The sequence below is a fragment of the Chelon labrosus genome (assembly GCF_963514085.1).
Source record: "Chelon labrosus genome assembly, chromosome: 21".
NCBI lineage: Eukaryota > Metazoa > Chordata > Actinopteri > Mugiliformes > Mugilidae > Chelon > Chelon labrosus.
This window is the reverse complement of record NC_140354.1, coordinates 5,217,638-5,339,533: the sequence shown is the minus strand read 5'-3', so window position 1 is coordinate 5,339,533 and position 121,896 is coordinate 5,217,638. Positions and strand designations below refer to the sequence as shown.

At 41.3% G+C, this 121,896-nt stretch overlaps 6 protein-coding genes across 11 annotated transcripts; 3 read left to right on the top strand and 3 right to left on the bottom strand.

Annotated features, from left to right (window-relative positions):
* Positions 1-556: 556 nt before the first annotated feature.
* Positions 557-15,153, top strand: cntnap1 (contactin associated protein 1; the record flags this gene model as incomplete). The annotated part of the gene is made up of 24 exons (XM_084570872.1): positions 557-617; positions 4,598-4,699; positions 5,822-6,015; positions 6,303-6,456; positions 6,774-6,977; positions 7,207-7,391; positions 7,503-7,652; positions 7,825-8,086; positions 8,281-8,430; positions 8,523-8,697; positions 8,991-9,097; positions 9,215-9,337; positions 9,695-9,898; positions 9,995-10,151; positions 10,237-10,364; positions 10,476-10,649; positions 10,766-10,984; positions 11,092-11,331; positions 11,431-11,670; positions 11,794-11,921; positions 12,351-12,444; positions 12,581-12,811; positions 12,899-12,943; positions 14,960-15,153. The coding sequence occupies 24 exons, from the start codon at positions 557-559 to the stop codon at positions 15,151-15,153; spliced, it is 3,921 nt and encodes a 1,306-aa protein (XP_084426998.1).
* Positions 15,154-18,481: 3,328 nt separating this feature from the next.
* Positions 18,482-31,064, bottom strand: ezh1 (enhancer of zeste 1 polycomb repressive complex 2 subunit). The gene is made up of 20 exons (XM_084570141.1): positions 30,186-31,064; positions 29,120-29,303; positions 28,845-28,970; positions 28,256-28,378; positions 27,727-27,844; positions 27,353-27,580; positions 26,648-26,750; positions 26,194-26,357; positions 25,936-26,027; positions 25,679-25,835; positions 24,461-24,645; positions 22,621-22,712; positions 22,456-22,484; positions 22,226-22,351; positions 20,935-21,113; positions 20,510-20,605; positions 20,316-20,397; positions 20,136-20,216; positions 19,969-20,053; positions 18,482-19,839 (listed from the first exon to the last, which is right to left on the bottom strand). The coding sequence occupies exons 2-20, from the start codon at positions 29,297-29,299 to the stop codon at positions 19,779-19,781; spliced, it is 2,307 nt and encodes a 768-aa protein (XP_084426267.1). The 5' UTR covers positions 29,300-29,303; positions 30,186-31,064; the 3' UTR covers positions 18,482-19,778.
* Positions 31,065-33,096: 2,032 nt separating this feature from the next.
* On the top strand, positions 33,097-38,178 carry ramp2 (receptor (G protein-coupled) activity modifying protein 2). Of its 5 annotated transcripts, none has more exons than XM_084570394.1 (6): positions 33,097-33,744; positions 34,309-34,371; positions 34,459-34,488; positions 36,364-36,393; positions 36,571-36,745; positions 36,843-38,178. In XM_084570394.1, exons 1-6 carry the CDS (start codon positions 33,693-33,695, stop codon positions 37,090-37,092), a joined length of 600 nt encoding a protein of 199 aa, XP_084426520.1. In that variant the 5' UTR covers positions 33,097-33,692; the 3' UTR covers positions 37,093-38,178. The 5 variants fall into 5 exon arrangements, with proteins under 5 accessions (XP_084426520.1, XP_084426521.1, XP_084426522.1 ...); XM_084570396.1 differs by having other exon boundaries at positions 33,688-33,744; positions 34,459-36,104; XM_084570398.1 differs by lacking the exon at positions 33,097-33,744 and adding an exon at positions 34,826-36,104 and having other exon boundaries at positions 34,350-34,371.
* Positions 38,179-45,286: 7,108 nt separating this feature from the next.
* On the bottom strand, positions 45,287-46,982 carry apnl (actinoporin-like protein). Of its 2 annotated transcripts, none has more exons than XM_084571558.1 (3): positions 46,833-46,982; positions 46,235-46,357; positions 45,287-46,151 (listed from the first exon to the last, which is right to left on the bottom strand). In XM_084571558.1, exons 2-3 carry the CDS (start codon positions 46,336-46,338, stop codon positions 45,695-45,697), a joined length of 561 nt encoding a protein of 186 aa, XP_084427684.1. In that variant the 5' UTR covers positions 46,339-46,357; positions 46,833-46,982; the 3' UTR covers positions 45,287-45,694. The 2 variants fall into 2 exon arrangements, with proteins under 2 accessions (XP_084427684.1, XP_084427685.1); XM_084571559.1 differs by lacking the exon at positions 46,833-46,982 and adding an exon at positions 46,449-46,794.
* A 565-nt stretch (positions 46,983-47,547) lies between these two features.
* LOC311507274 (uncharacterized protein) lies at positions 47,548-49,449 on the bottom strand. The gene is made up of 3 exons (XM_084571562.1): positions 49,332-49,449; positions 49,007-49,115; positions 47,548-48,244 (listed from the first exon to the last, which is right to left on the bottom strand). The coding sequence occupies exons 2-3, from the start codon at positions 49,108-49,110 to the stop codon at positions 47,815-47,817; spliced, it is 534 nt and encodes a 177-aa protein (XP_084427688.1). The 5' UTR covers positions 49,111-49,115; positions 49,332-49,449; the 3' UTR covers positions 47,548-47,814.
* Positions 49,450-84,007: 34,558 nt separating this feature from the next.
* c1ql1l2 (complement component 1, q subcomponent-like 1-like 2) lies at positions 84,008-96,380 on the top strand (the record flags this gene model as incomplete). Its single annotated transcript, XM_084570208.1, has 2 exons — positions 84,008-84,616; positions 96,201-96,380. 2 exons carry the CDS (start codon positions 84,008-84,010, stop codon positions 96,378-96,380), a joined length of 789 nt encoding a protein of 262 aa, XP_084426334.1.
* Between the last annotated feature and the right edge of the window lie 25,516 nt (positions 96,381-121,896).

The following is a 121,896-nucleotide window of genomic DNA, read 5'->3' as shown; positions in this document are numbered from 1 at the left end:
ACATCTCTTGTGCTTTCATGTTGTGTTATGATCTGCACCCCTGAGGGGAAACTTTTCACTAGCTCGATTCAACTGATTTCGGGGACCAAAAGCAACCCATACCATTCTTGATAGCTTTGGAGAAATACTGTCAGCTGCAGCGGACTTAGAAAGTTTTTTCCCTCTTCCCATCCCGTCTCCTCTGCACCTGAAAATCCAGACTCCTTAGGGAGAGACGCAGAATTCCACCACAAAGACTGCTGTCTTTCAGGGACGTTGCTGATTGAGCGCATTTCCAAATATGTTGAATACAGGAACCACGGTATTACACGGCGGTCATGTAAATAAAACAATTTCAAGGGTATAAACGAAGAAGTGCGCGTCCTCGGCGAAGCGCAGCATCAGCACCAGCATCCGATGCGCGTCCCCGCCCCGGTAAAGGCTGCCCGAGATCCCGGGAAGAGGAGTTGGAGCTGCGCGAGTTAAAGTTGGGCTAAAGGGGGGCTAAAGGATGCTGCAGAACGACCTATGGTCCAATTAACATAACCAATGCGGAGAAACGTGTCCTAAGTGAAGGATGACTTGCAAAATACTGAGCATATGCCTCTTGTTTTTGGGTTTTCAACATTGCTCATCACGTAAGTCCTGTGAAACAGCACTTGTTAATCTATTATCGTAGCTTAGATGTAGCCTATATACATGCATCGTCTGCAGATTGTATAGTTCCGTATCATATGCTTAAGGAATTGTTGCTGGATAATATTCGGTAGCATAATAAGTGGAAAATACCACTGGAGGGCAAAATGGCAAAATGTAGCCTGAGATGTTGGGATGTTTGAAGGGCAACACGCGTTGAAAAAAAACAGGCATCTTCAAACAAAGACGATTTCATTTTCCAGACTTGTTTTGGCTGTTGCTATTTCACAGTATTCATTTGTGAAATAACACAATAAGTCTAGAAGCAGACCGCGGCGGTCCTGCACAAGGTGCGCACGGTGATCCCCTCTCGCACTGGACTGTCTGCATTGCAGTGCTTTCTCTCCGCCAGCATGTAAGTTTCTGCAGCGTGCAGACTAAACTCCACTTCTTTGCAAAGCACGGTGCAGTTTTTGTTATTTCTTATATGTACATTTTCAGAATGTATGGATGGCGTGTGTTCTTTGACTAAAGATCGGTTGAATCCGTTCTCATAGTGACGGTTGAGAGAGCAGGGCTCAGCGTCCTAACCGGGACCAGCCCACTGCAGTACTTTTTTTTTGGGAAGCCTGCATTCGATCACCTGCCCACAAAAACCTGCATCCGGCTGGCAGGAAATCACTGCAAGAACTCCGCAGGTTCTGATGCAGTGATGTGGTGAATTAAGTTGGACAAAGGTGGGGATGTGTTCGAAACTAAAATTGGACAAGGGGACAGGTGCTACACTCATCTGCCACCGAGCTTGTGCATACTAATGCGCCTTATGTGAGACGCCAGTGTCAGTATAACCTGAGGTCGTCTCTTAGTCAAACCTGTGCAATGCATTGCATGAGTCATTAGTTTACGGATGAGGGATGAGCTGTCATGTGTCATGCTGATAATTGGAAGGCAGAATTTGGTGTTGCACAGCTGGAACAGAAAAACTGCTTGTAAACATGCAATATAACTGATTGTCTAAGGATACAGGCTAATAATACTTCTTTGTAGAACAAAAGCATAGCCAGCATTACAGTGAATTTGTTAAAACTTGTCAAAATCTAGGATCATCAGTTGGCAAGATCTGTTTATATATGATGGGAAGGAAAGCTGGGAAGGGAAAGAACGGAAAAGGTTGACTATAGAAGATGTTTGTGAACTTTACTTGATCACTGCATGCTAACCAGTAGGTAGAGGCCCATGTGTTTGGTTTATCCAAGTTCCTGGTGATCCTTCATTGCAGGCCAGTGGTATAGAATATGTACTGCTGCTGCTGCTGCTGCTGCTGCTGTTGAGATATGCACAGTGAAGCTGTGCCAAATTAAAATGGAACCTCAAATCCCAAAGCACTGTAACTAATCCCGAGGTGGGGATGAGACTCTTTATCTGAGGTGCTTGTGCGTGTTTGAATTAGATGTTTGAATTGGATTTTTTATGCTTGGTGCATTGTGTCATTGTAAGAAGTCTGAGCATCAAGAGACTGAGTGGCTTGTGCATGTGAAGGGAATTGAATAAACAGAATAACGCATGCCCAGATCTGAATTTAAGTGTGAATATGAGTGTGATGTCCTGCATCGTCCGAAGGTTTTATCCCCGGGAGTGGTCAGACACCACCCACTGTGATGCCTGCGTGGTTATGAATAATTTAGAAAACTCCCTCTAACAGAACATGCTATATTTTTGCTGCCACTACGTGCTTCTTTTTCTTCTTTCTTTCTTTTTTTTTTATATAATGTTTGCAGACACCTGCATTCAGTAGACATCTTCACTCAGGCATGGTTGCTGTCCGAATCTTCAGCAGTCATGCCTTACCAGCCAGTGACAGCCGCAGGAGGTGCCTCTCTGCATACTGTAAGCATCAGTAATGATGTGTCAGCCTAGACAGGCCAGCATACATTTACAGCAGGCTGATGATTCAGCAGGATTGGCGCTAGAGCTCTACCCAGCCGCACATTTCTCCACAGCCCCTTCATGATAAATGGAGAAAGTGACTACTCTGTGTGGTGCAGAGAAGGGAGGGGGGTGCCGGATCATGCGGAGAAGGCTGAAAACCTGGTGATAGGACGCTCTGAGCAGGCTTCAGGTAGACTTTAACTGCTGCAACACGACAACGCCCACTTGGAGAGAGAGAGAGGCAGCGGCGAGAGAGGGAATTAAAACAAAATTGCAAGATGACGATGAGCAAGAGTATGAGGTAATGGGACGCAGTCAAAGCAGGAGCGAGCGGATGATTTTTTAGAGTTGGGATGGAGATGAAGAGAGGGGAGTCAGAGTGAGAGAAAGGAAGCGAGACACTGAGAGGGAGGGGGTGCAGGGTGCGTGACAGGCTTAGCATAAGGAGGAGTTGAGGAGCAGAGTTGCCTGGGTTAACCTGCTGTAGTCTGGGAATAGTCACTCTTAACATTCCCTCTCTCCCTTTGCTAGGAAGTGAGGCATTGAAACTAATCGATATTCAAGCCATTAGTAGCAAATCCGCTACAGCGTCTCCTGAAAGCATCTGAATACTTGCCCATCGCGTGAATGGACATTTAAGCAGTGGAGCGCACCAGTAATGGAGTGATGCAGCAGGGATCTGTTATTGATGTCATCTTCTGCAGCATGGATTTCTGTATGGTGAATACAAAGGAAGATGACAGAGACAGAAAGTCAAGGTCACTTTTCCCTTGCTCAGCATAGCATAACATCTCCTACTGAATGCAGAGAGGTGGAAAGCCTGTATACCTGCTTTATAAAAGATAAGTCTTATATGCAAGTGTAAGGCAGAGACTGAAAACTATTCGCTTCCTTGTACATACAGTATTTCTTAACTGGAAGTATCCGCTCTGCACACAGAGTCGTCATCGCATCCTCTACAAAGCTATTTAAAATCAGAGGCCATGCCGCATCCTTCCTCATTTTTCTACATCTGCAGCCTGCAGCCTCTGTCACCTGCTACTTCTACTTTACTCCATGACCTCTGTGATTTGTAAGAGCAAATATCACGATGCCAGAACATCTGTTTCTAAGCAAACAACTCCAAATGTTAAAGAAACTTATACTGATGAAAGGGAAAGATCAGCACAAAGCTGCTACTATTATTATTCATTATTTCTGTCATCGTTGTACATACGGCATATGAAATATCAGATTTTGTCCGGACAGTGACACCCCAGTCGTCTACGGTTTTTGGTTTATCTATATTAAATCTCCTGAGCATATTAAAGACCATACTTCAGCACTTAAAATGAGACAGTGTTTCTCTTGCAGCTTGAGGTGAGGGCATCGGGCATTTGTCCTCAGCCGTAACAGAAGCAAGATTAGGCAGAATTATGGTCAGTTATAATAGCCGTGGATGGGGACCGCGCCTCAGCAGATGGGCGATGGCCCTATCAGTCTCATAACCACACGCGGAATAGCAACTCGCTATGACAAAGGCAAAGTCTTACTTTGACTGTGACTCTCTCACACACAAAAATGTGTGTCTTTCTTGAACAAATAATGTACGTCATGCATGCACGAACAAGCACACACACACACACAAAGATTCATATTATGCTGCCACGTTTAATTCTCTGTGCAGCAAGGAACAATACGAGCAAACACATCTTTGTCTTTTTTTCGGTATGTAACTGCATTTACAATAGTTTAGTGTGCATAATCAATTACTGTTTGTCCCACCAAGACTGTGAAGGTGTTTATTTAGAGCCTGTGCATTACTGTGAAGTAATTGTTATTCTTGCTATCTGCTTTTTAACCAGCAAAACAATCCAAGTGAGTTGAATTTAATTGAATTAATCAGGCCAAATGTGCATACCCTTTCACAGAGTAAATGAACTCCTAATGGTGTTTCTTATCAGGCCGTGCAGCGTTGCCTGTTTTTGTTACATAGAACAGTAGCATTTGCTGCACTATGAGAAGTCCTTCTTAATGACTCCTGACCTTGGTGTCTTTCATATTGTCCCTGCAGGAGAATGTGTTGATCCGCTCGTCTCTGGGCTCTATGCCTCCTCCTTCCTGGCTTCTTCCAGATATAACTTTCTCTACTCTGCCAATTTTGCCAAACTCTATGGTAAGTTCTTAATTGTCTTGTGAAGTCCATCCATACGTTCATGCCATTCGCCCTTGAGAGCGTTCTCAAAGCAGACACTTGAACTTATTGCAGTCCAAAGCCAAAGTTTAACTAATAACATCAGCGATAGCGCCATTCTGTTTATTGTACTGAATGAGTATGTCATACTGGCTCACCAGTAGGACCAGTAGCAGGGCTCTAAAAACTGGATGCTAAAATTAAAACATGTGTTTTAGCTATCAAGAGCAATAGATTTTGCAGTCACATATGTGTCATACTCAAGAATCTGTCTTAAAGGAACAATGTTTCCATCAGGGTTGGACAGAATATGGGAAAAGTCTGATTCTTCTGATTCTGAAATGGTCCTGAAGAAAAAAATACTACTTAACTAATTAACTGTTTTGGTTCACTCCTACCAGTGTCATTGCATTATTTCGGCTTTTAAAAAACACTGTACACAACTCGACTAGAACCAAATGCCAAACAAACCAGACACAATTTGTCTGTTGGCACGTACAAAACCGTACATTTCCATCAGGAATTGGCAGAGACCACATACAGAGCGAAAATGGAGTGCATACTAGATATATATTCACCAGGTGGACACAAGCATGACTCTATGCTAATGTTGATTTTTTAACTGGTGCAAGTGTAGATAAACACTTATGTATTACATGTTGCCCATATCAAGTTTAAAAAGGTGACGCGTGAATTGGTGTTTACAAATTGTGCCTGCTGCCCTGAGGTGGCCAATGCATGATTGCAGATTTGAACACTACACATTACTCATTATATTAATAATAATTTCCCTTTGGCAGTGGAATGAGGACTCCAGATTGCATAGCAGTTAACTGAATAAACATATTTAGACAAACAGGTTTAGGATGCAAGTAATTGGCTACAATTGGCAAATATGGTGCTTTCAGATGGTGAAATGCTTTTCGAAATTTCAGTCTAACAGTAGCTGTAAAATACATGTATAGAATGACTCAAATTCAAGATGCCTGAAATAACATTTATGGTAAGTTCTGTAAGGTCACAAAAGGTCATGATTACTTCTTTGACAAACTGTATGTCACTATGTGTGACACTAATTGAAACCTGTCACTTTCCCCCCCTCAGGCAGCAGTGGCTGGTCCCCTTCCCCCAGGGACAGACAGCCATGGCTTCAGGTAGACCTGGGCAGGAAATACCGCCTGGTGGCGATCGCCACCCAGGGGACCTTCAACTCATACGACTGGGTCACCAAGTACACGCTACTTTATGGGGACCGACCAGACTCCTGGACACCCTACATCATGAAAGGAGGCAACTCTGTATGTGTCACTGGGCCAGAATCATAGGGTTGGATGAGGGCCATAACCAGAATGAGTCCAGGATTAACTAGTCAAACGTAATCTTTATAGCCGGTTTTGGATTCAGTGGGTGTTCCATTATATTTATTGTCACTGGCACTGAAACAAAGACAGCACAACATATTATCTCCCTCTGCACTGACAAAGCTAATCTCATCATCAGTTCATCTGCAGTCTCTTAATACTGCGCTAACACCATTGCAATCATTCTAAAGCCTCTCCACTCTTGCTCCCATCTCTCTTTGTAGACAATGCCTGGTAACTGGAATTATTATCAGGTGAAGAGGAATGTCTTCCATTACGCCTTTACTGCTAAACATATTCGCCTGCTGCCTCTGGCGTGGAATACAGAGAACGGAGGGAAGATTGGCGTGAGGCTGGAGCTGTTTGGCTGCTCTTACGGTAAAAATGACTGATGGAGGCTACACAGAGATTTACTGACTCACATCCAGGGACCTTCCACAGTCCCAGTGCTTAATCATATTTGACAATAGGCCACAAAGTCTGAGTACCAAATATCACGTGTTTCATACTGAAGAACATCACACACTAGTTAAACCCCATCTGGAGAATTCCAGGAAATCAGCCATGTAGCGTTTACTCAGATAATCTTTATAACATAATACACATTTGACATAAAACAACATGGGCTGTATTTCAAATATGAAGGTATCTTAGTAAAACTGAATCTATTTTAAAACTTTGTCTGCCCCTTCCAGATTCCTATGTGCTACAATACAATGGGGATGACTCAGTGGTCTACATGTACCCAGAAAAAAGGTCCCGTACACTGCACGACCACATTGCCATAAACTTCAAGACACTGGAGCAGGACGGCCTGCTGCTACACAGCGAGGGGATTCAGGGAGATCTCTTCACCCTGGAGCTGAAGAGAGGCCGTCTTTACCTGCACATCAGCCTAGGTACATCCCGAGTGGAAATCTTGGAATTTATGGAAGGGCTCTTGTTGTAGCTGATAAAGAACATAAAATGCGACAGTGACATCCATCTCAGAGAAAAGCAGGCTTAGCTCAATCCTGAAATAAAGCCAGGATGTCTGAGTGGAGATCTTGGGATTGATATCTGGAGTTTTACAATTTCTTTACTGTGAAAGATGAAGCATTTTCTCTGTGCTTGCTCTTGGTTTTTCAGGAAGCAGCGTTGTTCACAAAATTGATGGTCGAACCACGCTGACTGCTGGCAGCCTTCTTGATAATCTTCACTGGCACTATGTCACTATCAAGCGCTATGGTCGACAGGTGAACTTCACAGTGGACAGTCAGACAGTGACAGCTATCTGTAAAGGAGAATTTACTCACCTGGATCTAGATACACAGGTATAGATATCTGATATGAATACCCTTCTTTGGTTACATAAACATTAGCGAATGTTGGATAATGCTCTGGGTTAATGAGGATAACTGACTGTCTTAATATCTGTCACTTAGATGTATGTCGGAGGAGTAATAGAGCAAAACTTGCCCCACCTCCCTACCACACCAAATTTCCGTGGCTGCCTGGAAAATGTCTTTATCAATGGCATCAACATCATTAACAAGGCTCAGAGAGAAGAAGAAGATATCCGCATACCGCAAAAGGTAGGGCTTTATGATAGCAGTAACTACAATATTTAATACTATTTTGGGTGATTATCAGTAACATTTCCACTTTAATTACATTCCCTGTCTCACATTCATTCATTTGTGAAATCACAATCAATGGAAATTGTTTCCTCACAACTAATGTGACCTAATTTCTCTCCCCATCTAGAAAAAGATGCATTTTGCCTGCCGTGACATTCTGCTCAAACCAATGACCTTTGCTGGGCCCAACAACTACCTGCAGGTGCCAGGCTTCTTCAGGAGGCCTCGCATGTTTGTCAAGTTCAAGTTCCGCTCTTGGGACTACACAGGGCTGCTAATGTTCACACGCTTTGCTGACGACCTGGGTGCCCTTGAGCTGGGTCTAAGTGAAGGACAGATAAATGTGACTATATTCCAGCCTGGCAAGAAGAAACTCCAGTTTGCTGCAGGTGGGCTTTTGACAGACATGGCAGTAGAGATTACATTTAAAGGTTTTAGATAATACAGTTCATTTTTGCTAAACTACATGTATGAATGGGCAGTTCCTGCTTGGAGGCAGGATTAAGCAAACAGATGGATGAATGTTGCGCAGTGTACATGTCATTTCTCATCACTGCATCATAACAGGCCCTTTCTTCTTTAGGATACAGGCTAAATGATGGGTACTGGCATACAGTGGATTTGGCAGCAAGAGACAACCTGCTAACTCTCACCATTGATGAGGAGGAGGGCTCGCCACTCAAGATCACCAACCCTTTCACCATCCGGACCGGGGACCGCTACTTTTTCGGAGGTGAGATAACGAATTAAACCACTGCAAGCAACGTAACGATCGCGTAACCCAAATCTGTAGTCTTCAAGTCACGTTTGCTTTTCTGTACTCAGGTTGTCCAAAAACCAATAACACAATAAGAAAGTGTGAGACCAAGCTGAATCGCTTCCATGGCTGCATGCAGCATATCTTCATAGACAATGAACAGCTTGATATTGACATTATCCTGCAGCGTCAGTGGGGGCGATACGCTGAGCTGTTGTTAGGCACCTGTGGGATCACTGACAGGTACGAAATACACTACTTATCACAAACCAAACCAGACTGATACATCTTAATTAAGAAAATACTAATATAGCACTGCAATGATGATTCATTACTACTGCTATGTCATACTGATTCATTTACCAAAGTCTCATGCCTGATCTTTATTAAAAGTTGGGATTCAGTGGCTTTCAATAATAAATTTCCCCCCAGAGGTCCAATATTCTCTTTAGAAAGAAATATCAGACAGAAAGGAGAGAATGGAAATATATTCCCCCAAGTCTCTCACTTTTGTAACATCAAATGACTCTTCACAGATGTACTCCAAATCCATGTGAACATGAAGGCAGATGCATCCAGTCCTGGGATGATTTTATCTGTCTTTGTGAGAACACAGGCTATAAAGGAGAAGTGTGTCACATGTGTAAGTGCTAACTATAATCCTATCTCTGCAGTAAGTGTTTCTTTACACTTAATTACACTGGGCCTTTGCTATTTCCCGGTAACAATAACAAATTGAACAACATCTCTCCTCGAACAGCGGTTTATAAAGAATCATGTGAGGCGTACAGACTCAGTGGCAAGTATTGGTCTGGAAACTACACCATCGATCCTGATCTCAGTGGGCCGCTGAAGCCATTTGAAGTGTACTGCAAAATGAAGTGTAAGTAATCACCATGCTTCACCATTACTAATATAGTACAGCTTCATCAGCAGTGTGTCCAGAATTTGCTGGATCATCTGTTTCTTGTTTAATGAGAAGTAGGAGGGCAATAAGTCAGGTTATTGTGTTCCAGTAATGAAAAATGTGTCCTGAAATTTCAAGGGAAATGAAAAGGGTTTATATAACAGCTGGATCGAGCAGTTTCGTGCTTGTGTGTTCTTGAAATTTGTGCTTTCTCTGTGCGATTACGCCGTGTCCAAGCTTTCAAGTTTATCAGGCATTAAATAGCTTTCATTGTTTCTTCTCATTTTCTGCATAAGCATTTTCTGACTATGGCCAACATTTGCATATTTTCAGCATATAAAGCTTGGACAGTGATTATGCATGATCGAACAGAGGGTATCAAGGTGACTGGGAGTTCAATAGACCGACCATACATAGTAGATGTGAACTACTGGAACGCCTCCTGGGATGAAGTCACAGCTCTTGCCAACACCTCCATGTACTGTGAGCAGTGGATTGACTACTCTTGCTATAAGTCCCGTCTCCTCAACACCCCCAGTAAGTGGGATTAGTCAGGTGTTTATTCTATCAGTGTGCTGATGGTCAACAAGTACAACATGAATGATACACATACAAATTTGATTTTCAAAACAGATGGAAGACCTTTTGGTTACTGGATCGGTCGCAACAATGAGAGTCACTATTACTGGGGTGGGACATTTAGAGAAGTCCAAAAATGCGGCTGTGCCATTAATCAAACCTGCATCGACCCCAAGTTTCAGTGCAACTGTGATGCCGATTACAGACAATGGTGAGAGAAAGACACATTAAGCAAGGTTAATTTGTCTTTCTGACACTGGCATTGATGTTTTAACATTCTCATTGTGACTTTTTAGGTATTCGGATAAAGGCTACTTGGACTTCAGAGACCATCTGCCTGTGAGGAGGGTGGTGGTTGGGGACACCAACAGGACAGGCTCTGAAGCTCAAGTCACAGCTGGGCCACTCCGCTGCCATGGCGACAGTGAGTTGATTATTTTGGGCTGATAATATGGCTAATCTTCAATTTATGAAGGGTAAGGAGTTGTGTTACTTTATATATATATATATATATATATTTTACTGTGTTCTACAGGAAGCATCTGGAACACCATAGCCTTCGTCAAGCCCACCTACATAACCTTTCCCACGTTAAGGCCTGGAACCACTATTGACATCTCCTTCCACTTCAAAACCTATCGTGGCAACTGTGTCTTCCTGGAGAACTCGGATGACCACCTTAAAAACTTTATAAGAATAGAACTGAATTGTGAGTGGATTCACCTGTTAGCAGGATCATTTCTCCATATGCAACTGTAAGATTTATGTAAGAAATACTGTGATTGTTGAAAAAAAATCCTTTCTATTTCTTGTTTTTTCTCCTAGCTACCCATAATCTTGCATTTGTATTTATGGTTGGCGATGGCATCCTTAATGTAACCCTGCACTCCCTTGTGCCACTCAATGATAATGAGTGGCATTTTGTTCAGGCTGAGCTTAATGTGAAACTGGTCCGGATAAAGGTAGATTATCAGCCTTGGGCTGTCAAACGATTCCCAGGCCAAACCTTTGTGACCATGCAGTTCACACACCCTCTTCTTGTAGGTAGGTCACCTGAGATGAATTTGGAAGCTTCAAAATTGAAAAATGGCATAAGTTAAATAGATTTAAAGGAAATGAATAAGCACTGATAAGAAGTTTTGTTGTTGTAGGTGCAGCCAATCGCACCCATAGACCTTTCCTTGGGTGCCTTCGAGGCTTACGAATAAATGGTGTCCCCCTTGATTTGGAGGGGAAGGTAAATGAAGAACAGGGTATAAGAAGGAACTGCACTGGACAGTGTCTCAACGCTACCATACCATGTCGAAACAGCGGCCAGTGTATAGAGGGCTATGCCTCCTACACTTGTGACTGTAACAACACAGCCTTTGATGGTTTCTACTGCCATAAAGGTAAGTTCATGCTCGTTTCTCATTCATGAAACGGTTCACAATAACTGTTCCTGTAGCACTTCAGAACAGCTTTTCACATTCCACATTGATATTTTTCAGATATTGGAGCTTACTTTGAGATTGGATCGTGGCTTAGGTATGACATACGAAAGAAGCCCATATCGGATGAGGCAGCATGGGCCAACTGGATCGACCCACACTATGACAATTTTAGCCTTGGATATAATGACACGGCAGATGACATAGAGTTCAGTTTCAGCACTGTTCACACGCCAGCTGTTTTGCTCTATATCAGTTCCTTCGTCCAGGACTACATTGCTGTTATCCTTAAGAATGACGGTATGAAAAGCTAAGAAATATGTTTTTCTTAGAATGAGAAAAAGCTGTAACCACTGATGTGAATGGACATGAACTGAAGTTGCAGGACAGCACTGAGGTATTCTGTTGTCTCTCTTAAACCAGGTAGTGTTGATCTGAGGTATAAGCTTGGACTCATAACACACAAGTACCAGCTGACTAACCGGAATCTGGCAGACGGATACCCTCACTATGTGAACATAACCAGACACAACAGAACCATCAAAACACAGGTTAATGCTCTCGCTGCTGCCGCTGTGTAAGATGTGATCCATGGTTTGTGTCACTGAAGTGAAATTATTGTGGCGTCTTAGAGATCTATGTACTGGTGTGCCTTTCCCAAAGGTTAGTTGAGCATGTTTAACTGGCTGCAAAGTGGAGCCTAATTACAGTGTAACATGGATTAGACACATCTTGAAGGAGTAGTTTGAAACTTCGGCATTAGTTTGGGTAAAGATAAGTTTGATATATCTGTAGATATGATTAGCAGCCTCTTAGCTTAGCTTAGCTTAGCTTAGTTTAGCTCAGCATTAGGGCACTTTGATGTTGAGTTTCTTTACTTTAATTAAGTCTACTTTTGGTATTATGGTCATACATATATTATTTCATTTTATGTTTTTTTGTCAACTGTTTTTTTTTTTTTTTTTTTTTTCTATGCATAGGTGGATTACGTGGAACCCATAGTGGACAAGATAACCTTAGTGGAAGATGCCAGGTTTGACTCACCTAAGTCCATCTTCCTGGGCAGAGTGATGGGTATAAGCCTTGTTTTCTACTCATCAATAAGAACATACATACAGCTTCAAGATGAACGCCTTGTTCATCTTGAATACAGACTCATTTATGCATGATTCACGTAAAGTAATTATGATGATTGTGTCTTCTCCTTCAGAGATTGGTGACATTGACTATGAGATCCAGAAGCATAATGCTCCAGGCTTCATAGGGTGCATATCTGGGGTCAGATACGATGTCTACGCCCCTTTAAAGGCCTTCTTTCGCCCGAATGAAACTGATCCTCCAGTCAAAACACAAGGTTATGTCTCTGAATCAAACTGTGGTGCCTTCCCTCCTGTCTTGGGTTATGTACCATGGGAAGTAGACCCCTGGTTTACTGGCATTGGTGAGTTTCTATGTGCGGTTGATAATCTAACATGGAAGGAACATTATTTTCTGTTCATTTGCTGAACTGCACATCTCTTTCTTTCAGAGTATTTTTATATCCATGATGACCTAGGTCTATTTTGGATAACAGGTAAGATTTTTTCTTGTACTTAACACTTTTTGATTACAAATCACATCTGTTTTTTTTTTATTCTGAAGCACCGCTTCTCACTCTTGTTTCTGTTTTACTCACTCTTTCCTTCATTTCCCAGAGTTTCCCTCTTTCCTAAAATCCTTTAATCCTAAATTAGAGCAGGGTTTTTAGATTCCAACGTAAGCTTGTGAGTGTTTGTTCAAGTGTCCGACTAGAAGCTCAATGCCATTCGATGTGGTACAAAACCAAAAAAAGAGACATTTTTAATGCACAGTTGTCATACCAAACATCGTATTTGAGTCTGTCTAGTTAAAGTCCCATTATATTTTTTATCTAGCTGACTTAATACAAGTCCTATTAACACTGTCCCTTCTTAATGATTTAAAAAATGTATACCTCAATTAAATTCATATTGATAATAAATAAAATTCAAGGTGGCTTCCAGTACTTCTTGTATTATGATTTAGAATGCGTATTTATATATATATATATATATATATATATTTTTTTTTTTTTTTACATATTCCTAAACCTTTGTAATCTACACATTACAAGAAGACATGTATAGTGGTGAGAGCAGATGAACAGTCTGCAGCACAGTATTACAGATGATGGAAGAAAACTAGAGCAGGTCCCCCAGATGAGCAGGAGAGGCTGGAGACTCAGGATTAAATTGCAGTACAAAGACTTTTTCTCCATCCCTGTCTGAGACCTTTACAGGATCAGCTATATTTAGTCTGCATGGGCCCAGCTTACTGTTCATCATTGATAGATGCTCCAGCTTAATAGATCATTTGGCTTCCAAGATATTATGCTAATGCAGGACATCAGCGTGTCATTAAGGATTAGAGCGCTGTTCAGGCAGGACAACAGTAGCCCCCTCCCCCGATATCAGACATCTTCTCTGTGTGATATACTGCAAGGATAAAATGGTTATGACCAAGAGATGACACATTTAATATTAAGTATTTCTGATAAACAAAATGCTAAGCTGTGCTGGTGAGCAAATGAGTTCATTGTGACGTCTTCATATCTGTTCTAAATGCTGAATTAGGTGCACAAGACAAAAATAAATTCTTTGCTTGATGCATTTTTGGTAGCATCAGCATCAGTCCACTCTCTGTACCCATTCATTAAGGATATGAATCTGAGGCATAAAGGTCTTTTCCAGCATGGATTGGCCAAGGAAACTCGGTAAACATAGATCTGACACCCAGAAAGAACCAGGGCAGGTCTTGGAACCATCACCTGTAAGACACCAGCTTGGACTACCGCACAGTAAATCTGATTGTAGATGCCAAATCTTATAGTCTGCTGGTCTGTGAACCCTTACAGCCCATTCAGTTACAGATTTGACTTAGATCTAATTTCATACAGATGCTAAAAGCTCATCTATGCCTTTTGTCAAGACTAATTCGCGGAACTAAAAGCTAGGAAGAAAATCATAAAATGTAGATAATTGAAAATGCAGCCCTAGGACTGACCAGAACACAGTGAGATAAGCCCATCACTCCAGTCTTCATAAACCTCTAGTGGCCATCTAAAAATCCCCTCTGGATAAAAAAGGGCCTGGTTCCACAGTATATATCAGATAATGCTCTCAGGTTACAAACCCAGCAGACCTCTCAGGTCAGGGGAATAATCATTTTACGGTAACTCAGTGGGATAGTTAAAAATGGCAAAGATATTATAAATACCCACCTCAATCTCTGAACCTTTTTTTCATAATTTAGAATCATAGAACACTTCATTCTCAAGAATAAAAAGTAAAGAGTGTAGTTGGTGTAAGCAACTACAGTCTGTTATTTCTGATGTTCCTGTTCTGCGCACAGTTTAGACCAAATGACGACAAAGAAAGCTGTGTTTGCTGTTAGAGGACAGTCGTGGGGTGGTGCTTTGGTTACCGAAATTCACACAACATTATTTGTGTAATCATTTTTGTCAAACTGTGCCTACTCCTCATCAGTATGCTGCCTTGCAGATTAACTCCGACTGTGCTATTTTTATCCTCAGTTATTGTCATTCTTGCGCTGCTGCTGCTCTTTGGAGGCCTGTACAGCATCTACGTCTATGCGTACCAGCAGAAAGGCAGCTACCACACCAATGAACCCAAAAACCTGGAGTCTCCCAGCAGCGCCAGGCCGCTGACCGAGACCCTGAGAAGAGAAAAAGTACACCTCCGAGAAGAGGACTTCAGGAGAGACTAGTATCACAGGACCTAGTGGACAGTGGGTGGGGTTTGACTGGGGGTTGGAGCGAGGGAAATAGCACTTACAAAAACCACAAATACCTGTATTAAGTTTTCAAATGATTTTCTTCTCTTTTCTTTTTTACATTTTTTGTTTGTGTTCCTTTTCCCAGTTGAGTGGGACATGATGCCTGGTGCTCTACATAGTACGTATTTTGGTAAGTTCTAGTTTTGCTGGGTTCAAAGTTCAAATCAAGCCCCCACGTTGCATGAGAAGCCAACAAGTCTCACACTGTATTGCAGGGTGAAATACTGAAGTGCCTCATCTGAGCAAGCTTGATTTGAAGTAACCATAAAAGCTTATTCAGATTGGGTTTAGATTAGACACTGTGGGATAAAGGATGTTTAAGTAGAACATCAGTTTAAAGTATTCAGGCTTTTATTGATTGATTTCTTTTCTGAGCCACTTTTGAGTCCGATTAAAGCTACCAATATCTTACTGTATAAATTTAACGCCATCTATAATATACCATTTGATGACAATCTCTCATGGAGCCATTTTTGACATCATAGCTAATAGTTTGTCTTGGGTTGGAGCAGCAAGCCTATCTGGAGAACTAAAACACTATAATGAATATCCAAATTTAAAAACAAACAAAAAAAAGGGAACAGCAACCAACCTAGGAGAGAACTTACTGATGAGCATGGAGCTTTGAGATGTTAAGCTTTGAGATGATTCATATAAAGATTGTAAAAGGTATATACTCTTGTATTTGTTGTACTGCAGCCTATAACGATGCATTACCTATACAGAATGGCACATGTAAGTGGTTCAGAATTGCCATAGTGTCAGTAGATAGCAGCTTTGCCGTTTACAGTATGCTCAGACTCATAACACATTCCCAACCATGGAGCTTTGGAAATGTGAATGCGAAGGCTTGAAGATATAGCACCTCTGGGTATGAGAGCTAAAAGACTGTTGGTGTACAGCAGAATGAAAACAAATAAGGTGATGAAGACAGAGTCCTAAACATCCAAGTTCTCACTCCTTCTGTCTTACTTCTGGCTGCTTTTATTACGGTCAAGCTGCCAATAGCTTGGTGCTACAGAGTGTCTGACCCCGCAGACGTACCGAATGGCAGAATTACAAAACTACAATCCTCTCATATTAAATAATAAAACTTTCAGGGAACAGCTGCGCCCTCCTGCTATGTGGAGAAGCACACACGTACACACACACATACACACACACAATACCATATGTACAGAGGACCACAAAAAAGTAAATGCTTATGTTTTATTTTAGATTCACACTGCTGGAATGTTTTTGCATAATGCTGTAGAACAGTACCTGACCACAATGCCATCGCTGCAGCCGCTTGTCTAGCCGCTTTCAGTGGAAAGTTGAAAATCCTACCTCTAGTCCAATGAAATTTCCCTCTTTGGCAGATTGAAATCTCATTTGATGTGCGGTGCGACCAAAGCTTAGAGCTATCCTCGCTCACTGCAGCACTCATTGACACTAAAGCACTGTTGTGTATGTGAAAAAATAAGTAAATAAATAAAAAATGGTTTAAAAAAAAAAAAAGAAAATATATTTCCAACATATGAGCTATGCATATGTAGAGCATGGGCGCACTTTGCAGTAACATACAATAATATGAGCTTCTTCCAGCCACTAATGTTGTTAATGTCTCAGTTTAATTTGCAACTGCACAATAGCAAGTAGGATGTGTTGAGTGTATACGTGCATATAGAAACATTGTGCTAAGCGACTTTTTTTATTCCTATGGTTTATACAAAACAAGTTCAAACAGTAAGAGGAGTGCTCTGAATGTAAATCATTTGACTCTGTAATGTATGAGCAGACTCTACAGTGGAGATCTGGTGTGATGTTTTCATCGTAGACTGCTTAGCACTGAAAGTAAAACCATTCTTAGTAGCTTTTTAGGATGCTCAGGATAAAGAAAGTACGGTACTTGTTCTCTGTAGCGCTAACACACCTAGCTTTCATCCATTACAGATGGGCAGTGCTGTGCGAAATTGTACAGTGGATGTAAAAATTTGATGTACAGATTTGGTCAAAACCGGCAGTTAAAGGCTATATTTTTAAGAATGTGCTGTAATGAGATGAATGGAAGTGAAAGTTGAGCGGTCAGAGTGAAACCAGTGGTTTGTGACTGATTCAAAGAGTTATCTGTATTTTTGTTATGTTGAAAATCCCCACGCAAAGTGCATATTAGGCGCAACAAACTTGGGCCTAATGCTCTTTGTTGCTTATTAGGAAAGGAGTCGACTTATGTATTATATAAATGTATACACCTCACTGTATTCATCTGTAAATGGACTATAAACATTCAGCCTTGCAGTTTCACATTATTGCAACTCACTAGTCAATTCAAGTGTGGTCCCTGAAGTGTGTGTTTGTGTGACGGACTGTATATTTTGTGTATTCATCGTTTGCCCACCAAGATACAACCTACAGATGTTAAATAATGACAAGTGTGCACTGATGCCAGCTATTGAACTCACTTATTGTAGTGCACCAACAGTAGTGGACTGAGACGGAAACAGGGCTTGCTGTTCTTGGGCGAGGCTCCTCCTTGTACAGGCTTTAGGAGTTTATGACATTACAAGTGCTCTGGATCTGCGCTGAACTGATCCCAGAGTGCTCGCCCTGCTTCCTTATAATGGAGGCATGGATGTGGGTAAAATGGATTAAACTAAAATGGCCAGTAGGTGGAGGCAGCCAGCAGGATGTTGTTAGCTTAGACAGGGTATCTGCTGATTTCTTAAAATGTGAGACTTAATGAACACTGTTTAATACTTCATGGGCTTTAACACCAAAAAAAAAAAGGGAAAAAAAGTGACATATTACGTTCAATAAAAGAACCACGATGTGAATGTAATCAGTTCTTCGTTCTACAAGCACAGAGATTTTAATACCTGCATAGACCTGTATCTGCAGATACCCTGTCAACATTGATATCATGTATGAAATCAGGTGATACCTGACCAGAGTGAGGACTAGGCAGGTTAGACCAGGTTAGATTTCTCTGCACCACAAACCAAACGCTTCTGGAACAAATACTAAAAATAAAGATTACAGTTGTGTTTTTAATCACATTGAAATTTAGGGATTTTTTTTTCTTCAGTTCTTCGGTATGCTCAAGTTTGTTTTGTAATATTTTCACTGTAAATGACCATTACTGTGTAAAATCAAGGCAAAGCCCAACTGTCATCTCAATAAAAGACGCTTGAAGGAAATTGCTAATGTGATATTTTTGAGGGAGTTTATTGCGGTGGTGAGTCCCAAGATTTAAACACACAAAAATGAACACACAAAAGGACGAGGAAAGCATCATTAATGTATAAAGTTAAACTTTTATTTTTTTAGGCATACACTGTACATAGCATTAAACTCCATTTTGTTCATCTCTGTTGAGAAAGATCTCATTTTAAAGGGAGGGGGCTTTAAATGAAAACCGTGTGAATGACAAGTCTGGACATAAAAAAAGAGAAAAGGTGATAAATTATATTTTACATTCACATGTGGGGGACTTTAGTATTTGGTCAAACACTGACAATTTTACTTCTCCCATCGTCATAACAACCACGGCTAATTATGCAAGACATCCACAATGTTTCATCCGTTTCCTGCGTGGAATCATTTGGCACTTTATTGAATTTTTCAGGAAGACATTTACTCTGTGACCATTACTTAATAATTTGCCTGGTGAAAGGCGTGACGGTCTCAAGACCATGTAAACATAATGATAAATGTTTGATGTCTGTAAGTTGCTCTGACTAACAATAACAGGATAATGTGTGCGATGAAAGGAGGGCTGAGATCTCTTCACCATCACCTACAGGTTACATTCAGTCAGTCGGTTTCTCGTCCGGTTGCCTATTTTTGCTGAAGAATGATATAAATGCACAATTACTTATTTTCTGTAAAGACATGGTGATCCTAGCTGCTGAAGAGGTTCGCAGGGGCACATGCCAAGCTGTCAAACCTGATCACGTTTCTCTGCAGAACAACCAGAGGGTAACATCATACTACAAACACTGAGTGACTGCACAGGAACAGCATCTGACGGAAGCTAATGCTGTGGCTAACATGTTTAATGGATGGTTTGTCAGAAGACGGCACATGCATTTCACTGATTATCATTAGGTATGTTGTAAAAGCTTGCATTATGTATTGAGATGTCAAACAAAAGCCAGTCTATAAGTACAGTAACAGAACAGCTCAGAGTAACACACTGTATAACGGGTAAATGCAGCCTTATTGACAAGATGGAATAAAAACATGTGTGATCCTCTTGGTGCAGTAAGCAATGCGGATTAATATTGTTTCCACCTTAAGAAGTTTAGTTTAATAAGCTTGGAGTATACAGTTTTGCAAGTAGGCGGGTAGGAGGGCAGATGATGGGGAGAGCTATGTCACTGGGGGAGGTGGTTCTGTATGGTGTTTGCAGAGCAGGAGCACCTGCAAACAGCAGGGAGGGACTTTCTATTTTTGGAAGTGCAGCAGAGAGGGCAGCGACTGTTTAAAGAAACCTGCCAGCTAGATGTGATGCTGCAGAGAGGGAGAGAAGCATTGGTGGGTGGCTGCGGAGGACAGGTACCAAGCCGATGAAGCTAAGTCATGTCTACCTCCCTCTCTATTCCCACATATTTGAGGGCATCCGCTTGGCTGTATCTGTGGGAATAAACATTGAGTAAAGAGAGTGAATTAATAAACAGTATTGCCTGAAGTTGGTAATTCAGTCACAATGTACGGCAGCCTTGTTCTTTTTTTTTTTTGCCACCAAACGGCATGTGACTCTACCTGTAGTCAAAGAAGAGCTCTTCTCCTTGCAGGATAGCTCGTTTGGCAAAGATGCCGATGCGGTGATCTCCATTCACCATCACCACTGCAGAGGCAGTAAACACAACATTCAACCAAGAGAACTCCTCCGAATTCACACCACAAATCAAACTGACACACTCTCTCACCTTTTGCGTAGCAGTTGGGATTAACTGAATGATTTGCAAAGCGGATTTTGTTCCCCTTCCGCGTGGCATCCACAACAAAGTCTATGTGGCGACACAGAGTTACATTAAGGAATTCTGCATATCGAACAATATGTAATATGTCAGGCTTATATTATTAAGGCAAGAGTGGGGAATACTTGCCATTGTTCAAGTTGAAAAGGAAGCTAGACATGTATTTGTCGTAGATCCTTCCCCGTCGGTCAGCTTCATCCTGAGAGATCAGCTACTCATGCACATGCAGGTAAAATAACTGTTAATTATGGAACTTGACTCATGGGGAAAGGATATGAATAAAACATTTAAAAATAAAAGCTGAGTAAATTGCTCTGACTTGCCTCTCCGCAGTATTCAGAAATGAACTCATTCTTCTGAACAGGCTCTTTGATGAAGGTGCCCCAACCGGCGACATCTGACGGAGCCAACAATAGGTGCTAAAAGAGAGAACAGAGGTTGGGGCAGCTGTGACACGGAGGTAGAGCGGTAGTGTGGGGTGCCCATGAACAGGAGGTTTAGCGGTTTGATCTGCGGCACATGGACCACATGCAAAAGTGTCCCTGATTTGGTCTCAATGAATGGCACTAGTGTATGTGTGTGCGATTGTGTGAATGAATGGGTTGATGTGACACTGTGCCTGCAAAGTGTGTTGAGTACACAATATATAAATACAAGCCATTTATCTTATAGACCACATGATACCACTCAGAAAAGAAAAGCTGAATATTTTTATTTTTATTTTTTTAACTAAAGACCTCCAGTGTACCTTTTTTAAGCCTCTCTGGATGCTGCAGTTCTTGCAGGAAACCACTTTGCTGTCCCAGTGGTCTGCAGCACCACAGGTCATGCAAAGATCAGGGTCACACTCCCTCACGGCCAGGTAGCATGGACACTGCTTAGTGTTGCACTGAGTCTTACACCTGCAGCCTGGGAAGCGGTTCTGGCCTAAAAAAAACATTTAGACACACAGCTGCTGTGAAAGGGAAATTGCTGACAAGGTCTATGAGCAATGCAGCAATGCAGAAATATAATAGGTTATGTGACTTGGCAGAACACAATATGATTATGATAAATAATTCCATCTCAAAACACAGTGGCAGCACAGGAGCTGAGTGACTGAGTAATGCTGAGAGGTTCATCAGTCTGAGACCTCTGCTGGCAGATATGCTGAAATACAATTTTGTAGCAAGTAACATAACACCCTCTGGGAAGATGAGCGGAAGGCTCAGGCAAGAATAGCTGAAATGTCTTCTACGCTTTGAGAAAACTATCCATAACAAGAACTCCAGACAGAAATTCTCTCCTCTGCTGTGCGAGTTTAACCTTCCATTCCCAGCCTGTGCAGGTTTTTTATGTGTCTGTATCATCAAGCATTGTTTAGCTGGAACCGTTTGACTCATACTGATGCTGGAGATGATGTTGTATTTCGGGCACAGAGCCTGTCACATCTCTTTGATTTCTCTCCAAGTCTTTAGAGCACACACATGTGGAACTGGGGGCTGCTTCCTGTTTGGGCCCCGGCTCTCCGCTGCTACGGGAAAAGGCGAGGTGACGAGGGGGAGGGGGGAGAGAAGGTGAATGAACCACAACAGATGAACAAATGAGGCAAAGCCGTCCTTTCCAAACCATAACAAAAATGTTTACCCCGTCTTATCCTCTGTCTCTATTGTAAGCTCTCCAGAGGGTAAAATACAAAATGCATTCCTCCACCATGTGGCCAGTTCAGAAAACACAGTTCTGGGTCATTGCTTCTGCAGCAAAAGCCTCATTGTGAACACAGCTCTGCGTTAAACAGACACCCACCTCTCCCAGCCAGAGGACAGTTTCTCCTCTGGCTGCTGCCAGAATACTGCAGATTCGTTTTACATTCTGCTGTCCCGCTCTATTATAGCCTGGCAAGATGGCTTTAAAACTGCTGAGAGCTTTCAGTGGAAAATGTGGTTATAATATTCTTCCAGGATCACACACAGCACAGCAGGCCGCATTTGTGTTTGTATAAGACACACACAGTCTGAGAGATACTGGTGACGGAGATGAAAAGGAAAAGTGTCACTCACACTCGTGTTCACACTGGCAGAATTTCTCACAAAAATTCTGGGTCATTACACAAGGGCAGGAGCTGTCGCATGGGTGGTCGGGGTGGTCACATGGCTGATAGTTGTACACCTGATTGGACGTGTTATCTGGAGCAACAGAGGACAAAGCATTCAGACTGGCACAGTAAGCTGTGGTTTATGTCAGAGGGCATAGTGTAGTAAAAGCTACTTTTTCTGTGAGATGAACATACCTTTCTTTAGCTGAATCTTTGCCCATAACCTGCAACGTCAATCAAACACAGTAGGAGCTTTTATTTGGCTTTGTCAAACATTTCTCTAATGTATTCCACACCCAAGAACAAGAACAAACCAGTAATATGTTAATAAAGGAAGAAAATGATGGTTCAATATCTCGCCTGTGTTTTCTTTTCTTCTTCTGGGGTGAGATGCCTCCATCGTCCAAGGGAACACGATGGATGAGAACCTCTTTCACTGCAAACTCGTACACCTGGGACAAACATCACAAATGTACATACTGCCCCGTTTCCATCCTTTTCCGATCAAAACTGCACTGCAGAGGCCAGACATACGCATGCATCTGTGCACGCGCACACACAACCACTTCTCGCTGCCAAAACCCAGATTTGGCCTCTTCCCTACAGACATACATAATGATGCAGCTGGTTTCAGCATTTCCACTGAGTGAGGCAGTAGGTGGGGATTCGTGGATATCAGCAGGCTAGACTCTGAACTTGTTTGGCTGTGGGACAAGAGGGACTACAAGGCTTGGATGTGGGCGGGTGAGGCTGCTTCATCATGTCCCATATGGGTTAAGACTGATTTATTTATTTCTCTGCAGGGGGCATAAAAGTTTAAAATTTTGAAATCTAATTTCGCAGTATGTTGCAATCTGTTCTCCACCAGGCCCCCTTAGCTCTGCTCAAATGACGCTCAAACGACAAGAGGTTGGAAATGTCTGAACAACTGCATCATGCGAGGATATCAGAGACGTCACATCTGGTAAGCATTCCTGTTTATGGTGCCACATCTGTAGTCAGCGCAATTATACACGCCATAAAACCACAGGCACAGGATGCATGTGTTATTGCACTTGCACTGACGCATATGCAAAATAAATCAGTACATTTTTTTTCTGCTTTATTTTAAAATGACTAAGTATCTGTTCTGAAACATCCGTCGATTAACACAGCTGGAGAAACAATATGTCCTAATTATTTTAGCTAGGAAACAACGTGAGAGCCAGTGACAAATAATAAGGGTAGTGACATTGTTAGAACTTTCCTTTAAAATTGAATAGACAGATAGACAGATAGATGCTTTAATTATCCTTCCTTTCTTTCATTTTCTGATGTCTTTTCACAGCTTTGCTTTAAGTGTGTTTCTTTGGTTTACTGTCCTACTGAAGCATTAAAGATCGTTAAACATTAATGAGTGTTTTTCTTTTTCATAAAGGGGAACTACACCTCATAGTCTGTTTACTGGAAGAATTACTGCATATGTTAAAACCTTTACATAACACTGTTTTCTCACTACAGAGTCTGACAAATTTCCTCAAGTGAAGTTGCTTGATGGTAATGTAGGCAAATGCTTTGACAAAAACATGTAATGCAAATTACATTAAAGGCCTTTGGTTCTGCTGCTCTAGTGTGTTTTAAAAATTGTCCATCATAAGTGTGATAATGTTGTCAGAGCGCAATGCTACATTGGTGGAGTGATATTTTAAGACATTTTGACAGCTGTTAAAAGTTGCTCAGTACAAGTACTGTGTTTAGGTGATAATCATGGCCTAATGATGGCCTAAAGTCCTGTGTATAACAACCTAAAAACATAATACAGATCTGATTTTCCCATTCATGACAACTGCATGGGTGGATTTTTTTTATAATTGCAATGCAATAAGTTATATTGCAGCTTAAAGTTATGCATAAACAAAGACATGACCGCTTTGAGTGACAGGTGAGTGCCCTCACAGGTTGCTACCTCCATGCTCCTGCCTAGTTTATCTCCACTGATCCTCCACCTCTTTCCTACTTTTTAATTTTCCGGGAGTTAGGTGGCGTCACTGCCAAGATGCTGACTGGTGGGGCCCTAGTAAGAGTAAGCTTCTAAACCTCAGTCATTATTAGCCAGAAGATTATTATTAACAACACATAAACACAGAAAAACTAGGACTAAATCTTCCGCCAGGTAAAACATGCTGAAACTGGAAAACCATCAAGTGTGTGAATATTTCACCTCTTTGCAGTTCTTGGTACCGATAAGGCGAGCGATGGAGCAGAAGTTGTTGAAGTATGTGCCGTGTAGCACTCTGAACAGAGACTCCTCTGCCCCACTCCACTGGACCACACAGCATGCCTGCTGCTCCCCGTCATCATCCCCTGGACGCAGCTTGGTGGGAGTCTGGCATCGTGAATTCCCCTCTGTTTTACAAAAACACACAGACACACTTTAACTTCACTGACTGACTACCCCTTTTTGAATCTAAAGATACATACTGTAGTTGCTTGGTCTTGGTAACGTTTCTGACATATTAGATCTGCCCACACATCGGCCTGACTAATTTAGCCCTGCACAAACATAAACACTGCTATCTCTGGATGCCATTATTGTTTATCTATACGCACACAGAGGGGTCCATGCATTGATTTAGTGTTTTGGATATTCATCACTGATGCTGGTACACCCACAGCTCAAGGCAGAGAGCCGAATGTTGCCTGGCAACAGGCTGAATGCAGCATTGCTATGGCCACATGTTCCAGCACTGAGTATCTTTATTAATCTGCTCAACAATCTGTTTTTTTCCACATCATCTCAACACGTGTGAGTGAGTCTGCTGAGTCACTGGCTGAGCACCAGTGATTTCCAAAACTAACAGAGACTTTGAGTGAGGCGCCAATGCTAATGCACAGCAACCTGAGAGCTTCAAGGCGAACAAGAGGACAATAAAAAGCCAGAGGAGATTGCCCTTATTTCCCTCCTGCTGCTCTCCACATGAATATGTCAACAGAGATTAGACAGAGAAAGAAAGCACAGTGGGAGGTGGGGAAGAGGGAGTTATGTTCAGGCTGAAGCATGGAAAAATAATAGTTTCTTTTTTTGCTTGGCAAGAGAGGGCTGAAATCAAGAGTAGATGGAAGAAAGGAGACATATGAGAGAGCAGGATAGGACTTAGAACCTCTCATCTCCATCCAAATTTCACTTTTTAGAAGGGTTGCAGTCAGCCAGAGCAGACAGGCTTCCAGAAGAGGAGGGATTTCGGGGAGTTTACTGTAAATGATACATCGACTCAGTCATACAGTGACTCAGTGTCTCGGAAGCACGTTAAAATAGTGTCCGACCTGTTTAAATAACAAATCAGGCAGACAGTCATAATTGCATTACCAGAATCGACCCAATATTTAAATATGCTGAATAGCCAGAACAAACCACGATCCTGTGAGCTCAGCGTCCTACCTGAGGAGGAGGTGGTTTCATGGTCACTGTCGCCCTCTTTGCCTTCCTCAGCAGACGGTCCGGGACAACTGGAGCTGGTGGGCCGCGGCTGCCTCCGTCGCCTCCGAGACCTCTGCGACCGTAACATGTTCTGATCCACAAACTCCTTAGCCCCTTTCTTCACAAGAGAACCATAACGGGGAAATGTGAAACGCAATAAACAGCAAAATGCAGGGAGCACGTTCGAGCACAGAATGCAAACATTATCGCGGCAATACCTGTAACAGGAAGCAGTCCACACCACATGGTTCAGTCTCCATGCGGATCTCCTTAGTCTTTCTCTTGTAAACATTGGGCGTAGCGTGAAAAGCTTCACCAACAGAAACAGACACATGTTGACTGTGTTATCATCAGGTAGTTATTAGTATTTGTAATTGTGTGCTAGTATAAAATATGACAAAAGAGCTTGGAAGTCATAGAGACATAATGTATTTTTCACAACAAAGGAACAAAGTAAAGAGAAAACAAGTCATTACGGTGGAGGAAACAGTCATATTTGAAGCAACGCCTGCAGAAGAGCGTGTGGAAGGAGTGTAACGACTGCTCCCGCTGCACAGACTTTGCAAATGGTCCGTCCAGGTTGGGGGTGCAGAGGGGAGGAAGCTTTACCGGGCTGGGGGGCTCCAAGAGATCCTTGTACCTGTGGAGATTGTTGGGAAAGCTTTACTAATGATATGTCACTTTTTTTTTTGTGACACAGTATTGGTATGCGCTTTAGAGGATGTGACATGGTGTTAGGCAAAGTTTTAAAATGTGTCTTTCTAAGAAAAGCTCTTTCAGATGCTGATGCAACTACTCCTTTGAGTTAGAGAGTCTGAGAGGGAGCCACCATTATTACTTTCAACAGCTTGCGTCTCCATGGTGAACACTAAGCAACAGACCGCTCCGCATTGTGCACACAGATCCAGGACTGACTACACTTTTTCTTACTTTTCTTTTAGCTCCTCTGTGGTGCCCTTGTAGGGGAACATCGAGGCGATGGCTGTAAATATCTTGTCGTTGGGGATCTTCTTGCTGCCGGACAAGTCCCTCACTTTAGGAGACAGTGAAGAGAGATTATAACACAAATAACCCAGATCCACAAAAAAAGCTTACGCAATATGTTCTTTTAAACATTTTGCAATGGCGCCCTTTTGCCAATTCTGCAGGTCAGTCAGGAATAACATGTTCCTTATAAACCGGTTCTCAGTAAAATCATGATGTAAGCAGAACAGATTCGTTTTCTTTGTCCAGTATCTTTTATTCATGGACCTTTCATCCATGAATGTACTTGTGAACTAGTAGCTGAATGATGGTGTACCCAGGTGTGCTTCCATTTCACTATCACTTGGTGCCGGAAGAGTGTTTATCTTGCCTCCTTTCTCATAAAGACTGATAGGAGAAGCCATTCATTTCTGTAATTAGAGCCTGGCCATATCAGTGACATGGACAAACAAGTTCCCTCACACACAGTAGCCATGCAGGGACATGGGGACAGCTTTAAAGTAAACAATGCCAGTTCAAGAGCTGCTGTGGCTGGGCGACCTTGTGGCAGCTGTACAGTGTAATGAGAGGAACACTGCGAGCTTTGTTCAAGCTGTAGCCCTCTTGTTCTCTCACAGAGTCTGATTGCACAATGCACCACTGAAGACTCACCCTCGGTGGTGCTTCTCCTCTTCCTCCTGATGAATGCCACAGCTCCAGTTTTGGTCTCTTCTGAACCCTCCACAGAGCTCCTCCTCATCACTCTCTCATCCTCTTTCTTCCCTGGCACCTCCACCACCGATGCTGCCGCCTCCTCCTCTTCCTCCTCCTCATGGTCAGAGTACTGACTCAAGGCTTCCACCAGCTCTTTAAAGATCTCGTCGCTGATGAACCCCCCCTCTGGGACACAATCAACATGTCAGAACCTAAAAACTGCCAGCACTTAAATAGCTGAGATATTATTAGATCACATAAATCAAATGGAAATTGGTTGCATTATGGGATTTGTGAAGATATCCTAATTAGAAAAATCATTCTACACCCACCTCTGTCACCGTGGACACCGTCGTAGTTATCAATGAGTTCCTCCAGGAAGGCCTCATCCTGTTCCAGTACCTCGTCTCCCATGTAGGGGATGTTGTGGAGGAACGTCTCATCTTCCACCTAGAACACAAAACGTCCTGTAAAAAGGTTGTGGCCTGGTGCTGCAAGTCATAGCAGCAGCCGGGATGCTTCCAAAACAGTTTCAAAATAAGAAACAGGGAAACTGACCTATTACTAACAAATAATTTGATAAATATTCACATGGTCCTGGTTATGGTTATTTCACAGTCCCAACATAGCTGCAAAGATAGACTGAAAATGTAAAAGTAAATTTCCAGGGGAACGAAGACAAGACGTTTGGTGCAGTAAAAATTTTATCTGTTAACCATGAAGCATGTCCAGTCTCTTTTCACACATAGTAATAATCCTCAAAAATGGATTTGGGGAAATTAGCAAGACAATATGTAGAGAGCGTTCTGCAGGTGCAATAACACAGTAATTGCATCCCAATCAATGTGGTGTATTTCATACCATGAAGTTGTGCTGCAGAGGCGACCAGGAGTACATGAACGGGATTCCAGCCACTGTTGATAGCGGCCTCGTGGCAATGGACTGAGCTTTGAATCCCGGGAAGCCGAACTCGACTGTACACATCTGTAAGAGAATCAGATGTGGGCTGGGGTAGACCAGAACATAACTGGCAGTTCCATCATCATATAATTGAAGACACATTCTGCTTAACCCTGAACAGGAAAATAAACACACAATAGCTGAGCTTGACTGCATGTGAGAAGAGAAAGATGCTGTTGTGCCCTCTGGCTGTTTATATTATGTACTCCAATAGGTTTATAGACCACTGTTAGACTCCCATATGAACCATTTCTGGCACACTTATCAGGAGATATTTTAGCAACAGCTGACAGCTAGGATTGAATCATAGCGGAGCTGCCTAAGAGGACTCAAAATCATTGACATTAAGGACTACCTCATTTGCACAACAATAATACAGTGGAATTCTAGGTGAGTCAGAGAGTGCTGGACAAGAGTATTGTGTTGTGTTGCTGTAGTCATTAATCTCCTTCTTCCTCTTTTTTAACACATCTTTCACACGCACACATACCTTCTTGTTGGGCATAGCCCCACTAGAAGTTGACAGAGGGATGGACTGGATCCTGAGCTTGGACCATTCAGAGTTCAGGATATTTGTCTGCTGCTCAATCTTCTGCCTGTTTAACATGAACAGGGTCTAGAAACAGGCAGAAAAAAGAAACATGTCAAATAAGATATTCACACAATCCCACACAGTGAAGGCTGCACATGATGCATACACCTGCATGACTATCGTACAGACACAAACTGTGTACCAGCAGAGAATCAATAACGGACATGACCCACCTTAACCTCTTCTGCTTTTTTAAGGCGTTTTAATTGGCGAAGGCGCATATACTCAGACTTGACCCTCCGTCTCCACTCCAGAAGGCTGCGGGAGGGGGCAAAGGAGGACGGCTGAGGTCTTGGAGTTGGTGGGGCAACACCGGTACCAGGGGTTGGGGCTGCTGCAGCTGTTTCCTCCATGATTCTTTTAAAAGAGAAGAATATTTTAAGGCAATCCAATCCAACTTCACCTCACAATCTAGTCTCGCTTTGAGACTAGACATACGAACTAAGGACTATTTTCATCCAACAGTGTGACAGTAAGTTCTACAACTACAACCAACAAATACTATATGCTTATAAACAATAGTTTTGATGTAATAAGCTTAGACTACAGTCCACTTCAATAATCTTACCTTATAATACTGTATACTATGTCCCTTAGTTTCTCATACAAAAATTAAACTTCCCCATTCACTCTTTGAAAGATCGCCCCCCTCTGTTGGCAAAACAAAATAGACATCTGATATAAAAAAAATAAAAAGCCGTCCACACTGGGGCTTTAAACTGCTCGGTGTAGGGTACCTTTTAAAAATCATGGGTGGCAACTGAGCAAATAGTGAACAAACAAACAGACAATGTGTGCATCAGTGGATAAAGTCTATGGATTTAACAGCACGGGGCAAACACATTGGTCAGGAGTGGGCGTGCCTCTTCAGAAAAGCAGAGCAGAAAAGTGCGTAGTACAGTTTTTCTGTGTTGCATAATCGCCTTAGTGAACATCAACTTCCCCGGTTCAACTAAATCAGAATCAAAAATTACTACAACAGCAAATATGAGCTCTGGAAACGGCTACGGTGCGTTTTTTTCTCCCTGGACTACGAGGCGTGCACACGTTTCAGCCACAGCTATGAAGTGCGCTACGTCCTGTAGGTGCAGCACCGTGCCAACAGAGCTACACAGTCCCCATTTACATGTAGAACACTTTAAAGACCTGCGCACCAACCACCACAATGACTGCACGTTATTCTAGCGCACGCTCTTGCACGTCTAGATCCCTACATCCAGTGTCGCAGTTATTAAATACCTTTAAATCCACGTCTTGCGTCCTATTTGTTGCGACAACAGCCTGCAACGCGATCAAGTCCCTCTCTGTGTTTTTTTTTTTTTTTTAAATAGTAGAGAGATCCGGAACAATTTAGCCAGTCTTTGCTATGGATCTGACGCAGATATCGTCTCCGCACGGCGAGGGGATCTCAGAGAAATCCCTACATTATCCATGGGCATGGTGCTGGAGGTTGTTGTTGTTGTAGCTTACAAATAGCTGCGCACTTGGCTCGGTTGAACCAACCCGAGCAGGAGGGTGACGTCTTTATTATGATCACAGCCTTTCCTAGCAGAGGAGGATTTATTACTATTCTGCGTCCTGGGAATAAAAAGTAGCGTGGAGCAGCCACGACACAGCCATTTACACGCGCACACAGGAACTGATGCAACTGGCCGGAGTGCAAGATCGCCATCTAAATGCGTGAGGGCACAACACCATAGAGTTTAATATTAATGCAAGGGGGGGACAAACGAATTATGCCATCCTTATCGTAGCTATACTCTACAGGAGCAACTGAGGAGGAAAGGAAAAAATACAATGGGATAAATCGGCCTAAAGAAACAGCCTAAATAAATGTAGTATCACAGGATTAGTGATTTATTCATTTTTTATTTTTTGCAAAAAGGCAAAAAATAATAATAAAAAAAATAAAATAGACGCCCTACAAAGCATCAGGGAACTATATTCACCCCTGTTTATTCTTAATATTAAAATAACTGTTTAACAGTTAAATAATTAGACATGAATTATTAATAGTTAGAAACAAGCCTCCAGTTTCTTAACATTCCATTGGACGGCAGAGAACAGTTGAGCTGCTGTTCAGCACTCCTCCTCCAGGGAGAGCCCAACACATTATATCCTCCTTTTTTAAAGAGAAAGAGAGGGGGGTTGTGGTGCTGTCACGTACTCCACGTAAAAAACTAAATTCTTAAAAACGTAACAGAACTAAAAAAAAAAAAAAAAAAAAACAAACACATGATTTGAGCACGGCTTCGACTCGTGCAGATTTGTTTTTGAAAGTATCGACCCTGATGAGCAGTTTTACGAAAAGCAGAATGACTTGAATCCATGGACCGATGTATTAACGGATTATTTAAAAGGTTTACATATAGACGAAAGTGCAAAATCTGACGCGGAAAGCTCCTAAACGTCACATCCTTTCGTAAGGGGAAGGGGTAAATCTGGTAAACAAGTCACATGTAAAGCGGGTCGTTTAGTCATCAGATCAATAAAACACATGCAAAACGGAAACTGTTTTCTAACCTAGCCTAATTTGACCTCATTAAAAATAACTCCCAGTGTGGTTGCTAAGCATAAATACAAAGACCTATCTTTTGCACATTGTAGTGGTTATTGCGGAAGATTGCTGCCATTATAACTGCCGCACCCGTGTAGTTTGTGCAGAATTGCAGGAAAATGTGCAACGCCTTTTCTCTTGTATTAGTAGCCACAGATGTATGAGACATCTGGAAACTCAGCTGGTCCATGTGTCCCCATTTAAATATTTACAATATAGTAATATGTATATAATATATTCAGCCATGTAACTATTTATTATTATTATTATTATTATTTATTTGGAAGGCATTCTGTGAACATTTTCAACAGTTTAGTTCATTGAGTATTTTATTTGGGGTCACGGGTAAAAGAAGTTACTTCCCTGACACACTAGATGGCACTGTTCAGCTACTTTTTAATGAAATGACAGGACACGTGTTCATCATGTAGTATTCCGGTCTTTTAACTAAAAGTAACAGTAACAATACCACACTGTGAATATACTCCACTACGGTTTAACGAATTGCTACGGGCAAACGTTTCTTTATCAAAAGTAAAAGTTATGGTATCTTTTGATAAACATTACTGCTGCAGCAGTGTTTATGTTGCATTTAACTATATCTGAAGAAGTGTGAGAATGTCTTCAAATCATGCATTTTTGAGTTTATCAAAGTAATTGAAATTCCAAATCACCAACTTTGGAGACAGATGCTTTTCACTGGGCAGGAGGGTTACTGAAATCTAAAACAAAAGAAGTATCTAATGCAGCTGGACAAATGTAGTGCATTAAAAAGTAGAATAGTTTTTATCAGAGATGTGGTGAAGTAAAGCAGCACGGATGCTTCTCTTTGATGCCTTTGTTGTCGTTGCTCCTCTCTGTTATCTCATTCTGCTGTTCATGGCGAGCATTCCTGCTCATTAATTATGCAAAAGTATCTCGGAGGATACAGCATGTTTGGCATGTCTGCAGTGCTATTTGAAGTAGCCTGTGCCATGTTGATACTGAACTGTCAAACAAAAGCAAACACGAAGAGGAAAATGAGCTCGGGGAGGGAGGCTGTTATCAGCAGGAAGTTTTTAATTCTGAAGCTTGCAAACTGTGTGTGTTGATCTTGGCACCTGTGATTGGGAGCGATTTCTTCAGATATACTACAGGTTTTGAGATCCCTGACGAACAATTGGAGATGGGGAGATTCACAGAGTAGATAATATAGCATGTATTTCTGTCTCCATTTAAATATGAACCCACAGTAGCAGTTGGAAGAAACTTGGAAGGAAACTTTTATTTTCCCTCACAGTATGTTTCATACTCCTCCTTATGGGAAAATGTATGTTAGCTGTTCAATTTCACTCTTGCTGTGACTTTGATATTTAAGCTTCTGTTTGTTGGATTTCCGAAATAAAGAAGAGTGGCCTCCTTTAACCAAAATGAAATGTGGAAGCAATTTTGGCCGGAGCTGCCTGGCTGTCTTCCAAGCCCAGCAGCTGAGAAAGAGCACTCATCCCTCAGTGACGCCAATGAGTGCATCAGTTTCATCCTGGATAACCCTCTTTACCACGGAACCTCAACGTGATGTCAGATCCAGAGGTGGTAGAATGGTGGTACGTGTCATCAGCAGTGAGTGTAAACCACAGTACACGCACAATAATTATTTATTCTTTACTAACCACCATATATGGAAGATTTTATGTTATACAGCAACAAACACAGCAATCCATACTCTGATGAAGTCTCTAATGAGAAACTGAAAGGGAACTCCACCTGGTATACATGTCAAAGTTTGCTACAGGTCTGCTACTTCTGAGTAAATGCATCATCTCATATTAGTAATACAAAAACTCTGAATTAAAAGTAGCAGCCCCATATTTCTGCCTTAAAAATGTTTCTTTACTGAAAAACATAAAGTAGTTCACATTATATCAAACGTCATGACTGTATGAACTCAGGAACCCCCAACTTCTCTGTTCCTTTTTCAAAACAGAGGGCGGGATGAAGCAAAGACATAGTTGTATATAGAAAAAGAGAGATAAAGAAAGACCACGATGATGGTGCATCAGCTTTATCAGAAACTCTTCGGCCCATTTGGTGAAGCCGCCCACACTAGGAAATGAGGGCTTCCTGTTGTTTTATAGAGCCTTCCTGCAACGAAGGTTGAGATATGTAATCCCTACTCACCAGGGAAGACGAACACACCACTGTTGGGCAAAATGACAGCCTCACTTGTGTTTTCTGGCTGTTTTGTGACTCTTCTCATCTGGGGTAAGTAGAGGATTTACACTATTTCTCCCTCTCTCTCTCTCTCTCTCTCTCTTCATATGTGTATATATATATATATATATATATATATACATGATATACTGTCTTTCCTTGCCCTTCAGCTGACTTCTCAAGAGGAATTCCTAGGAACTTTCAGTAATTGAGGAGCTTTAAGAAAGGAGCTTAACTAGTCCCATGACTGACACTTAAACACTTTGGTTTCAGGGTCACTGAGAGTTTCTTTCTTTTCAGCTGGAGAAATCTAATTCATTAAAAACAATAAATACATAAAAGTGTGATGATGTGTATATATATATATAGCCTGTTAAGACTTCCTTGCTTCCTTGCAGCGACAGACAAAGGGAGGATGCACATATGTGTTCACTCCCCAAGGCTTACTCCTTGTTGTTTCCTTTACCTCCTGTACTTTCAGAAATGCTCAGATTAGAGCATTATTTCCAAACCAAAGCTAAATTATAATTGCTTTTGAAAATAATTAAATTTTACTTTAAAGCTTTATTTGAATGTTAATTTCTCTATTTTGTCTCTCCCTCTCTCTCGATGCAGGATGCGCCACAGTGGTTTGTCTGGTGGATGTAAAGGTGACGGAGCAACCGGCCACAGTAACTGGTATGTGTATTTTCATATCGGTAGAAAAAAAAAAAACTCTTCTACAACCACGAGTTTTTTAACTCAACTGACATCCTTCCTCTGTAGGTTATCCCTCAACACAGAGAGCGATGTCTCGTAAGTGTAGAACCTTTCTCTATCACACATTATTAGATAAACAGTGTAATTCTAATAAAAAAAAGGAATGGTCAGTCTTTAGTTCAATTGTGCTTTAATGATTTAACAGAAATACATGAATGCTGATCAGATTTAATATATTTTAAAGTTCCAACTGGGTATTATACAATTGTGTTCACTGGGGATTGTTTTGAATAAGTTGCTTAAACTCATTTGCTTGGCCTGGAACTGAAAATCCCAGAAAACAGAGCTCAGAGATCATGTTTTCTGGCAATATATCTCTTTGTGTGTATTATTATGAGAATCCAAGATAAACTAACGGGGAGGTCTCTACCAGTGTGGGGTGAACAGCAGTAGACACGAGGCCCATAATGGTTTGGGGTTAAAGGTTAACTGAAACCTCATTATGAGCAGCCCCCACCTGGCGCAACTTCCTGAATTTGTTCGTCATTCACCCCATGCAACGTCTGTGATCAACGCATGAACTCCGAGTTGTGAAACAACTGGAACTTTGGAGCAGCGCCCCTTTCACTGTTCCTCATCCTGTGCCTTCCTTTTTTTCTCTTTCCCCGACTGTCCCCCCCTCCTTCCTCTGCCAACTCCCCCCAACTCTGAGCTCCTCCTCTGCTGAAAAGACACATTTCCTGATGTCATTCCTAAATCAAAATGCTGCTCTGCAAACAGATGTTGTGAGAGGCCCAACATGTGTATTCAGTGACATAAATGAACAAGTTGGCTGTGAGAAAACCCGAACAGTAGATTTCTTTTTTCATTCAATCAGTGAAACCACCTTCCTTGCACTGTTTTTCCAAAGTAGGGAAAAGTGACAGTGAGAAACGGTCTCACATTTATAGCGCACTCATGAGCTCCACATGACATAAAAAACAAGTTTCCCACATATTTTCGTCTGGAAATATTCTATGTTTTCTTTAATAGAATACACATGTAAAAACAGCTGGCCAGCTCTGACTAACAACTTGTTCCAGGTTTGGTGAAATTAACCTAAATATGAAATCATGGCTGTCTGCACAGCACACCCTGCAGAGTCATGATTACACCCACCCCAAAACGCTAAGCCCTAAATGTTTACTTATGTTTCCTATTTGGCAGAGGCAGCCCAAAAGGCAAATAAATCACATGCTGTGAGCTGGCCAGGCCTTCGACTGTGAGAAACTGAGACTAAAAAGCAGAACAAGAGTTAAAGAGTAAAGGGTTTTCAGATGTGAGTCCAGCCCCAGCTTGGGTGTGCTCCCTTTTATTTGGGAGAATGGAGAGGACAATCTTAGTTGCCTCCACCCCTTTAAGAAAGAAAGAAAATCTTCAAGAAACGTGTGCTGGAGAGGGGAAGAGCTGTTGCCAAGGCGCAGGGCCATCAGACAGATCTTCGAAGAACATCTGGTAACCGCGGGTAACATTGTTTGGACATCTGGTAACCGAAGATTACACCGCGTCTCTTCCATCCTGTCGGGTTTCCTGTTATGCCTCGCTGTACACAGACTAAGAAGTTCAGGTTTATTATACATGGTCATCAGCTGGGGACATCGCACCTTTATTCCTTTTTTCTGACATGAAGGGAGCACTTGGTTTCATTGGGGTATTCCTCTCTTTTCTCTCGGGTGAGTGTGTGGTCTTCCGTCTAACAGCTGCAAATGTCTGCCACAGACAGTGCTGGAAATGTGAAAAGAGTTCAGTAGGCAGAAATTCTCACTGGATTCAAATTTGCTAGGATGCATGTGTTCTTGAATGAACTGAATTACACCAGGAAAGACTTGCATGGCAGTTCTGTAGAGGAATTCTGTACTGAATTTGACAATAACTTAAAATAATATTTAATGTAGATGGTTTTCATCTGAAATGTATTTTCTTCCCGTTTAGATGCCACAGCACACACTACCTTGCAGTTTGGTAAGTGACATACCCTTAAAAACATACAGAGACTTACAACATCATATGTCATTCTATAAAGAGATCACCTTCCACAACTGAAAATGACATTTTGCAAATGTTTATTCTAATTTTCTAATCTCTCTGTTTCTTTTGTTGACTCTTTCTCTTCTGCTATTTCTTTAACTCTCCATGCAGCTTGTGGAAATTCTGATAAATGTAGAGGGTTTTGCCAAATCTGTCAAGAATTTTTTGGTGCACCAACAATGGACTGCCTCGCCGCCATGTTCAAGCATCTATGCGTGGACATTTTTGAGAGTGATATGGCATCCCTGAACAGCACTGACTGGTGCATTTGGGGTAATGTGAACGGGTAAGTAATGCTGTTACATTTACACAATTGTTTTTAGCATGAAAAATACAGAATTTACCCACTTCTGAACCAGCTAACCCTCTCTCCCTGTCTCCAGAATGTATAGCAACTTCAGCCGTTGCACGGAGGACATATCTGATTGTCTCCTGATCCCATGGCCAAACCCTTTGGTGGAACAGACCTTTGTGGATATTCATACCAAGTTTTTCAAGGAATGTCCCACAGAGGACCTAAGTGACCCCCCACCTGCCGTCATCCTTGCCCTGGTGATCACTCCTATCTGCTTGATCCCCGTCATGGTTAGCCTGGTGGTGCTCAAGACAAAAAACGGGGACGGCAGCTCCTGATTGTCCAGAATCTCCGCTCTGCTCACAGTCATTAGAAATGACCTATGCTCTCCTTTCTCCCACAACCCGAGGACCGCTTGTTTATACATTGACTGCTGCTGCGCTTTCGTCACAGACCTTGCGGAGGACTGAATCTTTTTGACAAGTTTACCTGCTCATCTCGATTCGGAGGAATATTGAATTGACCAACCGCAGGAGAAACAATGGAGAGACAACACCAATTCAGAGCTACCGTTTTATTATTTTATTACTTTCCAGTGGATAACTTCCACATGTTAAAAGAGACTGTGGCAAAATGTGTGTCTGTCGGTATCTCTTTAACACTTGGGCTGTGATGAACATTTTGTTTTCCACCATCTGAGTGGAGGTCAGTTTGAACTACTAGTCACATCCAGTTTGCACATAAATATTCAGAAAACAGTACTGATAAGACATGGTAATATTTTCTTACTGAATTACTTAACTTTACACTTACAATGTTATTTTTTTCTGCTGCTCAAGTTGGCTTTGGGCTGCAAAATAGAAAACTGGATAAAGGTGTCCGTGTATGATCTATGACAGGGATACTCTATGTGCCTTTAGGAGGATAGTCTAATGCGTGGATCTGGTTATAGAGTATGGAAGTTTTGGGGTCAGAGGTTACATATGGGACACAATGGATGGGTGGGCCCAGGAATTAACATCTCCTTCTATTTTTAAACAGCAAGAAATCTTTCAGTACTTTTCCACATCCAAACAGTAATGATCCTCATGATCATATGAAGATGGTGAGCTGACTGAAGCAAAGCTTATCCTCAGATTTAAGCTGTCTGTGTGACATAGTGAGATACACTGAGCAACGACAGAAAGATAAAAGTGTTATCTTTTGCGTGAATCATGATAATGTGGTTACATATTTTTCAGCTTTGAATGACGATAAAGCCATTTGATGTGCTTTCTGATTTGGAACAAATAACATATTTATATACTTAATTATATTTCTATTATTTTCAAGACTTGGTGGACTTGCTACTGTCTGAGAGAATACATACTGTCTGCTTTCACTTCATGTACTGTATACACTTTTACGTATTTCTTTATATTTTGAAAAACATTAAATCTATAGTTGGATTGTGGGCTGTTGCTTATTTTCTTTTACTCATCTGGACAGCTATGTAACGGACTGAAGAAGCTGCTACTAACCTGAAAGAAGCAAGTTGTGTTAAGCCCTGCTCGTGCTCACAAGGATATGCTAACAGAGCTGTGGCGTGATTCTGCTGAAAGTACCCTTTCACCTTTGTCTTTATTTGATTAAACACTCCTTTCCCTTGAGTGCAGTGCAGATGGCACTGCTTCCTGCCTCAGGTAGTGTATCACAGTATCTTCACCGTGCAGTACATTGTGGTGCAGCTGCTGCGCGAGTGCTGATGTAGTGAAGGAAGCCGTGACAGCAGTCGTGTATCACACCCTCATCTGGCACACACAACGCTCCAGGGTGGGCCCAGTGTCCGTGCGTATGGAAGAGCGTTTGTGTGTGTCTGTCAGGGCTGGGTGGGAAAGTGTGTTCGGTGACCTTCTTCCTCTCTAGATGTCAGGTCATCCTCGTCCCCACCCCCTTCTGATCTCATCCAATTTTGTGTTACTCCATATTTTTACAGCAAAACAGACCCCATTTCTGATGTGATTATACAAGATGTGTTTGTGCAAAATATCTTACTCACTTTATATCAGTCACGTTACATTAACTGTTACACAGAACAACTTGTGCATGCATTCTGTACACAAGTCTGAGGCTCATTATCTCTTAGGCTTACACTTTTAAATGATTTCAGTCAGGAAGCGTTGCCCTCTAGTGGCTATAACTGATAGCAAACTGTATTATGAGTGGCATGTTTTACCAATATGATAGTATCCTGAGCATCACTCACTATAGATCCTAGTTGTCCTGCTGGTTTGTATTAGGCTCATTAGAAAAAATAAATAAATCACAATCATTCCTTGCAAGGAGTTTTTTTAAGGGATCACTAAACATTTTACATTGAATGAATCAAAATTAATTTAAAACTATGTGTCATATCTGGTGGCGTCATCACCAGCTCCAGTCTTCTGAATGGGCAACGTAACTGTACCCAGCTACCCTCCTGTCCTCAGAATATTAGCTTCCTGGTGGTAACTGTAGTGCAACAGTGACCATAAAGATGGCAGTTATCAGAAATAAATACAAATGTCGACTAAAAATAAAGACATATTTGTCTATGTAGAAAAATATTATATTTATTACACATTTCTGTGATAGCACGAACATGTCAGTTACTGTAAAACTCATAATTTAAAATAGCCTGCTTGGATAGATCTGAAGATCTTTTTGAAGTATGCTATTGTCTTCAGAGCAGTATGTGAGGCCATTAGGTTATTCTTCAACCTCCCAGCTATCCCATAGCACAATAATATAACAGGCTGAGGTGCCTTAACATGTATAAATCAGCTGGTCTTAATGCAATCCCATGCATGGACGTCCGTTTCAAGGGTCTCCAAGTGGGTTGACTTGATGCTGCGTTGGTGGAATCAGTCTCTGTAATGAATCAGACAGCATGTCTGCAGTCCTCTGTTAATATTTTCTCATATAATATTTGGCTGTTTTGACTGACAAATTAATATAATCAGGAACAGTGCAATCAGAAATCAGAACATTCTATACCTACACATAGTGGCGCACCATAGATATATATTATACAGTACATTTCTATCTGAAATAACAACTACACTGTGTTCACACTACACAGAAAGATACCGGGCACCCTCCTCTCTCTGCACTAGTCACCAGTGTGCCTCAGCTGTGTCTCCCTTGGCGGTCTCTGGGTTTTGGCTCTGTAGCTGACCTTCTCCCCGTGGGAGCTGATGATTATGTCCCAGAGGTCTGGAAGAGCGGTTGGTAGGACGGCAGGTAAGGGCACCTTTGTAATGACGGCTGCTTGCTTTGGCAGACTTAGCAGTGTGGCTGTGGACTTTGGCATTGTAGGTGGTCGACAGCGTCGGCTCCCCTGCTTTATATGAAACACTGAGAAGCATCAGGGACACCAGATGAACTCCCACAGCTGGCTGAAGATAGGCACTATAGCTCAGTGGAACAGGTCATGCCAAGCTATTGCTAAGCGACTTATGAGTTATTGACATCTCATTTAATTTGTAGATGCTTAAAAGTGCATTTGCATTGCATCAACTTGTTTATTGGCACATGTACACACTGGAATTTTGCCAGATTTGATGAAAATTAAAAGATTGCACCCACTGATGTGAGTCATTCAGTGTGACATGAGTAATTACTTTGTTGTGTGAGAGGCAGGCAGCTGGCACTGCTGTGTCAGTGCTGACCCCTCAGCTGGCTGATATCAAGCTGGCAGCAGATGACTGTACGTTCAAGTACGTCTGTCATCAAAACTGCTGCTCAATCAGTCAGAATAAACTCAAAAATATACAGGGCCCGAGCAGCCTTGTTTCACTGCCAGCTTAAGATCTGAGTGACAAGGAGGCTGAAATATTTTTCAGTTCTGCAATCATGATGGAAAGGAGCAGGGCCTGGCGTCAACCTGAAGATCAACATAATTGGTTTGACGAGTCTCCTGACTGGTTTATGCCCAAAAAGGACTGGCGCTGGAGCACTACAGTTTGAAACAGGAACTGGACTACCTGAGAAAATATCAGAGGAAGTATTAGGAAATAAAATGATGCATGGCCGTGCAGCGGCAGCTTGAGCTCCATGCAGCTGTGGGGATTTAAGGTAAAAGACAAAACGAACAGTTATTGAAGCATGTACTGTATATATGTGTATACAGATACAGTAATGCTAGGGCCACTGAGAAACTAAATTGCAAAACAAATAGGTGAGTTTACTTGCATTTTAGATGACATCAGGAGTAGGTGAGAAATGAAAAACGAAGCAGGAGTAGGGGCCATCTGTTGATGCATCTTAGACAGAAGAGGCGCAACAAAAATAAATAAATTACCACACACCGGAAAACTAGAATCCAAGTTTGAAGTCACACAGCATTATGGTAAACAATATACACAGATCAGGCATAACATTATGACCACCTTCCTAATAATGTGTAGGTCTCTCTTGTGCCTCCAAAACAGTTGTGACTCATCAGAGAATGGACATGGGCCTTCTGAGAGTGTCCTGTGGTTCCTGGCAACGGAATGTTGTTCGTGGGGTTTCCTTTGGGTCCTATGGGTTGAGGGGAGGGGCCTCTGTGGATCATCCCACAGATACTTGATCAGTTTGGGATCTAGTACCTTGTGCTGTTTTTCCTGTTTTTTTATTTTTTTTTTTTAGTTGTTCCTAAACCATTTTTTGTGTGTGTCTGTCAGGATGTATCCTTCTGGGTTAGGGTTGGTGAGTGTCATTGCTATGGGGTGGGGGTACCTGGTCTGGTCTAGTTGGGTGGTACATGTCTAATAACATCCACATAAATGCCAGGTCCAAAACTCTTGCAGCAGAACATTGAATTGTCACATGGTCAATGGTCAGTGTTATTTATTTTAATGTTGTGGCTGCTCGGTCTATTCCAACTCATCCTGCCCCTCCCAACAACCTGGAAACAAGAGAAAACAAGGGGCAAACACTAGGATATTACCACCCTTTCACTAACAAAGACCATGCTTTAATTGATGCAAAGAAGTTTAATGGTAGACAGGACGTGAGGTAAAGGGATGGAGGGATAAGGGATGAATGAGGAGGGTCGAAGAGGATGGATGAGTTAGGTCCAAAGGGATGTATGTAGATGGATAATGGTACAGGAGGAACCCAGGGAGTGAGACTCCTTGTCCCCCTGTTTCCTGTAATGAAATGTGGAAGAGAGAAGAAAAGAAAATGGAGGAATGGGGAAGGTTTCGGTTAAGAACTGAGACAAACAAAGAGGGTTAGGACGCACCTTTATAGGTAAGAGCAGAAAATAGAGTGACAACCCAAGCTCACTTCATTTAAACTGATATTGTAAACTAGTTTCAGGATGGACAAACGGATCATACAGTAGGCTAGCTGCTTGATATCTCTGTCAATAAGGAACACTTACCAGAAACATTAAGAACATTTCTCAGAAAAAAAAAAAAAATACAGAGAACAGAGAACATTTGAGAGTCTTCAAAGTATCTGCATTGTTATAATGCACCTCTATGTCAGTCTGCATGCTGAGAGATTCCAAAAGTAACAAACTAATACGGCGAGACAATGCCCAAAGCCTGCCAAGAATAACATGATGTTCAACCCTCATGTGTCAACTGAAGGAATTATGTGGAGTCAGCGGAATATAACCCACATGCATTTCAAAAAACAGAACAAACATGCTGATCACTGAAACTTAAGCTGAGCTTAAAATAATATTTCTTTTTTTTTTCTTTTTTTTTGCGTGTATACCCTTGTAGATTCTCTAGAGGTGAACCTGACTGAGACTGAAACCAGCAACTGAGCTTTAATGATGTGGCTTCAGGCGCCTGCTGCCAGCCGGACACACATCAGGTCACATCATCACACGTCACAGTGTAAAAGCAGCGGGCCCTGCTTGATGTCAAGACATGTTTGGGCAGCAGTAGACACAGGTTGAGTCACATTAGTACCACTGTACGCTCAGAATAATGGACTCTTTGCAGACGCAGAGACAGCTTTCTCTCTTAAAATCAGCCAATTCCTGGTTCTTGGACATATTTAACCTACACCTTATATGTTACTATCAGTCCAGTATGATACACAGAGTCTTGGAAATATTACAAAGCACCGGTTTTGTTTTGAAAATAGCTCTTCTCACACTGAACCTGGAGTCCTGAGAGGAGTTGAGCTGTAAATGAAGCACACTTAATACCAGAAGGGGCCTCTAGATGGCAGTCTTTGAGAGATTATTCTGTAGTCGAAGGCACTCAAAAAACTGCACCTTTTAAGCACTATTTTTTAGAGAGAAGAATATGTATTACACAGCTGTTTATGCCTGTGGCCAATGTCATGAAGTCTTTAAAACGCTGCAGTTTGCTCTCAAACCTCAGGTCATGTTGATTCAATCATTTTATGTTTCTGTTTGGACACTCCTAGTTTGACTCAATTTACAGTCGAGTAGAGAGGCATTGCAGGGCTGGTTTTAAAGCAAATACACTGACTACAATTCAAACAAGAACCTGAGAAATTAATGTGATGTTGGCGATAATGGGAAGTAATGGCCTCAAACACAAGCTCCTGTGTTTCTTTCTTCAGCCTTCTTTTTAATATTTATAGATAAGGATAGCTATTGAAAAGTTAGAACAATAATCCAAATGCTTTTTAAAGAAAGCACTACAAGACCTCTGTTTGATCCTCCAGGCTGATTCTTGACATTACTTTACCCTCATTCATCTCGGCTCAGCTGCGTGCAGCTGGTTAAAGGAGAACCATACTGTTGTTTTAGCGGGATCAGCTGATGTGTGTCTCATGAAAAGACATGCACTTTGACGGCGCACCTGCATTTTCCCACCTCCCTTTCCTTTTAACATCCAGGAAGGATTTTGACTGGAGCTTTTACGCAGAGATTCGCTCTTGTTCAGAGGTAAATAGCATCAGTTTGAATCCCCAAATCCTGAGCTTCTTAAGTTTATCTACACAGGAAAATATATTTCTCTCACATCTTTATTTTTCCCCTTTAAGAAGTCTAATCCTGCAATGTTCTTGAAAGATAGTTTTAGACAAAAATACAATCATATAATGCACAAAAGCATTTATTTGATCTATCCATATCTGCATTTGCAGGTGCATTTATACCCAGACTCCGAGATGCTCAGCACAAAGGTGTGCAAACACACATAATCTATATACTAATGCAGACGCAGACGCACTCATAAGCAGAAAACAATATAATACAGAACATGAAAGCAGACTTATTTGCATAGTAAATATAGAGGACAGATTGAAAAGAAAAATATGAAAGAATTTGTGGAAACGTATCCTCGTTTTAAAGTGATGACAAACAGCAAGTTTCTGCTAAGTGTCTGGTTTATAGAGACCGTGCATCATTTCTCAACAATGCGTCAGGGACTGAGCCTAAACAGGCCTAGTTTATGCCTCCATATTATGTATGGCTTTTATGCAAATGAAATGGAGACAGTGAGCAAAACCTTTGATCTGGGCTTCTTTGTGGATGGAACAGTTAATGCTGCAAAAGCGTCATAAATCTAATGGGAAAACAGAATCAGCGAAGCAGCATTGAGATTGTAAACAGAATCAGTGGAACCTGATAACTGCCTATGAGATGTAAATTAAGAGCTGATATTGTGCCCGCTGCCTTCGAAGACCATTTTTCCTGAGGTTAATGACTGCATCTACATAGGATTGACAGTGCCATTACTGCAAAACAAGTTCTTTGATGATGAGATAACATGTCAAGATAGTAATTTCTTCCCAATTAAAGAATTATAAAGCTTATGGTGAGTTTAATGAGTCAAAGAGCATTCATAATAATAGGGTCTTCACCTAAATCCTGTTTACCAAGATTATAAATCGCAAAAAAAGCATTCTTTTTCCTTGAGATTACTTGTTCATAATGATTGTGTTTTGAAAATTAACAACAGAACAGAATAGAAGGAAATCTACTTCTGAGTCAGCAAGGACAGCAAGACAGTTCTTAGTACAAAAAAATCTTTTAATAGCTCCTTTTAATGACGTGGTATTTACTTTTCACATAAGTGTTCATGGAGACATTGAATGCTCTGGTATGGCATCAGTTTTTTTTTTTTAATAATTTTGCAGTAGGATATTTAAATTATCATTCTTATCAATTATACCAATAAGAATGATACGTACTAAGCCAAGATTTTTGCAACCTTCTTATTAACTTCTTGTATGTATATCAAATCAAATAGACTAAAACTGATTCCTATATGATTTTTAAAAGTTAGATTAAGACTTACTGTACTCTAAATGCAGCCTTAGCAGCGACACATGCACTTTGATGTTGTGCAACATGAGGCAGGTTGCATACCTGCGCTGTACAGTCATGGAAATAAAAAATTGCAGCCTTTGTTTGTGTCTCCCTTCAGAGGGATCATTGTGAAGCCCTGTAAACCTTTGCATTCTCTGGATAGTATGCATGCACAAAAACATATTTTTATTTTTTAATTCAAAAAATTTCAATCCCATTTCTTTTTAAGCACTTTTGCACTCCTCTAAAACTCAATCAACCGACAGTCATACACAAATAGATCCAGCAAAATTTTTTTATTTTATTCATCAGACTACAGTGTCAAGGCAAATACAGCCCAGCGCTCTGTGTATTTTATTAAGCCATGTGCCCTCATCCTCCAGTGAGTCATTCTTTGATTTCCATTTCTAAAGATTCCATTTTAAAACCGAATGCCATTGAAACAGAGATGGGCTTTGGTTATAAAGATGGGATATTGCTGCCTGGATTTATAAACACACTAAACTCTTATCTTAAGCAGATTTACTGTAGGGTAATAGCCAGGTATCCAGACACATGTCAGCAACAATACATCTGTTAAATCATGCGTGCACGCTGTATTAGAATGAGTCTGGCAGGTAAAAGCCTGAAGTGGAGTGATGAATTCTGCTGTCAAAACACATGACAGAAATACAGGTTAGGAGGGGTTGCTAGTACGACTGCTGGCCCATGGGTGTGAAAAGCTTATCCCACAACTCCACCTTCATGATGGCATTGCCCATTGGACACATGGTTGCCTTGACATCAAGGAAGTTGCCCACATAATTGATTCCTGACCCAATGGCTTCCTCCCTGACAAACCCATGCTCCTGCTGATTCTTCTCATAGTACATTTCTTTGTACAAAGCCTTATCACAGTTGCGGCCCTTTTGATGGATGCCCACCGCAAACCAGTTCTTGTACAAGTTGTAGTCCCAGGGAACTGCGAACATGATGGCCAGGGTCTCTCTGTAGTCGTTTTGAGACCTCTCAAAAAGGTCATAGGTCAGTACACCAACACTGCCGGTTGCTTTGCCACTTGATTTGGTGAAGGTGCAAACCTCTGTCTTTAGGGGGCGCACTGTAGGTTGAGGTGGGTTGTATGTCTCCCCATTCTCAAGGTACACCCTAACCAGAAAAAGAAACATACATAAAAAAAAAAAAAATCATATCCATGTAAAATGTTTGACTCCAGCACAGTCAGGGCTTACCTGGGGTTGATGAGGCAGTAGCTGTTGGTGACATTTGTGATTTCAATAGTCACACTTCTCCTGCTGCTCACGTCGGCAGCAACAGCTTCGGCTGACTCTGTCATGTTGCAATGGTTGTGAGATCTGCTCGTAAAACAAAAGGAAAGTTCGATGTCATCCAGCTGGCTGTTTTCCCCTTTCTAAATGCATGGGGAATAATGACAATGTCACTCACGACAGTACAGAACATGCTCCCGACCTCTGCTCTGCTGATATATTCTATTGGCATTACACTGACCTTCAAAGACACACATCGACTGGCACTGAGTGTGAACGATGCATTTCACAGCCTAATGAGATTTCCAAACATTTGTGAACAATCAGAGAATGGCTGCAGCCGCATGAGAGAGAGCACCACTTCAATTACAGCCCTAAGTACCATGCACTAATGAAGTTAAAGTGAAAACACTGAAGAAAATGATCACCCCCTTTCATCATTAGATACATGAATCAAACTAATTCCTCATCAGACATCTATATCTTTCAAACTGCTTTTCTTAAGATGCTGAGCTTTCTTTCTTATAAACACTGTTTTACTTAGAAGTTTTAAGCAACTCACCTGCTCAGAAACCTCTGTTCGCGTTCCAAGTCTCAAAGTGGGAGAAGTTACCTGAAAGGGAGGTGGTGGTGTAATTTTTTTTTAAACAAGGATGTGGGCTATCGTTCAGTAAACCCTCCCTTTTGTAACACAATCCCAGTTAGAAAGGACACACCTTCTTTCTAGACACATTTATTAGTAAGCCTGGCCCACCCAAACATAAGACAAGACAAACAGAACTCTGTTTTCCATTCTGGGATAACACAACCACACCCTATTCTATGGCAGAGCTGAATAGTTTCCAACATTTTCCTATTGGATCTCAACCTCTTGGGTAACCTGGGAGCATTCACTCATCACATTCATTTTCTCTTACACAATAGAGGGTTGACTAACAGACATCATTTTGGGAAGCTCAATCGTGTGGCATTGTGCAAAGGAGAAAAAAACAAACCAAACAAGCTGAGGCAGACATCTAAAGAGACACTTTAATCTTATTCTGTCTTTTGTTGGACCTTTGCATTCCAAATGCCACACAATCAAGCAAAATGGAGAGCCAGTGAAGAACAATGTTGTTATCATGCCGATTAAAAAAACATCTATGCAGATATTCCATCTGTTGCTACTCATTAGAACTGGCTGGATCCAGCTAAGAGATTAAAAAATGATTACTGTTCATCAGTAATACTGAAAGCATACTGAGTGAAAACATAGTCAACACAAAATAACACAAGCACTGGGTCTGAATGTTTTATTACCATAATCAAAGAAAAGGGTGTGTACAATGCACATGAGCCCAAGGAATAAGCTAATGGGGAATCAATGAGCTGGCTGTCAGATATTGATATCTTTCAGCAGACACAAAATGCAGATGACAGCAAAATCAGTCTTCCTCTCCTGAATGTTTTTCAGGGGGACAGCAGTAGTCAAATTAAATTAAGTTTATTCTTTCTGTGGGCACAAGAACAAGTACGAAAAAAGTAGAACACCGGCAGACAGCGCACTAATGACCCATTTTATCGTAGAGCTCCACTTTAACAATGGCTTTGCCAACTGTAGACATCGTGGCCCTCAAATCAACATTTCTCGCTTTATATTCTAGCCCGGAGCCGCTTGTCTCAGCGTGGGTGAAGTTGCTGAGATCTTTCCCATCATACATCTGGTCATACAGATGTTTGTCGCATGCACGGGAGTGCTCAACCACACCCACAGCCAGACGGTTCTTGTACAAATTACGGTCGAAGGGCACGGAAAACATGATGGCCATGCGCTCAGAGCAAACCCGGCTCTGCATGTGGAACAAGTCGTAGGTCAGCAGGCCGACGGCGCCCGTGGCAGTGTTGTCGTCCTTGGTGAAGGAACACACTTCAGTCATGGTGGTACGAACTGTGGGTTGGGGCGGGTGGAAGCAGAAGCCACTTGTCATGTATACCCTATACAAGACACCAAGAGATACATTTTTACCATCACTACTGATCAGTTGAAAACTTTTATATCCCACACTGTTGATGAAAAAAACACACTTTTGTGAGTTTTGTGCAGACTGTCAATGCACTTTGTGACTGCTGGGCTTTCCAGGGTGAAACATCTTATGCTGATGGATGGAGTGTGACTGGAAGTACTACTGTGGACTTCTAAGCAACAGCGAGTGTACCTGCATGTGATGTGCAATGAGGCAGTGTGTGTCACAGCATGATGGATAGGTGGATGTTTTCAGCAAAGTAATGTCACACATGAAAACCGCCCGTCCAAAATATGAGCTGTCTTGCCGCGGTTAGATGAATGCCGAAGCATGGCACAAATTCCAATAGACACAAATATTTTTTATTTATTTCATTGTTTACTTTTATTAACTTTCTTTTTTGGTCAGAGGTGGGAAAACTGACACTGTATTGTTAGGCAACATAGTAGGTTGCTATATGAAACTTGCAATATCATTGAGCTTTTCTTCTGCAATATAACCACACTGAATTAACATTACTTTTCATGCGGGAAATATGTCTATTGATTATTAAAGAGAATAAAAATGGTTGAGAAAACACATCAGGTCATTCCTCTGTTCATCACATTCTCTTTTCATGTCAGAAGTCATTCATTTGAATGTTATACAGTAAACATTAATGCATCTTCATCCATCCAGGTTTCTTCCTATATATTATTATATTTTAAAATATCATGTACATTTACACACTTACTTGGGGTTGATGAGGCAGTAGCTGCTGCTCACATTGGTTATTTCTATGGTGCAGTTTCTGTTGGTGGTGAGGGTGGCTGACACAACTTCTGCAGTTTCAGGCATCGTGACTGCAAGAGAAACAAAGAGAGAAAGCTTATATCTGCTAACGGGCTGCTATTTAGCATTGTATTGTCCGTTTCTTTCATATACGGCTACAGACAGTATTCAGCTTACAAGTCCCATTGTGTCAAACTAAAAACACTTTCCGATTATTATTTTTTTTGAAACAATAACAAAGTCACAGCTGAGATGTAATTCCCTTATAAGAATAGAATCATATTCACCTTTCAGACTTAAACACCCGCGTTGTGCCAGACAGCAGCGTCAAGTTCTTTTCCTCGGGTCCTGCAGAGAGGTGGAGAGTCTCCCTTGTGTGATTACACCTCCACAGTGCCTGTTCCAACACAAGCACAGGCGTGTCCTCCATGACATGTACGAACACCATCCATTATGGGAAAACTGATAACAGAAAGAAGCCCTTTTTTATTTTGTGAGCTATTTCACACAGTCATGTATTGATAAGAGACATTTTGTATGTGTATGTCAGTATTGTTGTACATCATGTATGAATGGTATTACTTTACTACATGGTGCCTTAATGTGGAACATTGTCGCAAAATCCGGTCAGATCGTACTCTGCAGTTAAAAGTTAATTTCATGTATATTCTTCAGTTATTTCATTACTTATTAGAATTAAATAACACATTTCAACACACTGTCTGACTTTTTTGTCTCACTAATTCTTGATCCCGCTGGAGCACGGAGTGGACGAGGAGACACTCCCTTCTTTCATGTTAACTTGTGAAAACAATGTATTAGGTAACGTGGAACAGTGCAGTGCAGTGTTAAATTTACAGTATCCATAAGACTACAAGGCTCAAGGGTCTTCCCAATTAAGCGGGGCTTGCAATGTGTTCATTATTCCTCCTAGCAGCTAAAGTTATACTATGGCAGCTGTTCTTCTGCGTTTATCATATGCCAGGAACTTGACTGGAATCCTTCAACTCCACAGCTTGAAGTCAGCAGATGGCACCAAACATGCATTTGCAAAAATATATTTGCACTACACAGACTTTCACAGTTAATGTTTGCTATCTGATGATTAGCCAGTGACCATTGCAGAGAATATATAACAAGCATTACATAAATATTCAGCGCAACCTTCAATATGTCTCTTAATAATAGTATTCAAGTAATAGTCATATTGGTGAAAGTGTATGTCAGTCGGTTATATAACTGTAATTGGAAAGAGTAAAATAACACACTTTCTGAAATAAAAACAAAAATCCATCTCTAACCCTAAAAAGATTATGATACAGAGAATAAACCCTGCCATGACCTTTCCTCTGCTGCCACCCTCGGGTCAAATTTATTGTTTTAGTGAGTTGTAAATTCTCCCCAAAAAATATATACGCTTTTAAGGGACTAAAAGTGGGCATGCTCTCTCCATATAAGAGCACCCCTAGAGCCAAAACTCCTCCTTATTTTATTAAATAGGTGTAGTAAATTTAATTTCACCCAAGTTATCATTCTGAGAACAGCTCGTAAGAGGCAATTAAAAAGGTGACAAAAGGACAAAATATCCGTAATCTCTATTCATGGTTAGCTGAGCCTTTTAGAGCAGTATGATGACAAAGATAAATGTACACTAGAGACGAAACCACATTTAATTATAGCGGGTGCAGTAACCTTATGTCACTCTTGTAGCTGTTTTAGTCCATTAGATACCTGTCCTAACATCTCTCTTTCAGTCTGTTTCATACATATAAGAGGGGATGTCAGTGCTTTATCTGAACTGAAAGTAGATATTATGATAGATTGCACAACAGCAGTCGTCATCAGGCCAAAATCTGGGTTGAAGCTGAGCGAACTCAACATTTCACTGCGTACACTTGATGTCCATCAGTACGCTTGTTTACTCTTTTGTCAACTGAGCTTTAATTAAGCTGTAAAACGAAACGTTATGTCAGCATGTTGACACCGGTGAAAGCTCTGAAAATAGCTGAGCAACGCATGAGTGCGATCATGTACGGTTGTAATTGTTGCACTACAATCAACACCTTGATTTATATTCGGGTGATAAACACACAGATGTACACCTTTTTGGGAAACCAGCAGACAGGGCCTGAACCCAAGCACAGAAACATCTGGCTAGGTCACAAATGGCAAAGTTCAAATTTCAAGGTGGTGAAATGACGCGACAACATTAAGTGAAGGGTACCACGTGCAAAAACCCCCCTCTCTCTTGCTCAGTGGTGCAAATTTTACATTTTCACCTGCTGTCATGTTGGTCATTTAACCGTTTTTAAGGGCTAACTCTATAGCTAGCTAACTCTAAAAAAAAGTTGAGAAGGTAGGTGATGCGTTGTCAGGTGACAGGCTAAGGTAGGAAGACAATGGGGACACCTTGTGGGCAGGTGCGGAATAACGAAGACCACATCTGCCGCAGTGTTTCAGAAGAGCAAAATAAATCAGTTATTAGAATTAGAGGAGCAGGGAACAGCTGCTGACATGACAGCAACAGTATATCACTCAGAAATGATTTTGCTAGGAAGTAATAATGTGTGTAGAAATATGAAACTGTCACAGGCTTTCTAATCTGGTTTATGATATTTGTCTTCAGATCAGGTGCAATTGCCAGCAATTTTCAAGACTGATTTCCATCACAAAGAAGAAGCCTGCACGAAAAAACAGAAGCGGGACCATTCTGCGCACTCATTTGTATCTGGGATGTTAAATGTACCTACACTGAAAATAAGGTGGATTTTATTGCAGAAGTATTTTAATATCCAGAGGTAATTTGCACTCACACTGATTTGTAGCGGGAGATTAATTGTCAGTTTCACTAATTTATTTTAAGTACTCAATTTACATGCTAATAATGCAGCCCCCTGGCTTTTATTAGATGTGAGACGTACAAACACACGCACAAACACAGACACCACAAACACATATACCACAAATACATCACATGTAGATTTTGCACAAATATACAGAAATTCAGCTGTGTGTGTACACAATAGTGTGTATTTTACAGAACAAATTCACTTTTTCATGAGCATAAGCTATTGCTTTTAAGAGCACATCTAATTTGACATTTATCGATCATAGGTGTGTTTAATGTGACAGACTGTTAAGAAAATCCTCCCAGCTCCTACTGTACGTCCATTATCAGACTTGCAGTCAGGCCTTGTCATCCAGTGCTTGATGTTTTGTTTTGCTTTGACCTCTTCCCAGAATCGCTCTTTCACTTCCGAATGTGATATCAGCATTATTGAGGTCCGGGGTGCAGAGATGGCCACTTAGGACGTGTGAAAACAAAAATCATTGTAAATTGCTCTTCCATCACCAGCTTTGACAGATGTGCCAGACAGATTTCAGATTGATATAACTTTGTAGACGTGATCGTTGGGATAAAACTACAGCATGAAAGGATGCTTCAAATGTTGGTTCTCTTAATTACCATTCATGTCATAAAAGACCTACGTGTTTTTTAGTAGTAAATGAAAAGTAACAAAACACTAGTTTTGCTTCAGTTGAACGCTAATGTCTTATGACTTAGGGGCACATTCACTTTCCGTTCCATTTTCCAGCACAGCATAAGTAAACTACTTTGCAGCTCTAATGATGTGTAACGTCAGTGACATTTCTCCCTCTTGAGGGAACTATTTGGATCTGTCTTAATCTCTTTATTTCTGCTGTTATACCTGATGACAACTGTTTAGCTGCTGCACTGCTCACTGCCACCTTTAAGACATTTAAAACATACAGGAAGTCATTTAATAATGACTTATATGTGACATCCACCCCCATTTGACATCATATGCACTATATTCCATTTTGTATTTTAGTTGTTTAATGATTCACTCTCTCCATCTCACCAGCTGTCTATTTCCAACTCTTCACATTTCTTATGTTTATGTATCATTTTAAGTGCACTAACATGGAGAGGATATCTTATTTCCACATCATTAGCATAAAGTTTTTTTTTTTTTTTTTTTTTCAGAACACAAACTGTAGAGGACAGCCAAGATTTTCTGAGAGCACAAATTCTGAACCAACAAATCCATGTAAACACACCATACCAGACATGACCAAATGGAAAGGGCAATTCACTGGGGTTTGTTTGTTTCAGGAACACCATATTAAATTACATTTTAGTTTCAAGTCAAAGCTTGACTTTGAGCTAGAATCAGTCACAATTAGAATGCATCATATCGATTTATGCCAGGTTAGTCAGTTTTAAACTGTGGACTTGTTTTCCATTAACTGTCTTTGCTGAAGGGACAATATGACATGAGAAAACTATATAAGGAGTATACAAACATCTGACAGATGTAATGATATATACATAATAAAACAGCATGAAGCAAAAGAACACTTGTTTTCCAACAGTTCTAATTTCCAAAGGAGGAGTTAATGCTGTTGACACATACAGCTTACAGCTACATTATAGTGTGTGACTGTGACAGTACTGTATATGGTCAGCTATCATTTTCAACAATATGCTAGTTTTATCAGCATTCTCTAGTTTGGCCAGTCAAATATTTTACAGGCGCAGCATAAATGTTTAATAAATTTAATTTAAGTAATTACTTGCAAGTGTCGGTTAGTTCTAAGAAAGATGCAGGGCAGGGTATGAATGGGTGACTGCGCATTCTGCTTATCTATTGGTTATCTAACCAAAGAGTTTTCTTCAATATTTATGGTTGTGTAAAAGTTGTTAGTTTATTATTTTTGTTGTTGTCATCATGATGTAATTTCTGCTGCTGCCTATTTGTCATTTGGTCCAACAGCTAAAGTTTGCAAATTAACCATGTAAAAATAGATTGGGTTTCTTGTGGTCGTTATTTATCTCGTACTTCATTTTCACGCCGTCTGTTTAAATAGTCCTGAAGAGAAGCTTTTGTATTCATTCCTCTTTTTATGTAGGGGCAACATGAATAGATAGAGGTCCATTCCCTCGATGTTCCAAGGTCATGTTAACTGTGATTTATTTGAGCTTTGCATATATATTGTTTTCTTCAATATATTTGTGAAGATACATGTAATTCAATAAAAAAACAAAAGCTTCCGTTCTCACTGGAGGGCCAAATACTTTTTGATTGTTGTGGTAGATTGCGTCTAGAATGGGGCGTTTTCATACTTTTGCTAATCCACAGGTACAGTAAACCTCCCATTACACTCTGAAATAAAAAGGAAAATCAATAGTCTTTTGTAATATTTACATACATTACACATTTTACAGCTGCATTGACTTTTAATGATGATCAGAATAGGATACTTTGAGTAATTTCCTACACACAAGACGGCAATTTCAGCTTCTCTAATGAAATCTTGCATGCTTAAACACAATATAAATTGCATGGTTGAAGGCAGCAATGCTCGGGCTTTTATGATGTCAGATCAAAAGCAGAAATTTCAAATTCCAGACAATCAGTTGAGCAATAGTACAGATCCAATCGCTGAATATAAATACCCCTTTTCTATATATCATATTATTCACTGCATAAACTCTGACAATTTCATCAGCTTTTGAGAATAGGAGATTCTGATTAATCCCTTCAGTCATCAAAATGGTCTTCAAAGGTAAAGGTTCTCAAACGTGGGGTAATGGGTGGGGGAGGTGGAGGGGGATTATGCAAACTTCACAGTGATTAATTTTGGCCTGAGATGTATCTGCACTGACGGTAGCCGGGAGAGGAGCATATTGATTGATTGCTGCAAGGGGCGCGAGGTTCTGCACATTTACTTTTTGATGAATAGGCTGTCAGGGCCACGAACAACCAAATATGGCCCTGTAAATGAATGTTTAAGCGATTATGGTATAAGTGTAAATATTACACATCCATTAAGGAGGATTACATTTGGTGCCACTTTGAGAGGGGAGGAAATACAAGGGACAAGCCCGCTGAATATCCCAGAGTAGGTGCGTGGTTAAATGTGGCTTTAATCTGCATGTATAATGTTTTAGAATTCTAAATAGGAAAGTCCTTGACATTAATCTGTGCGTGCCTGCATGCGGCAAGTGTGTATCTTTATGTAGGTCGGTGTGTGTTTTCAAGAGGCCAAGACTGAAGATGGGGGCTTTAAGTTGACAGAGCATGCCAGTGCATCCACCCGCTCAAATTACCACGCGAAAAAACGTATCCGGGGTGTTACACTGGAGGTGAAAGCGGGAATAAATGTCTGCTTCGAAGATGATTTGTGCTCAGAGCGGATTAATTCCCCCACCTAAGAAAAATCAATAGCACTGTGTGCAATAGGAATACATTTGTGTCACCTCTTGGTGGGACAAAGAAGTGAAAACACTGCTCAGAAGCACTTTAGACAATACACATCAAAATGACGAAAACCCAAACAACAACTAAACTGGTAAGAAGGCTCATTCTGGAGAGCTGCCAGTAATTAAGGAATTTCTCTCTTGCTCACTTTCCCTGAATCTCTCTCCATCTCAATGTGAATTAAATACATTTCCAAAATAGCTCTTGTGTAATCTTTAACGTTTGAAACTTAACCGCCTGATCATTCAAAATATGCAAATGTATTCTCCACATTCATCATTCATTGTTTAAATAAGCACTTTCCATCTCATTTCTTGGCAGTCAAATCGCTACACTCGACCCTTGCATCTGCACTCTTTTACAATGTGAGGCAGTCTATTTTGCTTGATTTATCATTATTAGAGAGCGCACTCCATGTATTTAAACTCTAGATGCATGTAAACACAGGCCCCTCAAGGGCATACGGTACGCATGGAAAACATACACATCGCGAGCAACGCAACGAGAGACTGATTTCAAACACAAAAATAAATTCCTCTGGGAGAAACCCAGTGTGATATTTTTTTTTGTTTTTTTCCTTCAACAGCACGGCAAACGACTGAAAACAAATCTGTTGTCCTCATGGCAGGATGCTGCTTAACAAACTGCTTGCGTGTGTGAATACTTGGTGGTATTTTTGTCCCGGGAAACATCTTGACTTTTGCCCTTAGTGTCCAGGTTGACTTTCAAAGTTCTTTTAGGGAAATATCTATATCATGCAAACATGCTGTTTCACAGAGTTTGCCTTCCATTTCCATATCCCCAGACGGAGCGTCCTCATCCTCGCATTGACTAAATGATAAACACCAGGGCCTGTGTTTGCACTGATCTTCTGAAGAGAAGACAGACAGGAGATCAATAACCTTCCCATTTTCTATCCCATCTCTATGCATTGGCTTTTATTCCGTTAACCCCCCGAACCCCCCACCCACCCACCCACCCCCCAATTACCCCTTCAGCCCCACTCTTTCCCCAAACCATGGCTCAGTCATCGCATCCTCTCTGACGGCCTGTTTCTCTGCCTTTCAGTCACACTCCCACAAAAACTGTGCCGCCCTTCTTGCCACCCCCATCTTCCTCTGTACCGTCCTGCTTTATAAGAAATATAATCCCATTGATCCAAAACCCGATGGGAAGCGCTGATCTGTAAACAGACGAGTCTTCAATAAGAGCTGTCCAGTCCCCTAGGGAGGTGATGGAGGGATGGTGGGTGTTGGGGCGGGGGTGAGGTGTTCTAGGTGTTCTCCCGGTACTGGAGAAGTGTGCCTGTGAAAAGGGCTGCTGTGAGAGCAGAGAATGTGGTGGTGTGTCTTGGCATCATTTATCAGTTTTATTGCTTTCTTGTCTTGTTGCCGACTGCCATCGCCCCTCACCTGGCCCTCCTGCTCCCGGTAAACCTTGCTTCCATCCCTGCCACGGCTTCACTTCGATCAAGCTATGTTCTACTCAAGCAATTAAAAGTCCGCAGCTCAGGGTGAATGGATGAAAGGTGTGACATTTTGCTTTTGACTGACGATGAATTCCGAGTGAGGGGCATGGACAGACGCATCCAGGCACAGATATGGATTTATTTTTTCCCCTTTACGTTCCAACACTTTCCCCACTACCCCTCCTCTAGCCTCTCCTCCGGCCTTTCCTGCTGTCTTATTTGCCTCTTCCTAAGGTGATGGGCCTAGCTGTAAGGGAGTGTGCCCCGCACCCCGCCTCATCCTAAATCATTACTTGACAGTTTAAAAGGGCACAAAGCAACGGATGGCTTTTTCTCTTTGTTTCCATGGTTATTCCCTTTCTCTTAACCCTTTCCCTTTTGTGCCTTTGATAAAGTGAGTGGGCCTATCTGTACTTACACTGCTTCTGTGTCAAGGTCATTTGTCACTGAGAGAGTGAGGCACAGACTCTATAGCCAGATGGAGTTTATTTTTTGTTGTTTTTTTTTCTGCAATGTGATGTGAACAATGTTCAAAATTAAAATTGCTTCTGGCTTTTAAAAATTAGCAGCGCAGAGCATCATGGTGTCATTTCAGTCCCAACAGAACCTGGTTTAACCTGGACCATGTTTAGCCACAGGTGGGGGTTTGCCCATGCAGTAATGGCTTTTTGTGGTCAGGCCATTGATCTGGTTTTAGAGAATCCATCAACATGTTACATGGTCAGTGTGAAAATAAAATATACAGAAATCGCTGTAATATTTTGGAGATAAAAAGCTGATATACCATATGTCACACTGTACAACTGTCCATTAACACTCAATGTATTCCTTACAGGAAATTGGCGTCATATCGAGATTCTGAATTTTCAAACTGCAATCACAAACTGCCTCTGGTCAATCCTTGTACTATAAAGGATTACCTTTTTGGTAATGATCAATAAAGACATAACCATGTGTAAAAATAATGCATGATAACTGACAATGCAAACAGTAGTGATTATAGATACAGTAGCAGTGTGCACAACCGTATTGTAAACATGCTATTTTGATGAACAATTTGAAAGACGTATTGAAATCAATCGGACACTGTAAAAACTTCTGGAAAGTGCTGGCCAGCATCACTGATCCATATGGCAGCATCGACACATTCACGGACACGCCCACGTTATTGACGGGAACACTCCACAGAACAAACAGACGCCTTAAGGTCAAAGGCACGTTCTCGCTAATGACCTGTAAAACAAACTGTACAGATAAAAGCTGGCATCGATACCGACACCCCGAACTCTGCTAACAGAGTGTGTGCTTCCATGAGAACTCTCCATCTCAGGATTCAACACCAGTCAGGCGCTCCAATGTAGGAACTTGTAGGCAGTGTGTGTACCAGATGTGCACAGAATGCCCACAGTTCTGTGCACAGGAAAAGCTTGGTTTCAGGTAAATGTCTATGTTTACTGCACTAGTGCTGTATATGTATAATCAGCTCGACAGGTTTAGGAAGAGCAAGCATGTACAGCATGCTATATGAACGCCATTAACATGAATTACCAAAACATTCAGTCAGACTGTTCGTGCTTTGGCTCACTCCTCAAAATGCCACAAACACTGCAAACACGCTGTACACAAGGGGATCAACAGGTCACGCTCCGCTTTAAAATGGGGTCAGCGACGGTCTGAGTTGCATGCTGTGCACAAAGGGAAAGTCATTATTTGCAGTTTGACCCTTGACCTGTCACCCCGTAGGCAAGAGGAAGCATTTTGATTTGCAATTAAGCAGCAATAACAGGATACACATGACATACATACACAGGACGCATGCTTGTATGCATGGGACAACGAAAGTTCCAGTCTTTTTGAATTACTGGGCCAATCACAAGTGGCAAGCAATCCATCAAAACGCAACATGGTCAATCTGGACAATTGATCCACAGATGTTCCCAGTCAGCACTAATCATGCGGCTCTCAGGCTCCTACGGCATTCTGTTTTCTGAAGGTAACAGAAAAAAAGAAAAACTGTTTTTTTCCCCCCTCATAAGACAAAGGTTGAAAATATGGCAATCCAAGTTGTGCTGACAACTAGCAAACTTGACGCCATGGGGCAGATTAAGCAAATTGTATGTGGGGGTGATGGTTTGTGGTGGTATCTTATTGTTTTGGTATTAGCACACATACACATACAGCATAATGCCACATATGGAATTTAGTTATTTTGAGGGGCCAGAGTTTCACAATTCCACTCCTATTATATATATATTTTTTTAATTTCTGATCTGTTGTGTAGGACTTCTGTGCTGCAGTATATATAATAGAAATGCTGCTAATCATGGAAAAAGGAAACAAGCAAACACTAAAGTTACTTTAAAAACGAAAAATCTTATTTGTTGCACTGATTTAAAAAGCTTATGAATACTATGATGAAATCATTACATTCATAGTTTTATGAACTGAAAATTAGTTGGTGACTGTGCAAGCCCTACTGGAGCTCCACTAATGCATACACAGTGTCGCATAATTAGAGGAACAACAAACAAACGTTTAATGTGAGAGGTTTATCAAGCATGTGTTTTTGTTTGCAATTAGACTAAACTTGCATGTTGTCCAGAAAGGATTATCGCATACACAATCAGAAGCCAATACAAAACAAAACAAAACAAAAAAAATGATAAACACAGATTTCCCCCCAAATCTGAGCTCAAATTGGATATTTTATTATTATGGTGTTTGAGCCAGCTGTAACCTGCCTTTATTGCTGTTTTATTGTGCTGTCTTAGAGAATATTGTTTTTCTGCCATCAAAGGTACAATGTACTGGCGTCTTCTGATTATTTTTTCATATTTATTTATATTTTTGCCCCTGTGCAATCTGTGCATTTATGCTGTATATGACTTTTGACTTTTTCAAGCTGCGTTTTTTTGTTTGCACTCAGATGTATATAATTTTCATCATGAAACCAGCAATCCCGGGAGAGCAAAAGCCTTTTAGCACCATCATAATTTTAGTCTGATTATGTTGCAGACATACAGATGTGGGTCCATCTGAACAAAGAATCCGTTACAATAAGCAGCATTCAGGCTAGCTTTGGGTTATTGTTAGAATTGGAATTCATCCCATATATAATCAATACACTGTGTGTTATCTAGTGTAAACTTTCATTTCCCGCTGCACTGTTGAGTGTAAGATGTCTTGTCTATTTGAGTCAATCAAAACTAGTTATATCAAACACATTTGTCCTCATCTTCGAAGTGTGTTCACATCTGTATCCCCCATTCATAGCATTTATTTCCCTACTGTTGGGCATTTTACATTTGGACCTTTGTTTTATTTCACCAAAAAAAGGACACCATGACTGTTGTAACTACTGTAAACAACGCATGAACTCCACGACAGTGTAATCACTTCTTCCACAGTCACCAACAAATTGCATTTGCCAGGCACATCCAGTGTCAACTTAACAAGTAGACAGATGGGCGGGACAGAAAAATCATGCTCTTGTAATTCATGAATATTAATTAGCTAGGTTTTAACTAGATATGTGTTATTGCAGTGTTCTAAATCATCATCCAACAAATAGCCTCTACTTCAGCATCTAATGTGCATTTCTCCTCATAACCAGCAGGATAAAGGCATCATATTAATCATATTCTCATGTTCTCTATGGAAGCTGTTATTCAGGCCTTTCTGGAAGAAACAAAAACAGAGAACGACAAAGTCAAAACAAATCTAGTTTGCTGATCTCTATAAGATTAAATAAGACTGGCACAGTTCTAAAAAAATTGTGTGAATTTCTGAAAGGGAAAAACTAATAAATGGATAAGATAGGCCACATCAGCCTAACTACTTCCATCTTCTATTTGGTAATTCACGAACAAGGACCGTTCCTTAATTAATGCGAAGAAGTGCACTGGTAGACAGGACATGGAGGGAAATGGATGGAGGGATAAGAGGGGTCGAGGGGATGGATGAAAGGGGTAGAAGGAAAGGGATGAGAGAGGTCGAAGGGAAGAGCGGTAGATGGAATGTGTAGATGGAGGTGGAGGCACATCTCTGGCTTCAGCTCCTTGGACCCCCTGGTTCCTGTAATGAAAGGAGGAAGAGGATGAAAAGAAAAGAGAGTGACTGGGAGGGTGGAGCTTGAGAACTGAGTTGAACAGAGGCGGAGAGGGTTAAGGCACACTTTTATAGGAAAATAGAATGACATGGGGCGTGGTGTTGTTCCCGAACTTAAGTTATAATAACCTCATTTGATTTTTGATTGGGTTCAACACTTTTCCATTTTCAATACAATTACAAAACAGATCTACACACCTTTTTTTTTTTCCAGGAAACCTCAAATGAAGCAAAGACTTAACTACAAACTTGTTTCTATGGCACAGAAACAAAAAGGACCAAGAAACATAGGCACTGCCTTTAAAACGTTTGGTACAAGGCCCATAAATTGGGTGCAACATAACCAGCACTGATGATTGATACGGAGGAGTTGCACTGGTCTTTAGCCTCTGTTCACAGCTGGTGCGAGTGTTGGAGAACAAAGGTGTTCAAAGAACATGAGGAGATCCCTAAGAGGTAACCTCACTGATGCTTGAGGCTAAAGAATAAACACGCTGCGCCTTTTTACTCACTTACCTTTTGATTTCTTTGATTGTCTTTAGTCTCCACTACACCTCCCTACAGGCTTCTGAGCTTTAACTGAAGGACTTTGATGCTGCAGGCTTTACTTAATTGTTTTGTTCACTTCGGAAAAATCATTAAATGTGTGTGTGAGAGAGAGAGAGAAAGAGAGAGAGAGATTGAGAATGTGCATAACAGTTCATCCTCCTAGCAAAAGGGACCGGGGGAATCATCTCAGATTGATCCATACACATCCAGAAGAACTCCCAGGCTGTTTTGGCACTTCTGCAGATGGCAGACCTTAAAATATCAGTTTCATCACAGAGGTGAGAGCCTGAGAAAGTGAAGCACAAGGCTCCATAATAAAAGTCACACCAACATGTTGTCAGAGGAGCGCGATAACAATGTGCAATGTGCTGCCCAAGTTCTTTTATGAGATCTTTTATTGCACAGGCTAAGTGAAAAGAGGACGATATAAAATTGTTGGAAAATTAGCAATAAAATAAAGAAATCATAATAATTTCATTGCTGCTGTCCAAAAGCTTCATTCAATGCTAAACAACTTATAGAGTGGCATGTATTCTAGTGTAAAAACAAATCTACTGTATCTACATGTTTTGCAATGCTCAACCTGCCATGAGACACACTCTATGTGGTTCTGTTGCAATATTCATACAGAGGGAGACAATGGCGATCCACAGAAGACTCATAACAGGAAAGTCTAATCAGAAACGTAGAGTGGCTGCAACATCTGTGACACCATGTCTCATTATGGAAAGCGAATGAATTGACCTTTTAATAAGCCCCCGTTGGAATAGAAAAACAAAAAACAACTCTTCACAGTAATCATCAAAGGCTATGTTTTCATGTCGTTGATGGGAGTACTGTTAATGTGCGTGAGACTACCCAGTCTTCAGTTTTGAAAACTGTCACATGTCGTGATATTAACATAGAGATACACTGGTGTAAAATCTCTGGCTCCAATTCCTTCTCTTACATTCAGGATTAATGGGAAACCTTCAATCCCATTTAGCCATATCTTGCTGGCCATGGCAAAGTCATTGTGTCAATTGTCAGAAAATTGAATTAGAAATCAGAAATAATTCTTCAGTGGATTGATTTTGTTGCAGTCATTTTTGGCTGCCAAACAATGGAAGTTATTGTTTTTGGTGATCTTTTGACTTTTCATCTATGCCACCCACAGTTCTTTTTTTTTTTATTTTTTTTTTTTTATCTTTTATTAATTCAGTTTTGTTTTTAGTGCTCACATTCTTTTGTGTATGTGTTGTGTGTGTGTATACTCTATGACTGGGTGTGAGCAATAAATAAGTACTTTTCAATACTACTGATGTGTATTACCCAGTCTGCATTGATTCATGTTCACAAAAATAATGGTGCTTTGATTATTAAAGTGATTTGTGTCTGATAGTATTTTCTTAAAGCTGAAGATCGGTGATGTCGTTTGTGATGTAAATGAAATTGACACTGGGCAGACCGTCAGGCAGCTTGTGTGAGAGAAAAGAAGAAAATAGATGGTCTGAGCAAAGGTGGGAGGCAGGCGGAGCCAAAGAAGAAAAAGATGGGCAGATGAAATTACACCTGCTGGTCTGTTAGCTTTAGGAGCCACAGTCTTGCAGTGTGATGTCCCATAACATACCCCAAGGGTCCATGAGGAATAAAGAGTGAGTAAACCTCACATATCAAAGTTTCTCTTCTCACACACTTCTGTTATTGCTCCTGTGCCTCTCCTTGACAGCCCCGTGATTCATTTCCTCCAGCCTGAACGACGGGAAATGAATAGAAAGCTTGGATATTGTCAGGCGCTAAATGGGAAAGCGGTTGCTCTGGAGACACAATGCAGGTGCAGGTAAGAATGGCGAGTTCAGTTTAAAATGCCACTCAGTCCCACGACACGGCACACAGCAGCACCTGTCTCACATGGCTCATGAAAAAAGGAGGGGCGGTTGATTGGGTGTATAACATTCGCACATCAGCAGTGGTTTATGTTGGAATGGATATTCATCCGCCTGCTGTCAGGCTGCTGAATCCTGACACTTTCCACCTGCACCTTGGAATGAGAAGAGCCTTTTCACATTTGCATTTAATAAAGATGAGCAAAACTGACCAGAAAGTTTAACCTCTTTTGATGAAAAACAAACTGGCAACCGGTCAAATCAGAGCAACGTCTGCCAGACAAATCTGCAGGGATATTGAGGAGTGCATGTGGGTTGAGCATGCCCACAGCACCTTTGATGTTTCCTCAGCACCTGCTTAGGAGTGCTGAACCAAACACATATTTGCTCACATGATGGCACGCTCACAAAGCCATTTCTTACAGTGTGAGGAATGAATATCAAGAGAATGCAGTAAAACTGAAATGTGCATCATAGTTATTTAGAGAGACTACGGTTCTGGATGGTTTGTTTTTATCAGGGAAACTGGTAGACTTGTAGTTCCAGAACCTTCAAGGCTGGAAATACATGTGTTGACACATGTTCTATCGGGCATGGACAACGAGGAATTTTGCCACAAAATTCATAAGACTTGTTTTGTTTTTTTTGTTTTTTTTTAAATTAGTTCATGGTCATAGCTCTAAGACCATACCTTATAATGTCTTAAGACACTGTGTATAAACCTCAGACAAGGTAATTTACTGGGACGAATATACAGAAAATAGCCTTTCCCAGCCTGACCTGTGAAAGTTCAAGGTTTCAAATGCAGCTCTAAGCGGTAATGACTCAATGTCAGCAGCTCAAGGTTTCAATACTTGAGGATACTGAACCACATTTCACTGAGTCACTGAGCCTTGTGGTGTATCTGAGCAGGCTAATGTACATCTGAAATAATCAGAATTTACATACCACATTGAGTAACACAATGCTCATATGTAGGGAAGACATATGGATGCATGCCTTGCTAGAATAAAAGATTTCATGTGACTGAAATGCCTCCATACATTTTTATAAGGGTGAGTATTAGACCACACAGTGGTAACATGACAATAATATACCCTGACAGGCATGGAGAATGTCCAGAGTCTGAACCAGGGGCAGCTCTACAAGTTTCGGCCTCATACAGGGTGGACGAAGCTGTTTGTGTTCAGCTGGTTCAGCACGATCTGTGACCTTCTCTCTGCATGTGTGCTCCGTGGGACCTCACTCTTTGTCTGTGATGGTACTGGACCTGCTGGGCCACGCTGCCCAGCATGGTTGTGCCTGAGGTGGCCCCCTGCCAGGATTTGGACTCTTCCAGATGTGAGGGACTGAAATTAATGTTTGCTGGGCAAAAAACAACTCCAATTTTTTCTTCTGGGTTTTGGAAAAAAGATACAATTATCAATGCATATTTCACTGTTTGCTTACTTTGAGCGTCTTGTCATATGCACATGATATTGTTGAATTTAAATTCTGGTTTACGTAGATAATGACATTTGATGGGGATGCATGTTCACTGTGCATTCTGTATAGAAGTTGATCTAGTTTTTCATTTAATGTTTTTATTTGCTGCTCAAGATTGCAAAAAAATGGCCTTTTACTGTGATAGCAAGCATGGTAGGATTGCTGAATTGAGACAGCAGCGGTACCAATTCAGAGATGAAATAAAAGGTAACCCTTGTCCCAGCTCTGTGCAAGACAATAGATAGAGAGATGGATACCAGACGAAAAGCACACAGAGAATGGATGAAGCAAGCATGACAAAAGGTTTGTGTAATGATGTCGTTCTCAATTACTAACCTCTGTCTCCTTTGAGCGTCAGGAACGAAATTTTACCCTGAACAAAAAGATTCAAGTGGGCAGGTTCAATTGAGAGTGATGCCAAACTGGGCTGATTCCACTCCTGCTCTGACGCTAACTGTGTAATCAACATTTGTTTGTGGCATTTTCCATTCAATGAAATACGTATTAATTGCAGTATATTCCGGTGTGCATTTCTTCATTCAGACCAGCTCTGTGGGAGGGTGTGCTTTATTGTTTGCGACAGTAGGGATTACAAGTAAGTCTTGCTAGAGCCCGCTGCTGCAGAGTCAGACCAGCTCTAGGTTTAAAAGTCTTCACGCCGTGATGCAGAATTAAACATTGCATGCATGCCATCCTCAATCTGTGCCCCTTCAGACATTCCAAGAGTGTGTAATTAGTCACACGGTGCTGCCTTCTCTTTTGAAGAAGTGACACACTGAACACACACAAGGCTAAAGTCAGGATTACTGCATGCAGACAAAGTGTCCCACAAAGAGGAAGGACAATTATGACAGCTTAAATCCCACAGCACGTCCCCCTAGATACCATCCCTTCTCACTGATTTTACAGCGGCTTTTTGGCAATCGAGCCACCTGTCAGTTACAGTAACACACGTGCACGGCAATGACAGAGGAGTATCCAGTATCCAGTGGAGACATTGCAAAAAAAGTCTGTTTCAACCAGGATCCTGGAGAATTGCAGAATTCATGACAAGCCTCTGAAGATGAGAGATCAAGATCTGTGCTTCTGGTGCCACAGAGTCAGAAGAGTCAAGTACCCCCTGTAGACAAGCCATATGGCCCAGGAAGACTATCATGGGTGTATATGTGCGGCAGCAAGCACCATGCCAGTCCCTCTGCTGATTTCTCATTATCGAGGAATAAATAGAACAAGACAACAAAACAGTGGCCCTGTTGTGTCATTCTGACTTCGGTGTGAGACAGATGGTACAAACTAAATGGCAAGATTTGAATAGTTGGGAAACTGGGCAGCAGCACTAAGCACAACAAACAACAAATTGTGATGAAGAGAGCATTCTATTGTGCCCCTTTTCTCCACATTTTGTGAATAACACCATAATTCCCTTTCTTTGTCACCTGTTTTGTGCTTCATAACCCAGTGTCACTTTTAACGGCAATCAGAATTCCTGCGCTCGCACTAGTTCTGGCATTATTGCCCGTACAAGTTGAGTGTCTGTTGTGGCAGTGTCGTGGGAGGCTGTAGGGGAGTCACAGGGAACAGCAGATGCCAGGCCTCCTCCAAGGTGGCTGACGGGTAGGCAGGCGAGGCAGACAAGTGCAAGGTGCAAAAAAAAAAAAAAAAAAACGAGGCAGAAAGACTACCTGTAAATATAGCACAGCAGCTCAGAAGCTTCGGTTTCCATTAAATAGCCATGTATTTCCCAGCTCCTAGCTTTATTGCACCGTTGCTTCGGGAGTGGGAACCCAAGAGGCTCTTCAACATTATTAGCAGCTCACAGTACATAATCCCACAGCAGATTCTCGTCTATCTTCAGACCAGACTGAAATATATAGCAAGCGATGAGGAGGGAGAACAAGGGGGTGGTGGCTGTTGGAGAGTGGGAGAGGAGGGCCGTGTAATGGCAGTTGCCAGTCTTTGTGAGTCCAAGTCATTGATGCAAAGAGACAGAAAGAGAGGCAGACATATATTGTGAAGTCGTGTTTCTCATCAGGATGTCAAGCTAATTCAAAGACAGACAACAGATGGTAACCAGTTTCTAGAAGCCCCATGTGCCTCTCTAAGTCATGAGACAAACATTGTGCCAGTGCCCTCCTCCTCCCCGTGCCATTCCTTTAGAAGGGGATGAAGCCACCGTTTTTGCCCTCTCTGATGTCTCCGGCATGGTTCCACTTGACTCAGGTGCTGTTTGCCAGAAGCAAATAAAGATAAGGATTATCTTATCTTACATCTTATCTTATATAATAAACACATTATTTCATGGAGTTTTGAGGCTGTTTATGGCCCATTTGTATTTTTAATGGGATCTGATACAAGTGTGCTCCATGCTGAATTAATACCACTGAAACAGTTCAGTCCAGGAGCTACAATATGAAGCCTTTAATACACAATTAATGTGCTACATGTATGTAGGGAAGCTGGGTGAAAGAAAAGAGGAGAAAAGTTAGGATTGCACAAACAGGAATTCAGAGCTACACTGTCACATGAGTACGTGATTTGTTCTTCAAATAGACGGGACATCAGGATGCTGGCATTCCACAATTAGACACTGTGCACACCAGCTTATGACACACTGCGCTGTTGACACCCTGTGTCAGAGGGTGATGATACAATCTTTATATCCGTCAGTGAAATGTCTCATTAACATTGTTAACGTATGTTGTATTCATGATGCGTGGCATTAGCCTGTTATTAGATAATCACTAGATTAGAGGCCATGAGGGATAGGATGCTTGAGAACACGGCATTATAACATCCTCTAATATACCACATGCTTTTCTGATGTGTCGGATGCAGAGAAATTTGTTCACGCTCAACGGACTTTCTGTGCAGTTTGTGATTACAGGTTGTTCACGGCACAAATAAACAGTGTCAGACTATCAAGCCGCCCCACTCGCCTGACTATTTGACAATTTGTTCTCCTCCTTTCAGTTTGTCATTTCAAACCCATAATCTTGCCCCCATGCATTTGTATTTAGTTTTCTTAGTCTTTTAGGGGCCTGAATTTAAGGTTTCTGCCAGACATTTAAGCTAGCAATTGGACTTTATGTTTTTCAGTAGACACTTTTCTTATACACAATCACAGTTCTTAGTGTGTGGGTTTTAAACTAGAGCAGAGTCAATGTGCTAGTTTTCATTGTCAGTAGGAGACTTCCCTGAGGGGAGCATCATTACTAGCGAAGTCTAGTGAAGTCAACCACTGACTAGTTGACTAGTCTGTACAACCGCTATTATGCAGTATTTTTGTCCTACTCTCAAGATCCTACAGGACAGCTTCACCGAGCAGTTGCCCATGGCAACTGTCAATCATCATTATGTCACAACCTGTTTTTATAGCGTCAAAAACTTCTCTCACTTGAACATACATCTGCATTATATTAACTACCTAAAATGACAGACCCTGTCCTTGAAAAAAGAAATCCACTCCAAAATTCATCCACTAACATGAAGGAGGTGGGGCTTATGACCTATATTGCAGCCAGCCACCAGGGGGAGCTCTACTTGCTTGTCATACCGTCAATCACATGACAGGGGATCAGTAATCTTTTTTTTGCCTTTTAGTTTTATTGGCATCATTATGCTTCATTTTTAGATTCTCAGTAGGTTGTTTAGAGGCCCATGTTAGCACACTCTCATCAGCTAGCAAATCTTTACAGCCTAACAAGTCCTAACAATTCAATGAGGCCTAACAAGTAAATGTTGTGGGTCTTTACAGGTAGGAGGTCTGACAAAGGTGTTAATTTGCCACATTTACCTTTCTTTAGTTTATGAAATGAAAAGTAACTACATATGGTGTTAAAACAATTCTGAATCATCAAGATTTTTTATTTTTATTTTATGGACTTTGGATGAATAACACCAGTGGTCTGTATGTGCATGTCATTGCTTTACATGCCTCCCAACTCCCCTGTGGCAACACCCCAGGCAGCCTTGCACTGGCTGTTCTCTAAATTTGTTCGGCACTGTCACCGCTTGCCACTTTACATTGCACATCTTCGCCACATCTACTTTCTGGTCCCCTCCCTACTTTTTTCACACTCCCCATATACTCCCTTTACCTGTCTGTCCACTCATCATTCTCCTGCACGCTGAAGCCCCTCTGTTGGCTGGTGTGACATTTGTCATTTAGACAAGCAAAGAGGGACACTTATCCAAACTCTGACCTTTACCCCCCTATTCCCCACAGCCATATTCAGTGACAATGAAAATCAAAAAATAAAATTGCATTTATTGTATGTGTAATTGGTTTGTGTTTTGAGTTTGTTGGAGCTGGCTTCTCCGCTCGCTGATCTTTACAGGATAACCTGTCTGAACAATATACCTAACTGTCTCACTTAATTCAGGTAACTGTTGCAGCTGCAGTAAAGGTTAATGAATGCTCATTGAATGCCACATGCCACGGGCCGCTTAGGGGCATTATGTATTCAGTTTATTCAGTGGTTGGTCTACCGACAAACTACTGTACATTTTCTATCCACAGCAGAGCTACTAGAAATATCCTCATGAGACGGTATAAATATCTCATTAAATCCAGATTATATGTGAAGGACACGCGCTTAAAGTTTAAACCCTTAGTGTTATTCTCTGCTACATTATGAAGATAACTTTACTGACAGCAGTTAAACAGCTGCTAAAATCAGACAGACTGCTTCTTGCGGGTTCCTACTAATAATAAGTCTTAGAAGGGCTCGAAAGTTCAGAGGTGTTTGCCAAGATAAGGCTTACCTGACATGTCAAAGCAAGAGCCATCCAACAATCACCTTGTCAAAGCTGTGATCTCCCTTTCCTTCCCTCCAGCAGCAGCAGTGGCAGCAGCAGCAGCAGGGTGCTAGTGACACATATGGCCAATTATACACTATATTACCAAAAGTATTCGCTCACCTGCCTTTACTCATTCTATGAACTGAAGTGCCATCCCATTCCTAACTCATAGAATTCAATATGATGTCGGTCCACCTTTTGCAGCTATTACAGCTTCAACTCTTCTGGGAAGACTGTCCACAAGGTTGAGGAGAGTGTTTATAGGAATTTTTGACCATTCTTCCAAAAGCGCATTGGTGAGGTCACACACTGATGTTGGTCGAGAAGGCCTGGCTCTCAGTCTCCGCTCTAATTCATCCCAAAGGTGTTCTATCGGGTTCAGGTCAGGACTCTGTGCAGGCCAGTCAAGTTCATCCACACCAGACTCTGTCATCCACGTCTTTATGGACCTTGCTTTGTGCACTGGTGCACAGTCATGTTGGAAGAGGAAGGGGCCCGCTCCAAACTGTTCCCACAAGGTTGGGAGCATGGAATTGTCCAAAATGTTTTGGTATCCTGAAGCATTCAATGTTCCTTTCACTGGAACTAAGGGGCCAAGCCCAGCTCCTGAAAAACAACCCCATACCATAATTCCTCCTCCACCAAATTTCACAGTTGGCACAATGCAATCTGAAATGTACCGTTCTCCTGGCAACCTCCAAACCCAGACTCGTCCATCAGATTGCCAGATGGTAAAGCGTGATTCATCACTCCAGAGAACGCGTCTCCACTGCTCTAGAGGCCAGTGGCGGCGTGCTTTACACCATTGCATCCGACGCCTTGCATTGCACTTGGTGATGTGTGGCTTGGCTGCAGCTGCTCGGCCATGGAAACCCATTCCATGAAGCTCTCTGCGTACTGTACTTGGGCTAATCTGAAGGTCACATGAAGTTTGTAGCTCTGTAGCAATTGACTGTGCAGAAAGTCGGCGACCTCTTTGCACTATGCGCTTCAGCATCCGCTGACCCCTCTCCGTCACTTTACGTGGCCTACCACTTCGTGGCTGAGTTGCTGTTTTTCCCAAACGCTTCCATTTTGTTATAATAGAGCTGACAGTTGACTGTGGAATATTTAGGAGCGAGGAAATTTCACGACTGGATTTGTTGCACAAGTGGCATCCTATGACAGTTCCACGCTGGAATTCACTGAGCTCCTGAGAGCGGCCCATTCTTTCACAAATGTCTTGTTTCACAGTCTGCATGCCTGAGTGCTTGAATTTATACACCTGGGGCCAGGCCAAGTGATTAGAACACCTGATTCTGATCATTTGAATGGGTGAGCGAATACTTTTGGTAATATAGTGTAGGTGGAAGTAGAGAAGATGATGTGAGCTGAAAGCTTGTTCACACGTGGCGGGTGTCCAGACGGCCACGGGCTTCATGGTGGAGGGCCGTGGGAGAGAAAATCTCATCAATAACTCCTCTCCTCTCCTCTCCTCTCCTCACCTCTCCTCTCCTCTCCTCCTTAGATCTGTGGTTAAGGAAACAGTACTTTTCCCCTGATCAATACTGCCCCTTAACTCCCCTTTATTGCTCTGCAGCCAGAATAAGGGTTAGAGAGGGAGATGCAATATTCAGTTCATAAATCATGCAGTAAAAAAATGTCACTGGGGTAATTGTGGTTTTCTAACACCCTTTAAAGGAAGGCAGATTTTATTAGTGGGTTAACGTTGCCGGGTGACCCTCATTCCTTCTCATTATGGGCTCATGGAGGCATCAACAAATCTTAAACGTTACAACACTTCTCAGTAGACCCTGGCCTCATTTCTCCAATATATTTTCAGAACATACAGATACACGAAGAAAGTGAGTGGCAGCAGACATGATTTACTCATACTCTATTTCCAATACATGACAGTATTGTCACGGTCAAACTCATTGTCTGGGATTTTTTATTCGCAATCATTTGTTTGTTTTGTGTATTACTTTCTTTATTGCTAGTTTCCTGGACAAATAAAAAGACACCCTTTATGTACACATGCATAGCACAAATAAGTGGAATGATTACCTCATTAAGGTGCTGGAGTACTATTTTCTATTAGTCTTTCTCCCTTCTCGTTTTAATGAATTTGAATTGGCCAGTAGTTTCCCACTATATCCCGGAGGTGCAGCGTTTTTTGTCACATCTTTTGGTGATTCAATGGATCGATTTCTGTTTTCCGTGGGTGATTAATCCCACAGGGTTAGAGAGATTACAAAGAGGGAGCCACAGAGGAGCCTTCCTAATGGATTCACACAGAGAGCCTCCCATTCATGGGGCTAATGATATTGGATTACTAGGACTAGGGCTTCAGATAGGAGAGGGAATACTCACAAGAGTTACAAAGCTAGAATAAAGACAGGATTTTACAACGAGAAAAATGCTGGGGCAAGGAGCCAGATGCAAAGAATGACCTTGAACCATTTATTATCCAAGCAACCTTTTCTGCTGTTTTTCTGACTACGACTGAAATGCCTAACACCTGCTTGGTTGGTTGTGATTCGTATCACAGCTCTTATTTTCTATGAAGTTCTTGGGGTGAAGTCTCACATATAATTGATCATAGTCTTTATTAGTCAGTGGGATGGATAAGCAGTGCAAGCTCACTGCAGCGAGCCACTGCAGCCACCAAAGTCATTAGGATGTCCCACAGCCCAGCTGTTCTAGGCTGGAGGAAGCTGGAGTGTACCAGGCTATACAAGGGCAGTGAGGGTGTCAAGATGTTGGTGACAGTAGATGCGACTTGAAAGTCAGAGACTCATATCTCTCCTCCACAGCTGGACATGGAAGCAAGAGAGGAAACCGTGACTCATGTGGTCCAGAGAACTGGAACTCTCCTACAGCCTGGTGATTTGTGTCACACGCCATGGCTTCAAACCTCCTCCCAAGCTCTGTCAGATCCAAACAGGAAATAATGTCTGCCGAAGCAACAGTCAGGAGAGGGGGTTAAAATAGGCAGCAGGAGGTGAAAGGACGGGAGAGGAAGATGGAGGACAGAAAGTGTATGAAACACATATATGACCCACAAGGGGGATCAGAGGCCCCAATCACAGCTGGAGGTCATCAGTGTTACTAGAAGACAAGACAAGGCGAAGCCGGCTGAAGCCGGTTACTACAGGTCAGCGCACAAGCTATAGCCCCATTTCATCTGCAGTGTATGGACTAAGTGCCTACAGAGTGTAACAGATTACAGAGCGGAAAGCACACTCTTTAATCTTCCTCTGGCCCCTCAATGGATGTCTGAGTCTGAATGGCATTTGTGTGTGTCTGTGAATGGTATTTGGAGGGTTTTTTTGTAATGATTTTCCACTTGCTTTAAAACACACGTTGTCATTGAACGAAAGCTGTTTTCACATCTGGATAGGTACCTCTCCACACTGAACAACAGAGGAAAGGAAGCTCTTTATCATCTAGAGTACGGGACAAATATTTGTTGCCATCAAGCCATACGTCCAGTTTATTAGACGTCATGACAGATCATAGAACGACTAATTTAGTGAGACTTTGGCGCAGCTTTGAATCTGTCATATCACCGGTATATTCATATTAGTAATGACAGGTCATGAGGGCGCAACAAAGAAGTAAACAGGGCCCAAAGGAACCATGTCTCATCCCAGAGCAAAGGGCAGTTGCTGTCGGGAAACTGTGAACCCACTAAAAAAATTATTAAGGGACTGGGTGCCCTGAGCAGGGAGTCACATACTGTCCCCAACCCACACTGTCTCCTGCAGCCTGGCCAGGATACCCCCAATACCACTGAGGAAGACCACTGCCTCCATACACATGCATGATACACAATTGTAGACTCCTAACACTATGAAGGTCAATTTTCTAATGGTTTGTGTCGCTGGAATTCCAAACTAAGTCTGTGGTTTTTGCGTACCAAAGTCTGTTTCTATGCCAGGGACTACAGTTTCATTGCAGATGAAAGAAATCATATAAATCACTTTGTGTCTCAAGGGGGAGTTGTGTGACGTCTGATAAATTGCCTTATTTGTGTCAGCATTGGTTTTCAAATGTAACTAGAAGTGGAAAGAAGTGGGACTTCTGTAGGATGAGTTGTATTGATGGTATATTAGCATCAAGCTCTGATAAAAAAGAATAGACATGGTGTAAGAAAACAGTGTGTCTGGTTCTTCATACTAAACTGCCTCTAAAGACTTCAAATCTTAATTTCTCATAAATCTAATCCCAATACACATTAACAAGGATAATAAAAAAAATACATATTAAGGAATGTTGGTATTAATTGGGAGTTTAATGCTGAATAAATTGAGTAATCTATTTGGTCAGGACTGTGTGGACGTGGTTTGATCAGATTTGACTGACAGTCACCAAACAAACCCACCAACTGTCACAGAAATCTGATTCAAATGTTGAATCTGAGATGAGCCAAGAGGGGGAAAAAAATACTGAAGTTTTTACTGTGAAACTACCAAGACTCTCCAAACTTTGGCAGAAAATAGTGAAACTCATCACACATGATGAGAAGCTGCTTGACAGAGCAGGTTTTCAGGACGTTTAAACCCATAGTGTACTCCTTGGGTTGTTGGTTGCTCATACCGTTGTCATGCAGTAAGTTTGTTCATTAACTTGAATTGAACAAAATGTGTAACGAAAGTAAATGAGATAAAAAGTTTTGTGGGGTTTAGTTTTGGCTAAATCAGATGAAGACTTTCCTAAAAGTTTTAGTGTAAATAATGACCGGTTGTAATATTGCTTGTAATAATTAACTTTGTTGCTGGATAAAATAATTACACAGTTTGTCGTTTTATATTATTAAAGAAAAATAATAATTACAGATGCTTTTATGACTCACGTGACCTACAAATCTGGGTGAGCTTTGCGTGTGCACTAACCCAGGGTGATGTTTTTGGAATTCAGTCCAAGGTTAGTTTTATGTCACACACTTCTGACGTCAGACAGTTGCAGTTATGGGGGCTAATTATGGACCAGCGCAGGGGGATTTCTGCTTCCAGTGAAAGCTGCTCGTGTGGAGGGGTTAGTCGTGCTGCTGACTCTTTCAAAAACTGTCTGTCTAAGTGAAGCACTTATATATACTGTACATATATTTATATACACACTCCATACGCACAAACTGAATGTAGCCTATATTTTTTGCAGTTCAGGAAGTCTCCAGGTAGAGAGGCGAGAGTTTTCCCTCAGTGCAGAAGCCATTAGTCAGAATGGAGGTGATTTATGGGTTGTCTCCTTGCAGAATTTAAATTAACTGCCATGGCGTAGGGAGGTGGGAAAGCGGGTACCAGTGCTTTTTGGGTTGCTCCCCTTTGCACTCCACCTCTCAATCTCTCTCTCTCTGTCTTTTCTCTCCCACTCTGCTTTGCTCTCTCTCTCTCTCTCTCTCTCTCTCTCTCTCTCTCTCTCTTTCACAATCTCACGGGAGAAATTTGGAACGTTTTTGGATCCAGGTGTGTTTGTCAGGTGGTCAGCTTACTCATGGACCTTGGAAGATTTCACTGGAGAATCTGCTCAGCCACTTGAAAACATATTTATTTTTTTTCCTTTCCCAATAACCAGAATTAAAAAAAGAAAGAAAAAAAAAAACATACAAGGTCAAGGTCAGCGGTTACTGTTGAGACAGTGCTGTGTCTTATGGACCACACACATTTGTCCAGCTGCAGGAAAAGGTCTAAAAAAACACAATATATGTAAATGTATACTATATTTACAATGTTTTCCACTTATTTTTGAATGATAAATTATTAATGTGGGACCAAATGTGGAGACACAGCATTACTAATCATGGGTATCTCATTATTTCAAGATGTGCTTACCCTGCTCCCAGATCCATATTAATGATTTTCATATTAATGATGTTTTGTACTGTACTCTCTCCTCCCTGATAGCTATATAATATATAACTAAGCTGGATGACATGGAAGCTTAAAGGACAGGAACTTGACCGAAGTTCATCAGAAATTCTCTCCACGTTGCACGTGATTCATCGAGAAGACTACATATGCATACATACATTATTATTGCATGGTGCTTCGTAATAAGTGGATGGTCTGTGAGACAGAGGCTGCAGGGTGGTGCCAGGAGCTGGCTAGAGTCAGAGGTTGAAGGTCAGGGGTTCGTGGGAGACTGGTAAAGATCGGGAAAAGAGTAGAAAATGGGGGAGGGGGACAAAGAGTGAGGATGACTCCATTTGACAGCCCACTAAACCAAGATGGCTTTACATTATATATTAGTGCTGTGAATAGTTATTTTCTAGTAAGGTAGATATGTAGAAAGAGTCTAAATATGTTTTTGCTGTATTGATTTACTGATGAAGACATGCTTTACCAGTAGCTTTATGGCTTCTACCGCCCTGAACACACACATGCTGCACCTACACACGCACCTCCTGATTTTCTCCTGCAGGCTCAACGGCTTCACAGTGAAATATGGGGTGGTTTCATTACGCATCTGTTTCCAGTATAGAGCCTTGACCTTTAGTGTACTTGTGCAATATTGTTGGAGCCGAGCTAAAGGAGGCATGCAATTATTAGCTGATACCTTGATGGTTTTAATATTAAAATCACCACAAGGCAATGCATTCATCACTTTGCATAATTTACAATAATTTCGGGTTCACAGTGTTTTACTCCAAGTTATTTAAGGGTGTGTGTAAGACAGCGAGACAAAACAAAGCATAAAACTGTGAGCATGAACACACATCAATAACTAAACAGGATGTGAGTGAAAATGCTGCAGTCACCAACTGCTAACTGTTTCCATCTTCTATCTGTACATAAATTGAAAGCTAAAAACATCTAGTAGACTACTGGTAATATGCTGCACACTGCTTTTGTTCACGTTGTACACAAGGAGGTCACACCATATGCTGAAAACAAGGGTTCACATACTTTAGCAACTCACAGATATGTAACTACATAACTATACTATTTATTTTTCATTTGGTTCATTTGGTTCTCGTTGTCCATTTTCAGGACTTGTAATATTTTTATGCATAAATGTAAAACATTCTGAAGGGTGCAAAAATGTTTAAGTGGCACCGTATGTGTTAATTACAGGACTGGGCAGTGTTACACTAATGTGATCAACTGTGGCTTGAAAGTGGATGGGGGAGTTTAGGCTTTAGTTTTTGTTTTTTTTATTAGCTTAGTTTATAGTCGGGGAGTGTATGAACAGAGCTTCTGAGCTTCTTCTGGAGAGCTGTGTGGAGTCACTGCGGCTAACCTAGTCCCTGGGTGGTCTTTAAGTCCCTTGGACTGCCTTCTTGTTACACCACTATGTCTTGTTTTCTGTGTACACACACACACACGCAAAGATGTGACATGCGGATGTGGAGGCTTTGGAGTTTAAAGGGCACCTCTGACGAATGGAGTAACTGCAAAGTCTTAATGGCAAAGTAATTTAATTACATTTTATGGAGTAATGTGTAATAAACACCTGATTACAGTTAGTTGCTGAGCTTTAGATGTGCACTATGTTACCTGGTAACTGTCCCCAGGCTGTATATACTTAGCATACAGACTTGAAACAATCATTGGTTCAAGTTTGGTGGTGCACTAATAAACCCATAAGGATTTAAAGCAGCTTATGGGTGCATCACTTGTACTTTTCCTGCACACATTCATTCTCAATATAGAAGAAGACAGGAAATGTAACCCCTCACTCCAAACACGCTTTGTCTCCTCCTGTCATTTGACTTGTGGGGAAGTTGTCTGTTCCCAGAGGCTTGATCCTTTTCCCTTCAGGACACAACATTCCTCTGTGGTTTTTCTGCCATGCTGAGAGGAAGACTGGACCACAGAGAGCCTTCACTGACTCAAGCTAAGGTTTTGACAGACTCTCCTCTTCTGTGCCTGGATGAAGGAAACCACCCTGGGACGTCCCCCGGGTCAGACAAGGAGGAGGAAAACAACCAGAGAGAGAGGGGAAGAGAGAGATAAAACACAAGAAATGTCACTCGTTTACACCAAATATACCTCAAAACACAAACCATTTTCAAACTGTTTTACATAGCTGTTAACAACATCTGTGTTAGCTGTCAGTATGTGTTTGCTCAGTTATTTCAGTTATTTAATGAGTTGTTTGCTATTGGCTTAACAAAATCATTATGAAACGTTTAGCTCAGTCTCATGACAATACTCATGTACAACCATTCCTTAAATTAACAAGTCATTCATGTTTGTGAGGTTCCTTTTGCACGCAAGCTAATTAAAATAACTTACTCTCAATTCTGCACGGATTTTGGACCACCAAGGGACCCCACACGTCAAGATACACATAAACTTTCAATTTCATGACCTTGCAGTAGTAGGAAGGATTTAGTCAGAGGAGGGTTATTGATTCAAAGATACTCTTTGTTCCGCTCTTTACAAAGAAACAAAACAGCACACTGAAAAGGAGAGGGGAAAAAAGGTCCCTGCTCATTTTGCCAGAAAAAAAAAAATTCTAACTATTTACACACCATTACCTAAAAAGCTATAAATACTGTAAATTTAATGTATCCCAAGAATATAAAATTCTGACCTTTAATTTAAGGCAGGATTCAAATCAGATGCAAATGGAGGAGGGTAAGCAGAGAGGAGAGTGATGTGAAGTGTTTATCGAGGGGATGAGTTTTCAGCTCATACTGTGAGTGACGCTGCATTCCTGGCCGAGGTGGAAAGGTCACCCCATCATTTGGGAGCCTGGAGGGAGAGAGTCATGACAGAGTGAAGCCACGACCAGCTCGCTGCAGGCAAGGCAGACCGAGGGAACGCACACATGAATCACACGCGCATAATACGTCACATTATCACATTCATTATGATACCTGGATTCAACAGCCAGCCCTTCAGCACTGTTGGTCAAAGAGGAAGTCTGTAATTTCCCTCTAATCCTCATTCTACAGACTGGGAGGCATAGAGTTAAACAACCGCTTACTGTAGCTGCGCTGCTCAGCCGAGGCAAACAAGAGGCTAAAGATCAAGCCAAGTTCATGGGTGACAAAATTCAGCTACCTTGAACATCTTCACTAAATTGTCTGTACGGCCTTGGCTGCTATGCGTGCCTGTGTAATCAGCATGTAAATATTTCATAATCCTGCGTACAGATCACGCAGCCCTGATCATTCCATTAGATTAAACTGTACATGCAATAAGGCTGATTTGACTGAACACGTGACACAACATGCAACGTGGCAACAGCATGTCATAATCGCTTGGGTGTCAGGATTCACCGTGCAAACAACAGCCCCTGAACCCGATGGAAAACCTGCTTTCTAGCGGATGAACTGTGGTCTGAAATATTGTTAAAATGCGATGCAGTCACATGCTTTAGTAAACAGGGCGGACGTCAAGCTTGACGGAACTATGTAGTGAGGAGGAGGAGGAGGAGGAAGAGGAGGAGGAACACATAGCCTGAGGGTATTTTGTATGGGTGTCTGTGCTGCTCTTTTCCTCATGTCCTTCACTGTTTCTGCATACACCTGGATATTCTGTATATAATAGCGTGCGTCAGCAAGAAATCACTGAGGCAGAGAGAGTTTTAAGCAAATACATATTAATTTTCTCAGCACATATATAAAACAACTCTTCCCCAGACTCAAGGATTGCCCTCTTTCTCCCTTATTTCTCTGTCATGAACGAAACAACACACGTACACACACTTAATTCCACAGACACTTTGCAAAAGCTGTGGGCAATTCCCCCTAAACTCAGCCTTTTTCTTTTCCCATTTCCTTTAAATGCACAAATGCACCATCTCCCCTTCACTCACCATCTTCAATTTTGACTTCCTTTGCCCTGTCTTCAATGTTTTGAAGCAGCCCCCCTTCCACCACCACCCCATCTCCTCAGTGGGTGCCAAGCAGTCACAGCAGTGGCTTGATCCTGGCACTTATGAAAGGAGCTCTTTGATAAGCCTCGGCCAGGAGCAACACAAGGGAAGCAATCAGAGACACAACACAAACTCAACTAGAGATGAGGCATCTACTGTGTTTTTTTGTGTGTTTGTGATGTTGTTTTGTTTCTTTGACCTGTTAAACTTTCCTCTTGAAAAAAAAATCAAACCCTTAAAAGTATTTTTTTTTCACTCTTCCATGTTTTGTGGTTTTCCCTTGTGCACCTCTGAAACTCTTGGAAACACACTTCTTCTGCCTCTCCATCTCTTTGCAACCAGGGAGAACAACAAAGTGATTAAAAGCTTTTGAGGTGTGCTTGGATGTGGCTGATGTATGGACACAGTACTAGTGAGTTTATGGTTTCCTGTTCTTAACATGTCCTCAACTATGCTCGCTTAGTGTATTTCAAAAGCCTTATCTGTCGTCACAGTTCGATCAGCTGTACTGTACAAAACATGCAAACAACTAACTATTTTAAAAGAAGAACGAAGCCCACATCACTGCAGCACGCATCTCCCATGTACAGTGGTTAGTTGCTGAGTTTGAGACAAGAATTACTGAAATTATTTTAAGAAGAAGAAAAAAGAGGGAAAGAAGTATTAGAAAACTAATGCTGCTGTAATAAGAAACAAAAATGCATGTAATTATCTTTTAAAGGGGAACTACTGTTTTTTACAACCTGGACCTTATTTCTGGCACAAAATACGATCGTTTACTCACCCATATAACTTTTGGGAGTGAGAGTGACTGGGGCACCGAAACGCAGCCTCTAAATAACGCATTATCTGCCGTGAAACTCGTTCATCATCGGATGATGATGACATGTAACTCCGGATTCAACGGGGAATAGCACTAGTGTACAATAACAAAATATTGGTGAAATGAACGAGTTTCGCGGCAGATAATGCGTTATTAAGAGGCTACGTTTAAGTGCCCTAGTCACTCGCACTGCATGGATATACGCTGATCTAATTATCTCCCTAAGGAATACGAATTACACAAAAGTTATATGAGTGAGTAAGTGACCGTATTTTATGCAGGAAATAAGGTCCAGGTTGTAAAAAAACAGTAGTTCCCCTTTAAGTCAAATGGTACTGTCATGTCATTATTTTTTTAAGCTTTTACTTTGTATTATATACTATAGACAGTATACATATGAATTTACACGATATGTACAGTATATCCAGAAGATTCACACTTCAGATAAAGGGGAACTTGCTAGTTTGTGATACTGGCTGGAAACCACTTTTCGGGGTTCAGAACAAACTTGTAGTTCAAAACTGAGCGCTCACAACATTACTGCGATTTGCTGCTGTTCATTTTCGGTTTTCATTTTTTTCCCAATTTGAGCTCTACAAACCCACTGTACACTGTCTGTCGTACTTATAGTACATAGCCCGCAGTGATGACTGCTCTCCTACTGTATAATGGAATCACATGCACGTTAGCTCTCCACCATCTCCATGTCCACTGTCTTCATTCCGAGTCAGCTTCGGTTCAGACATGCTGATGTGGAAACCATGGATTGTCCTTTTGGAGTGAAGCCACAAAGGTGAGAAACAAATGCAAATATATTCACTGAAAAGGTGTAACAGCTAGAAATTGTGACCTACCTATGTAAAGTACACACAAAGACTATCGGAGACAGATTTCGAAGACAGAGATCTGACTCAGCCCCACACAGATATTCAGATTTTTAAAACAAACTGTTTAGGAGGCAAAATTACGTTTCATCACAATGTTGCTGACACACTGATAATTCTCTGTGTGTATGCTCTAACTAATCACGTAAAACAAACCGGCTCCTGACAAAAAGCTCAGCTGTTACAACAGTTAACTCTCCACGTTGTACTTCTCGGCCCCCTCTCTGCTGCTTGCCTGCCCGCCTTTCTCAACTCTCTTTCATCACTATAGCTCTGTGTTTGTCCTCTCTAGTGTGCATTGATCTCTGTCGTTCAGAGATTTAGAGATTTGGAGCACAGTGATCTGACTGGCAGTTACAGCCCGCAGGTGTGAAGAACAAACAATGGCCCCCTAAACAAACCCCAAAACCAATTTAGGGCTTGTATGCTTCCACATATAGGCAAACTCTGTGTCTGCTATGAGGAATAAAACAGAACAGGCAAATATGCATCGCAGACACACCTGGTGTGCCAGTTATTTGAGTATGTCTCGCACACTCTGCTCAGTGATAAATTAGACAACCAACTGGTGATGCCATAAGTTTGCGGCTGAAGTTTAATGATGATGAAGAGTCAGAAATGCAGCAAAATAACTGGTGATACGTCAAGTGTAGTGGTGACAAATAGTCAGGCATCCTGCCCATTGATCCATCTCAATCCGTCACTAGAGTTCAGTCCGGCTTGGGCACAGAATGTCCTATATGCCAGAAATAGGCAACAACGACAAAGTAAAGATTCTTCTGAAACACTTTTACCTAATTAACAGGTTTCAGAAAATTAAAAGAATTTATCTGTGAAACCTCAATGACACCTGGCGAGCAAAAAACTTACAGACTCTTGGACCTCAAATGAAACAACCTTGAGAAAAAGATTAAAAGCTGAATTACTAAACCTTCAAAACATATTAAATTGCTGAAACAGCTCTAACTAAACTTTATCTTTTCAAATCAATTAAAAATCCACCGTACACAAATAATAGTTAGTTCCTGTGTATGATGGATAGAGTGAATATAAGAGATCATTTAGATTTCTATGACCTTGAACTCCACATCACTGTGCTGTGCGTCGCGCTGGGATTCTGTATTGGCTTCAGTTCTGTGATTGGAAGCTAGAGATAACAATGCAAAAAATCTCACCTCGGCTGCTTTTGCCATTGCCTCTGTGGGGTGGGCATAAATGCTTTTTATTTTGCCAAATTCTCTCTCCATCCATCTTGACGGATTGGTCCATTTTTGTTCTGAACTGTACTGGACCAAAAACACTGAAGACCAAACTCTGTGCAAACACTCTTTGCCATCTACGGACTTTGTCATTTGCTTTCTTACTTTACCATTCATCACTCCAAGGGATGAAAATGTCAAACAAATGACATCACTGCCACATATGGATTTTTTATTCTCCTGACCAGGACCCTTAATTTGATAAAAACCGTGAAATCGATACCTAAAAAAAGACACCAATAAGAAATGGTGTCAGCGCATTCAGGTGGAGAAACAGGATTATTGACACAGAGGAAAGGCAAATAGAGAGAAAAAAAAATAACAGCGTAGGAGAGAGAAATGTTAGTTGCCCCTAACGGAAGGATGGATTGGCAGTATTTACCCTCAAAAAGTGTCCCCGTGTGACGTGCCACCAAGATCATTCAAAAAAAGTTTTCAAACTGCTTTTCTGTTTTATTTGTATCAACAGACTATCAGTTGGCTTATTAGTCCGTTCTTGGCATTAACTTTTGTAATTAGCACCTTTTTTTTTCTGAGAAGCTGCTAGCATTTCCTGGCAAAGCTGACTTAAGTGTTGTCTTGTGTCTGTGTACATATATGCATGAATCTTTAGAACCCACCTCCAGGAAAAGAAAAAAAAGATTGTCTTTCCACAGCTCCATCTTTATTTTTAGAGGCTGGATGCTGATGAGAGAGAGGAAAGCAAGGGAGTGAGAAAAAAACTTCAGAAGTGGAGAAAGAAGGGAGCGCAAGGAGAAAAGGAAAGAGAGGCTTGAAAGAGGGGGAGCAAGGTGGTCAGAGGGTTGTGTTTGTGCCTCTGTGGTTCAGGAGAGTAGTCGGGAGAAATGCAATGTGATGAGAGTCCTTCCTCTGAGTGAGCTGGAGAGAGAGAGAGCGAGAGAGAGAGAGCGAGAGAGAGAGACTGAGAGAGAGAGACTGGGGGGGGGGGGGGACGCAACTACACCAACCTCTCACTTGATGGAGGAGCAGCAGGGAGGGGGGACTCCGCTGCTACTGCTGTATAAAAAGCCAAGTCTGAGAATCCGGCACCACAAACTCACCACACATACACACACACACACACACACACACACACATGCACACACTGATCCAGTGGCTGCTCTGTATCTCTCACACTCACCCACTCTCATCATTTTCTCTCTCTCTCTCCCTCGTGCTCTCTCTCTCTCTCTCTCTCTCTCTCTCTCTCTCTCTCTCTCTCTCTCTCTCTCTCTCTCGCTCCCTCTGTCTCACGCCATTCCTCTGGGCTCTGCATCCTTCTTGCTTCTTCTCACAAGTCAGATTGTGTTTGTAAGTACGAGCTGAATGTCTCCCTGTGTATGCTTGGGTTTCCATTAGTCTTTTTGTATGTGTGAGTGACTGCTTGGCTACTTTAGTGTGACTGAGTGGGGTGTATCAAGTGTATGTGGGTCTTTGTCTCACACTCACACTCTCGCCGCTCTTCTTGCAACTCTTCTCGGGATCTCCGGGTCCCTTTCCTCGGTGACGGGCTCCCCACACCAAGCAGTCACCATTTCCGCCCCCGGGAGACCCACGCTGGCAGCGCAGCCCCTTCCCCGACTCAGCATCGGGAGGAAGACCCTGGTGGCGGCTGCCGTAGGGGTTATGCTGGTCCTGGTGCTGGTGGTGCTCATCCCTGTGCTCGTCAGCTCTGTGGGTACAGATTCCAGTCACTATGAGATGCTGGGCACCTGTCGTATGGTGTGTGACCCCTACCTGAACAAGGGCACTCCAGCCAGCAGCACAAGCTCCACCGGTCTTCAGGCTGAGGCAGAGGCGCTGAGTGACCACAGCAACGTGCTTCCACCTTCCACCTTACTGCAGGGTCCACAAGGGAAGCCTGGGAAGCCAGGGAAACCAGGACCACCTGGACCGCCAGGAGAACCTGGGCCACCAGGACCAGCAGGGCCTCCTGGTGACAGAGGGGATCAGGGAAGGACTGGGATTTTGGGTCTGGGGGGTAACGGAGCTATAAGCACGGCCACCTACAGCACGGTGCCACGGGTGGCCTTCTATGCAGGGCTTAAAAACCCCCACGAAGGTTACGAGATCCTCAAGTTTGACGACGTGGTCACCAATTTAGGCAACAACTACGATGGCATTTCGGGCAAGTTCATCTGCAGCATACCCGGTACTTACTTCTTCATCTATCATGTGCTGATGAGAGGAGGAGACGGCACCAGCATGTGGGCAGACCTCTGCAAGAATGGCCAGGTTAGTGCTTTGAAACTTTTTCCTCAGTTAAATTGCTTCCTTTCCTCAGTGAAATCTAAACGAGTCGTTTGGGTCTCACTCCTCTCTCCCTCGCTACTCTCTTGCTTAAAAAAAAAACAAAAAAAAAAAACACATACATTTTAGAAAGTTCATTTTTCATCAAGTCATTTAATGAAAATAGGCAGTGAGAGGCAAGCTGGGCATCTGCCGTCCGCCTCCGAAGCTCAGAGCGCACAGCTGTGGCACAGCCGCGCCTGGAGATAAAGATGTGTTGACTGGTTACAAGCCGCGTCCCCTCTTTGCATGATGCGTCCTGACATTGCCGCGTCCCGCGGTCCGAAGGACAGTCACGGTTTGGACTGAGCGTGAAGTGCGAGCCGGTCTTTATGCCTTTACGCAGTAAAATTTTGGAAAGCGTAGTTATTTTTTAAATTTGTTTTCCGAACAGAAAGGAATTAAGAGGCAGATTAAGACAGCGAGCTGGCATTTACAGTGTTTCAGAGTGGAAATGCTGGACTGGTGAGGAAAATGAAATCGCAGGAGTTGGAGTGTTTTAATCCGTAAGAAAGACTGACAGAAAAGAAACGGTCGCCTGGCATGTACTTTTATCATATCGGTATCAGTGTATCGGGAATGACTATACCTTTTGTGGAGTTTTGCCATAAATAGAGTCTTTATATTATTATTATTAGCATTATTAATTATTATTATTGAAGCCAGGAGACACGGTTCCGTCATTAAGAACTCCTATAAGTTTTAGACTTGTACAGACCCTAAAGAGACTAGAAAAAGTGGTGAAATAGAACATTTTTCTGACAATATTTAACCCGTTTTTGTGAAAGCTTGCCGGATGCCGTTGGCTTTCCGCATCCATCTGCCTTTACAGTCATTGTTAAAAGCATTACACGTGTGTGATCTATTCTCGGCTTCTTTGATGCATCATTTTAATGGGGCTCTAATATTACTGTGCGCCCCGGAGGGTCTTCTCAGGTTGGTAACGCGTGCCAGTAGTTCAGTCCTCCGACCAGCCGTCAGATTTCTTGTCCTCAAAGTGGCTCTGAAAACCCGTTTTGCCTGTAAAAAAAAAAAAAAAAAAAAAAAGAGTGTTCAGATATTCCAGATATTGTTTGCTTTGTTTGTTCAGGCTACAACTGTGTTATCATTGTAGTTTTGCCAGCACTGACAAAAATGAAAGCAAAAAGAGCATGACTAAAGCAAAGCCTTTAAAAGGCTCCTTCAATCAAGCCTTTGCCTTCTAATTTTAGTGACACCAAATTATGCAAATGTCAATACTGACATTTGTGTATTACAGTATAAGATAAGAAATTAACAGAGAGTGCAAGTTAAGGGGATGCCCGCACTTCACTTCACTTCACACATTGTCAATTGTCTCTAATAATGCCTTACACACAGAGAAAAACTGTTGGTGACAGACATTTATCTTTTACTGCACACGTTATGTGTGATCACAATTACCAAACTGATCATCAAAGTGAAAAGTAATGCATTATTTATTCATTTACATTATCTCAGAAGCCTGGTCTGGTGGGAAGCGCTGAGATAAATGATAAATGTGAGTGAAAAGAGCAGTAACAAACTTCCAACTACCATGGTGTGGTCCAGTGGCCTCAGTGACTTGTTTTATATAAGTTGCCTGTGAGTTATTTATGTTTTTTATTCTATTGTTTTAATGTCTTTCGCCTAGTCTTCCAAAACTAATGTAAATTAATGGAGATGGAGTTAACAGTGAAACTCATTGGGACCTTACTGAGAGTGCCGAGATCATGACAGTGTTTGTGCAGCATGGGGAGAACAGTTGGCATCAGCTTTATGGCGCAAACCTGCAGTCTGGTCTCACCAAGGCAGCTAGAGGTTAATTCCTTTACCCTCACCAAGTTCACGGAAAGCAAGAAAAAGAGTTACAGCAGTCTCCTTCTATATATAATGTCTCACTCAACAGTAATGTTTATGGGTGGGTGTAAAAGCATTGATATATAATAGGGGAAGAAGAACATATGTTCCTATAAAACGCCTTCTGTTCCCGCTTCATTGTGCTCCCAAGAGGAGGGTGTGGAGGTACTTAAGTTAGATGCACACAGTGTGCATCTCCAGAGACCTGCGAAATGTTTATAAAGTGGTAACTCCTTCTCTTTCTGTCTTCCTCTGTCCTATGCACTGCTTCTGCATAAATGTGCATGGTGTTTATTAGGTTGTCTAGTTGGCTGATGAAGAAGGCCCCAGAGCTATAGTTTGTGTAAATGACTGTGAATGGTTATAAATGTTTGGCCAACTTACGCTACATCTCTGATGAAGTGCTACGAGTCAAACTCTAGCTCCTACAGTCACACTGGTGCTTTACTCAGCTCATTAAGGCTGCAAAAAGCTACACTGTGAGTTGGGACACAGGAGGCCAGGGAATTGAAAACAATACTAGTATTTTATCATCTTTTGGCTTTGGCAAGGAGGTGGGTTTCCAAGCCTTGCAGTGCTGTATCACTCCAGTATGTGCTCCTCCCACTCCTAGGGTTAGAACTTCAGCATCCATAGGTTTCTTTATTTCTTCTCCATTTCTCCCACTTCCTCTTTTCGCTTGGCAGGGTGCAACACAAGAATCCAAACACTGTCCCCAGAACTCTGACACTTTTCAAGCTCGACCAAAAAGTGAGCTTCTTGGTAAACAAACAAATAAGAAATCTATTTTCAGCTCAGCGCACTTTATCTGCTTTCCAACTTCCGCTCGTTGCATTTTTTCTGGCTTCCTCATTGCCTGTTCTTTTTACCTGTGTGCCAAATACTCCAACCAATCCTAAACTCTTTTAGATAAATCACCTGCTTTCCCTTAACCCGTCTTAGACACATCCTGAGAGATGTGGCAGTGACAATGAAGACAAATTTAATGGACAAAGTGGAATCACGAGAAAGAAAAGAGGACAGGAAAGACATCGTTATTGTGCTATTGTGCTATTGCGCCACCGTGTCTGTTTAATTGTAATTAAAAAGCTTGAACCAGATCCAGGATGTGTTTGCGCTTCTCCTTTCCGTTCCCTTCTTAATATTGTTATTAATCCGCAAAACCGTTTCAGAGTTAATTAAAAGCAATGACTTCAGCGCCAGTCTCTCAAGAGGACCATAGTGAATAATCACTCTGTCTCCTCCTTTAATAAGCTTCAACGTCCTTCGTGCACATGGCTCTTCCCTAGCAATTACCGCTGCAGTCTCCTCCGTACACACACACACATTCACACATGCTTACACACACGCGCGCATGCTTGCCCCCCCTCCTAACCCACAGCCTCAACCCACCCCAACTGTGCACTGCCCTCCATCTCTCCTCTATGTCTTGCCACTTTTCTAAAGGAGCAAAAAGTTTTCATTTTAAAAGGAAAAACTTCTTTTAACAATGGGAGCGATAGAGTATCCGAATTGTGGCGTCAAAAAATCTATTTGCAAACACAAAATGCCATCGATATTCTTCATTGCTCTCAAGTGATTGCACTCTAACACAGTATGTTAATGTGTACCATCTTTTTCTCCAAATTTTCTTTTGAGTTCACCTCACCTTTTGTTTTTTACCATAAAAAGTTGCTCAGCCAAGTTCAGTCATGTGTCACTTCCTTGCCAAACCATTTGCCTCAGCCCATCTAAGCTCACGAAGACACGTCTAGGGGAGTCTTAAGCTATGGTACACAAGAATGTTTATTCTGTTTCTGTGTGTGCAGGTGAAACCCACGCACTGTGTTTAGCATCTGGTGTCATTCTCAACATTAATCGCGGGAGCTGAGCCATCTGGAGAGGGCCCATTCTGTTTGATTTCATTATTGACATACAGTACATTCTCAAGAAAAATGTGAATAACAAAAAAAATAAATGCTTAAATCAATAAGATAAACGCAAACATTTCTAGTGTCTTTAAGTGTGAGTGACCTTGTGTGCTCATCACTTGTCTACACACAGATACAGCAATACTTGGACTTGATTGATTTTAATATTCTGGTAATGTTCAGACCTGCTATTCTTCATCGTGGTCTGACTTCAGCACTGAGAGGCCTCTGTGTGTTTGCCTGGTGTAACAGAGAGACTCTTGTCTGCAACAGACAGGCAGGGTTTGAGAGAGCCACCCTCAGTCCCTGAGCCTCTTTGCTTGCAGTATTGATCCCCTTATGTGTGTGTGTGTGTGTTTTCCTGGATGCGTGTCTCTTTCCTTCTTCTGACAGACCTGTTTCTTTGGATGTCATGTATATCGTGGCACTTCTTCTATAATCAGCCTGAGAGGTAGTGGAGGCGGACCTTTGGCCTTGATCTGCTGTGTAATTGGACATTGGATTTGACACTCTGCCGAGTGGAACATTAGAGCTGGCCTAATTAGGTGCGAGGGCTATTAGATGAAGATTGGCCCACGTTGTTAGGAAATACCACACAGATTGGAAATGTCAAGATGACATCGGGCTGTCATCTGCAAGCACAGAGAAGAAAATCTATCATTTATTGGTGAAGTTTCAAAACTTGTATAAAAACTGCCCACCACTTGTCTGTAATAATTCAATTACTTTTAAAACATTTTATATTGAGCTTCCCAGATAGAGAACCATTACCACTCTGCAGTGCACACACTCCCTGTGCTGGCATCTCAGATTAAGTAGCTCATGAAATACTGCTAATGTCTAATGTCTCACGTACTAGGAGATCGAAAGCATACCATCTAAAATAGGCGATGGATTGTCTCCTGTGGATGGCTGACTCAAGGATGCTATGGTGTTGACTCACAAGGCTTCTTCATTATAATGAGGGCCATATGGGAGACAGACAAGTGCCCCTGGCCCCTCTTATGCAAACATCTCACTCTCTGTCTCTCCCCACGCCCCTGACATTTAGAAGTCCCCCGAATTCAGTCTTCACTGATACCCACAATTATCCTCTCCCTCTTCACAGGAAAGCAGCAAGTCAATGGCTTCAAATGACTCACAGTCTGCTTCATAACTCAATGTGTTTAACACCTCCTACCCTTCTCAAACAGAAAAATGGCTAAAATATCAACAATCGGCCAGAAAGAGAGGATGAATTGGCAATATATGAAAAATAACCCAATTTGCCTTTACCTCTTTGGTAATAAGAAAGGTTAAATCATAGTGGCTCAGGGTTACTAAGAAGCAAACTGGGAAAATCCAGTGAACAAAAGGCGAAAATTTTGCACTACAAGTGTCCATTCAGACAATGTGGTGACCAGTGATTGTGGTTCTGGTGCTAGAGGTAGACAGTGCTGTGTATCTCAGTAATTAACTGAGTGTGATGAGTCAGACCCAGAAAAGAAAAGGGTGGCTGGATTGCAGGTCAAAGTTGATCCCTCTTTCTTCCACTGCTGTTTCCTCTGACAGGCATCATTCAGCAGCTCTTTCAGGAGAAGCTGTCCTGGTGTCTCTGTGTCACCCCCGCTGAATTCCGAAAGTGATATTATGGTCTTTTGAAAGTTTCTGCAGTATTTGGATCACGTACAACTAATGAACTTACACCTGACACCAGACCAGCATTACTGTAAGCAATTTCATAAACAGCAAGAGTTTTGTGCAATAAAGCCCCTCTGCTTTCAAAGTCGGCTGAGGTACAAAGAGAACAGCTGGTGGAATTAATTCAGGGGACCCTTTTCTATTCTCATCTGACAGATGGCAAATCTCCTGTTACCATTTCATTTCTCTTATCATGTTTTTTCCAGCAAATGAACTTGCAACACATTGAGTTTTCTGTCTGCTCCCGCACAGTAGTTTTCTGTTCTCATCATTTTAAAAGAATTGCATGCTGCAAGCACGTGTGTATGGGGAAAAATGTATATGGATGTATAGCATGTCTCTGTGTGTCACTTTGTCATTGTGGGTGTGGATGTTTGTATGCGTCTTGCAAAGAAATGTTGGATCAGGCTCAATAGCGGTGGCAAGCCAGCTAAGCTGCCATTAAGCATGCAGTTCACGGCTGGAATGTTCAAACACAATTAGACGGCAGTACACTTTGATTTAAAAAGGACCAATAGACCCGTTGATCCAAAATGGAGGCTCAGCTTCAAGTCAACAAATCCCTGTCAGAGAAGCCACAAGACATGTCCTTGTCACAGTGACAAAGCCTCTTGTAAGACCACTGTCCCAGTGAGACATTTCAGGCTCCTCCTGAGGCAGACACGATAGAAAAAACATAAAATTGCCATGATTTTCACAAACAGAATTTTAATAGTGGTTTATAATTAAAGATATCCAGCCAACCACACGATACTGCACACTACTGCTGCTGCTGAATGAAAAGATTATAAAACACATTTTCAATAAAAGGTCGATCGTAAACTGAGTTTCATGTGACTTAAGAAGTGTGACAGTCTTTAACAACGTATCGTGAATTCATCTGCACCATCATTATTGACAATTCTAAAGTTCGTTTTCCCAGTTACACTGCGCTCATTAATAGAAATTACGGGAATCCAGACTCACTGTTATGGGCATGCATTAGCTAGAACAGCCATGAATTTTCTGTCTTCTCTCAGAATATTATTCAATCAAAACCATCACGTTTGCAACATGACAAATGTACACACGCACGAGCAGCCACAAGGAAGACAACATTGCCTGACACCTCATTTACTATCGCTGGAGCCAATGCTTACGGCCTCATGCTTTGTTTGCCTTGTCAAAGTTCCTCTACATATTCTGTGTCAAGGTCACGCACTGCCAGTTGGCTGTTTGTCCTGCTCATCTCTGGCTATACATCTGCCATACTCTGAATTTGAACCTCCGGCTTACACCCCTAACAAGTTCTTAGCGTGTAGAGGAGAGGAAAAAAAATATATCTCAAATAAGAGCTCCCTGATCATTATTTCAAAAATAGTGAGAGGTTTTATTCATGCATGGTTATCTCTGAAAGCAAACGAAGGAGGCCTAGACTGCAGCAGTTAGTCTCAGTAGGGGATAAAAACCATTAGAGCAAAGAAACAAAGCAAAACAAAAATACCATTGTAGAAGAACCAAAAGGCTTTCAGGATTTTGGGGAAGTTTACTTTTTTTATACTTTTTATACTCTGTCAAAGTAAAATGCTATATTTGCACCGTCCCTCCTTCTCCCCCACCAAAAAACATACATTATTTACTGAAGCTGTCTTAAATTTAGCTATTTAAATGAAGAGAATATCTATATTACACGTCTGTGACATTGCCTGGATCTGTGTGACTAGCTGCGGAGCAAATATTTTGATAAAGTTTCATTAAAATCCCAACTGACAAATCCTCCAGAGCCTGCATCACCTGCTTCCCCTACAACCCGGGGCGGTAACCCTCTAATAAGACGGTGTTGACTTTGCACGCTCATGGCATATCATATCGTATTAATATGCTCTGGACGCTGGCATCTCAGAATCAGAACAGGAGGCTTTATTTGCACATCGATATGAGCTGTGTGAAATTTAATCAGTAGGATAAACAATAAAAAAAAAAAAGTACCATATTCTATATATTATGCCTGCATCTTAAAAGCTCTTGCTAGAATGTTGGGATTAGCCTTTACACCGCTTGCACCTTTCATACCAAATTGACATCTCTATCCAGTGTCCACTGCATGCAGTTTAAATGTTCTTCTCTCATTAATTGCATGTCCTCTCCCCTGATACTTATAAAGTAGAAAGCATATGTGTGCCACATGATTTGATAGTTAGAACAATACTTGTCTCACTCTTTATGCGGTCTTGGGAAGGTCATAAGAACAAGCATGTATTCCTGCTGCCCACATGTGAGATTCTTTTAAATTCATTTGGTTCAATATAAAGGTTTTGCACATTTTTACATTATTTTATATTTTTACTGCAATTATTTATTTATTTATATATTTATTACAAAGCTAATCAAAAAAAATCTAATAAAAATGTTGCTAAGAAGGCTAAAGAATTGTCAGCCTTGCTCCCCTCTGATCCGTAATTCAATGATGTGAGTTGAAGGTAATAAAAAAGTCTCTTTGAGAATCACTCAGAGAATAGTGTGTGTGATGGTAAGATGACTTCATAAGAAATAAAATAATAACGGCCTATTTCTATATTCATAATAGATGTTACGTGCGGGTTAAAAACACAGCTGAAAATAAATAAAGTTCAGTATTTTAATATAAATTGTTGTGTATTTTCAGAAAATCGGTGTCACACATATGTCATCCAGCTCTAGCATTTGCCCATGTCAGAGCTTTTCTCAATATCAGAAGATCAGAAGAAACAAACCTCCTACATAGATACCTTATATCTGTCGACTATTAGCAGAAATCCCACCTATAAGTAGGTATGAAGAGACACAGCGCTAACAGCATACTGTGGCTGTGATTTGGCTGGCTTCAAAATATAGTGTCACAAATATGGCACCTTAACACTTTTTACAGTAGTGGTTGAAGAGAGTCTCTGTGTTTGATTTCATGACCCACCGTAGCCTCCAGCGTAAGCCTATCTGTTTGTTATTGTTTCGCTCTGGGGAGAAGCACTTAAGACTTTCAGATGTTTTTCTTTTTCTGGTTTATCTCAGAGGTGTGTATCTCTCGTGCCATTTACAGTTTGAAAGCAGACCATTTTGAAGCAATAATTTTATAAATACAATTAACTGTCTCCACGCTCTCCCTCTCCTGTGACGGTGAATCAAGCTACTGGATATTGAGTTCATAAAAGTAATACATTTGCTATTTTAATAGCACGCCTCTGCACATCCTCTGCAAATTTTACTGTATGTTTTCCAACACCAAGTTTAAAAAAACAGAAAAAAAGAACATGAGCTGAGTCTTTAGCATTGACAGTGACTAGTGCTATTATGGCAGAGAAGACAATAGAAGATTATAAAACTGAATTATCAGAATGATCTGGCATAGACGCAACAAAAACCCTGGAAAATTAAAAAAAAATAAATAAAAAAATTAAATCACTGTTTTAAATCATAAGATATTATTTTCATTGTTCCAGGCTCCTTATTAGGTTTGGCAACATGGATACATTCTGTGCCATAAATCCCTGTCAGTAGCTGGCCTCCCCTCACTTCCGTCAATATGTCTGTTGTGTGGATTCCTTTAACAGGCCAAATAGTTATTGGGAATTCTTTATGATGCCTGTTTGATTCAGTTTGTCACTAACCGGTCAAATACCGAGCTAAGAAAGTGGCCAGAATGGACTTTGGAGACTCCGTAATGAGCCACAAGAAAACACTTCAAATGTACGTAATTTATTGATTTTGATTCAACCTCACTGACTGGACTAAGTGACTAATGGTCTTATTTAACCACTAGTCTCTTTAAAAGGTGTGCAATGCTATCAGTTTTCCACCATTACAGAAAACGATGATCTTTTTCTTTATTTCTACTCAATTCATGCTACAAACAATGGTTTCTTCCTATTAGGAAAAGAACAGAGATACACTGTGGACACTGTAAGTGAAGAGGAATATATTTTATACATGTATATATAATAACGGTGCATGACAGCCACTTATGCTTCATACTTGAATCTGCAGCTCTTATGGAGGTTTTTTGTGACACCCAAATAATTGTTTTCCTGTCAGGCCTCAACTTTAATGTTTCAGTTCACCCTCACTGCTTTCAAAGAGTCATTTCCAGGAGCAGACAGCTGTTTTCAGTGTAATAGCCCCCCCAGCACAATTAGCATCTAGTTGATGAACATGGTGATGCATTTACAAAGCTACAAAGCTACAATACCAGGTACTTCCCTCAGGAGTCAGCAGAGAACAAAAACACTGCTGAAAGAGTGTGAATACAGAACATATATTTATCAGCTGACGAAAAGCAGGTACTCAGCATGAATGATAATATTGTTCCGTAACAGCTGGAAGTGTGTATCAAGAAAATGCTTCACTGTCTCAACTTAAAAAGGCAATTGCACCATGGCAACGTTCTGTTCAAGCGCTGTTTCTTTTGGCAAATTTGCAATGAAACTCGTAGTTCTCAACTCTGTGTTGCCATTGGCAGATTATGGCCCATGTCCATTAGGCGGCACTCGGGACATTCTGCCAGATCTGCACTGCAGCCACATTTGTATTTGGTTAAGGAGCTTTTCGCATTCAGTCTGGCTTTCAGCAAGTGACGTCACTTGACTTGCATGCGCTGGGGAGGATGACAGAAAAAAATGGCTAGTTGTAGAGTTTAAGGCCTCTTAAACTCCTCCTTTCTGCCATTGTTCTGGAAGTAGATGCCAACCAGATAACAAAAGAAGCAATGTCTATCAAGGACAGACAGGAAAGTGTAATGCTCTAGTGACTGAGTGCTCTTTTAATTTCAAACAATATGCAATAATGTAGACACTACCCAAATACTTGGAGAATAGAGAATAACATGACATACTTATGACCTTCATTTTAATGTTTTCTCCTGGATTGTTTTAGGATTGCAATCTTACAGTCCACCACAGTGATGGTATCCCTGTCTGCCACACACACAAAGAAAGACAAACACACATGCAGGAAAACACAGATATTGTTTCAGGACTCACGTGGTGCTGCAGCTACACCAGTGAGAGACAGCATGTTTGTGGTGGAGGTTTTAATTACCCCTGTCAGGTTATGTGGAAACTGCTCCAAATGTCCCGTAGTCAGACTGGAACATCACACATGCAGGTACACACAAATACACACTGTTGGACAAAAGCGAACAACAGAGATGAAATTCCTCCTTTTCACTTTTTTTTTTTTTTTTTGGTTCTCATCACTTATTAAATATTTTAAATATTTCTGTTTATATAGTAGACATCTTCGATGGTTTGTTGTTGCCGTTGTGTTTCTCTGTCATTTCTGCCGCACACACAGAGGCCCCCAGAGTAAGGCCTTTAGAGACTTTTTCTGATGGCCAACATTAGGTCTACTGTGAAAGACCATCGGCTGGATTGAAACCATAAATCTGCTTGACAGAAAGGCCTGAGGTTTGATTGACCCTCTGGTTGGTCCTGTAGGTTTAATATCAATATGAAGACATATGGCTTTTGTGCCACTGCTGTGTCCAGTCATTAAACTTCAAATGGAAAAACGTGTTATTCTCCAAATCCAAATATATTAAATTACTCAGGGACAGTTATGCTCAAAAAGGCTGTCTTTTTATTAGCACGTCATCTCTAGCAAGAATGAATGATTTCCATGTTTTATTTTAACACTTATGGTCTAAGTTCTTTGTTAGTTATTAGGAGGACATATAAAAGCCTTGTAAACAGATCAATAAAAATGGATGTAGTTTAGGCAATTGAAAAAGAAGCAGTTTTGGTGTAAATCTGAATCTAAGCAGAAAATAAATAATTAGAATTTTTGAATACTGCGTAGAAATAAATGAAAACACATCTTTCTGTGTGTGCTCATGTACGTCATTAGATTAAAAATATTTTCTATTATTAAAATAACAAATGGGGAAGTCTGTGGTGCACTGGTGGATATATGACAGTACTTCTTATGACAGTAAGATGGAAAATGGTAACAATGAATATGTGTTGACTTGTGAAAGAAGTATTAGAGAATGGCAATCGATTCAGAGCACTTCCTAAATGGAACAAGCTAATGTCCTGACACCTTTCTTCTATATGTCCGTCTGCCCCTTGCAGGTTCGTGCCAGCGCCATTGCCCAAGATGCTGACCAAAACTACGACTACGCCTCCAACAGCGTCATCCTCCATCTGGACGCAGGCGATGAGGTTTACATCAAACTGGACGGAGGCAAAGCCCACGGCGGCAACAACAACAAGTACAGCACCTTCTCTGGCTTCATCCTCTACGCAGACTGAGAACACATAGACATAGAGACAGTTAGACAAGAAAAGACTCAAAGAAAGAGTTGTACGGCGGGGGGGAGGGTGTGTGTGTTAAAAGCCGGAATGCTTTCTAGTTTTCCTAATTCTCTCCATCATCACGGACACCTCTGCTTCGTATCCATCAGCCATCCAGGCTCTGTAGCCGAGCCTGGAAGCAAAGCTCCTGAGGACACACTGAGAGGGGCCGGGCGGGTGGTGTGGGAGGAGTGGGATGCTGGGTGGAGGTGGGTTGGTTTTTCTGCACTCCTTGCCACAATGCCGACGTGTCAGAAGCTCCTCACTTTCGGTGTCTCTCCTCTTCAGCCCTGCTCCATTGCACAGAAATATCAACAAAAATGAATACCCTGCAAAAGTGGATGATCTCACCTCTTCTCTCCACAGTGGCAGCAGTTAGCTGTACTGTCAGTGGACTGGACTGACAGAAACTTGTAGTGTTGTTCTGTGCAATTTTCCTTAGATCGTGTTTTTATTTTGTAGACATGCATAATATTCTACACAAATGAGATTTTAAAAAATGAATATATTTGTCCCTTGTGAAGATATCCTGTTTGACTGAGAGATGTTATTTGTGATGCAGCTCAGAGACCTAACAACTGGAAAAGAAATCGTTCAATCAAGACTTTCAGTATTTTATGGCAGTGGGTGTTTTACTTTATCGCTGGGTACAGCAAGGTAACTATATATTGTTCTTGTGGAGAATAACAATACATTCTGCACTTCCAATGTATCTGAAAAAGCAAACATATCAACTAGACAAAACCATTCCCACAAATCACTTCACACTGTTTCTTACACTGTCACACAATGTCCTGCTGCTGTTCAGATTAAAGTATAGTTCAAATACTCTTTTCAATGTTCTAGCTTCATGTAGATGCTCCACTTGCCACGACCAGCCATGTGATGACGCACGTACAGTATAAGGATTCAGATGTAACCTTGTTGAAGAACGCCAGTCCTTTCTTCTCCTCTGCTGTGCCAACCTCGAAGCTTTCTTGTGCAGTAAAAAAATAAAAATAAAAAATAAAAATAATAATAATAAAATCCGGATCCTGAAGCAGAGGACGAGGGAGAGGAAGTCACAGGCACACTCAAAGAAAGAGTTAGAAGTGAGAGAGAAGGAAAGGTGGAGGAGGCGTTCAAGCACAGGAACAGTGAGTGGGCAATTTTTTCTGTTTCAGTGTCTCTGAGCTTCACTGGATGTCATCCATTCATTAGCTACATATTCATTGACACACAGGCATTATGGTAATATTTACTCAACATGGTGAACCTGACAGCTTGCTTGAGAATGAAACAAATTGGGTGAGTGACTTGGCCTATTATGACTGCACGTTTGAGGATCTGTGTGTTTGTGCGTGTGTGTATGTACTGTACCTGTGCATACCAGTGAGTGTCTGCATTTTAGCATGTGCCGTGCCATAACTACATTGTTCTTTTTCCGAGTTATCCTGTGCTACGGCCAATGACAGATATTTTACTCAGCAGCCAATGAGATTGTGCTCTGTAGGGTGGAGCCTCTATAGATATGATGAGAAGAACAAACAGCTTGTAATTGAAATCTATGACTTGTTTGTCTATATTATCTTTTGGAATTGTTGAATACATTTAAATAATAAATGGATTTTTTTTTTGAGTGACTTGCCTCATGAGAATTCTTGAATCCCTAATAGACTCATTATGAAAAATAATCTGTAAAATATCTCATTCCCTCTGTGACTACAGCTGCAGAAAACAATACGATTGAAATGTTTTTTTCCTGTTCTGTTTAAATGAAGTATTTTAAGAATGCATTCTCAGTGCAAACAATGAGAAAAGATCCTATCAGCGAGTCCCATACCGCTCTTCTCCCTCAGATGAATAAAGTGTATTTAGGGTGATGGGTATTCAGGGGAAGATATCTGCATTTATGCTCCCCACGTCCCATCCTAAAGTGATCCTGTGGAGCTTCTTTATCTTGAGGGTGCACCTCGAGATAAAGACCCTCCAACTTTAGCAACACCAGCAGTCGAGTAAAATGCAGTTTTTAAATGCAGATGAGTCTTTAAGGAAATGCAGGCTATTCCTCAACTGACAATCACAGTGTCTTTTTAGAGATTCTGATCAACAGAGGCATGATATACCGTACAGGGAAGTGAGGATGGAAGAGAAAAGACAGGGGGAGGAAAGATTGTGCAAGATAGAATAGGTGCAGAATATGGTTTGACAAAGACAGATGGAAACACAAGAGAAAGAGTAGGCCACAGAGAGAAGTAATGGGGAAGGGATAGATAGGGAGGGAGCGGAGAGAGAAATATAAGGAAGACCGACAGACAGAAAGGGGGGTTGATACCGATTTGGTTTGGGAGAGGGAGGAGGGCTGGATTGTTTTCAGGGTAGAGTGATTCCCTGTCGGGGCTGTGTGAGGTGTCACGAGAGATTAGCCGGCGTGAAGCTGGAGGAGAGAGCTTGAGATAGCTTAGATTGGACAAGTGTCAAGGACTGGACATTCCTCAGACCTGGCAGGAATGGGATGTGACAATGGCTGCTGTGCTCGCCTGCACTACTTGGCTCTTAAGGGAGTAACCTCTCTGACGCATCATTTTATTCATTTCCCTATAGCATATGAATAGCTGACCACATGCACATGCTTGGGAATTAGATGTTTGAGCATGCCAACACCTGTGAGATGTTTCCAGTGTAATTTTAAAGATGTTAACGACAGTGGAAAAAAAGAGTCCACCGGCTGCTTAAACTAGTACAAAATGGAAAGTGGCTTTAAAATTGTCAGAACCTGCAAATGCAGTTGGCAAAAGAAGTAAGAGGTGGAAGGAATATTTCGTTCATGCTTTTCACCATCATTTGACAAAAAGGATCTGCAGTTCATTTCTTAAAATTAAGTGCAATAACCAAAATTTTACAGCAAAATAAGTCAATTATATGAAGAAACTTCATTGGTTAAATCTATAAAGTCAGTAGAGTAAGGCGTCAGAACGCTCAACGGCCTCAACAGCAACAGAAATAAACAGAAATCATTGTTCCAGAGTGAGCACAGAGGAGATACCTTAAAATAAAAACAGACAGATTTAGGTTACTTTTTAACGTACGAAAGTGTTACCACATTTTGGGGCCAGTCAAAAGCCGTGATACATCATATCTATGAGAAGGAGGCAGTCAGAACTGATGGTGACATGTAAATCTTTTTGAAAGAAAATATTTTTCTGCTTGTCTCTAAGGTTCAGGAGTGTGTGAAACCCTACCTTTGAACGCTTTCTTAATTGGTTTGTGCTGTGGATTGCACAGAAGCTCCTGAACACTTTAGCAGCGCTTTCAGTGTTTTTACGTTGAAGGCACCTGGCAGATGTTGAATGTTTGCCTATTTTCTGGCTGCTCCCGTGTTGGTATTACATGTATTGCTTAAATATCATCATGAGAGAAAATTGAGCCCAGGTGTGTCTCGTGCTCCTAATGGGGTAGTGCTGCATAATCCTCACACATAAGTGGCGTTGAGGATCATTCCGTTTACTGTATGTGCTATATAGTCCACTGCCTTTACTGTCTTCTATTTTATTTGAGCGTTGGAGACATGAGTACGATTTCCATGCATTATATATGAGTTTAGCAGCTGAGGACAGAGCTAGGGGAGGAGAATGCCATGAAAAGGCGGCGTATATGGGAAGAACACCACTCTTAGCTAACAATACCACAATGCAATGTGTTACAACAATAACTGGTGTGAATTTACTGATCACTAGGGAGTGAACCACTCAGTGTCTACGCAGATTTTGGACATAGCCATAGAAACAAATATACCAGGTCAATGCAGTTTATTTCTTTTTTCCTTTTTTTTAATGTTTACCCTCATACTTATATATGACAGATTAATATTGTGCCGCAAGCTTTCTGTTCCATTTTTCATATGGGATGCAAGGGAGAGTGAAATTGAAAGAATGAGTCACACCACTCCTGTTGTTTAAACCTTATTCTTATTGAGCCAACATCTTGATTAATGTGACAGTTATTTTCAATGATTTTAGCAAATATAATGGAGGGGTTTTACTGCTGAATCCTATACACCGTACTTTGACAACTACTTCAGGTTCATAGAGGGCTTCCTAATCTTTTCCTATAAATGTGACATACTTACACTCTAGTACCATCATTTCTTTCGATGTTCAGCCTGACCTTTTTCTCCCAATTTCTTTTTTTTAACACCTATTTTCTTTTCTCCTTACCATTTCCTGCCTTTAACCTGGAATGACAAACACAAAGGTTAGAAAAGCAGACGGCTGTTAGTAGACCGGACTCCCCCTGCCACCCTAGAGCCTCTGCTATTTGCACACACACATGCATAAACGTACGCGCGGACGCGTCTGCATGATAGCACAGTCACACATTAACACTGCCAACCTTGCTCTGTTTGCTCCTACCACTGCACCTGATTCCTTTTGTCAGTTTGGGTTGCGGCCGAGGAAGAAACCTTTCCCAGTTGTCCCTGGATGGTCCGTAGCTGCCAGGCCAGGTGTACTCTGCAGTCACTCCCTGTGCTGGCGTACCCGGCCGAGCTGAGCCGCCCAGGCTCTTATCTGCAGGCCCGCCCTTGGTTGGTGCGACAGTTCGCCGCTCCACTGTTTTACACTATTGTTTAGCACTACAACTGCTTATTCTTGGCCCCAGCAGAACAAAAGTTGACTCACAGAACTTCAGACACCTCTGACCCTTTAGCTCGCCACATCTGCTGTCTCACTCACTGCTCTCCTTGTGTTCTTGCTCTTTGTAAATGTCCGATCACAGCCTGTGTTGGCCCTGACGTACCGCAGGCAGGAATGGACAGGATCCAATGCAGTTAATGTTTCTCACTTTCTCCTTCTCCCTTCCCAGCGAAAGTACCGAGGTATCCTTGCATGTTGTCGTGCCACATCTCCAGAGAACTTACTGTAAAGAGAGATAAAAAAGCACAAACAAACATCCAACATGCCTTTTTTTCCCCTTCAGCAGGCTGAGTGCATTAGTGACCTTTTAAAGTGCTGCCTCCCTAGTGCTTTGCACACACCCCAAAGAAGAACAAACTACTAATAGGGCTAAAAAGCTGACACACTTTAAACAAAGATCAAACCGTTTCTTGGCTATGAGGCAGTACTTGCTACATTAATGGTATTCAATTATGTAGCCAAGGCAAACAAACATCTTTGTAGGCAAACAGCAGCCAAATGTGTAAAAGTTTCTGCAGGATGCATAAATACCGCTTTACTTTACCACAGACACATTTGCTCATTGTTCATAGATTTTCAAAAACATTCATCATCTCAAACAATATACATGAATTTGTATTAACCTGTTTCACTCTGTATTCCTTGTGCAAACGGGAAATAAAAGACTAGCATTAAGAACAAACAATAGCTGTGCAGATGGAAAGTGATGAAAATATTGATAACACAACATTACAAAATAAGATTATATTTACAGTTCGTTCAAGGAAAAGGGAGGGTAACAGAGTACATTCGAAATGGACAACTTGCAGAAATGGAAGTATTTGTTTTCTGCATCTACAAAATGACCTTATTGGGTAGAATCGTGGGAGGCGGTAAGCTCACACCATGATTCTAATTGCAGCGAATCTGAGTGTGTGTGTGTGCGTGTGCACGGTTGTGTGCGTGGAGTGCCGTTGTGTTTGCGTGAGCGGACATCAGACAGAGCTACAGGGCCCACGGCAGGGAACCGCGATGAGGTGGATAAGCTCAGAATTGCAGAGGGCATATGTCAAAGAGGAGATATTACCCTCCACATTACTCCCACTCGACCAGGATAGGCCATTACTTCAGACATTAGCATGCAGATAAAATGGATATTGACAAGTAGGAGAAGTAGTCATCGTATCTGACAAATTAAGATGTTGTGAATAATACATGAAACCCTGTCATGATGTCAGAAAGAAACAAATAAGTAATCATGCCAAACATCGAATAAAATATAAAAGTCAATGGATTCTTGCATAACTTCAGCCGTCTGCATGTACTGAGTAATAATTCCCCAAATTTAGCTCAGTTTACTCTCTCCTGCTGCTTCTCGCAATCTGATGGATGTGTGGCATGCTAGTCATGCCGCCTTGTGTCACCTGTGCTGCACGCACTCCGGGCAGGGAGACAGAGGGAGAGCCACGGGAGGTCTGGAGGAGGCAAGAGTGGGGGAGAAATAGACATCTGTGATTAACACATAGAGACACGTGTCAGTGTGGAGCATTTGCTGGGAGGCGCGCTGGGAAACGCTCACTCACAACCTGCTCCTGGCGGCAAAAGTTTGCCTAAATAAAGACACAGATGAAAGGATGAGAAATTCTGGGGAGGCCGTGATGAGCTCACCAGCACAGTCACACAGGAATGTGGAAGCTCGCGCTACATGGGTAGAAATTAATGATTAGATTATGTGAAAAGTACATTGCATCTGTCTGCGCAGGTGCATGACAAAAATATTCACACACAGAGCCACATGTGCACATGCATCTAAGACCTACCTTTGGCGTTTCCTGTAACAATGGTTTGTAGTGTTATTTCGAAACATCAAAGAAGCTCTGGAGGGGTACCAGCTTAAGGAGGACTGGGAGTTTGGATCATTATTCCATTGTTCTTTTCCTATGGTGTATGTTCAGATGTTCAGTTTCCCCCTGAAGGTATTCTTAACCATCATAACTACTGTACAGGGAAACTCTGGCATATTACCAAGCTAACTGCAGAGTTTCTAGAAAGCCATTTCTTGCCAATAAACAAATTAAGATAAACTCACTAAAATGTTTTTCGGACGTGTCTGATCATCATCTGACAACTTCTTGTCCTAACTTCAACCCTTACTATTAAATTAAACTAATTCAAAAGTAATCTTAACCCTCAACCTTTTTGATCATGTAAGAATAAAAAAATCAGAATCAGAATGTTTAAAACTCAAATAGTTTTTTCACTATGCAAGAAGTGGAAAACAACACCTGTAGCAGTGGGGAAGGTCAAATTACTTGCTAACAGGAAAAAATGACTAGGTGATTACTGCTGTTCCACTTGCAGAGAGCCACAGACAGTAAGATACACAGTATGCCACATCAAATGTTTACGATGACATCTTTTTAAATGAAGACATTAACCTGGCCCGTGCAAGGTGAGGGAGACCAAAGTGGAGGGTGGAAGGGCAACAGAGGTCGGTGGGAGAACAAAACCAAAACCACATAAATCCTCGCGACTGCTATATGGCTTCTTACTTCCAGTACTGATCCTGATGTAAACTTAAATCTTTAAGAGGACTCTTTGAGTAGTCTTTGTCTCTGAGGAGTTACACAAGCTGAAGTACAGACCACGCACACACACTTGAGGGAATGGTTCCATGGAGAGATTCAGTGAGCCATCTGCCAAATTAGGCCATGAGCCATGAGCCCACAACTTTACTGCTCTATTCAATTTTCAATTACTGGGCTAGAGGCTTAAGAACGAGGTCTGTATACTCACATTTGAACACATACACACACTAACAGATATTTTTCACACATGCATGCAGTATGAGATGAGATGAATCATGCAAACAGGGATGAGTTATTCATAATCTTTCCATAATGAATAACCTGCATGGTACCACTGCTTGTTTGTATTAGTTTTAATTCAGCAGTTGACATGACATGCACAGCGATGAGATGAAACAGCTAAACTGAGAAATCAGTTCTTGAGTGAAACAAACAGATGACAGCATTAATCTGCATACATGCATACACATGAGCACGTTAACATACAATATATTCTGTTCATTAACAGACACATAAAGACACCAACATAGGCTCTAGAGCCAGGAGCGGAGCTGCTTCTGTACCCACTGCCAGTTCCTCCCCTTCCAAAATGTCAGAGGCGTACATAGCAGGGAGGGTGTGAGGTGATAAACGCACCCGACTGAAAATGTCAGAGTGTCACCTGTTGCCATGACAGCCGGCAAAGTTTGGCAAGAACTGGAGTGCTTCAGTCAAAGGCCAGATTATTTGCTACAGCTAATTGAGCCTGTGGTTTCCAGCATCAGTGTGTATATAGACATGTACTATAAAAAGATGCTGGAAAATATGAATCTCCATCTGTGTTAATAAAAAGACGGAAAAAAAAGAAAACAAAAACAACACTGCTACATATCTTAATTAGGCTGTTGCGCTACTGCTAGTGAGAGCGATCATTCAGGAAATAAAACTAATCAAAAACACTAAAATTGTTTAAAAAAAAAAACAGAAGGAAAACATATTCAGAAATAGTGTTGGTGAGGATTTGAGGGTATTAGGATGATAGAAGGATGTGAGAGCTATTCAAGGAAACATTCAGGTACTCTGTGGTCCCTTCTATTGATCAGTCATCTGTATTACCACCCTAAGATCACAATTTGTATAACGTTATAATGCAGTGTGTTTAGTCCAGTGTAACTGTTTCCTTTAAAACTGCAACAAAGACGAAATGGCATAAACCTGGTGTGTTTTCTGTGGGTTTAGTGGTGCTGTGTTTATCTAGCATTTTTGTACTGTATCATACATACTCAGTGACTACAAATATCAAAAAATACTGTATATTGTATTACAATGTAAAGGAATAGCTGTTGTGCAATGTATATACGTAAAACCTCAGTTGCATAGTGTACATAGAAGAGTAAATATACTGAAAGCTGATTTCAATATAATTGCAAACACAAATTTTATCTAATCGTCACCAAATTAGGTAACATTTTAGTCATAGTCTGCTTCATAGAACTTGCTAACAAACATTTGATTTAATTTGACTCTTAGGGCCGTGACACACCAAGCCGACGGTTGGTCGTTTTCCGGTGTCTAGCGGCAGAGTGAGTGGGTGAGAGAGATCACACCGACTGGCTGTGTGCAGTGCACAAGAAGAAAAGTGATTAAAGTAACCAAATAACACAGGGAAAACACTGAAGGCATGTCTCATTTTACATTTTTATCAAGTATTTTCTCAACGAGATGATAATTTACAATGACCAATGGAACAGCATGATTCAGGAGAGGCCAGCTCTGTGCTGTAGTTTGTAGTTCTTCCGGTTATTTCCTTTCACACAGACACAGACCATATGTGCCTGGCTGTAGTCTTTGCAACGTGCAACTCATTGGCCCAGCCACATGCAACAAGGGGTGATATCAGAGTCAGCCCTTGTTGCCGTCGCAATTTTTTTTGATGCAGGTGCATCTGTAGAGTTTTCAATAAAAATAATCGTTTGCGAATAAAAATGCAAATTACAGTATTTTCCACAGTGTTGACGTATGCCCCCCTTTTTTTTCCTCCATGTGATAAATTGTACTACTTTAAAGTGACAATTGCCAGCCAGTGTTTTTCTGGGGCTCTCTGACTGTGTGAAGCAGCTGCTGACTGTGTTCCTGTAGGCGTGTGTGGGGCTCACAGTTGTCTAATTGTCATGGAAATGTGATAAATTACTGTAGTTGACTGAAACCTAGTGGATGCCAACAGATAGAAATGTTCAAACTTCAGTGTACCTTAAAGGGATATCAATAACATGTGAAACTGTGAAGACAAGTTTTCAAAAAAATCACTTCGGGGAATTTATTGCGTTTTTTTTTTTTTTTTTTTGTTTGTTTTGTTTTTTTAGCTTTTATATATATTATATATGTAATATGTTTAAGGAATACAAAGGAATCCGAACACCTAACATTACCTCCTTTTGCCAGTTATGAATATAACACGACATTAAAATCTTACAATCACTCAACATGTTTTTTTGGTGACATACTATTTAATGAACGTGTGTAGTTTATCAAAGAATGTCATTAGTCAAATCGCAGGAAATAATAGAAAATTCAGTAATGACAAAATACATGGATGAACATTAGCTTGGCTTTGGTAACTGCCGATGGCCAGTTGAAGCCATCTGCTTCTATCAGTAACGGGGGATCTTATAAGTTCCAGTTACCTGGAGCTGTGGTAAGATGTCCTGTAAGTCGCCGTTTAATCAGATGTGAGGCTGGGAACGTGATCAGCTGAGGGCAAAAAGAGCAGGAGTAACAATACTCGGCACTAAGGATTTGCTTGTTACGGCTTTAATTAAAACTGAGCCCTGTGATCTGAGAGACACGTTTACACATCTACACCATCTGGCTTCTTAAGAAATGCTTCTTAAACATTTTTTTTTTTTTTTTCGTGTGTGGGCAGTAGATCTGGCTCAGAGAAAAGCAGTGGGACTTTAGTGAGAGTGTGCAAGTTATCCCAGTGGTGTATATATCTTGTGATAACTGATGATAGACCTCTCTACCAATTCATGCTGCGCCACAGTCTTGAACAGACAGGCAAGTACAAAATGGATGTGTGACTTTTAAGTTTTACTCCCATGTGTGCAATATTAACCTTTTTCTCCAATCATACCCTCCTTGACTGTCACTCTCTCCAGATTTTTAATTTTTAAACCAAATCTTTTATCTCTTTGTTGTATCTTTTAGTGTATTATAGTTTGTTAAATGCTTTTGATTTCTGTAATGTATTTTAAACCCTGTTTTACCTGTACGGTGACCTTGGGTGTTCTGAAAGGCGCCTAGAAATAAAATGTATTATTATTATTATTATTATTATTAAAGACAGTTTGATCCAATATTATTTGTTCATCCATGTTATATTAATATCCTAATTATATTAATTGTAGGAATATTATGAATCATGTTTGATCTTCGCCAAAATAACTGTTATGTATGTCAGAGGTAAGGCTCTAAAGCTGAAAATAAAAGTAACGAATCTCCATTAATTAGCCAAACAGGTTTCATACTGCAACCTCTGGTAATATATGTCTTTGAGCTAAAATGGCCTATGCCATGATATATAGAGATAAAGTTTAAGTGAAGCTACGAGCTAATTAGGGTCCCGATCTCTAGTTTATTTTTTCTGTAATTATTCAGACGCAGGTAAGACCTGAGAGAGTATGGATTTTGGGGCGGGTGTAGACTTTTGCAAGCATTAGCCACCGAAAATGCCCCAAAAGGCAAGGCTTTTAAAAGAGGAAGTAATGCAGCATTTATTTGCCTGCTGTTTGCCTTTGGAGAGACACTCTTGACTCAGGGTTAAAACTGCATAAGCTCACAAAGAATTAGTAGTTGTAATCATAACATTTCAGCCTGGTTGAGCATGTAAATGGTCACAAATTGAACATGAATAGCTATTTGGCATAACCCATGTTGAAGATTTTTTCTTTTGCAATCCAGTCATAAGGCTGGGTAATTATTAAACCCCTATACAACGTTTCTGTTTTCAGTCAGTTGCTTGCATGTAAAGCTACCAAATGCTGGCAAAACAGAGTTAAGCTTTTGTGTACACTAAGGACACTGAATTTGCCTTAGCTGTGAGACAAATATAAATCCTGCCAAGACAGGTGTTCAAGCTGAGCCGCAAGCATGACACGGATAAAGGAGCTGTCTGAAACTCTAGCACAAAAGAGAGATGTCAGAAGCTTCTCTCAAAGTACCAGATGTATTTTTAGAAGTCATTAAGGTCAAAAGACATTGACTCTGGGAGTTGAATAATTTTGCTCAGGAGCTTTTTTGGAGAAAAGTGTATTTAGTTTTAGCCCTAGTTAGTTAGCTCAATATTATGTTTACTTAGATATGCATTATTAAACTTTCTCTGACTGTGACATATCCTTTAGTTGACTTTTTTTTTTTCCATTGAATGTGATCACAAAACAGAAACGTCTTGAATGTTGCAGGGGTTGATTGAGGCTAACTGCATCTGTAGTATTTTTTGCCACTGCTTTGTGACACTGTCAACAGTAACTGTTAATTGCTTCAAATTATAAGCCGTTAGGTTATTATCTATTGTAAAATATTTAATGTGAAGCAGACTCTGATGGGGAGGATTTTGCACATTAACAATTAATACCAGGTGAAGCATGTGGCATGTGCCAACGAAGAGCAGTTCAGTGTCAGGGGGTTCTGGCTGTTACACAAATATGAATATAGACGAAAAATAAAACTGCGATCACTGTGTTATCACAAGTTATTACTATTCTTACGTTTAAAAGCACTTTCCCACTATAAACAGTATGATTATGGAGTACATTATATATTTTTGCTCAGGGGAGAGTAGTCTAAATTTAATCGGCACAAACACTGTTGACATGTGAGTATAATATATACTGACAGTCCCATACATCACTTTCCTCTTTAGACTGCAGTCCTTCCTGTTAATGCAGAGTTGTTTTTGTTTTTTTTTAATTTACCAAGAGCATCATAAGCTTTTCTGGGATGCTTTTTAGGTTCTATATCATCCCTCCAGACCATCACAGATGCTGAATTCATAGAAGCCAAGTTACATATCTAACTCGTCTCCACATTCTCCTAGCTGCCTCTGTCGCTATGGTTGCTCTCCTATTTCTGTTCTGGCAAACAATCAGCACAGAATGTATACTGCAAAACGCTGAGAGATTTTCTTGATGCTGGTTACCTAAATCAGCATTGTTTGACCTTATCTGGCAAGCGCTTGAATGTAATGCATGTCCACATTATAGTTTAAACTCAAATGTATTTTTTCCCATTAGTTTCTTGGATCCAGATAATGCAAACAAATACAGCCGATGTTGCATCAACACGTAGCCTCTGTTACAATTAATTCAATCAAAACCATTTTTTTACGTTCTTTAATATATATATATATATATATATATATATATATATATATTTTTTTTTAAATGTTAACTCTCTATTGAAGACACTGGAAGACTTTCCAACAAAAAAATCACGTTGTGATTTCCTTCGTAACGCTCAAATTGTTTACTCATTACTTGATAGGAGTTGACTCAGCCCAACCAGAATCAATTATGGGGATTTGTTTGCTTTGTTTACTTTGTTCTTAGAGAACAGGCATGTGCTCAAAGCTCCACCGCTCCTCTGACTAATATGGGTCAGTGTTAGTGTAAAGACTGAGCTTGTTTAAATCCAGAGGTTAAGAAAACCCTCAAACACTGAAACAAACAAAGAGATGACTGATATTCTGACGTCTTGCAGTAACTCTGGCACAGCGTGCATCTCACACGCTCTGACACACTAGCTTGTGCAACACGGTCCACACAATCGCCTTTTGCTCTGCAAAAGGCCAAGCATTGACTTTGACAAAGGCCAAATCGGTTACTTTCAATCCCCGTCTTTTCTGTCTTCGTCTTTTCACCCTGAACTGTATTATCTGTTAGTTGTTGTTTTGCTTTGTTAAATGTGTGGTGTCTGCAAATAAGCAAATTCCTGGTGTACTGCAGGGCTGAAAGTAAGTTATTTAAATTGACTGTTAGTTCCTCATTATTTTATCAAACGTTATACAATTGAGAGGTTTCAAATTCAAGTCCACACCCCGAATAGTCCACCCCATATGCAACTGTGTAAATAGCAGCACGCTTGTTGGTATTTTTTTTCTTTCTAAAAACAACGAAAAAAAGCTATTTAGACATTTGTATTTCCTCTAGTGTTTTGTAATCTTCATATGATATCTAAAAACACTGCTCTATTTTAAAGACAAGGCATTGGGCATTTTACTTGATCTACAAAGAGTCTTTCAACATTTGTACTGACAACTGATCAATTAATTATTGAGTCTTTGATATATTGCCCATGTGTGAAACACTGGCTAGCTTGTCAACAATGTAATTTTTATACCCTGTCGTGGTAAATGCACAGCATTGTGTTTGGGCTTTTCCAGTCTAAAGAATTTGCTGGCGAGACAAGATGAAAACACGTGTTGGCATCAAAGTCTCTTGGGGATAAATGTCCAGTGTACCTGAAGCTCTCACTATGCCTGGCTTTTACCAGTCAGTGCTTCTGTCCAGGCCACTGGATTTTTCCAGGATAAAATCTCTTTTCTCAGGCGCCGGGCTGTTTCTCTGTGGCGCCACAGGGGAACAGTGAGACCAAGAGTGAGCCTCCAAGAGCAAATTATGTACATTTAAATGAACCGTTTCCTTGAGTCTGCTCGGCTCAGCGCTGAGAAAGAGTTCAGATGGAACGGGGCTGGAACAGGAGGCTGAGAGGATGTATGTGTGTGTGTGTGTGTGTGTGGCAGAGAGAGTGTATCAGGGGTACACACAGTGCAACCTAGAGTAGGAGTGTAAAACTTGAGTGGACCCCAGGCCCTCGCTTAGCCTTAATAGCTTTCCTGTCCACCTCCTCCTGCTGCATTAGAGTTACATTTCCACTCTGGGGGGATGTTCTCTCTTTTATATATTTATTTATTCTATTTTCCATCCCTGCCAAAATGCACTGTCTTCATTCACACAGTCACTTCACAGAGGTGGTGCTGTGAGGCTCACTTCCTAAACACTCCTACAGGGGTCTGGCAGCGATGGAAAGACAAGGAAAGTTTCTGTACACATCAGTTCTGATCACAAACACACACACACACACACACACACACACACACACACCTGTGGCTTTGTTTCACATTCAGACGATGCATCATGGAGCCCCTTTGTTTGTCAGGCTGTTCCATTATTTACCTCCTCCCCTTCCCCATCCACCTGGGCCTTCGAATGCCATTTATCATCCCTGAGAAACCTTGTGTCCGCTAGAACTTGAAAACCTGATGAATAAGTAAACTAGTTCCTCCACATTGCAACACACTTCCTGTGCTTTTCATAGGAACAAAGACAAAGAGCTCGGATTATGTGCTGCAGTCACAAACCTGAGCCGACTTCACACAGACTGGACGGCACAGACTTTTTTTGACTTACTTGAAAAAAAGAGAAAACATTAAAAACTATTCCCTGACCTCAAAAAGCCATTCTGTGATTCTCAAAGCCTTTTAACTATTTTCAGAATGTTTCTACAAGTCATTAAAGTCATTAAGCTAAATGATAAGAGGAACTCAGAAATGGGTTTAAAGCAGTCCTTGTGAGATTACACCACCTCTTGCCTTATCCTCTGCTCTTATACGAGCTAAGAGTAAAACTACAACCCAGTCGTTCTCGAGGTCAAGCTTTCCCCAGCGAGAGTCCATACAGTTTACAGTTTGCCAGTCTGCCATCCTGCGCTATCTAAGCATTCCTGTCTATCCAATGAGCTGGAGTCAGCCAAATAGTGATCTGCTGTTAGTTATTCAATTACTTCACCCGGCTGGCCTCGACTCCCTGGGGCTGCTAGTGGAGTGTACCAAGGAAGATGGGTGTGCTACAGTGTATGGGGCCGCCTGCACAAAGTGGAGAGGGGGGAACCTTGTAACGCGGTAACAAACAATAACAGAACAGAATAATAGATCTCACCAATTAGAAAAACAAGAGTTGCCATGTAATTCCCCTAAATGGTTTTGGTGGTTTTTGTCACTTGCCGTGAAAGTGTGTGTAAATCCCTGCCAGTGCCTGCGTGTCTTTGAAGTAACTGATATTGTGAATATATTCCCATGTGGACTGTAAGCTCCCAACAACTTTTAGGCGCACTAATACCAACAAGGCTTTAAGCCGCAGGCATACCCTGCATGAAATATTTGCTGTGTCTGCCAGGAGACAAATCTATTCTCTGCTTTCAGTAAAATACTGTCTATGCGGCAATATCTTATTTGTAGGCTGAAACCAGAGTCTCACAGGGACCAATTGAAGCTAGCTCTTTCCATCCCTCTGCTTTGTGTGTTAATTACAAGGGTCAGAAAGACTGATGGTTTAACAGGGAAGGTTATAAGCTGAGGTTATCAGTGTCCAACTCTCTCCATTCTACTGTTACTTTTCCTCTTTTTTTTTCTCTATTTCAGGCTCTTCTGTTACTCCACAGGGTGCTCATGGATGAATAGACCATTTCAGCTGACTAGAAATATCAAATCCATGAGCTGCCATAAATGATAATATATGACAAGGGTGAATTTCCATATCCTCTAGATGCCATGTCAATGTTTGTGCTCCAGGTAGCACCAGTGGATGTATATGGAGGTCATGTGAAGGCTGCTCCTTTTCCTCCCACAATCCCTCTGCTCCTTCAGGGGATTCTCATTCTCTCTCGCTCTCTTTTTCTATACGTTGACACACGCGTCAAGACCCCTAATGTGCCAGTTCACACAAAAGGAGCCAGTGGATAAGAGGCGAGCTGTGTGCGAATAAGACGTAAGGAATGAAGTGTCATCTCCCTTCATGTGACAACTCAATTAACAGATCCTTTAAATATTATAACCCTCTCATCATGTCTACATAAGAGTCAGAAAACAAACTCAGATTTCCAGGTTTTCACACTCCTGACTTCACAGATGTTCCTGCCACTGCTGTCTAAACACATTTCACAGATGTCTTTTTTTCAGCTTTGAGAAATCAACTGTGTGCCAGCAAACACGCTGCACATATATACAGTCCATCCCACCAATTATATTGTGAGAATTTCAAAGCTGAGATATGCAGATTGATTCCACCAGGAGCTCTATAACACATAATGTTATGTATTTTCACTCACCCATGCATGCAGTAAAGATGTGGCTCAATATTCATCATCTCAAAGACCACATATTAGAGCATTAATGCAATGCACACCATCACCCGACCTCTGAATAACCTAATTAGTCTTCAAATGAGATGTTAGCTGGTCTCTCATATTGTCTCATTTCACAGAAATCGGGGGGGGGGGGGGGGGGGGGGGAAAGACACCGAGACAAGACAGATAGCACAGCTGTCTTAAGAAGTTCTTAACAAGGCCTTAGTACCATGACGATCCAAGAGGGATCGTCCACACATGATACCACACAGCATAGATAATACAGCCTTGTGAGAACATGTAACATAAGCAAACAAATACATTGGACTGGCACAGATGCAAACACACACAGCACTCGCTCCAGGTCATAAATGCACAAGCTGGGTGGGTGGGGGGGGTCCCCAGTCCCCGGAGAAGACCAAGCACCCTCAGGTGATAATTAGCGCTGCAGCTCAGTGACCTTGCTGGGGCTTGACCAGGAGAAGAAAGAGCCTTGAAAGTTTCAGTCCAACATATTGTTTCCCACATGGAATCTAAAATGTGTAGACAGTTTATGGCTTGTTGCTGATCAGAGCTCAACAAAGAAAGAAGCCAGCTGGAGGAGTATTAGAACTGTAGCACTACTTCTTAATGATGAAAAGTCAAACTCAGCAACAGACCGCATGGCTGTGGGGGACTACTTCCAGTGGTACGTTTGGGCTGTGATCGTGTTTTTTGTTTGACTTGAATTCAGATTGCACAGCACATATTTATCACACAGAGAAGATAATTAGAGCAGCAACAATCAGTCTGCCAGTAGACATATTTGTGATAGTGAAAATATTTGCACGATATAAAACCCAAGACCAAAGTTATGTCTTATGTCAAAGTTTTTATTTATGAAGACATGAGACAACTATAGTCTGAATATTCTCACATTTGAGAAACTGTAACAGTGACACTTTCTGAATTACTTATTGTTAAACCATCAACTGTTAGAAATCTTATGCAATTTGAGATCAGAACATTTATTTCCACATGAGTTCGTTGACAAATTTATATTTTTTCCAGGCTGTATGTTTATTGTCTGTTGTCAATTGATCACTTAATAAACCAGGGAGTTGTTATAAGAAAAAAGAGATGTTTTTTTTTTGTTTTTTTTCCCCATCATTGCACCTGTGATTTTAACTCCACAAAGCTGCTGGATGATCAAGTATCAGAAACCATCACTATCACTCCCAATCGCCAGCAGCCATTGCTGCGACTGAGCATCTCCAACACCCGGAGTCCCTCAGGGTCACCTCCACCCACCTCTACTCTCCACCACAGAGCTTTGGCTGTAGTGACAGCCTTGCTGCCATGGAAGCATCTATTTCAGCACAGGCCTTGATCTTTGGTGACTTCACATTCGACCCTCAGCCTCTAATCAGATGTGCCACACATAAACCCTGGTAAGGTAGATCAGCTGCAGGAGATTCAGTATGTGTAGACCTTAGCGGAGTGGGTTCAGGTCTGCAGGTCCATTTTCAGAGCAATGGGTTGCCTCAAGCTTGTGATGAACCACATAGGCTGTCTGACCAACCTTCTCAACAAGGTGTAGAGTCCACCTGCTGCCAACTTCTTGGCAAACCATAAAATGAATAATAATAACTAGAATGAATACGGTAGCTGATATAAAACAACAGGATCACCAATTCAACCCTAAATTACCCTCTCCAACATGTTCTCCTTTTTTCAGTCACACCCGTCTTTAACACACACACACACAAATGATCAAACTCTAGTGTTATTGCAGATGTCCCACCCTCTGCAGGCGGATAATTACAGTGTTAGTGATGGGGTGCGGTGGAGGGTGGGGTGTGGGACAGACTGGGGGAGAGAAGGGGTAGAGGAGAGAGCCCAGCAGCACAATGATTCATCACCACAGCGCTCAACACACACCCCTCCTCGGCAACATGCCCACTCCAACCCCCCACCAGCAGTTTGGCGGCGTGCCCGAGAGTGACAAGGTGACACTGGCTCTTTTTTCATGTGCTGCAGCTCCACGCCACTCCAATCAAACTGTGAGCAGCACCTCTGCTTCACAACAACACACCAGCCGCTGACTGGCAGGAAGAGAGGTAAACCGTAGCTGCGATCGGACATAAATCATTCACTGGTTGACAACTGCCGCCAAATGTTGATTGCTTTCTGGTTATCTTCAAACCCCTTGTTTCATTGTCTCTCTTAGTGGCAACATATGTCGGGCGTAAAACAGAAATGTCTAAATATAAGTCACAGTGTTCGTGAGTTGACGGGCTTGGCAACACTATCTAGCAAAAACACTTTGCAGCTTTAATGCCTATTGTGTCCCAAATTTGATATGTAATCAAGAGCGTGTGAGTGTGTGATGCCAAAATGGACATTGATTACCTCAGAGTTGTTCAGAAAATCTACAATGGCCATCATAGACAGCTTCAATTTATGTTTTCCTACTCAACAATCACAACCATAGAACAGCTCCACTGAAAAGAGAGCTGGCCCTATTTCAGTTCAATCTGGAAACGCAGGGGAGAGAAGGGAATTCATTAACACTCCACAATATGTGGAAGTGTTAATTTCTGAGCTCTGCAGTCTACGATTCAAAATGAAAGACATTTGTTAAAAAATGACCAGTTGACCACAATCTGATTTTAATAAAGCTGAACAAATTAGCAGGCCTAGTCAACGTATTTTATAATCTTTCAAAAGTACATACAGGGTGGCTTTTGAGGATCTACAAGAGTACAAAAACTACGACAACATCAGCGTCAACACTGCAATAAAATTAGAACACAGTGTTTCCTATATAATGTTCACCATGACTCCCTAATGATTGTCTGAAATGCACACATCTCTGAAATGCAGCTGCTGATGACTGCGCTGTCACTTTGCTATGAATTGTTTTAAGGTTGACCTAGTAGTGAACTTAGCTTCTCCACGTAGCCTCTTGACAGCTGTATCCCTTACTATGAGCATCACAATAATGTACTGTACATTTTCACAGCCAGACGTGGCCGAATTATTCACTTGAATTAGCACTGTTGCTGTTCAGCCATGCAAAGTCCATACACTGCGATGCTAACACAGCACTAAATATTCGACTGATCTCAACAAAGACAGGGGTTAGACTGTCAAAACATTAAAAACCTAACCAAAATGAAAAAAACGGCACCGTTTTTATCGGATGAGATACAGTTTCATCAAACCGCTTCACATTCTGGCCTTAAATTGAACTGATGCAAACTTTCTTTCAGTGTGTAGAATTGAGAATGTGTATCAACCTTGGTTAACAAGCAATAAGTGTGCTGCAGATAAGTTTCACTAAAGGGAAAAAGACAAGTTATTGCATGGTTACATTTTTATTACATCAAGCAGTCATTTTAATAACTCTGCCACCTCATGTGACCCAAACAACACCTGACATGTTCAGAAGGGCTGTGTTGTGAGGATGTAAGATCCTTGTGTGATCATTTTTGTCCACCGTCAGTCCTGACAGCATCACAGTGATGTCACACTGAACAACATTTCCTTGTTCCTTGAAGAATTAATATAATGTGTGTACGTCCCATATGTTTCAGATATAGGAGATCATAATGTTCACTGTTTGTCTTGAGGTTTCAATCTGTGGAGTCAATGTTTATGTCTAAAAATGTCACAGACTTGTAAAGCATTTATCATGTTTGACGTGAAAGATCTTAAGTGGCAGCTTGAGCCTCTGTGAAAGGTCACATGAGAAATGACACCTAGGTCTGTTTGTCCATGTTCTGTTTATATAAACTGCACTTAGCCAAAAAGCAATTTTCTCTGGTAAACACCGGTCAGTCCATTGAAACAAAGCAAAATGGTGCATAGTTAATGGAAACTCGTGAGTATATTACAGTATATGAAATACATTAGGTTTTCAGGTAAATGAGAAAATGTGAAAAGTAGCTTCTTCAGTTCTGAAGGACTGGTGGGGAGGGGAAACATCTTAAAGAAACTCTGCTAGTGCAGTTTCTTTTTTTAATGTTTTTGGGTAAACCATGACCTGGATGACTGAGAACAGACATAATAGTAGTGGAGAAGTGGGTCCATGAAGATCTCTGCAGTGGAATATAAGCTTTAGTGTAATGTATCTTAATTTATTCGCTTTCCACTTCCACTGATGCATTTCAGTTTTACTGATCCACAGTCTTTTGTATAATAACAGCCAAGTGTTATATTTTCTGCATTTTCACTGAATATAAACATGTGCACACACTGAAATGAACAAATAATAAATATAATACTTTTTCTCTGTAATAAACAGGATACTTATTTATTTTAGTAATATTATTAATATATATATTATATATATTATATATATCCTTCAGCAGATTCAAGAAATTTACTTGGCAATCAGCAGCAAACAGCCTTTCAGAAAATGAGAAAAAAGCTTAACACAATTAAACCAAGAAAAGTAATGCTGAAATGTTTAAACATGAGGAAGAAATGGCTCCTTTTCTCCCTTTGTTGAGAACCTCCAACAGATGTGAAAAACAAAGCACTTTCTTTGCCTCTACTCGATGCTCTCTTAAATGCTCAAGGACAGTGTGTCTGTGTGTGAGTTTGTGTCTAATTGTGTGTACGCGCCTTCAGAACTCAAAAAGAGCTAACTACTTCATTTCCACCCAGGGAGATACAGTAACAAAGGTTTGAAGGCTTCCGAGACTATCATATACTGCAGCTTCTCTGCCATAAATGGACACTGCTGCAATGCAGGACTGATTGATTTCAAGGTATTGAAGACAAACTGTGTTACCTTGCAGGAAGTATTGTTTTTCTTCAAGCTGATGTTGATTAAAAAGAGAGGAAAAGAGGGGATTAATTTGCACCTGACAACCTGGAGGTAAGCAGAAAATGATAACGATGGATTTGACTGAACCACTGTGCTTGGAATAGGAAATATGTTAGGCGTATGAGAAACAAAAGTATTAAGAGTGTAATGGTCAAATTATTTCAATAATAATTTTTTCAAAGTATTATTTCCATAATTAATACACAGGTCAGAACGCAGTTTTATTCTCTAAATGGCAAGAAAACCTATTTTGGATGGGCAATAAAATTAGGGTTTGCCTAAACAAGGAAGGTTAAGTCACATGTCCACACAAGCACACACACACACGCACACACACACACAAGCACACACACACACATTCAAAAAGCCAAATCTGCACAAACTGTGGGAGGTGTTGTAACAGTTTGCCAACAGGAGACATTCACGCTTTGGTGCACCTGGAAGGGTGCTAGCTAACACCCATGACTTCCTATCCCGTGTGAGAATTGTGGATGACTTTGTTCGTCATTAGCCATTCACACAAACCACCAGCTCTGCATGTGGGCCACTGCCTCTCTGTCACCCACTGAGATCTCCTCTCTCTTGTGTCTAGACTCACACCTTTATTCTCTCTGCTATCAAACCCACACATCATGACACAGTATGTGACCACATGACATGTCATCCGCCGATATACCTGTGTTGTCACAGGCAGCAGGTGCTGATTACAAAGGATGTCACCCATTGTGCCCTGTGGTATCTCACAAAGGTGTGTGATCATGACGAGTGCAGAAACCCACCGTGTGTGCACAATCCAACTGGGTGATAGAGGGAAAGTTCTGCAGCGGAGATGGCTAATTTACAACCTTTCTTGCACTCTTTCACGGTAATACTCCAAGCTAAGTGTACTTCGTTTATAGCTGTCTGAATAGTAAATGATGTATAATCTAGGAAATGTAGCCAGTGTAATATTATTTACAAAGGTTCTGTGCCTGGTAGGGCCTGGTAAGCACCATTGCAAGTACAGCTTCAAGCAGCCAGTGCAGTCTACTATGCCAGGCACCACAAAGCTCTGCTGAGTGGTCTAATGAAGTTCTCCATTGTTTGGTCGTCAGACACTGAAGAAAAGTGGGTGGCTCCTGTCCTTTCATAAGGGCAGCACCCCAAAGGATTGGAAAGCCCTGTCTGAGCATGTACCTGAGTGTCTATAAGCCAACAGAGCCGTGTTAGAAAGAGACACTAGTATAAAAATAGAAAATATAGATCTGACTTTTGGTTTTTCATCCCTGTTCACGTTCAGCTCTCCCGCTATCCTGTTCAGAGCCAATGATTTAAACCCAGTCGAGTGAAGTACAATCACTGATGAACCGACGTCTAATCAGCGGTGACAAGTAAACGCCGCCTTTTGTGTTTTGCAGCCGCTGTGCTAAAACTGACCAATGTGTGTATAAAGTCAGACATGAATCATCAAATGATCTGTATTGTGATACAGGCTTGGCCAATTGCAGTCATTTTACTGAGTCCAATAGATTTAACCAACTGCCATGACAAAAGCAGCAGCACAGCAGTATGTCACACTGCTGTTGTGTTAGTTCAGGCATCAAAGTGAAGTCCCGTGCAATCTAAAAAAGAACGAAATTACTCATACTTTTACCGTGGTTGGTCACGAGTCACTAATGTAATGAATCAGCCTCTGAGTTGAGAGAATGTCATTTATAGGGCTACTCTGCCAATTTTCAACCTACATCGCATCCTTCTTGGTGAGCATGTGTGAAAACCTATAAAGTCCTATGGATTTCTGTGTGTGCAGAAGCAGCGGACTCTGATGTCCTGCTACAAGAAGAATATCAAGCAGATATTTTGATGACTAATCAAAAATTCTCAGTTTATCCTTGATCAAATGTACCAGTGATGAAGATGATGAGATATCAGCACATTTGAGGCTGATCTATCTTCTCATTTGTGCATCTCAATCTTGGCCTAACTCTGACACACAATTCTCATATTATATTAACATCTTATTTTAAGTGGCAGAGTGGTAGACATTAAGGTTTCATTGATCTTTATATATGAGAGGAAAATGCATGTAGCTATGCCCCCTCAGACAAGTGGAGAGAAAACAAGAGAAAGAAATGGAGGGCCAAGAGTGAGGGCCCATTTTCATTTTAATCAGTCAGCTTGTTGATTCAGTTGGCTACGAGCACTCTACAAACAAAACCAAATGGCAGCTTCTGGCACTGTCTAAGGCACAGAGACTTTGGGCAGAGCGATGGGGGAAGAAACATACAGAGAGGGAGTTTGGGAAATCAAGGTTTCATTAAGCTGGCCAAACACAGTAAAACTCAGCAATGACCAGCGACTCCAATGCTGGACTGATGAAGAAAGAAGGCTGCCCATAACTCGACGTTTCTTTCATGAGCCATACAGCGCGTATAGCTATAGCTCAGTCAAAACTGAGCACACTATGGGACGTAAAGAAACGGAGGACAGAAAAGTAGTGTTTTACTTTACTGAATGAAGAACTCAGATGAGGAAGTTTCCTCACAACGTCCATTTGAATTGGTCCCTACGGTCAATACCTGGTGAGTAACGGATCTTTGAATGACATGTTTAGAGTCATAATGAAGATAAACGGGCACCTTCAAAACTACTCATGTCTGATAACCTCCAGTATTGATAACAGATTCATTATCCCTCCCCCTCTTCCTTTCACTGCTCTTCATTTTAAACAGAGCCACAACTCCATCTTTACTTGTGCAGGCGCCGAACTGGAGGCTGGTGAAGTTCATGGCGTAGACAGCACAGGGGAATGTCTGTGTCAATCACTGCGCTGTGATCTACAGAACTCCAGTGCAGGTCATGATACTCAACCATTTGACTACATGTTAAACAATTAGGGGGGGAAAGCTGCCTTTGCACCTGTGCCTAATTGGGAAAACATCAAGTTCCCCAGCAGAAAGAAACCTGACATTTTACCCAGATTACTGTCTCATCTGAAAGCTTTTCCATTAGCTAAGGCATGTCTCCCCATCTCTTTCACCTGTCCTCTCAATCCTCTTCTCTGTCTTTCATCTATCTGGCTCCTCTACTCTAACATCACTCTTTGCTTCCCCATGCCCAGGCTGCCTTTTATACACCTGAGAAACAAATATAACAAACTGAAGAAATGCACCCATAGGATTTCTAGCTACATAGTTATCCTGTCTTGAGTAGGCATAAGGGCACATGTTTACAAATATAAACAATCTGTCTTGGACTAATCAGTTTTAGTTTTTAATTCTGGCTAAAAGTAAAATGCTTGAATGCTTAGTGCCATACACACTATAGTACCAACTTATAACACACCTGTGACTTAAACAAAACGGGCATAAAATATATAAAAACACTGTACCAGATGCAAAGAAGAGATATTCAAAGAAGTCCTAAAAACAAGAGGAGGATCATGAAAAGCTGAAAGACACTACAGACATGGTGATGAAAATTTATGTGTGAAGTCACCTCTGTTTTGGGGGATAAATGTGAATAGGAAAGCAGAGTATGCGGGGTCAACAGAGATGCCTCTCTCAGCATTCCTCCGCATCGCTGAGTGCTGCACTGACAGTAGCCCACTGAGCTGACAGGGAGCACCAAACGCAAATGACAGTCAAGAGCTGAACCGTTAGCAGTAGCACATTTTTATGGAGCCTAATTTAGACTGGTCTAACACAACTGAAGTGAGAGTTCGGTGAGAATTAGCGGTGCATGTTCAGATGCAAATTATGCGATGACACACTCTCGTTCACAACTTAAAGAGCATTTTGGGAAAAACACTTCACACTCTTCACTCTGAGCAGGGACTTATAAGCGGAGATTGATAGAATTCTCATGTCAGGGAATATAAAGCTATCCAAAGGTTAAATAAATCTACCTGCTTACTTATTAAAGGTCAAGCTAACTCCCCCATAATCTCATACTCTGGCAATAAATAAATAAATAAGTAATATGAATTTCACATGTTGTTTTGCATTAAAATAATTATTAAATATCGAAAAAGTGCCGTTAACTCTTTACAATACAGCCCAGTGGTAGTTTGGAGTGGGTTTGGAGTAAAGGGTTTTGCTACGCCCATTTTATGAAATCTCTCTCAACTGTTATTTTTCGCCCTTTTCTTCAGGTAACCATCTCATCCCTTGGAAGCCAGCCTGAAACTTGGGGTCATGTATAAAAAAATGATTTGTTTATTTATTTCAATAATTTATTATTTTTGTTGGAGAACGTTGGTCTGGAGTCACACCATTGGG

Coding starts and splice junctions, on each gene's coding strand:
- ezh1 (XM_084570141.1), bottom strand. CDS start 29,299: ATGGAGGAAACAGCTGCAGCAGCCCCAACCCCTGGTACCGGTGTTGCC. Junction 26,751..27,352: donor GAGGAGAAGCACCACCGAGG/GTGAGTCTTCAG, acceptor TGTCTCCTAAAG/TGAGGGACTTGTCCGGCAGC. Junction 22,713..24,460: donor GTACCAAGAACTGCAAAGAG/GTGAAATATTCA, acceptor TGTTTGTCCCAG/GTGTACGAGTTTGCAGTGAA.
- ramp2 (XM_084570394.1), top strand. CDS start 33,693: ATGACAGCCTCACTTGTGTTTTCTGGCTGTTTTGTGACTCTTCTCATC. Junction 36,394..36,570: donor ACACACTACCTTGCAGTTTG/GTAAGTGACATA, acceptor CTCTCCATGCAG/CTTGTGGAAATTCTGATAAA. Junction 36,746..36,842: donor ATTTGGGGTAATGTGAACGG/GTAAGTAATGCT, acceptor CCCTGTCTCCAG/AATGTATAGCAACTTCAGCC.
- apnl (XM_084571558.1), bottom strand. CDS start 46,338: ATGACAGAGTCAGCCGAAGCTGTTGCTGCCGACGTGAGCAGCAGGAGA. Junction 46,152..46,234: donor TACTGCCTCATCAACCCCAG/GTAAGCCCTGAC, acceptor TTTTCTGGTTAG/GGTGTACCTTGAGAATGGGG.
- LOC311507274 (XM_084571562.1), bottom strand. CDS start 49,110: ATGCCTGAAACTGCAGAAGTTGTGTCAGCCACCCTCACCACCAACAGA. Junction 48,245..49,006: donor TACTGCCTCATCAACCCCAA/GTAAGTGTGTAA, acceptor TGTCTTGTATAG/GGTATACATGACAAGTGGCT.